Here is a 144179-nt window from a genome sequence, read left to right as displayed (position 1 = left end):
GAGAACGTAATACCAAAGACAGATAGCTTATTCCATAATACTAATAACCAGAGATAATGCAATACCAAAGACGGATAGAACCAACCATAGTAGTAAACCCCAATGCTACTATATCACTTGTCTTACTAGGCCAGGCATGATACGGCTACCAAGGTACATTCTTCCTCTTCTCCACCTTCCTCTGCTCCACAATGCCCCACCAGACCCTGCATCTCTGAATCAACAACTTGAAGACCCACAAGTGGGCTTTCATAACCACCGTCAACTTCCTCTCCCAAGATATTCATCCACTTCTTAGGAATGGATTTTGGTGTGCAACTTTCTTTCTTTGCAGAGAAGCTTTGGTATATCAAGCACCCTCCACCTGCAAGTTCCTGCTCCACCACCTTGCTGCACCCGTAGCCCATCATCCCCTTCTTTGCAGACAGTTTTGCCATTGGACTCTTGGAGTCGCAGTGGATGGCAACAGAGAATTCTGCTGGGTCAAAGCAATCAAGCACACGACCGATCATTGCCTCCAGCTCCATAGCATCCACTGCCTTGTTGGGGTCAACCACGTCAACAAACTCAAAACTAGCATAGCTGAACCCTTCCTCTGGAGTGACATGGATGGTAGACAGAGCATTCCCATTGATTGAATTCATGGAATACCCGCAAGGCTCAAATTCAAAATCATTGATTTCAAAGTGGGGAAGGATGTTGGCAATCCCAGAAGCATTTGTCATTGTCTTTTCCGAGCTTGTGGTATTCTTGTAAAACACAGATGCTCTTTCCCTGCTGAGGCTAGTCATGCACATTTCCATTGTCAGTGGCACAACAGCCATGGATTCAATGGAGGACCAGTAGATGTGCCAGTTGCGAGCAGGATTGCCGCCATCAATGACATAGGCATCCCCACGCTTCGAGAACAGCTTGGCGAAGTAGCTGTCAAGAATGGCAACTTCCTCAGAGAAGCTAGTGTGGGGAGCAGGCTGAGCTGCTGGAAAGATGAATGTCCCACGGGAGTATTTGACAGAGACTGGTGAGAGAGAGAGGGCACCAGCATGCTTCAATATGATAGGAATGGAACGAAGAAGCTTGGTAGTCCCGCAGGTCTTGATAATGATCTTGTAAGGGTAGATGAAAAGGCTGGATTCAGACAGGACGTAGGAGTCCATGACGCTGTTGGACAAATTGTCCACTATGGTGCACTGAGCTGCACAGAGGAATTCATCGATCTGAGAACGAGAGAGGGCTCTGAGTCCCTTACCCTGAGGATCAGCAAAGACAGATGGCTCGCGGAAAACAATCTCAAGCCGCTTCTCATAACCTTCAAAGCCAATGGCAGCCATTTTTAGTAGCAGGGATGAGTTGTCAAGACCAAATGCTATGTCCGGTGGGTTTTGCAGAGAATCAAGAGAGAAGGGGGATGAAGAAAAAAGAAAAAGGGTATCTGTTCCCGCAAAGGAAGACAAGTCTCCTACTGTAACATAGGCAGTATGCTAAACTGAATAAAGAAACAAAAAACGAAAAAGCCTTGATCTACTGATAAAGATTGAATTAGGGAATATTAGGATGGCTTCCTCGCGCACTGCAAAGACAAACAGAACAATCATAAGAAGAAATACAAAACAGAGGGCATGCCATGGCATGGTGAAGCATCACAAATGAACTTCTAAGAATAAGGAGAGAAGGGGATCATAGCATACGTTGGAGTAGGCAGCAGATTGGAACTTCTTGATGCCACCGTTTGGTCGGATGTCTTCAATGCAGTAGCCAAGAGGAACTTCGTACATTAAGGAACTACTACTGGACTTCTTCTTCAGACCACCTTTACCCTCCATTAAAACATTCGCTTCCTGCAAGAGACCTACAATAGCTAGTTATCAGCAAATACTTCTCATAACAATCTACCATAACTTTGAATGAAAGAAATGAAAAAGACTAAGAGCATAAAAAATCTCAGCAAACCATTTTATGAACATGACAAACTGATGGAAAAAATGAATAAAATTTGCAAAGTCATATACTAATACATCAAAGACACAGGCACACAAAAACAGGAGCGATTCATTGAATTGAAATTTTAGTTCACATAATATACCAAATTCTTCATCAATAGATAGCTGAAATTACGTGGGAGGAACCAAAATCTCCAGACAAAGAAAACCAACAATAGGACTTGACTTATAGGATGTGAAAAAACCTTCCTAAAGAGCAATTGCAAGCCTAAGGATGCCAGAGAGCCCGTTCTTGGCCCGGCAATCGGCCACAAAGACAATATACATTGTCATCCATTCAATCAGTCCTCAAATGGTCTGACCAAAGATGAATCTGCCATGATCACCACCGTTCATGTCCTTGAAAGGATGGTTACCACTCATCTAGAATAAAGAAGAAAGAGAAGCAACACCCTCATCTCCCCACCACCCACAAAGAACAATGGACAGCGGGCGGACGGTGTGAAAGCCAGAACAGGAACGACCACCGTTCACAAATTCAAACAATGGCACCACCTCCGTCCGTCCATTTGACGAGCGTTAGGAGACTAAGCGTATACAAGAAAAAACACAGAAGAAATAGTAGAAAGAAACCCTAACCAGAGAGCAATAACAAAGATCTCAAAGAAACAAGAGAGAGAGAGAGCAATGAGATAAAATGTTTCCAAGTATTTTGAAGGAACTAAAGAATGAAAACAGAACACGAAAAGAAAAAAAGAGTACGACCAGAGAAACGGAAAGCACAATCTCTAAAAGAAACACAGAGCGAAACACCATCACATAGCTTCACGAAACAAACATTAAAGAACCAACAAAGTAAGAAAGAATCACTGCCATGCTACCATCCATATAAGAGAGAGAAAGGGAAAACAAGAAAGAAAGAAGGAGAAACTCACAAAGCAATACAAGAACGTGTTCTCGACGGGTGATGGCAATCAAAACACACTTTCTGTTGCCTGATTGAGGACTGGAGAAGGGGAGAATCACAGAGGGCTTGGGGTTGTGGGAGGGAAACAGAAGTAGTCTTTTCTGAGTGCCTTAACGCAGATGACGTGCTGTGTGAGGTGGTTTCTAGCCCCCCTCCCTCGCTTTTATAACACCCCAAGACCGAAGCCTCCATGGGGCTTCTTTGCGTATTTTTTTTATTTATTTTTTCTCCGCGGCGGCCAAAAGAAATTTTTTAAAAACACCACCAAACCTAACCCTAACCCTAAGTCCCCCACACGACTACGTATTTTCTTGCAAGTTTTGTTTCTTTTGTTTGTTTTTGCAGTAATTTACCAAAAGCCCCTAACTTATCCGCTATGTACCTACAGTTTTGGCTATTGCATGAACGGGCTGTTTTTATATATTGTGTTTCAAATACATGCCTGCTGCTAAAGCCAGTTAGTAGACAATAGTTTTGCAAAACGAAGAGAGCGACTGAAATGCCCTCCTCATTCTTGAATTGTGCAAGGCAAAAATCATAAGATGATATAAAATGAATTGTTCAACAAGAAGGATAAAAAATGTTATGTAACCCACTAGACCAAAAAAAAAAAAATTAGAAAGACAAGTCCAGATAGGGATGGCAGTGGACCCAGGGTAATGGGAGCCTTGCTCCGACATGAAATGGAGAATGGACCGAGAATGGAGGTTAAAATCAGAACCCAAGCGAAGATGGACTTACTCTTGCCCCCGCCCTGTTCTCGATCTTCATTAAGGAAATTAATAGTATACTCTTATATATATATATATATATTCCTAACTCTAACATAAAGCCACAAGCCACGTGAACCTTCATTTCTCTTATTTCCTTCATCTCCTTTCTCTCCTTCTAATGGCCAAAGGCAGCATTGGTGGAAGGACTAGGAAAAGGGAGCTTCATCCCATCTCGCTTCTTTTGATCTGAAGATAAAAGATATGAAACGGGAAACACACCAAAAATGAATGTTAAAATCAAAACCCATGCATGGAGGTGGAGATAAAGGGCAAAATTTTGAGACAGGACAAGAGTGGAGACCTTGTCCCCGGCACCAGTCCCAGTCCACTGCCATTCCTAGGTCCGGATCAATATTATACATTGGGTTTTAAGCCTAAAACATTAACAGTTCTATGTAAACTAATTGTGCTAATTCAAGTATATAAATAAGTTGGAACTGGTTTATAACTCTTGAATTTATTAATAGGTGTTTAACTACAAATTTTAATCCTGTATCATGAATTCACACTTTTATGGAAATGTAAAATTGTTATTTTAGTACTTTAAACAAATAATTGTAAATAAAGGCAGGTAGTTAAATGTAATGTCTCAAATGTTAGCAGCTTTTTGTAAAATTGCTGATAAGTAGGTCAGCTTTAGTAAATTACTCATAGTTTATGATTGTTTTTCAGGGCAAGAAATTAGGAGGTTGGACTGGGTTGGTGTGGTCTTAGTCTATGTTGAAAAGTCAAAGTGGGCGAAAATATGGGAGGTGTGGTTGTTGGCAGCCAGTGTGATTGCACGTGATCCTTACACTAACCATGGTTGGTGTGTGCATATAAAAGAGAGAGTGTTGTGTGTTTTCTCCAACACACAAATTCGCGTGTTTTGGCGTATATGAAAAAATATCTTGGGACCTACGATAATTCATATGCCAATGTTGCCTATGATGACTTTATAATAAAATAACATATAAAAAAGGTAGATATGCATTTGATTGAAATGTCCTCTCATAAGATAGATATGCATTGAACGAAAATGTTCTCCCGCTCCCCGTAAATAGATTTGCATGTTTCGCCTTTGTTTTTATCTTGTGTTACAACACATAGCCACCTTCTTGTTTTTGCCTTGTGTTAGATAGAAAACTTTTTCGGGTTCGTTCTTACATCATGAAGATAATTATAAATCGAACGACTGGTTTGATCATTGGTGAGCATCATAGGGGGATTTGTCAGCCATCTCTTTTTACAGACTTCTCTTCTTCTTCGTTTTCATTAGGCAGTATGGAAAAAAGCAGTGATGCACAAACATTCCAACAAGTGTCATTAAAGTGTGGTGAGTACCTTTCCATGTCATCATGCTATCGTTGAAGAATGTATGCCACCGTGAGTGTCATTAAGGCATTATTTTGTTATTGCAGGTAGATTTTATCATTTTGACGATTGAAAACTTGAAGATATTTATAAGGTGGTGGGATCTGTTGACAAGAATGCTTGGTAACAGATGCGAGCAAGGGTCTTTATCCCATCTGGTATCGTTCATTCACTCAATATATGCAATGTAACGCAAATCGCGATTGTAGTAACATGTATATCGATTTGTGAGATATTGTTTTGTTTGTTAATATCGATTTGTAATATATTGTGTTGAATTGTTGTATATCAATTTGTAAGATATTATGTATTTTCTAGTGTCGATTTGTGAGATATTATTTTGTTTGTTAATATCGATTTATAATATATTATGTTGAATTATCGTATATCAATTTGTAAGATATTATGTATTTTCTAGTGTCGATTTATGAGATATTATTTTGTTTGTTAATATTGATTTGTAATATATTATGTTGAATGCACTGTTTATTGATTTATAATATATTGTGCTGAATTGCATCGTATATCGATTTGTAAGATATTATGTGTTTTCTAGTGTCGATTTGTGAGATATTGTTTTGTTTGTTAATATTGATTTATAATATATTATGTTGAATTGTCGTATATCAATTTATAAGATATTTTGCTAAATTGTCGTATACCGATTTATAATATATTATGTTGAATTGTCGTATATCGATTTGTGAGATATGATTTTGTTTATTATTATCAATTTGTAAGCTATTATGTTGAATTGTCGTATCGATTTGTAATATATTATGTTGAATTGCCGTATATTGATTTGTAAGATATTATGTGTTTTCTAGTATCGATTTATGAGATATTATTTTGTTTGTTAATATCGATTTGTAATATATTATGTTGAATTGTCGTATATCAATTTGTAAGATATTATGTTGAATTATTGAATACCGATTTGTAATATATTATGCTAAATTATTCTATATCTATTTGTAATATATTATGCTAAATTATCGTATATCAATTTGTAAGATATTATGTGTTTTCTAGTGTCGATTTGTGAGATATGGTTTTGTTTGTTATTATCGATTTGTAAGCTATTATGTTGGTGCATTGATACTGTCATTCATTCAATCGTTTCTTTGACTTGCTTAACTAATCGGTAGTCATTGTTATATGCATCTTGAATAAATTGTAGTAAATGTATGCGCTAGCTAACGCAAATTAATATTTTGCTCATGACAGTGTTGAGCATATCAACTAGTTGTAGTGAAGATGATGTATCTCAATCATTGGAAAGTCATGGAGCAACGAGCATTCGTACTATCGACACACCTGAAGAAGTGAATATGTGTACTAATTATGCACATGATAAGAAGGATGCAGGCATTGGAATCACTCTTGACTTGAATATTCCAGCAGACGAAATGCAATTCGATAATGAGGTAGATGATCATGATAGTGCACTTGACAAAGGTGCAGGCACCATAAGTCTACATGATAGTACACTTGACTTTGTTCCCGTAGAGGAAATGCAGTTTAATAATGAGGAAGCTGCATACAAATTCTATAGTGATTATGCCTTAAAACTTGGCTTCAGTGTTAGAAGGTATTCTTGGGCAAAAAATGTGCAGGGTGTCGTGGTGAGAAAGGCATATGTTTGTTCTAAGTAAGGTTGGAAGAAGTCAAGTGAAAATCCAACAAGGAGCAAGCCAGATTCAAGATGTGGTTGTCTAGCGAGAATGGTGTTAAGAAAACTTTTGAATGGGAAATACGTAGTTTGTACTTTAATCAATGATCATAACCATGAATTAGCCGTTTCATTTATAACTCCTATGTTAAGGTCATATCGTAAAATAACTGAAACGCATGCTGCAATTGCTGAAATAGCTGATAACGCCAGCTTTGCACCAAGAAAGACATACAATTTATGCGCGCACATAGATGGTGGTCGCGAGAATGTACCATTCACACCTACGGATCTAAGAAACCACTTGAGAAGGAAGAGGTCAGACAACATGAAGAATGGAGGAATATGTTCTTTGGTTAATTACCTAAAGAAGCATTCAAGCAATGACCCTGGTTTCTTTAGTGAAATGCAACTGGATGAAGATAGGTATGTTGTGAATATGTTTTGGGCAGATTCAAAGTCAATAGTAGATTATAAATGCTTCAATGATGTGCTTATTTTTTATACAACAGTGAAGATTAATACAGAACAGTGGTCATTTGTGCAGTTTGTCGGAGTGAATCATCACTCACGAAGTTGCATATTAGACGACGATGTATGACTAGACCAAGGAAACCTTTAAGTGGTTGTTCAGAGTATTTACACAGGCAATGAATGAGAAACATCCTGGAGTTGTACTTACAGATGGTGATCATGCAATTATGGTTGCAGTGTCTCATGTATGTCCATATGTACATCATCACCTATGTTTGTGGCATATCTTTTAAAATGCAGCAAAGAACATAGGACACATTTTTAATCAGAAAACAGGGTTTGATAAAAAGTTTAGAAAGTGTGTACTTGAGAGCATGGACGAGGTTGAACTGCTAGAAAGTGTGCACTTAATCAATATGAAATACAATAAATACCTGAGTCATATATAATGTGAAGATGGATGAGACAAGCAAAGATTTTACTGTTGGATACAAATAATGTCAGTCCATCTGGTGTTGATGAGAAGTGCTACATAACCTTCTGTTACCAACAACTATGCAGGTCACTTATGCATGTTGCAGATTTGGCATCGAAAAGTGAAGAAGCCTATGTATGTATGAGAAAAGTGTCAAGAGAATTACTTGAAAAAATACAGTTAATTCACCATGAGTATGTTACAACTCATGAAGACCAATCTAAGAAAATGGGATCGAACAACGTATATAAAAATCACGCTTCCCCTAACCCTTATGAGAAGTTGTGTCGAAGTGTAAACATCATCTTCGACAAGTTAGGAGTAAACATTATAGATTATGATGAAAATATTCACCTAGTGAAGGGTATCAAAAGGAAACTTGCATCTGATTGCAGTCATCGAAAGACAAAGGGTGCACTGGAATTGGTTGGGAATAAAATGTCTAAGAAACAACCAATCCCTTCGCATGAACAGGTATCTAATATAGTATATTTCTTCCCATGTAAATTGTATTACGTGCAACTTATCAATATCTAACTTGTGTAATTTCTAATATGCAACAATACCCTACAGACGTGCACTACAATGTTGGAACCTACAATCCTCCCAACCTATTTCAGTGGAACAATGGCATGAGTTTAACAAGTCTTTTGGTATGTAACAATTTTGGGAGGATGTTTGCATTTCTTGTTGAACTTAATGTAGTGTCTGATATTGTTCTGTTTCATGACAGGCTCAATTTAATTTAAAAGTGAGCAACGCAACACAGGAATTGTGTGTAGATTCTTCAACTATAAAATAGTTGTAGCATTTCGCTTTTAATAGTGCAAATCATTGTAATGTTTAGGATTTTATAATTTCTTGTTGTAATTCTATAATTCTTTGTTGTAAATCGATAATTCTTTGTTGTAATTCTATAATTCTTTATTGTAAATCGATAATTCTTTGTTGTAATGTTATAATTCTTTGTTGTAATTCTACAATAAAAATTGTACTACAAATATCATAAAAATCGACACTAGAAAATACATAATATCTTATAAATCGATATACAACAATTGAGCATAATATATTATAAATCGATACGGCAATTCAACATAATAGCTTACAAATCAATATTAACAAACAAAACCATATCTCATAAATTGATACTAGAAAATATATAATATCTTACAAATCGATATACGATAATTCAGCATAATATATTACAAATCGGTATATGGCAATTCAGCATAATATCTTATAAATTGATATATGGCAATTCAGCATAATATATTACAAATCAATATTAACAACCAAAACAATATCTCACAAATCAACACTAGAAAACACATAATATCTTACAAATCGATATACGCAATTCAACATAATATATTACAAATTGATATTAACAAACAAAACAATATCTCACAAAAATCAATATAATATCCTATAAATTTATAGTAGACATTGTGTTAGGAAGCAATATCTGCAAATCGATGATAAAATATCATAAAAATTAAGAGGGAAATTCCTATTAATAGCTTAAAAATTGATATTAAGAATAAGCATACAAATCGATATTAAGAATCGATTTGTAATATATTATGCAATATTATATCGATTTATAAGATGTGTCGATTTGTAAGATATTTGTACTATGATTTTGAAACGTGTGCCCATGGAATTTACATTATTGTGATTTGCGCGCTTTAGGTGGTGATTTACGTATTCAAAACATGTGTGCCAAGTGCGTAATTTTGGTTTATGGATCAATGTGAATTTTATACAGTCTTACAAAATTTGTATACACAGACTACAAAATCTGTTACAAATGTTTGTACACAAAAAAATTGTCATGTTCGGAAAATTGAATGTTGAACAAAAAATTGCTATCTTTCTCTCTCAGTAGTAGAACATAACCCTCTTCACGTTATCCTTGAGAACAGGTAGACATTTAAAACAACTTCCTTTTACTCTTGGGGGCCTCACGTCCTTCATTGCTTTCTAGGTAATCTTGCAGTCTGGGGTTTTGTATCTTCCACAATTAGAAAATTCATGAATTTTTTGCATAGTTTTGTGTGAAATCCAGGTATATCATCCTGAAAAAAAAAATGGAAGTCAGACCAATACAGAAACCCTTACACTAATAATATAGGATAATAAAACATGTTTAAGTGTACAACATCCAACGGTGAATTCTGGTTCTCATCCATAGTATATTGCTTTAATATACTTCATTACAAAGATGATACAATCGACATCATTATTTTGTAAAGGACCATCCTCTGTGACGTGAAGCCTCCATGGGCCAATGACGACACCCAACATGTCTTTAAAAAATTCAATATATGGTTTATGCAAAAGCAAGTAAATTCCAGACCACGGTATAAGATACAGTAATCTTATAGATAAAAACTTACCAAATGCACAATGTCACGGTCTACACCAATGTTATAGTCCAAGGAGTTATATAACCATATTTTTTATTTTCATATATTCAACACGTATAAGACCCAATGCTTTTTCGATTGCCACAATATAAGAATCAATATCTGCAAATCGATTATAAAATATCTTACAAAATTGATATAAAAATGCGTATTGATAGCATAAAATTTAATGTTAAGAATCAGCATATAAATCGATATTAAAAATCAAAACAATAACTTAAATTGATATTAGGAATCAATATAAAAATCAATATTAAGAATCAGAACAATATCTTAAATCAATATAGAAATTCTTATTGATAGCTTAAAAATAGATATTAAGAATCAGCATAGAAATCGATATTAAGAATCAAAACAATATCTTAAATCGATATTAAGAATCAACATAGAAATCGATATTAAGATTCAGAACAATATCTTAAATCGATTTGGAAATTCGTATTGATATCTTAAAAATTGATATTTAGAATCAAAATAATATCTTAAATCGATATTAAGAATCAAAACAATATCTTAAATCGATATTTAAGAATCAAAACATCTTAAATCAATATGAAAATTCCTATTGATATCTTAAAAATTGATATTTAGAATCAAAACAATATCTTAAGCCAATATTAAGAATCAAAATAATATCTTAAGTCGATATTAAGAATCAAAATAATATCTTAAGTCAATATTAAGAATCAAAATAATATCTTAAATCGATATTAAGAATCAGCATATAAATCAATATTAAGAACCAAAACAATATCTTAAATCGATATTAGGAATCAACATAGAAATTGATATTAAAAATCAGAACAATATCTTAAATCGATATAAAAATTCCTATTGATAGTTTAAAAATATATATTAAGAATCAACATAGAAATTGATATTAAGAATCAAAACAATATCTTAAATCGATTTGGAAATTCCTATTGGTATTTTAAAAATAGATTTTTAGAATCAGCATAAAAATTGATATTAAGAATCAAAACAATATCTTAAATCGATATGCAAATTCCTATTGATAGTGTAAAAATCGATATTAAGAATCAAAACAAGATCTTAAATAGATTTGACATTTTACAAATCGATATGGTCACAAACCTTTTCACTTGACCAAAAGTCTGCCATTTGGTCATCGTTACCCCACAATTATAGTTCGTTTAAAAATCCAACCGCGTATGGCATTCGGCGAACGATACTCTGTTGAACGAAATAATAATAATAGTAAGTTTAAAACATGAAGGCACATTAGTAAATCAAAAAAGAAAATAAACATATAAGATAACCGATATACCATAAAATAAGGGGTGATGATGCGAACATGCATGGTTTTTCCCTTGCTTTGAATATACATGACGAAATCGTGTATAGTCTATTTATACAAAAAATATGCACTTGTTAATATACATACCCATAACAAATGTAAATATATAACTGATAGTGGTTTCATACGTACAAAATTACTGATAGTGTTTTTTTCTGTAAATTCATCTCGCATCTGGTCGATGTTCTATTTGAGCACTTTGTTGAGTTTTCTGGCACCTTGTTTTGTGGATGTTGCACTGAAATTAGCTTAATATTCAGTAAAAAAACTGTAGCATTATATTCAGTAAACGAACTGTAAACGACATGAAAAAAGATAAAGCAGGTTAAAGGAATCGAAGGTACCATTTTTTTGTGGGCGTTCGACTGAATCGCAACATCCTTCTTTGACATCGATACAGCTTTTGCAATGAAGGACATTAAAGGAAACGTCAGTTTTTCTGTTCATTGCTCACAAAGCAAGTTATAAGAAAGGCTCTGGTCCTTCTTTAAATGAAACATTGTTTGTTCCATGCTCTTAAAGGAAACATCTTGTGTTCCTTGCAGAACACACTACTGAAGTTATGTACTGCTGCATTCATTTATACGTCTTCACGTCATTTCACATCCCGCCCATTTTCAAAAATCACACCCAAAGAATATAATAAATAAATAAATTATATTGTGCATTAATTAAAAGATATTGTTTCATTTGCTACTATCATCGAAACGATGTTAGTACGTGTAAATGAATGACACGTCATATAACATCAGTAGTGTGTCAGATGAGGTTTCCCTAAACTCTAGACCCTAAACCCTAAACTAATGTTATGTGACGTTCCTTGCTCTTAAAGAAAATACTATAAATAATAAACCCTAAACCAATAATCATTTAACGATTGAGCAAACCTAAGTACAAATCATGGTAACTTTATAATAGCTATACCTAATAATCGCTATACTGAGTAATCGCTATTACAGGAATTGTTATACATAATAAACTCAAAAACTAGTAATTGATGTACGATTTAGCAAACATAAGTACAAATCATGGTAACTTCATGATCGTTATATTAAGTAATAATTATCACAGAAATCGTTATAAATAATAAATCCTAAACTAGTAATCGCTATATGATTTAACAAACGTAGGTACAAATCATGGTAACTTCATAATTGCTATACATAGTAATCACTATACAGAGTAATCACTATCACAGAAATCACGATACATAATAAACCCTAAGCCAGTAATTGCTATACGATTTAACAAATGTAAGTACAAATCATGGTAACTTCATAAATCGTTGTTGCTTCAAACGTACAAATCGATGCTTCGAACGTTCAAATGGTTATAGAAATTGCACCCTACATAGTACATATCGTTGTAACGTTTGGAATACATAAGTAAAGGAAACTTGTACGATTTTTCAAACTTAAGTTTATGTAGTCTTGTCAATTTTTTAGTGGCACTTCTGTGTTACACTTATTAATGAAAGAATTATATAATTACAACAAAGAATGATAGAATTATAATATAGAATTATCGAAATACACAAATCATATAATATGTTTATTCACTGGCACTTGACGACTCTGATGGATATACAAATCGTCTCTTTCTTTGCCTTGGTGGAGTCTCTTTATTCAGTGGCCTCTTCATTCCCTTGATCTTAATAAACCCACTGGTAATCATCTCAACCAGTAACCCAATTTGTCTTCTCAAATTCTGCATGTCCTTTCGTAACTCCTTATTCTCCCTCTCCAGTTTCACTAACCTTTTGTCGGACAATACCTTCTCTTTTGGGAGTTGTGTTTGCTCCTTATCGTGTATTGCAATAGAGGAAATCGTAGTATCCGCCAAAAGGACACGATAGACGTTACATCTATGCTGGAAGACGACATGCTCAGGGACAAGAGTGACCTTACTTTCAGGTTGCTTCTCCTCAATCTGTCGATTTTGATGCATGGGTTGCCAATATTGTTTGAAATAGTTGGGGTCATATTGTTGTTCTTTATAATCATATGGTATGGCACGAACACCTCCTTTGTTCCAGCAATCCAATGGTTTCATGAAGCGTTCGTGTCAATTCACATTCCTGGCCCCACCACTATTTATCTTCCTTCTCAATACCACAGACACTTTTGGTATCGAATGTCCCAAGCCAACTTGTAGGAGTACTCGACTACCATATTGTAACTCAGCTTTATATTTGTTAAAGAGTCAAATATCACAGACAGACAATCTCGCAGCCACAACAACAACCTCTTCATCCTTGTCCTCTCCATCTCCATACGATCTCCACACAACCTGTACAATCGAGATTGTGGTTTAAATATAGACATAATTATTCATGCAAAATGCTAAATGTGATAATGATTTATACTAAGACAAAATTTTAAAGCGATGATTACTTAAGAATGCTAAACATTACAACAATTTACGCTAATGAAAGTTAGATGCAAATATGATAATGATTTGTACTAAGGAAGACAAAATCCTAAAGCGATGATTACTTAAGAATGCTAAACATTACAACAATTTACGCTAATGAAAGATGCAAATGCGATAATGATTTGTACTAAGACAAAATCCTAAAGCGATGATTACTTAAGAATGCTAAACATTATAATGATTTATGCTAATGAAAGTTAGATGCTAAGGAGATAACGATTTGTACTAAGGAAGACAAAATCCTAAAGCGATGATTACTTAAGAATGCTAAACATTACAATAATTTATGCTAATGAAAGTTAGATGCAAATACGATAACGATTTATACTAAGACAAAATCCTAAAGTGATGATTACTTAAGAATGCTAAACATTACAATGATTTATGCTAATGAAAGTTAGATGATAAGGAGATAACGATTTGTACTAAGGAAGACAAAATCCTAAAGTGATGATTACTTAAGAATACTAAATATTACAACGATTTTAGACCATTTACCTCATTTAATTGCAGACCATCTAAAATAAATTAAGCATTTTCCTCATTGACATTTATCGTAGCCCATAGGCTAATCTTGGGAAAACCACAAACCGCAAGGTCACACTGAGGATGCAAGGCGACAATATGCTCCCACGTCTAGGCCTACAAAAACAATATATTAGTAAGACTATAACCTTCAACGAGCTTAGTCTACAAGTACTAGATATGTAATAAACAAATACCTGAACAAATGGCTAAAACCCTCAGACGATTTTTGTACCCTTACTCGCATGATAAAGTTGATTGTACAAGTGTGCGAGCATAGCAGCACCCCTTGCCCAGTTGTTGACTTTATCTAAGTCTTCTAGGAACTGCAGCCACAAGTAACTTATTCTTGAACCAGAACAATCGAAAAATAATATAAGTCCAAAAAAATAAAGAAGAAAGTCGCACAACTCTTGGTCAGCCACTTCAGATGCACATGCAGTGGACCGGTCTTCCCATTTATTACAAAAAAAATGAACTTTCATCAATAAGGAATTGCTTCCACTAGAAATACACTCATGTCATTCCTCCATCGACATTCGTAAAAAGGCCGTGCACTTGTCCCTTGGGTTATAGTGAGAATCCCGTGTTAGGACAACACTTTCATAGCACTTAAGACCCGTAATCCATGCCACATCTTCAAGGGTCATGGTGATCTCAAAACCCCCAAACTGGAACGTGTTCATCTTATGGTTTCACTTATTGACTAGGTGGGTCATGGTGTTCTAGCAGTTTTCAAAATAATGTTGGTCCAGAAGGCCGTCGAAGTGCATCTTTCGTAATCGGTCCTTCTGATATTCACTCAGCTTTCTATACCATGACAGAACTACAGGCCACTGACACCAACCTTTCATTTGCTGCTTTGCTTCTCTTCTGACTTGCCTGTAACACAAAATATCAAATCACAATTAGTCCCATTGTACATAGTAATCTCTATAAATAGTGATCACTATACATAATAATACCTATCACAGTAAATCGTGGTCGACTAGAGAGATTTGCGTATCAAATCACTTTTAACAAATGTCATTTCATTTGCTTGTATCATCGATATACAATTTAGCAAACTTAAGTACAAATCGTGGTAACCTCATAAATATTATACATAGTAATCGCTATCATAGTAATCGTTATCATAGTAATCGCTATATAGAGTAATCGTTATACATAGTAATCGCTATACAAAGTAATCGCTATCACAGAAATTGCTATACATAGTAATCACTATCACAGTAATCCTTATACAGAGTAATCGCTATTCATAGTAATCACTATACATAATAATACCTTAAATAGTACATCATAACATACAATAGCGATTAACGTACATTGGTCACACTTTTCTTATCTTCATCCCCTCCATTCCTCTGCTTTTGTACTTCTTCCTTCCTTTGTGTTCATCCTTTGCTTTTTCCTTTTTCTTTTCTTACCTTCCTCCTCTTGCTTCTTCCTTTCTTTTTCCTTCTCTTCATCGTCCTCCATCTCCTTCCTTTGTCTTTCCTTCTCTTCCTCGTCCCCCTTCTTCTTTCTTTGTCTTTCCTTCTCTTTCTCGTTCTCCTTCTCCTTCCTATGTCTTTCCTTCTCTTCCTAGTCCTCCTTCTCTTTCATTTGCCTTTCCTTCTCTTCATCGTCCTCCTTCTCCTTCATTTGCCTTTCCTTCTCTTCCTCATCCTGAATCTGCTTTCTTTGCCTTTCCTCTTCCTTCTTCTTTAATTGTCTTTACTTCTCTTCCTCTTCCTCCTTCTTTTTCAACTGTCTTTGTTTCTATTCCTCCTCCTTCAATTGCCTTCGCTTCTCTTCCTCCTTCTCATTATTCTTCTTTTGCTTTTCCCTCTCCTCCTCCTCCTTCTTTTGCCTTCGCTTCTCTTCCTCCTCCTTATTCTTCTTTTATTTTTTTCTCTCTTCCTCCTCCTCCTTCTTTTGCTTTTATTTTTCTTCCTCCTTCTCCTTATTTTTCCTTTGCTTTTCCCTCTCCTCCTCCTTCTCCTTTTGCCTTCGCTTCTCTTCCTCCTTCTCTTTATTCTTCTTTTGATTTTCCCTATCCTCCTCCTCCTTATTTTGCCTTAATTTCCTTTGCTTTTTTTCATTATCCTCCTCCTTCCTTTGCTTTTGCTTCTCTTCGTCATCCTTCTTCTTCTTTTTCATCTTTACTTCTTTTTTATCATTCTTCGTTGGATTATCATCTTCAATATCTGACGGATTAGGCTTCGCTCTATACTTTACCAGCAATTGCTCCCTTTCTTTATCATTCTCAAGTGCCATTATTTTGTAGTACTCTTCTAATTGCTCATACAAAGCATACTTCTCGATGATTTCATCAAGAGTCATCCCCTCTAATGCCGAAGTGCTTCTTCTCTTACAAATGTAAGCCATTGGTAACCTACACAACACAAAAATATCGTTGTAAGATTTAGCAAACCTAAGTACAAATCATGGTAACTTCTTAAATCATAAAAACACATGGTTACACGAAACTCACCGAGACGGCAAAGGGTGCACCAGCGTAAGCAAACAACGACAAAGATTTTTTTTGGAACATTTAGGGAGAAATATTGCGAGGAGCTTCTTTTATAGCCGAGGAGTTTAATCCTTATGGGACCCGCCAAAGATTTTATAATAAAATAACATATACCTTTAAGCAGTTTACATTTTAGGCAGTTTACACAATGACGTCTTTGTCGACCACAACAATTTTCCTTGGTTATGAAAATATTGTCATAGTGTAACACAAATCGATGATCAAATATCATACAAATCGATATGAAATTCCTATTGATAGCTTATAAATCGATATACACAATCAGCATACAAATCGAGGGTTTAGGGTTTTAGGGTCTAGGGCTTAGGGTTAGGGTTTTAGGGTTTAGGGTTTAGGGTTTAGGGTTTAGGGTTTAGGGTTTAGGGTTAGGGTCAGGGTTAGGGTTAGGGTTTAGGTTTAGGGTTTAGGGTTTAGGGTTTAGGGTTTAGATTTAGGGTTTAGGGTTTAGAGTTTAGGGTCTAGGGTTAAAGGGTTTAGGGTTTAGGGTTAGGGTTTAGGTTTAAGGTTTAGGGTTAGGGTTTAGGGTTTAGAGTTTAGTAATATATTAAGGGTTTAGGGTTTAGCATTAGGGTTTAGTAAAATATTAAGGGTTTAGGGTTTAAGGTTTAGGGTTAGGGTTTAGGATTTAGGTTTAGGGTTTAGGGTTAGGTATAGTAATATATTATGTGATATTTGTACCGATTTGTAAAATATTAAGTGCTTTCTAGTGTCGATTTGTTAGATATTTGCAGTATGTAATTGAAACCTGTGCGTGAAGAATTTACATTGTAGCGATATGAGGTGGCCATTTATGTGTTTAAATCGTTGCTCATTTAGCGATTTCTATGAAAATCACTTCAAAGCATTGTACCTATAATTAAATAGTTGTCACGTGAATCGCTATCGTCAACAAGTATAAATCATTATTGCATCAAACGTATAAATTGTTCCTACTTTAAACGTACAAATCGTTGCTTCAAACATACAAATCGATGTAGAAATCGCACCCTTCATAAGTACATATCATTGTAACATTTGGGCTTCAACAGTAAACATCGTTGTACGATTTAGCAAACTTGACTACAAATCTTGGTAACTTTATAAATCATAAATCGTTACTGCATTAAATATATAAATCATTGTTGCTTTAAATGTATAAATCATAAATCATTAATTGCCTCAATGATTTGCCTTTGTTACTAAAATATGTGTCATTCATTTATAAAATAAATGTCATTTCACATCCCACTTATTGTCAAAAATTGATATGCCTTGTGAGACCTAGATTTCGGTTGACGATTTATGTGATTTACGCAATGACGTCTATGTCAGCCACAACGATTTGCCTTTGTATAGAAAATATTAGAATAGTATAACACAAATCACGATTGTAGTAACATACTATCGATTTGCGAGATATTGTTTTGTTTGTTAATATCGATTTGTAAGCTATTATGCTAAATTTTTGTATCGATTTGTAATATATTATGCGATATATATATTGATTTGTAACATATTATGTGTTTGCTAGTGTCGATTTGTAGGATATATGTATTATGATATTGAAACATGTGTGTGTGGCATTTACATTGTTGCGCGATTGTGGTGGTGATTTGCGTATTCAAATCAACGTTCATTTAGCAATTAAAATTGAAATCGCTTCACAACGTCGTAGCTGTTATTAAATCACTGTCACGTGAATTGCTATCTTTAACACACATATACGATAAGTCGTTTATTTAATTGGCACAATAAATAACAACTCGATGCATAGTATAGTGTGATGCAACTGACGACAATGACAAATAACTTGAAGAATGATATGCATGTAGATTTAATTTTGCATGGTCGGCATGAAGAAATCCTTTTGCCTCATAAGTGTGCATAGTTTTCATTCTCCTCCTTTTTTCTTTTCTTTTCCTTCTCTTCGTCATCCTTCTTCTTCATCTTTAGTTCTTCCTCATTTTTCTTTGTTTGCTTTTCATCTTCAATATCTGATGGATCAAGCTCTGCATAATAAATATCCAATAATTTTTTTATCTTTTTCATTCTCAATGTTCATTATATTTTGGTACTTTACATAACCTTCATATATATCGGATTGGCAGATGATTTCTCTAAGAGTCATCCCTCCAACGACAAAGGCTTTCTTGTCTTATGAATTGTAGTCATTACTAATCTACACAACACATAAATTTAACCGCATCATTATATGTTACAACTGTCTCTCCAAGTATATATTATTACAAATTATCACATTTGTTACACAATCACCAACATTACAAGTCATCATAATATTTGGCTTCATAAGTAAACATCGTAGTACGATTTAACAAAATTAAGTACAAATCGAGGTAACCTCATAATTACACATCGCTACTGCATCAAACATACAAATCGTTGTTGCTTCAAACATACAAATTGTTGTACAAATCGCACCTTTCATAAGTACATGTCATTATAAATCGTAAATTGTAAATGTATAAATCATGAATCATAAATCATAAATCGCTACTGCTTCAAACGTATAAATGGTTGCCGCATCGAACAAATTTCTATTGCATTAAATGTATAAATCATTGTTAAATTCAAACTTACAAATTATTGTAGAAATTTAGCCTTTATAAGTACATATCGTTGTAATGTTTGGCCTTCATAAGAACAAATCATGTTAATTATTTTTTGATGCCCAGAAGGTGGATAGGTACAAATTGATTTGTTTCAGTATGAAAATAGGTGTTATTTAGCATGAATAGTACAACCAGTTGTAAGATTTAGCATTCAGATTTACAAATCAATTTGTTTACATAACGAATCCTTACACAAAACTCACCGAAAGGACACAAGTTTTGCTAATCCGACAATGAAGGAGAAACACCTAGAAGGTAGATGCAGCCAATGGTGGCAACGGTACTTCGACTATGCTTCGACAACAGTAGATGACAAAAAGGGGTGTTCCGACCGCAGCAGACAACGACAAAGGGGTGCTCCAGCGGTAGCAGACGACGTCAAAGGCTGCATCGTCAAAAGGAAATCCTGTTACAGTAGATGGTGCATCATTAAAGGGTGATCCAGAACGTTTAGGGCGACATATTGCGAGGAGCTCCTGTTAAAGCAGAGGAGTTTACTCCTTAGGGTGAAAATGATGATGATTTTAACCCTTTCTGGCGGGAGGACATTTTTGTCCTTTACTCAAAACATCATTTTATGGCGCTAATGGCTGAAAAGGATACTTAAGTCTTTACAAATGCACCGAACTCCGATGCTAAGTGATGCTGACACACACAAGAAAATGTGCCCCATGTGCTTACATATGTGGCCCTCATTCAGACTCGAGAACACGCACCTGTGTGTTCTAGGAGGGAACATATAACCTGCTTCGCATATAAAACATAAGAATCAGGTTTGCAAACCGATCGGGTATGGATTATATATTTTGCTTATTTCAATTTCAAAATCCGCGCAGTGAATTGGGATCCAAGTTCAAATCCTAATAAGATCCAATGAAGTAAGTTTACAAATTTGAAATATATATAGTATTATTGGATCTAGTAGAAAAAAAAACAAATCAAGGCTTTTGCTGATAAAATGTGCAAAAATTCAAACATAGATCCGATACTAAACGTTGACCTCCATCTATTTTTTATCCAAATCTGATCTGAATACCTTTCACTATGAAATAAAGTGTTGGGTTTACATTGAAGGTCCAACTGAACTTGATCCATTTGCATCCCCAATTAGAAGTGTGTTCTTCCTTAACTCGGAAGCCTGCTTTCATAAGCATGAAACTACATGCTTCTAAGCTTGTCTGGTAGGAGTAGCTAGTGCATGTCACCTTGTGTTGGGTGTTGCAAGTTCAAAACCCAATGGTACAGTTGTATAACTAGTAGGAGTTTGCCTAACCCTAGATTGCCTATCAAAAGAAATATAGAAAGAATCTACAGGCTTCTTATCTTTATGAGAAGCTAGTTCACAAAAATAAAAATGTTTTGTTTCTCTAAGCACAATAACTTTCATGATATTAGAATTATCTTTCTGATATTAAAAGTTTTTTTATATATAACCATCCCCATGATCAAGGACCTAGCCGTCATTGTGGGCTTACCACTTGCCCCATGGGAGTCACCATGCTTCACCTTGTGCAAGGGGTGACACCCATATGATATTAAAAGCTTGTACTTTCCTTTTTGATATTTATGTTTCCATTATAAAATGTGTATATAATGAACATTGTTATTTTTAGATTGGCTAATATTCCTAATAAAAAGACTTAAATTCATTTTAAACAAAGAAAAAATAACAGTATTGTATGCCAAAAAAGATGTGTTTCATTAAAAACCCTATAATTTGCCAAAAACCACCTGATGACCAAAACCACAAATAACCAACTTCGTTAGAACCTTTTTACCCTTCGCATGTGCAAAACTCATGAAGTCAGCGTAATATGTCACTCTACTTGTAAAATATCACAAATTCTCACTTAAAAGGAGGTTCACGCATTTTTGTTTTGGCAGACATCATGAAGTTCGCATAATAATATTTGTGAACATCCTTTTAAGCTTAAACCTTGAAACTTTGTAATATACCTAACTAAGTTTGCACATATATCTTCTTAATATGTGAACTTTCGAGGAAATATGTGATGTTCTTTCAAATATGTGAAGTTCCTCTCAAATATGCAATTTTTTGCTCAAATATGCAAAAAAATTTCAAGAGATCAACAAATACATATCGATCTACAGAAATTTTTGACATGCAAACCTACGTAATTTTGTATGCTTTGCTTAATCATATATATAGTCATTTTTGTTCATTTTGTTTTTTTTTGTTTTTTTTTTAAAGACTTGTAACCCTTTTCTCTCTAGAACCTTAAGCATTTTCTCTCTCTCCTTGCGATGAGCCCTATGAATTATTATTTTTTTTGCATTCCAATGAGGTTGCAATATCATGCTTCTCATTGATTTTCACAGTTAAGTCAAAAGTTGAGTTTCATACGAACAATATATATATGCATATTATTATATTTTATTATGAACTTTTTTTTATAGATATGAGCATTTAATAGCCCCATGCATATTATTATTTGGTTGTTGTAGATATTTTTTGTATGTTTTTATGTATTTTATTTAATATTTGTCACCAGATTTACTATTTAGGGTTTACTATGTTTAAGGTTTTTTTCATAGTTGTATATTTGTTTGTGTTGTAGCTTATTTATTTTTGTTTACTTGTCTTTTAGTTAATATTTGATGTTTTTATGTTGGTATAATATAGATAAGGTTTGCTATGCACATCTATTGAATAGAGATTAGGGGGTTATTGTGTGGATTAGGAGGTTATTATGAATACTTTATTTTTAGAGTGATTGTTATAGGTAATTATGTTAATTGAATGTATGAAGTGTATGTGAATGGTATTTTCTCACATGCTATTTTTATTAGATGAATGATATGTTGTGTGGTTGGTATAAGCAGTTAATAATATACTCTGAAATGGTTAGATTACACTATTATAGCACTGATCACTATACTTGGAGATTTATAACCATCTCCAAAAATATTAGCTATGAGGAATTTATGGCTTTAGTGTCTCATAAAACTGAATATGAGGAAGAACCAATGGTCCTCCGATACAATTTTTCTCTAAACCTAGATAACCAATATATATGGATGAACGTATTGGATGATGATATAAAATCAATGTTATTTTGTGGTGATGATTACTTAGTTGCTTGCAAAGCTAAAGAAGAAGTGGAGAATGCAACATTTGAAGATTTTTTTATATTTTCATATGAAAAAAAATAAATTCTTGAGTGATTTTGTGTTTGGATTTGAAATAGTGTGTAGAATGAGTTTTATATTTGGATCCAATTACACCAAAAAATGTGTGGTGGCATGTGGCCATAGGAAGGGCAACCCAGTAGGATGGGTGCCACTTGTCACAAATCAAGGATGGGGTCCAACCTAGGGGATGGCCCACATGGCTAAATTAGCTTAGTTTTTAATTAACTAAAATTAATTATATAGTTTAAATTCAAATTGGTAACTTAAAATTAGATAATCAGGAAATGCTATTTTAAAGGTTTTGTTTAATTTAAAGTAAATCCACTAGCGGGGGCATCCCATGTGGATAAAATCACAAGTCAAGGAATTCTATATGGATTCCAAAAAGATTTAGGTAAGTTTTAAAGATAGCCAATTTGAAAAAAAAATAGGGTAGGTTAGATATTTTGGAAGTTGGCAAACTCACCATAAAAGGGTGAGACATGTTTCTTAAAAAGGTTTATAAATGGGTCATGGCCTTGCAAAATGGCCAAGAATCAATTTGGTTTGGGTTTCCTAATGAAACCCAACCACACTATAAAACAAAGAGGGAAGGAGAGAGCCACATGAATCAGTATTCTCTCCCATTTCTTCTTTCATCCTCTCTCCTTTTCCCCTCATTCTCTTTCTCATCTTTCTTTCACACCTTCTTTCTTCTTCTACAGGGTTTTGGTTGTCGTTCAGTTAATATTCGATGTTTTGATTTGCCAAAAAAAAGAGTTTAACACATTTTTATTTGTTTTGGAAAAAAACATGTAATGGAATCTTATATCTGAATTTGGTTTTGTATTATGTATGCATTTAAGTGTTAGACATAATCCAATAGGGTTTGTTTCATGTTAATATACATTAGATAAATGTTGTAATTTTGTTTATATGCTTGATTGAAATTTTGAATCAAGATCATCATTAAATATGGTTCATGTAGAAGTCATGTAGATCGTTGGATCATAAATGCATGATCAAGAATCTAATGAATGTATGCATTTTAGTAGCATGATAAATGCATTTAAGTACGATTTATATGTTTTTAAACCTATTCATGTTCATTGTTTGATTGAGATGTTACAAATAAAAAATCTGAATGAGAAAAGCTATGCTGATTTAGGGGTTTTCATTCTATCTGACCAATCTGAATGATATGCTTAGTCTTCCTAGATTACATATAAAAAAAAATCAATTTTGGTATACTGATTTTTGACACTCTAATAAAGAATTCAGTTCAAACTTGAGGTCAATCAGATTCGTATTGTAGGAGATACGATGTTTGCAAGTTACGACACGAATTCTGCCCTCTCTGCAATCTTGCAGAGGATAGTATTCAAGAATTCATTTTTTTAACCCAACAACTGAATGAATCCGACTCTAGAATTTTTAGTAGTAAACTCCCTCTGGTTTAATATCAAGAAAATCAGGATGTCAAAAAAAAATTGAAAATTTTGTAAGGAGTTGTCTGAAGTTTTACAGAAACAACATCTGTTGTAAGATTTTTAGATAACTTTGGGAACCAAATATAAAGATGAGTTCTTCTATGAAGTTGCTCCTAAGATGTACAACAATCTAAAGAAAATTTATCAGGGTACAATTTGTTTGGCATCATCCCCAACAACTCTCTTTTTACGAAATAGAAATCTGCCAAATTTTTTATTTTGAAAATGATAGAGTTGGGTGCAAATGATTGTACAACCTTGACTTGAATGAGTTTGAGTATGGGATGTTTAGGACACATGGGGGTCACATGTGAAATGTCTTTGCAAAAATCCTAGTATTTATCTCATCTATTTGCTATTTTTAACTGATTTACTCGAAACCACAAATTTCAGCAAGTTCAGGGGACTAACTTGTGTATGTTTACGGTTTGATGTGTGAGAGCTTGAGTATATTTGTGATATAATGAGATGTTTACATACTTTTTTGAAAGTCATTTGGTTGAATACATCTCATGTTAAGTATCCTAATAGCATGATGCTTATGAAAGACAACCATTTATCACACTTATGCAAAGTATAACTCATGACATGTTTTGGTGTAAGGCATTTGCATTTATGTGACTCATTTGATAATGAATGCATATAGTGCATGTCATACGAAAAAAAATGAAAAACTATAGCAGGACATGATGTGTTCATGTGCATGATACACTTGTGTGCAAATGAACGAGAATATGCAACTTGAATTGTGGGCCAGTTAGCATATGAGCTTGTGTCGGTATAACATGAGACATTGAGCTAGCGATGAGACTGTAGTGTGTGGCACGAGCTACTGGATCGATTGGCTATGTACGACCATTAAAGCATTAGCATGTGGTTTGGTTCGGCATATGAGTCCGGGTCGACAATGACACATAGAGCAAGACCATGAGTGTGGCACTAGCACCTAATCGAATTGTTATATGAGACTGATGGCAACATTAGCATCTCAACCAAGCAACTAAAAAAGTACATTAATCTAAATTTAGACTAACATCTTAACCCACATGTTTCATACTATACCTTAGAGAGGGTAGAGGGGTACACCTCTAAGGGATGAACATTTATTTTTGGAGAGCAAGGCGTATATTGGGTCTCCTGCCCTCACTTGTAAGGGATCATGAACTTACCATTAGGTGATTCTAGTTAGCTCTGCAGAGTTAGAAATTACCATTTTGTATAACAATGGGGGTTTTCTCTCAAGCTTGATTGGTGTAGTCATGGTAGACTCACCCCAGTATATGGCAGATTTAGTTGAGCTCATGGGCAGATAAAATACATTGAATAATAAACACCTATGTAGCTTGGCTGTTTTTTAGTGTCTTCGTGTAATGGTATCTACAGGTTGAGTAAAAAGTGGAACAATGCATTAGAAATTTAGAAACACCTTTGATACACTGAAATGAAAGATGGACATGAATGACATACCTATTTGTTTGCAGTGTCGCAAGATCAAAAGTGAATAATTGTGCATGCACGATGCAAAAGCATTTTCTTTTAGAATGCATGTATTTACAAATTGTGATAATTGTGCGCATAAACTATTGTTATGTTGCGATGAAATTATTGGGGATTGGTGCATAATTTAATGTGTTTTAGTATTGTGTTTGGATGCACATATGGTTTTTCTTGCTTAGACTGTTTATAGTCTAACCCCATATAATTTAACATTTTACAATTTCAGAATGAGCTATTAGGATAGACACAAAATGTTATGTGTGAGGTCATAATCTGATTGCTGCAAAGCCTAGATTCGTTGGGGGCCTTTGGTAGAATAACTTTGGTTTATTTCAATTTATTTCAGTTGAATTTGTTATGGACATATGTGGGTTTGACATTTGAATTAAGTTATTCTATTGAATTCTATTTGAATGTTACTCTGTTCAAATTAGCCCTTATTGAGTGTGTTTATTTAATTGTAACTTAGCCTGAATTTTTGGAAACCCAAATCAAACATGCAAAGTTTTTCGTTGTGTTCAAAAGAAAATGGATTTTACAAAGCAAATATGGACTTTTGGGTTTCGAATTTGGGGTGTTACAAAGAATGTGCATGTAACAACCCTGATTTTTGTAAGACATGTAAATCCTTAAAATTTAATAAATATATATTAGATGTTATTTCTGGAATGTTAGGTGTAAATTGGATAAATATTAAAATTTTGAATCGATGTTTCAATCAAATTCAAATCAAATTTATATTAGAATTTTTTTTTCATTTTTCGTTGTATGATGGGTAATTTGGAAAAAGGGAGTTGAGAGGAAAATTTACAAAGGCTTGGTATATAAAAAAAATAAATTTGTAAAAATCCAATTATATCGGGAGCAAATTTGCGATAAAAGGTACCATAGAAATTTAAATTTCACATTGGCTCAAACACGCGGCCAGCCCTCCCATGTATTTACTTAAATAATTTTTTTATAAAAAGCTTAAGAGGTAAATCTCTTAAGCCTTTCCCCTTTTTCATCTTTTAGAGAGAATGTGTCTCTCTCTCTCTTTCATTTTCTTCTTCTCCCTCTCATTTCCCTCTGTCTCTCTTCTTCTGCAATGCAACCCACATGACAACCAACCACCACTGTGTGAAGCCATTCAAACCTCTTACTCGCCTCCCTCACGCTTGAAACCATGAACGGTCATGATTTAGAGATCGGTCATTGTAGGAGATGTGGGTTTCAAAATTTTAGCAGATTTCAACAAAAGCTCAAGGATTTAAATCATATTTTTGGGTGAAAATCCAGAGTAGGTCCTTTTTCTTCCATTCCCTTAGGTAGCATAATGTGTAGGTTAGGTTTTCTTGGATGTTTAGTGAGTGATTTTAATTTAGCATATTGTTATGAAATCAATTTTGAAATTGTTGATGATAAAATCCATGTTGTAAATCTGTTTTTTTTTTGCTAATTTTTTTTTTAAAATAAAACTCCTACTGTAACATGATTTTTCTATTGAGATTTCTTTTAATTAAATCACTGCTATTATCATGTTTTTCTGTTGTTTACATTTTATACTGAAAAAGATATTCTGCTGTACCGTTTACTGCAAAACAAAATCGCTGATTAAGGTTCCTTGCTATAACATATAGTGCAAAAAAATTTCATGTTGATTAAGGATTCTTACTGTAGCATATACTGTTGAAAATCCTCTGTTGTTTAATGTGTATTTTAGTTTAGATTTTTGTTGAGAAAAGGGTGTTGTCGATATATAATTTCTGTTTAGATTTTGGTTGAGAAAACATGCTATCGATATATAATTTTTGTTTAAATTTTGACTAAGAAAAACCATATTGTTTATATGTATGTTTTGTTTAGATTTTTTATTTAGAAATTCTCTACTATAATGGTTAATTATGCTGAGTTTTATATTAAAGAAATTCCCTATTGTTAACATATTTATTCTGTAGGGAATTATGTTGATTATCATTATGCTACTATGGCGTTTTGCTGCAGAGAATTTTATTTGAGAACTATTATGCAGAAAACGTGTTTTGATATAGATTTTATATTGAAGATTTATCCTGCAGAAAATATGTTTTGTTGCAGGTTGGATATTGATATATTTTCTGCAAAAAAATATGGTTTGTTGCAGGGATTTGTGATTGAAAATCCCTGCTATTAACGTGTATTGTTGCAAGGATTAGTGTGAATTTATAAGGGGATTTATGTTGTTAAAATCCTAGCTGATTAGCATAAATGTATGCATGAATTTGACACTGTAAATCAATATCAAATGATCTGTGTAATATGGTCATCTGGTTATCAAAGTGTAACATATCGCATACCTAAATTTATTTTTGGTTGTCTATGGCTGTAAATGAGATATTACAATTTCATGCTTGAGGTACAAGGATACCTAGATTTGAATGCATGATTTGTGGTTCAGAAATTGAGTTGACCATACGTAGTCATTGAATTTATTAAAATCGGAATTGTGTGGCATTATACAAACTATCATGGGGAATGGTCCCTGAACCAGGGAGAATACTATGTGAGTTGGCATTTCTTCTTGATAATTAAAATTTAATTAAGATACCACACCAAATTTGCACTCTCCCCATGGATCCGAAATGACAGTGAGCTCTTGAAGCCTGTCATATGATCTAAAGGATCATGTCTCCCACCATGGGAGCCTAGGAGACAATCACGGAGATCTGAGATGATGGCGGTGTTGGAGGACCCATTTTTTTCCGCCATGTGGATTAGGAAATTGTGTTGTTTGCAGTGATGAGAGACACTACATCCAAGTTCGACTGGTGCCTGCGACTCCATGTCTTCTATGGGGGATTAAAATATCTGGATGAATATATAACTCGACAGAGAGCATATAGTGATACCGATAAGTTGTGCACCCGATTAAATGACAAATTCAAAATAATGATTGTGTGCTCATATAGTGCAACAGAAACTAAATGAAAGAAATAAGACACACTCATGCATTGAGGAGAACCTCACATGTTTGGTTTGTACATATTTCCGTAGGGTTTTTATTGGATGCAGAGTGGATAGTCATCTCACCCTACTATATTAATTATTTTTTCAGGAGCTAAACGGTAGGCTGGTAGAGGTAGACATGCGAGACTCTGAGACCTTCATGGATGGATCTGGGACACTTCTGTTGTTTAATTTTTGGGATTTTTGTTTCTAAATGTGTGGAACATTTCTGTCATATAAATTCTTGGGTTTTGTTGTAAATGAATTGACTTAGTGGTGATAATTAGACTTTTGTTAAATTATAAATGTAACTATATTTTGCAAATGTGTGCAATTTACCTGTTTTGGCTTTGGATTTGTGGGACCTTACCCACTAGGTGCACAAATTTTTTAATTATGAAAATTGGATGTTTCTTTTGTGTTTCAAAGAATATAGACACTTCAATAATAGCGTTTAAAATAAAAAAAAATTGCAAATTTTTTAGGGGTTACAGTGCATCTATTTGAAGCACTATCTATTGAGCTTAGTCCTTTAACGATCATCCATCAAGTCAGAAATAACCTTGCTATGGTCAAATCTATTAAAAAAGAGAAGTGCAATCAATAGTCAATTGCCTGAAATGAAGAAGGAGGATCTTGGAACATAAGACTAGGTCAAAGGTGGCTCTAATGTTTTGGGTTGAATGGGTTTAAGTCCAAAATAATTGGTTAAAGCTCGTAAAGTTGGTTGATGAACAACTAAAGAGAGATGATATTTGTCTTGGTGATAAAATTGTCCCAAGTGCCAAAAAAATGGTCAAAGTCCAAAAATGACTATGACCAAGACCAAGCCAAGCCAAATTGAATCCCAAACTAAAATACAATTCAAAGGTTCAAAGTTCAATTGACAAGCCCCCAATGGACATTGCCCATAAATGCAATTCCCCACTATATAAACCTAAGTTTTCACACTTTTTAATATGAGACTAAACTTTTAAGAAGAAATGAAAACCTACTAACTTAGGTAAATGTAAGATGATAGGTAGGAAAAATGAAGTTTTAATACATTAGTTTTGAGACAAAACCTCAACATGGTACATCCACAAGAAATTGATTCATTCATTAAAAAAGGGGTTTGATTGAATATCAATGATATCATTGAGGAACATTTTTATCAAAATATTTATGTTTTGCACTTTGGGTGATTAGCAAGCACGTGTTGTGCTCTTGCTCCTCAACTTGACATTTTTTTTAGTTGTGGTGTGAGCAAATTTGTGAATCTTCTCCCAATGTCTATAAAAACATTAAATTCTTTTGTCATAGACAAACAACTAACAAAAAGGAGGAAGCACACCATAATCAATGTGCAAGAGATGCATCCTTTATGGTCCTCGTAAGAATATGCAAGCATGTGTTTTATACTTGTTTGATTAACAATAAAAATTTCCAATATCATGCCAAGAATATCTTTTCCCAAAAAAAGTCATTTACTCAATAAAAATAGAAAGATGATTGAAAACACTTGGGATTCATCATACCAATCAATTGTGAGAGAATCAATATATATATATATATATATATATATATATATATATATATATATATATATATATATATATATATTTTAAGACATCATCCGTTCAAAATGCTTCATTGTGCTATGCTCTCCAAGTGTACGTGTTATATTGTTAGTTTAATAAATTTCTATCTTTATATCTATCTCTTCTAAAAAATGTTTGAAAACTTCAAAACCCCGTAGACATGCATAAGACACATGTTATCTTAGCTTGTATCAATGCATAACTTTCATCAAAAGTTTACAGTAACCGTTTTGTTCAAATAATAACTAAAGCAAAGCATAATTAAAAAAATGAAAAATTATTGTATTGTACAAAAAAATGATGCATTTCCAAAAATACCCCACAATTTACCAAATCTGCCGAATGGACAATACCATAGGTTCTCAATTTTTTTGAACGCTTTTATCCATCGCAAATGCGAAGTTTTTATTTTCATTTGTAATGATGCTAAAATAATACACCCATGGAATTCATCAACAAAATCACATTACTATATTTTAAAAAAGATTGTAAAATTTTAAAAATATTGTGAAACTTGTGATGAATTTCGTGTTCTAAAATTTATGAAAGTCCAATAATTGTGAAATTGCGGACAAGTATCACATGGCACGTTGTAAAAATCTGTTTAAGTATTGCGAAAGTTTGTACCTTGCAAAATTCTGAACGAGTATCGCATGAGGTATTGCAAAATTCTGAAATATTAGCGAAAGTTCGATATTGTGAAATTGTGATGAGTGTCACAATCATGTTGCAAAAATACCTTTCTCTTGCGAAATTTTGTCCCACATAAATGATGATTTGTTTCTCAACCTCTTTTTTATATTCGGATGCCATATTTTTGCAACTCTAGGGTTCTTGTGGTCCCCAATCCTTCTAACAAACTTTTGATGACATTACAACGACATTAAGATGAATATTCTGGCTGGCAGCATCTTTGTGAAAATCCCTCATCGGTGATGATTCTTCGACAATGGTTCACCGATGGTGAAAAACCTCGAATTTCGGCCTCCCCTCTCCTCCCTCAAGCGAATCTCCTGTGAATATTCTGGTAAAATTATCTGTAGCAACTTCATCAGCATCACTCAATCGAGTTTTCTTTCGTAAGGTTACCAACTCCTAAGTTTTTCGATGAATAGTTTTCTCATGTTGTTTTTGGTTAAAAATGAGTTTTTTTTTATAATATTTGTCTTTGCTTGATTGATGCGAGGGTTGTTTGTGTAGAAGCATTCAATTAGTGATACGGGGTTAGGGTTGACTGTGCACAAACATTGAATATGGGTTGTAGGGTATTTTGGTTCATTGTGGGTAGTTGGTTTTCAGAGTTGTTAACTAAATGATACGTTTTGTGGTTGATATAGGTAGCTATGATGGCTGCTGAAATGATATTTGTAAATTATTATAGCATAGAACAACCCCTAAAAACTACAACTATAAGGAATTTGTAGCATTAATGCCTCGTAAAAGCAGATATATAGAAGAGTTAATGGTCTTACAATATAAGTGCACTTCAAAATTAGATGGTGAAGATATATGAATACATCTCTTAGGCGACGATAATGTACAATCAATGTTATATAGGGACAACATTTACTTAATTACAAGTAAAGCTACATGAATTGACAATGTTTTTGAAGTTAAACAAGAAGTTGGAGGATGCATACTTAAACATCAAGTGACAATCCAAAGTTATGTACAAGGTGTTATCAAAAGTTATATACAAGAATGGAATGATGAAAATCTTGTGGATAATGTGGATCTATCTTAGCCACCAGCTATTGATCTCACTCATTTGGCGAACATTCTATTGTTTTCAATAGTTAATGATGAGAGGATCACTGCAAATGACAAATTTAGCTAAATGTCGATGGTCTTTCTAATTTATTATTGAACTGGAGGTGTTATTTTTTTTGTTAATATTGAAAGTTGAGAATATAAAAATATTTTATTTTTGGAAGCAAAGAGAGCCATAGATATAATGAGTTTTGATTTACTTTATATAGACGATTAGTCATCTTATGCTAGAAACAATAACAGGCATAATTTAGAATTAAATGGTAGCGATGATTATGAGTATACTATGTCAGTTGTGTTGAACTCATAAATGATAAGGGAGGATCAAATTAGTAATGATTTAGAACAAGTACTAGTGGGTGAAAATGATGCGCTAATGACATTTAGGAAGTCAAACCCTTGGTTCTCAATGAACATATTCGCATTCAATGAAAAGCAATTGAAAATAATTGATGCAGAGGCTTCACAGTTGTATAATGAGTTGCGCAACAAAAAACTTAACAAATATAAACTATAAATAGTTTTAGTGGCTATCAATAGAGTCAAACAATCATAAAATTGCTTACGGCAAAAGGTTTACTGATCTTGAGCAGTGTTACGAGTTTTTGAGAGATCATGTAGTTAGAAATAACTTTAAAACAAAATTTATAGAGTTGTAGTAACAATCATTATTGTATATACGAGAAAGAACCCACAGACTATGGTAGATTATCTCTAGAGGATCTACTGCACAAAGATACGAGAAATATCATTCTTTAAAGTGAAGATATATCAAAGCGAGCATACATGTGGTAGATCAGTGGGCAACCTTTTTGCGAAAAAGTGTCTTACAAGTGGATTTCATGTGTTATTCACAGACGCTTGTAAGATAACCTAAAGATAACTCTGTCTCTAAGAGAAATCATGAATGACCTTAGTCACGATATAGGTATGGAGGTTTCTTATAAACAAGTATGGAATGGACTTGAATTGACAAGGCTGATGCTATATGGTTCATTCGAAGAGTCCTTCAGGATGCTTCCTGCTTATTGTCATTATTTGATGATGGCTAACCCTAGATCAGTATCGTTAATTAAGATTGATTCAAAGGATGTCCTCCACTTCTTATGGTAGATGACACTTTCATAAAAGAAAAATATATGGGTATTTTGTTGTCTGTCCATATTATTGATGCTTCTGATAATATATTTTATATAGCATTTAGAGTTGTGAATACAGAGTCAAACAAGTCGTAAAAATGGTTTTTGAGTCATATAGAGAACCAAATAAATATCTACGATAATGACAAGCTCAAGGTTAAACAGTTGTGGATAGTTATCTCAGATAGTTCTATACAATTGAATTGTATCGAGTTGCATATAGTACTTATCTATTTCATCTGATGGTCAATAATGTCCCACGCATCGCTCCTCTGACCCTTATTTTCGTCTTACCAATAGCACCATTTAACAAGACATGGCAACCTAAAGTGAAGAGACAGAGAATGGAATACAAGAAGGTGGTGTCATACAAGTGCAGTGTATGTCACCAGCTTGGCCACAATAAATAAAAACATGATTAAGAAGTAATGTATGAGTATTTGATTCATCTTGAAAGTAGTCTATGATTGGCTGCACAGGAATAGAATGAATGCATGTATGAGCAAGTTAATTTTTAAATAAATAGAATGAATGTATATGTGAACAAGTTAATTTTTAAATGAATGGAATGAATGTATATATGAGTAGGTTAATTTTTGAATGAATGAAATGAATGTATTTATGAGCAGGTTGATTTTTTAATGAATGGAATGAACGTATATATGAGTAGTTTCATTTTTAAATGAATAAAATGAATGTATATATGAGAAGGTTGATTTTTTAATGAATGGAATGAACGTATATATGAGTAGTTTCATTTTTAAATGAATAAAATGAATGTATATATGAGAAGGTTGATTTTTTAATGAATGAAATGAATGCATGTATGAGCAAGTTAATTTTTGAATGAATGAAATGAATGTATGTATGAGCAGGTTGTTTTTTTAATGAATAAAATAAATGTATAAGCAGGTTGATTTTTTAATGAATGTATATATGTGTAAGTTGATTTTGCACTTCATATAATTATCACTAGTTTGTGTATATAATTATTAATGGTTGCAACCATGGTAGATGCTTATTCATCGACTTGGGTGGAAAGACGATCCATGGATCGTATTTGAAATTGTTACAGCCATTGACTTTCATCGATGAATATACATGTAATGTGTATATAACAAGGAATGAACATACTACTGATGGTTTTATCAGAATATTCATAGGAGATTCGCCATAAAACTTGCTAGAGGAGAGCCAAAATTTAGGGTTTTTCATTGCTGGTGAATTGTCACTTATGAGAGATTTTCGTAAAGTCATCGTCTACCAGAATATTCACTTGAATATTGTTGAAATGTCACTAGAATGTCTTCGAAAGATCATCGAAAGAATTGGGGACCACCAGATGGGGACCATAAGCACCCTAGGATTTCAAAAATAGGTTATCCAAATGCAAAAAAAGAGGTTGAGAAATGAAGTGCCATTCTTTTATAAAATAAAGTCATTCATACATCGCATTCATTTTATTCTTTCACAAAATAAAGATGATCATACATTGCATTCATTTCATTCTTTTACAAAATGAAGTCATTCATACATTGCATTTATTTCATTCTTTTACAAAATAAAGTCGTTCATATATTACATTCATGACATTATTTCACAAAATGAAGTCGCCCCATACATTGCATTCATTTTATTCTTTCACAAAAATATTGTTTCTCACTCCTTTAATAGGAAGGAAACAGAATATGTGCAGAGGTATCTCCATCTCTTCAGCCTCAAGAATGTTGATTTCATTGCATTTTTTATGGGAAGAAAATATAATATACCATCATTGATTCTACACTTTGTGTTATTCTTCTGATTTTTTCTATTTCACCCATACCATGTGATCAAACGCTGAATGTGAGATACATCGACTTTGTGTTGATGGGGAGAAAATATAATATGACATCAATTCAACTATCACTGTTTGTTAAAGCGGAGGCCTCCCATCGATTCTTTATTATCATCGTTCATGATTAAAACAAGTTTTCAGATGTTCAACGACAACACTCATAAACAACTTGTGAACTTTTGGTTTCCTATCTCACCCATATCATAAGTTGTGCTAACCAAAAAACTCACTGTCAATTATTTTTCGTTGATGAAGTGTCGTCGATCTTCTCAATGCCAATGCTTGAACCTAGAAAATGACCATAATTTTCTTCAAGTTAAAGACCATAAAAACTCTAGTTTCTGTAAAACTCTAACTTTGCTTTTATATTATGCTCGTACAAAAATTCAGAAATCCAAAATGGAATTTCGTAAAAAAAAATTGCAATACCAGTGCGATACGAATAAGAACGTTTGCAATATCTGACTTTTGCAAATTTTTCATAATTTCAGAATACATCGTGTGATACTCTTTCAAAATTTTGCAAATTACAGACTTTCGCAATACTTGAAAGGTATTTGTGCAATATGATTGCGATACTTGTCGCAATATCAAACTTTCACAAATATTTCATGTGATACTCATTCAAAATTTTGCAAGGTACAAACTTCAAAAACACTTAAACGGAATTCTGCAACATGTTGTGTGATACTCAAACGCAATTTCACAATTATCGAACTTCCACAAATTTTATGATTTCTGCATGTGATCGTGTAAAACTCATCACTAGCTTTGCAATTTTTTTGAAATTTCATAAGTTTTTTTGCAATATCGTAACCTCCGATGTGATTTTGTTGACAAATTCTATGAGTATATCATTTTAGCATCATGACGCACAAAAATTAAAAGGTCACATTTGCGAGCAATAAAAGCATCCAAAACAATTTGAGAACTTGCGGTATTGTCCATTCAGTGGATTTAGTAAATTGCAAGACATTTTTTTATCCACGATGGGCATTTTTCATTAAAAAATAAATCACTTTATCACCTTGTTTGCATCTAAGGGGATATGAGCGTGTAAAAAAAAACTTTTTCTAAGAGACTAGCCCCATTTACATCCTCTCTCTCTCTCTCTCAGGTGGCAACATGTAGGTGAAAAAAGAAAAAGGAAAATGGAGACCGATGGGGTTTTATCACTTTTGGCAGGGCCTTGGTATCAGCACCAAGTCCATGGTAGAGCGTGCCCTGTCCACCATTTTCCCATCAAAAAGTTGCCTTTCGCTACGTCCAATCCACAAGTTTTTCGCCATCTAAGATCAAATCTTGTCCAACCACCAACGGGGCTCCACTTGTCTGGCAGCTAGCGCACACCTTGTGTTGGGACTTTGCACTTTGCAGGTTCAAAACCCAATGGTATAGTTGTATAACCGGTAGGGGTCAGACCAACTACGGGCTTGCCTTTCAAAAAAAAAAAAATCTTGTCCAACCATCCTCCTCTGCATTGCCTATCAAATGGCTACATTTCCTCCTCTTTGCACGGGCCAAAGAAAACAACCGGCTCAGATCACCAGTCCTGGGCTATGCTTGGAAGCCTGGCAATGGGATGGAAACATGGTTTCAGTGTATTACAAAAATATCGTTTGGGCAATGTCTGATGAGAGATGGAGTTGCTAAAGACATCCTATAGTGAAGGGTGTTGAAATGTGGTGTTAGGTCTGTCAACACCAGTTCCAATGTATTGTTTCGGCAACGCCACTGCTCTCAAACATGTTTTTGCAATTATGACCCCATAAATGTGTTCGTGTTACCCCAATTCTTTGAAGGATAATTAAGTTTTCCGATCAAAACCAACACCCCCAACACCATAGATGTGTTCAACATGGTCGATTTACTAGGAATCAATAATCTGATCATGTTTTTTCAATGGAAAAAACAATATTTGGAGCTTCAAAAATTTGTGAAGATTTAAAGCTGTTGATTTTTCAAATTTTATAAAAACCTATCCATGTATCAGAATCAAAACTTCCAAGAGCTGTTCCAAGCAATCACGTAGATCGCATCTGTATGACCAAATTAAAAAAAAAAAACATTTAGCATATATATATAATTGGCCCCTGCTACCAGATTAGCGTGGACAGAAAAATGGACAATTTAGTTTTCAACGTTGAAGGTGGCTTCTACTTGATATAACCCTACTGATGGGGTTGTTATTGTTTGTCTAATAAAAGGAACATGTTTTGGATCAAACCATGTTCATGAGAAAAAACTTTTGTTGTAAAATGAAGGTGTAATAAAATGTACAAACACAAAAAATATTTAATCTAATGCATGTTTTTCACTAAGTTGTGGGGATCACATTTGTAGGGTCTGATTTACAAAACATGACTAAATATTGAAAACTAAACTGACCATTTATTTGTCCGCACTATAAGCTCATAGTTGCTCACCCCTACCAGCTTAAAAGTATGGATAGCTTAGTTTTGAATGTCATAAGTGGTGTTTCTGCTTAATCTGAACTTGCAGATGTGTTTATATTGCTTCATTACTAAAAAATGCTTTGGATCAAAATATTCTAATGAGAACCAAAAAATTTCATTGTAAAATCTAGATGCATAGAGCTACAGAACTTTAAAAACCAAATAAGCACATGAAATTTCCTAATCTAATACATGCCTTTCTCTAAATAAACTATAGAAATTACATTTCTCTAGGATCTGATTTATGAAATATGTGATAAAGCATTGAAAACTAAACTGTTCATTTATCTGTCTGTTGTATAAAAAGTATGAACTAGGTTCACACAGCCGGGATCTGTCTGTCACATGGATACAGCCATTTTTATGAAGTTTTCAATATGATTCATACAAGTCGTATAATACAGGGTCCAAAATGGAGTTTCCGTGTGACATAGCCTAAGGATGGACGATTAACTGAACTTTCATTTCCATAGCACCAAAATAGGGCAAGACAGAAATAACATGACCGGATCCCACATTATTGCTTATCACAAAGAATGAATAAAAATTTAGGAAAACCCACTAATACCAACATGCACAGCAGGTCTACTTACATTATACGCACAACAGACACCGTCGCCCAACTAACGCTTTGGTTCATTCCATGTTTTACCCTCAAAAAATTCATTCAGTATTTGCTCAAGGTTCTCCGGTGTATACCTTATATATTTCTGAAGATTTTTTCCATTCTCAATGAGCGGTCTGCATTCAAAAGATGAACCTAAAGTCAACAAGTGGCACATAGAAGATATAGCACTAACAGTGACAAGCTATCATCCAGTTCAAACTAATCATTCATATCACTGATAGCAAGCATATCTGCTGAACCTTTAAAATCCCTTCGCTTTGATAGGGATGTCAAAGAATCAGATTTGAGCCCAACGATAGACGGAAACCAGACCCATTTAGTCATATTCGGTAAAGCAAATGAAATCTGATTAATAATCAGATCCAAATTCAGCATGCATTCTTACATCTGAATCTGAATCTAATCTGATTGACTAGTCAGATCCAGATTCAGTATTACCTTTTTTCCTATTCAACTCCCAGTTCCAATCTGACCTGATTAGGCAATATCCTACTAGGTCATTCAATAATTCATACATCTGAACTGAATATGGCCCTTTTACATCCCTAAACGTTGTTGGCAAAACAATTCACTATCACATGTTGCAACAGTTTGTGTCCAAAATTCAAGCAATTGTACTACCTATAAAGAATCACTAGGAACTAATGCAAGCTGTATTCTTCATGGAATATCTTCAAATCAATAAACAATTAATGAGAAAAAATAAAGGTTGCGATAGCAAGAGTAAATGACTAACCCAAATCGTTTGATGAAGGATCTGTATGCAGGTAGGAGTATTTCTGCAACTGAAAGCCTTAGATACTCACGAAGCTCTGCATCCGGCACCGTCCACTGAGATTGTCTTTGATGAAGATCCTCAAACATAATATTGAAATTCTTAAACCTGGTGTCAACCAACATTCAACCCAAAAGGAACAATAAGAAATATAAATGCAGAAAACCCTTTAGTGATCCTTTTATTTTACCTCTCTTTCACCATCGACCTTGAAACTCCACTGCTGTTTCCACTATCGGGTCCAGCTGTACTACCACCACCTGATGAAGTCAAACCTTGAACTGAGAGGCTCTGTACAATCTGCAGCATATGGATATGCGAACAGTTTATAAAAATATCTCCATCTAGCAAGAGCCAATTTTAGAGAACAAGGCCGGAAGATGCTTGGTTTGCTCCACAAAAATCAGCGTTCAAGAAATTTGAAGGCATTCCAGGACCATGAAACCAAACCTAGCATATTTTCACACTCAAGCAAGCCTTTTGTCACAACCAGAATTAATCTGATGGGATTGATGGCAGGGACCGATTATCAAGTAAGCAAAGCTAGAGAAGAAACTGTGATGACAAAATGAAGGGACCTTGCAAGAGATTCCAAGGAAACGCATCACTGATGCAAGGAACCTTCCTGATTAGGGCTGGACAACGGGCGGGATAGGCTGGCCTGGCCCAGTTAGTGGACAGGCTTGACCAGGCCGTTGATGGGCTGGACCAGAGTTACCGGAAGCTTCTTAGGTAGGTGGAAAGCTCGCTTCCCGGAAACTCGCTTCGGAAGCGCGATACTCCTCGCTTCCGAAACTTCACGGGAAGCTCGATTCCCCCACGCTTCTCATACACATGGTCTATGCATATTATATGTTTTTCTCACGTTTCTTTTCATCTTTTTCATGTATTTTCTCTCACGCTTTCACTCACTTTCCATGTACTTTCTTTAAATTGGTAACCATCATTGTTAGATTTTAACAAAAATTTAACTCTTTTACAGAAAAATCATGAAATATAAGAATGATCAATTTTATTTTAGCTTTTATTTGTTTCTTGTTTGATTCCATATTACTTTATTTTTTATTCATATTTCACTTTTAAATTGAAACTTCGCTTCCCGCTTCGTATAAATTTTAAAATGCCTCGCTTCTCGCTTCCGCTTCCCGTATCGTTTCCCGCTTCCGCTTCTTAGTTTGGCAACCTTGGGCTGGACCTGGTCATGCCCGATCCATTGACCAACCAGGGCGGGACTAGGCCCGGTTCCAGTCAGGCTGGGGTTTAATATAAAGTCCATGACCCACTTGGCCCATGGGCCTAGTTACAAGTCATCTTATATTCACGATATTCCGCATTCATTTCTTTGAAGGCATAGGTTTTTTTAGTAAAATTTTAAAAAATACAAAAAAATAAATGGCACCCAAGATGAATCCATTTTTTGAATCACATACTTGATTTGATAAATAAATAAGTATATACATATAGGGAAATGGAAACCTACAAAATGGGCACTGTGCTAAATGAAACATGATATTGGATTTTCGGTTTTTTTTTTCGAAATTTCAACCTCAGGTGTGGTCAGCATGATTGATTTACTGGATCATGCATTTTGGATGGAAAAATGGTATTTGGAGACTCAAATATTTATGAAACTTGTATGTCGTTGATTTTTTAAACCTTATAAAATTCTATCCATGCATCGGAATCAAACACTCCAAGAAGTGTTTCCTATAAAAACAAGCATATAGATCACACCTGTATGGTCAGAATTTCGAAAAAACGCCAGAAATCCAATGGCATGTTTCATTTAGCACCATGCCCATTTTGTAGGTTTCCATTTCCCTATATATATAAGGCTCACAGGCTGGCCCAAACCGAGATTTTGTCAGTTTAGATTTAAGCCTGGTTTGGGTTGGGCCTTACTTCAAAATCTAGGCTCAAGACCAACCTATTCGAGCTGGGAACCATTGTCGAGCCCTATTCTTGAAACTAGAAGGTGAACTCACTAGATAATAGGAGAAACTACATTTATCAAGGAGGTGCAACCAGATTTACCGAAAGCTTCATATATAGGTGGGAAGTGCACTGCCCGAAAACTCGCTTCGAAAGCACGAAACTCCTCGATTATGAAACTTGATAGGAATCTCGATTCTCCAACGCTTCTCCTATGCTTCCTAAATGTTTCTTTCTTGTTTCCCTACATGATTCTTTTGTGCTTTTCTCACGCTTCCCACTGAATTCTCATCTATGTCACAAGGACTCGACACAGAGGTCACCGCACCCGCGTCGACGCGAAGTGGGTGCAGTTGCGGCACCCGGTGTAGTCAATGTGACCCTGGGTGCTCTCAACTCATATACAGGGTTATTTTTGTCCAAATAGACTCAATCAACTTTGACAAGTCCATTAAAAAAAGAAAGGAACTCGAGAATGGGTACCTCGAGCTCCCCCCCCCCCCCAGGGTATCCTGAAAAGATGCTTCATGCCAGAAATTTAATAATATTTAAAGTTTTGTCCCAGCATCAGCTGCGTATTTTACAAAAGTTTGAAACATTGTGCATTAAATGCTCTAAGCCACATACATTCTTTTACTTTTCTTACAAAGCTTTGTCATAAAAAGCTGAGCCATGTATGTTCTTTATACTTTTTAAAGAGCTTTGTTATAAATGCATTAATAAAAAAAAGTGAAAACAGCATTGTAATGGAATTCTGTATTAAATGGGGAGAGGTTTGCTCTAATTTCAAGCAATTGTTTTATTGTTGAATGGCTGAATCCACTAATAACCCGATTAGGCTACATACCCGATTAACTAATCAGATCCTGATTTGGTATGAATTTTCTACACCTGAATTCGAACCCAAATCCGAATCTGATTAAGCAATACCTTATTAGGATGGATCCTGTAATGCTAAGATCCGAACTGAATCTGAAATTATGATGGTGTCAAAATTCTTCACAAAAAGTCCTTATTCTCCCAAACAACATTGGTTTTTGGGTTTACAGCATGAAATTGTGCTTTAATTGCAACATTAGGTTTTGAATTCTTTATTATTTCTAGTAAAAACAAATTAATTCATTGGGAGCTTGCTTTATATATATATATATATATATATATATATATATATATATATATATATATATATATATATATATATATATATATATATATATATATATATATATATACACCCTCCAACACCTCCACACCCAAGTGTTATTAAAGTGCCGCATCGCTGCACCCGTACCCGTACCCTCACTCACACCTATGTGACATAGCTTCTCATATACTTTCTTTAAATTGGCAACCATAAATTTTAGATTTTGAAAAGAATTTAATTTTTACACTACAAAATCACAAATTTTAAGAATAGTCATTTTTATTTTAGTTTTTATTCCCTTCTCTTTTGATTAGCATTTTGTTTCTCACTCGAACTCATATCGCTTCTTTTTTTATTCCTATTTTGTTTTTAAATTGATTTCTCGCTTCCTGCTTATAAATTTTAAAATGTCGTGTGATCATGCATAATATATGCATTCTATATGCATGATTATATGTAAAATGAGTATTAATAACCCTTGTTTAATCGATATTTGGCATGATCCTGCAGGGCACGTTTTAATTTCAAAAAGAGAAAAAAAACGAATAAGCTGAACTCACTTGAGTGTTTTAGCAAAATTCAGTTTTTACTAACAGGGTTTTTTAGAAAATAGTTTTGAAAACAGAGGCTTTTTGAATTTGTTGAAAATTTGGAGAGTGTTTTGCAAAATTTCTTAAAACACCTCAAAAAAAAAAACCTAATAGAGCCTTATAAATATTAAAGATTAGAAGAGGGGGGGGGCATCTTTCCTCTTGGAATTCACGCCCCCTCTCTCTCTCTCCTCTCTTCCCCTTTCTTTTTCCCTCTTCTTCTTCCTTTCTTCCCCTTTTCTTCGCCGGCCTCTTCTTCTTCTCTTGTCGAAGGGCAGCGTGACGTGCGTACATCGTGGAAGACCGCTCTGTTCTCCCCACTCCGTCGAAGGTGAACCATCAGGTACGCTTCTTCTCCCTCTTCTCTTTATCTTTTATTTAGCATAGGTTGTGGCTTAGATTTGTCTCTTTTGATTAATTATTTTCAGCATCAGAGTTAGTTATATTTTTTTTTAATCTGATTGTTGAAAAGGGCACGCAGATTGCAGATCAGTCTGTGTCAGATCTGGTGCAGTGCAACCTGATCAGTCTGATAACAAAGTCTTTATCATATCTGCCGTAATCGACAGATCTGATTGGATCTTGTTAATCAGACTCTGGTCCAACCTGATCGGGTTCTGATCAGGCCCAGCCAGCATTAGTAACGCTGCCTGCCAGATTTGCCGAGTCCGGGCCAGATAGGCAGACCCAAACTGCTAATTTTTGGCCTATCCAGTCTGGCCAGATCAAATCTGGTCAGATCCATCTGTCGGATAACAAACTGACCTGTGATCCAGCGCAGATCAGTTTGCTCAGCCAGCAAGCAACCAGAACAGGCTGGTCGTGATAGGTTTGTTGTGCGTTGAATCTGCCCGGTCAGCAGATACGCTGAATAGGGTGACCTGCAAAAAATTGATTTTTTTTATCTGATTGTCTGGGCTGAATCAGGCCAAATCTGAATTGTTTTTTTAGATCTGCTGTAAGTAACAGACTTGGAGTTTTATTGCACATACGTTGATCAGGTCTGCTATATCCTATGTCACATGGGTGCGGGTGCGACATGGGTGCGGTGCAATTCCAAAAAATTTGGACACGGGGACTCGGCTATATATATATATATATATATATATATATATATATATATATATATATATATATATATATATATATATATATATATATATATATATATATATTTTAAATATATATAATTATATATATAACAATAAATTAACACATAAAGATTGTAAATTTTAAAGCAAAAATAAAAAAGCAATTCTTAACAACACAAACTTACCAAAATATAACACATAAAGAAGCTTCTGAGTGTGATAAACAACAAAACTTATCATAAATCTGCCTCATCGTCTAAATTAGAGGGAAGAACAGGATCGAGGTAGTCCATGTTGAGAGTATGTAAATTATGTTCTCCCTCCAAGTCAAAATCTTCTGGATTTACATCCCAATTCTTGGATGGTCCGCAACTGCATCAAAAAATAACTATATTAGTATCTAACTTAAAACTTTGAATGCAAATATTTAAATACAAACTTTGAATACAAAAAAAAAAGTACATATACTCTTCTTTGGTGCGGCGATAAATTAATCGTAGATTTGAGTGAACATAAACCAAATCCTCTGCTCTTTTACTAGTGAGTTTGTTTCTTTTAATGTTGTGAATTTGAGCATATGTACTCCAATTTCTTTCACAACAAGATGATGTAGCAGGTTGGGATAACAACTTCATTGCAAGACGTTGCAGATTTGGTGTCTCTGATCCATATGTTGCCCACCAATTAAGGAGATCTTCCTCGTCCCTTGCCACAAGTGCTGCTAAAGAATCAAATCTCCCAGTAGAAAATTTGTCAAACTCACTATTTATAACCTTAAACATGTGAGGATCATTAAAAAGTCTTCCCAAATATATCATTCTATTTCTTGATATCTCAGGATCTTCATTTGGAGAAACACGACCAACACCTGCTGTCAACCATTTTTTTGCGTAGTATTTTGGATTGAGAGAGTGTGTCATGCAATGCAAAGGTGTATTGCTTTTATCTCATCTTCTCACTAAAACTGAATGTACATGATTGTAAAATTCTGAATCATCAAGTGCAATATCTTTCTTCTCATGTTTAAAAATGATACTTTGAACTTTTTTAATCATATTGTCCCACATTTCATAAATTCTATGAAGCATGGGTATATCTCTGTCAACTTCTCTCAACATTTCCCAAATAGGCTCTGTAAATTCAACAAAATATGTAATTTTATCCCACCAAAAATCATCACATATGCATTTTTTGATAGCTTGAGCCTTGACATCATCTATAGTACGATAAAAATCCCAATCTTGATCAGCCACCATCATCATCAATGCATTCTTGAGTTGCTTAATTCTTTTTATCATAACAATGAGAGAAGCAAAACGAGTTTCAGCAACTTTCAGTAACTTGAGATCAGAATGCCTATTAAATATAGAAAGGGCATGATGATGGTTTACAACAAAATTTCTAATATTTCGAACATCATGTTCTATTTCCTCAATCCATAAGCATATTTCATGTGCATGTGCATGATCTTTTGATAGATTGCATATACTCTTAAGTGCCAAATTTAAACTGTGTTGCACAAGGAGTCCAAAAAATATGTGAATATGTATCTTTACTTGCCAAATTCATTCCTGCACGACTGCAAACTGGAGCATTGTCAGTAATGATTTGCACCACACTTTCTTCACCCACTTCTTTTATCACTTCAACAAATAATCTCTTTAAATATTCAGCATTTTTATACTCTCCAGATGCATCAACAGTCTTCAAAAAGATTGGCCCATTTAGTGAGTAAGCAATGAAGTTTATCAGTGGTCGCCTTTGTATATCAGTCCATCCATCAGAAACAATCGACACTCCATGTCGTTTCCATGCAAATTTTTGAGTCTCTAACAAGTCTTCAATTCTATTTTTTTCCTCTGCAAGAATGACTGTTCTTAGTTTTTCTGAACTAGGAGACACATAACCACTCAAATTGCAATTAGCCAAAGATGTAATCATATCTTTCCAGTATGGACTTCTAGCTACATTAAAAGGAATTGAGCTTGACTAAAAGAATCGACCAATCTTTTTATCAATTTCTGCTCTTGCCATGTTTTTGAATGATGCTTGTATTGTTTTATTGCTTTCCATCTTTCTTTTCTTTAAAAGCTCTTCTTGTATATCACTAGCAGTAGGAAAAGACAAATTAATTGAATCGCTTCTCATCTCTGCAATTTTCTTCTTTTCAGCTTCCTCTTGTTCTTTTTTTAATTGCTTTAACATGTCTTTCTCAACCCCAGATAATGCCCTAATTCCTTGACCACGAATATGCAAAAGATGTGCTTTCACACGCGTATAAGAACCTGTGAAAACAGTCTTACATAGATTACAATGAAACTGCACATTCCCACCACCACCACTACTAGCTTTTACCCCTTTTGTCACAAGCCTCCAAAGTGGTTGAGAAACTTCTAATTCAGGGTTAGAACTTAAACCAAATGTATTGACACTACCACTAGAACTCGCCATTATATCTGAAAAGTGAAATCTGAAAAGAAAATAAGTAAATAAAATAAAGTTAATAAACACTTCAAATTTCAAAATAATAGTAATAGGAGGTACCCCCTATCTAACACAAAAAAGAGGGGCAGGGCAAGCCCCTGCTGAACCTTATCTGTGTCAGGGGCTTCGCCCTTGCCAAAAAGCCAAAGGCAGCAGAGGAAACGAGGAGGGGCCGAGCCTCTCCTCGTTTTCCTTTTGTTCGGCAGGGGTATGAAGGAGTGGGGGAAGGAGGGGGCTCGGCTGACAAGCCTTGCCACGCCGAACAGAAGGGAAACGAGGGGTCGAGCCCCTCTTCTGTGAATCGAAGGCAAAGGGAGGGGCTCAGCCCCTCTTCTGCGAGCAGAAGGTGCAGGGAGACCCCACCCATCCCCCCTCCCTGCACCTTCTGCTCGCAGAAGAGGGGCTAAGCCCCTCCCTTTGCCTTCGATTCACAGAAGAGGGGCCTGGCCCCTCATTTCCCTTCTGTCCGGCGTGGCAAGGCTCGGCTTGTCAGTCGAGCCCCCTCCTTCCCCCACTCCTTCTTACCCCTGCCGAACAAAAGGAAAACGAGGAGGGGCTCGGCCCCTCCTCGTTTCCCCTGTTGTTCGGCGTGGCAAGGCTCGGTCTGTCAGCCGAACCCCCTCCTTCCCCCACTCCTACTTCTTACCCCTACAATAAAAGGGAAACGAGGAGGGGTTGAGCCCCTCCTCTATGAATCGGACGTACAGGGAGGGGCCGAGCCCCTCTTCTGCGAGCAGAGGGTGCAGGGAGGGGGGGCGAGCCCCTCTTCTGCGAGCAAAGGGTACGGGGGGAGGGGCCTGCCTGGCATAAGCGAAATGAGGAGGGGCCAAGCCCCTCCTCTGTGAATAGGAGGCACAGAGAGGGGCCGAGCCCCTCTTCTGCGAGCAGAGGGTGCAAGGGAGGCTGCGAGCAGAGGGAGGGTTGATCGACATACCTGTTGACGGAGGGGGAGACGGTGGCTGCCTGTGCGTACCGTCGCCGGAGTCTGGATCGTCGGCGTGGGTGTAGGAGAAAGTATCAGATTTGTTCACAGGAGATAAGAGGGAGAGAGAGAGAGAGCAATTCACAAAAGGCTGGGGCGGCACTGCAATGCTCGACCTCCAAAACCCTAAGCATTATAAATTAAAAACATATACATATTACAATAATGCCATTAATGAAATCCTATTTAACATGTGTACATATAATATGTGTATGGATCTGGATCCAGATCCATACGCATATGCAATGTTGTATTCTAACACTCTCCCTCAAGTTGTACGTGATTTTGGAGCATGTACAACTTGCTCTTCAATAGCCAAAATTGACGTCCTGTTAATCCCTTGGTAAATAGGTCTGCCACTTGATCTTTTGTTCGAACATGACGTAGTTCTATCTCCTTCATCTCGACTTTCTACCGTATGAAATGTTGATCAATCTCAATGTGCTTCGTTCTGCTATGCTGGATAGGATTACATGCAATGTTTATTGTGCTTTGATTGTCACATAAAAGAAATGATCGAATAATTGTCTCCCCAAGATCACTCAATAAGTGTCTAATCCATGTGACCTCTACCGTGCCTACAGCCATCGATCTGTATTCAGCCTCTGTACTCGATCGTGCCACTGCCTTTTGTTTTCTGCTGCTCCAGAACACTAAATTGTGCCCAATATAAACACAGTATCCAGAGACAGATCGTCTCTCATCTGGATCCCCTGTCCAATCTGCGTCTGTATAAGTGATGAGTGCATGTCCTCTATGCAGATTATCGTTCTTGCGATAAACAAGTCTGTCTCCTATAGTTCCTTTTAAATAGCGTAGAATGTGCTTCACAGCTTCCACATGACCCTCCGTTAGAGCATGCATAAACTGGGATACCTGATTGACAGCATAAACTATATCAGGTCTGGTAAAGGTCAAGTACTGTAACATCCCCACGAGACTTCTATACGTTGTAGGGTTGACACAAAGATGACCATCTTCAGAGCTCAGCCTTTGATGTAATACACTAGGAGTGTTGACTGGTTTGCAATTCGTCATCCCGGCTCTTTCCAGAAGATCAAGAGTGTATTTTTGTTGCATGAGTGTCAATGTATCTTGTTGTCTGTCAACTTCCACACCAAGAAAGTACCGCAACTCCCCTAAATCTTTCATCTTGAAAGTTTTCATTAAAAACTGTTTCACGTCTTGCACATGACTATCTGAGCTCCCAGTGATCACAATGTCATCAACATATATAAGAAGAAGTATAACAATGTCTGCCCTTTGGTAAATAAAGAGAGAGTGATCCAGAGAGCATCTTCTAAAACCATAACTCTGAATCTGCATAGAGAAACTTTCAAACCAGGAACAGGACGTCTGTTTCAACCCATACAGAGATTTCCTTAGTTTGCACACCCAGGCAATAGGATCCTTCTCGGCATAACCAGGTGGTTGCTCCATATATACATCTTCCTTTAAAGTTCCATGCAAAAATGCATTTTTAACATCCATCTGGCTAAGGCTCCAACCTTGATCGACTGCTAGGGATATGATAATACGAATAGTACCCATTTTGACTACGGGACTAAAAGTTTCGTCGTAGTCTTCACCATATTGTTGTGTGAATCCTCGAGCAACAAGTCGTGCCTTATATCTGTCAATACTTCCTTCAGGCTTATATTTTATTTTATAAACCCATTTTGAGCCAACTACATTCTTTCCTTCTGGCCGAGGGACTATTTTCCAAGTCTGGCATTCATGAAGAGCTTTCATTTCTTCATTCATAGCTTCAGTCCAATGACGAGATTGAAGAGCTTGGTTAAAACAAGTGGGTTAATTCTGTTTCGTGAGCTGAGACATAAACAACTGAAAATCAAGGGAGAAGGTCTCATAACTCACCCATCGTTGAATAGGATGCTTAATGCGTGACGACCTTTGAGCCGAATCATTGGTGATGCTTTCCTCCATATTCCTCGGCTCTGTATTTTTGCTTCGTCTAGTGTATATCTGTCCAGAGAAACGTTCTACTGGGGGTGGCTCAACTGGAGATAATTCAACATGCATTTGTGAGTCATTCAATTCCCTACTCAAGCCAAAGGGAGAGCAATTTGTTTGACATGTTTCTCCTGTATTAGCAAAGAGGTTTGCGCTCATCCATGGATCATATACTTCTAATTCTCAAGGTGGCAACACTGCAGGATCATTGACCTGAAAATTTTGTTCGTCAAAACAACATTTCTGGAGGTCCTAATGCGTTTTGTAGTAGGGTCATAGGATCGATAACCTTTGTATTCATCTGCATACCCAACAAATCCGCACTTGACAACCTTATCCTGAAACTTATTTCGCAGAGATGAATCAATATGTACATAACATACACAACCAAAAGCACGCAGCTCATCGTAAGAGGGATGTTGCCCAAATAAAGTATAATAGGGAGATTTCCGATCCAAAAGTGCCATAGGAAGACGATTTATGATATGAACAGATGTGTGAAATGTTAAAATGTAAAACTGTACATATATGTATATATAATAATATTATATTATATATATATATATATATAAATACATTTTTAATTTTTTTCTTTTCTGTATTTTTTTTCCTTTATTTTTATTTTTTGTCTTTATGTCATCTAGTTCAGTTTGAACTAGAATGACTGTTGCTAGTCAAGTCCTGTCCAGACTTGACTAGCAATAGAGCTGTTGGACTGACACATTCCAACAGCTCTTAATAGAGCTGTTGGACTGACACATTCCAACAGCTCTAAATAGAGCTGTTGGACTGTGCCCAACAGCTCTATTGAGTCCTCTTTCAGCTGTGTATATAAAGGGGTGCAGCCCCTCTTGTATTTCACTTCAATGCTTCTTAAGCAATTGGTTTTTCATATCAATAAAGAATACATTTTTATTTTTATTTTGTTTCCAGTTATACCCTTTTTAAGGGTTATGCTTTAGTGTCATTCTTGACACTTGCTCTTGTTAATCAAAGCTCGTGTTTCGAAGATCCCCATTTCATTTCATGGTATCAGAGCCGCGGAAGTACTAAATCTTGAGGAAAAGCTGCCTCGGTTTTCGTGCCCGTTTGCAAAAGTGTTCGCCACTTGAAGAGAAGTGTTTTATCACTTCATTGGAGAAGATTTCACATCTTGTTGTATTGTTTTTTTTTTTCTTTCTTTCTCATTTTCCTTCATGTTTCTCTTCTATCCCTATTCTTTCTCTCCTTGTAATCGATGGATGACAATGATAAAGTCACCATCATGCCTATGAAACTAAGCGATACGAACTATGTAACATGGGCTTCAATCATGAAGCACCATATATGGGGAAAAGGCTTATGGGGGATTGTGGATGGTTCCGATTCGGAACCTAAGCTATCTCTTACTAAAAAGGAGGGAGATAAAGACGTCCCTCTATCGGAAGAAGAGAAAATCAAGGCTATTGCCTCATACGAGAAGAAATGGAAAGAATGGAGAATATCTCATGCGAAGATAATGTCATGGCTTATCAATAGCGTTGACATTAAAAAATGCTCAAGTCTTGCCAAATTTGATCATGCTGATAAGGCATGGGAATACCTTAAGAATATGTATTCCCTTAAAGATATTGCACACGTGTGCAACCTCCAAGAAAAAGTTCGAATGATGACACAAGGAGACAAAACTATTCGTGAATATTACAATGGGTTGTCCGAACTTTGGGAAGAACTTTCCCTTTTAGAACCAAAGTGGCATTGTGCCGAAGACATTGAGCTTCGTCAGAAACAACTCGATGTTGAACATTTTTACCAGTTTATCACTGGATTAAGGCCGGAATTTGAAACCACTAAATCGGCCCTACTTCACCGGGAAAAAATTCCTTCTATTGTTGAAACTATTGAAGAGTTAACAATGGAAGAAAATCGTCTCCGGAAAGGTTCTTTAAAAATTGAAGATGATTCCGTTTTAGCCGTGTCTAGACCAGGGAATCATGTTCGATCATATAGGCCTCCTCACTTTAACCGACAAAATGGTGACTATGATAAGAAGAAAGTTATTTGTCATCACTGTCATGAACCGGGACACTACAGGCCACAATGTCCCAAACTTAAGGAGCTGAGAGAAAAAAGAGCTGCAATTGCTGGATCGGAGCCTAAAGATCAGGATGCACCAGTTTCCCTGGCCCAACTAATGGAGATCCTTCAGCCTCTCATCAAAGGTGCCTCTTCCTCATCTGAAGCTTCAACCGGCGCAGCAGCCTCATCTTTTTCTGATTTAGGTAAAATTTCTTGGCTTCTTGACTCTGGTGCATCTTTTCATGACCCCAAATAATCAAAGTCTATCCAAATGTGTTAAAAATAAAACAAGTGTGTCAAAGGTCTTTACTGCTGATGGGACTTCTCTTGAAATAGAAGGAATAGGAGATTTTGAAAAAATTTATAAAACAAAAAATTTTTTTATTCCAGAAATTAGACATGTTCCCAAATTAAATTTAAATCTTTTATCTGTATCTCAAATTTCTGATTATGGGTGTAATATTTCTTTTTCTTCTCATGGTTGTTGGGTACAGGATCGCCAGTCAGGCAAGCTGATTGGGGAAGGCCATAGAGAAGGAGGACTCTATTACATGGATTTTTTGGAAATGCCGAAGAAAGCTTTTTGTTATAATATTCAAAAAATAGAGTTGGAACTGTGGCATAAGAGACTTGGTCACCCACATATAGCCAAAATCCAACATTTTCCAAATCTAGGGAAATTTTGTAACTCTGAATCATTTGATTGTAAAGATTGTATTCTCGGCAAAATGAAAAGATTACCATTTCAGAACAGAACCTTTTTCTCTTCAAGACCACTTGAATTAATACACTCGGATGTTTGGGGTCCTGCACCAGTAATTTCTAAAGGAGGATTTGTTTACTATGTTATTTTTGTCGATGATTTCTCCCGACATACGTGGATGTACTTTCTCAAACATAAGTCTGAAGTATTTTCATACTTTCAAACTTTTCATAATATGGTTAAAAACAAATTTCAAAATGATATTACTATTTTTCGCACAGATTCAGGGGGAGAGTTTTTATCCACAGATTTTCAAAATTATCTTAAATTGCATGGCATCACACATCAAAGATCTTGTCCTTATACACCTCAACAAAATGGACTGGCAGAACGAAAACATCGCCATATTATAGAAACCACTAGAACTTTATTAATAGCAAATCAAGTCCCTAAAGACTTTTGGGCAGAAGCTGCCTTAACTGCCACCTATCTCATTAATAGGATGCCATCTTCTTCGTTACAAAATATCACTCCCATTGAAAAACTTATGAACATTTCTCCAGACTACTCTAGATTAAGAATATTTGGGTGCAAATGTTTCATATTTACTGACAAAAATGATAAACTTTCCCCTCGTGCGATTCCCTGTGCCTTTTTAGGATATGCTGAAAACCAGAAAGGTTATAGATGTTTTGACTTCAAAAATAATAAACTATATGTGTCTAGAAATGTTTCCTTTCTTGAAAAGGAGAGCTTCTTTGATTTTAGAAAATTAAAAGACGTCACTGAGTACTCCTTTTTGCTAGATCTAACATCAACATCTGATGAATATGACCTTGATTGTAACTTTGATGATGATCCAAGAATTATTGATCTTAATGTTGAAAATGAAGAAGTTCATAGAGATACTAGTATTCAATATTCCAGGCGACAAGAGTCTAATACTCCATGTGCACTTGAGAAATATTCTAACATTCCAACTAGACAATCATCCCGAATCTCGAGGCCTCCAGAAAAGTTTGTATCATACGAGTCTTTCTCACCCACATATAGGGCAGTTATTGCATTAATTCACTCATATGAAGAACCATCCACATATTTTCAAGTAAAAAATGATATCAAATGGATAGAAGCCATGAAAGGTGAATTAGATGCACTTGAAAAGGCTTCTATATGGAATATTCAAGATCTTCCTCCAGGGAAGAAAACTATAGGATGTCGATGGGTTTATAAAATTAAAACCAAGAGTGATGGTACTCTTGAAAGATATAAAGCCCGTTTAGTAGCCAAAGGTTATGCCCAAGAATATGGGATTGATTATGAAGAAACCTTTGCTCCGGTGGCTCGTATGACTACTGTCCGAACCTTAATTGCCTTAGCTTCTATCAAAAAATGGTCTATTTTTCAAATGGATGTCAAAAATGCTTTTTTAAATGGAAAGCTAGTTGAAGAAGTATATATGGAACCCCCTCCTGGTCTAAGTATTCCTAAGGGTAAAGTCCTTCGCTTAGAAAAAGCTCTTTATGGACTTAAACAAGCACCAAAAGCTTGGTATGATAGGTTTAGTCGTGTTATGATTGATATTGGTTTTCAATTCTGTTTAACTGACACTGCTTTGTTTATTAAGAATTCTGATGCAGGGATCATTGTGCTTCTTCTCTATGTGGATGATATGATCATCACCGGAAACGATAAACAGGGAGTTGAAACAATCAAAACACTTCTTAAATCTCATTTTGAAATGACCGATTTGGGCTTGTTGATATATTTTTTAGGCATTGAAGTTGCTTATTCTCCTAGAGGATATTTATTATCTCAGACTAAATTTGCTTTTGATATTGTTTTCAGGTCTGGTATTACTGATGATAAGAAAGTTGACACTCCAGAAGTTGTTAATGTTAAAATGAAGATTGATGATGGAAAACTTCTTGCAGACCCTACTCCTTACAGACAGCTTGTCGGGGCACTTTCCTATCTATCTATTACCAGACCAGATATAGCACATGTTGTTCATACAGCAAGTCAATTTCAACATGCTCCTACTTCTGTTCATATGGGAGCAGTCATGCGTATTATCAGATACATCAAGTCCTCTCTTTCACGAGGACTTTTCTTATCTTCCTCCTCTTCTCTTGATTTAATTGCATATACTGATGCTGATTGGGGAGGTGATCCCAATAACAGACACTCAACCACTGGCTTTTGTGTCTTTTTAGGGGAATCATTAATCTCGTGGAGGTGTAAAAAGCAGCAGAAGGTATCTCTCTCATCCACCGAAGCTGAATACAGAGCCATGGCAACCACGACCATGGAAGTAGTTTGGCTCCGACGACTGCTTGCTGACATGGGAGTTGAAGCAACAAAGGCTTCACAAATGTGTTGTGACAACAAAAGTGCGATCTACATTGCCAGTAACAGAACATTCCACGAACGCACCAAACACATCGAAATAGATTGTCACTACGTCAGAGAGGAATATCTACACGGGATGATTGATCTGCCATATGTCACTTCAGAATATCAGTTAGCAGACCTCTTTACAAAGCCTCTCGCTGCTCCCCGATTTCACTTTCTCTTAGACAAACTTTCGCTCATTGTACCGTAAGTTTGAGGGGGAGTGTTAAAATGTAAAACTGTACATATATGTATATATAATAATATTATATTATTATATATATATATATATAAATACATTTTTAATTTTTTTCTTTTCTGTATTTTTTTTCCTTTATTTTTATTTTTTGTCTTTATGTCATCTAGTTCAGTTTGAACTAGAATGACTGTTGCTAGTCAAGTCCTGTCCAGACTTGACTAGCAATAGAGCTGTTGGACTGACACAGTCCAACAACTCTTAATAGAGCTGTTGGACTGACACATTCCAACAGCTCTAAATAGAGCTGTTGGACTGTGCCCAACAGCTCTATTGAGTCCTCTTTCAGCTGTGTATATAAAGGGGTGCAGCCCCTCTTGTATTTCACTCCAATGCTTCTTAAGCAATTGGTTTTTCATATCAATAAAGAATACATTTTTATTTTTATTTTGTTTCCAGTTATACCCTTTTTAAGGGTTATGCTTTAGTGTCATTCTTGACACTTGCTCTTGTTAATCAAAGCTCGTGTTTCGAAGATCCCCATTTCATTTCATGAAAAAATTCTGTCAAGAGACTAACGGGCACATTGCTATCATGTAACATGCTCATCGCGCTCTCAACAATATGCCTGTGTTTCCTCTCCGCAACCCCATTTTGTTGAGGAGTATGAGGGCAAGAAACCTGTCGACTTATTCCTTTATCCCGAAGAAAGGCAATAAACTCGTTCGATGAATACTCTCCTCCACCATCACATTGTAAATGCACAATATCACAAGCAAACTTTGTTTTGACCATCGAATGAAACTCCCGAAATATTTGAAAAACTTCATACTTGTGTTTTAAGAAATATATCCAAGTATAACGGGAATAGGAATCAATAAAGACAACATAGTAGCGACTACCAGAAAGAGAAGGAATAGGTGCAGGTCCCCAAACATCGGAAAAAATAATCTCAAATGGCTTTGAAGCTCTTTTATTTATAATATGAAAAGGAAGGACATGGCTTTTGCAGAGTTCGCATGAAGAACATTTATTATTATCATCATAAAATGAACATAAACTAGATTCTGGAAGGAGACCATCAGATACAAGATTTTCAACGAAACCTCGACTATAATGTCCCAAACGACTATGCCAAATATCTGGCTTATTACAATGAGATGAATTAAAAACTTCCAATGAAGGAAAAAACAAAGACTCTGAAGGCGAAGACACTGAAGAACGCTTGAACGACTTCAACTGGAGGACTGGTACTGAGGGTGAAGACAATGAAGGAATCTCCTTGAAGACGTACATGTTTCCTTGTCGCTCCCCCTTAGCGAACGTCTCCTTCGTTCGTAGATCCTTAACATAAACAGAAGAGGGAGTAAATTCGACGGAAGAATTCATATAGTCAACAAGTTTAGCTACAGAAACAATGTTCTTTTTAATATTAGGAGCAAGAAGAACATTAGACAAGTGAAGTGAGGACTTTGACATAGGGATATGTGCATTTCCAGTATGACTAATGGAGTGATAAGTTTCATCTCCCGTAACTATACTACCCTTTTCAAAATAAGGCAATAAGTGAGATAACTTACCTGCATTACCCGTAACATGTGTGGCGGCACCTGAATCAACATACGATTCGCCTTATTCATTTTGCTTGATCGACATCTGAGACAATGCTGATAACAAAAGTTGTTGCACATCTGTGGATGGCACTTTTGTGTCCACAACAGTAGCTGATTTATTCTCAATTTTGTTTATTTTTCCTCTATTCTGTAGATTGAACCAACAATCAGCTTTCACATGTCCTCTTTTGTTACATAAGAAACAAGTGGGCACTCTCCTCTGATTCCCTGTATTAAAAGCTCCTGAAATATTAGGTGTAGGCAAAATACCACGTCATCCCTGCCCGAAACGTCCGCGGCCTCTGCCTCCTTGATGCCCTCCATTCCCTCGTCCAAAACCTACAGAAGTGTCCATGGCCAAAACTGAATGAGGACGAGCTGATTCATTTCCTTCTGCCCTTTGCTTCATAATCATCTCATGCTGGAGAAGTTTCGCTTGGAGGTCGTCAAAAGTGGGCAAGTGAGGAAGGCAGGATAAAGTTGTGGTAAACATGTCAAAATCAGGACCCAATCCATTGAGAAGTTGTTGAACTTTATCTTTATCTGCAATAGCACTTCCAACAACAGCCAATTGATCAGTAATACTCTTCAAGCGGCCTATGTATTCCATGACTGTCATGGAGCCTTTCTTCAAACTTTGAAATTCATGTTTTAAGTACATAACTCGAGCTTCTGATATCTGAGAGTATGTCTGAGACAACTTACTCCACAGATCTGCCGCAGTGCAATCATCTGAAAGAGTAACCAGCACTTCTTGAGAGAGTGTTCACGTAATATAAGCAACCAAAGACTGATCCCGCTTCCTCCAAGCTGTATACTCTGGATTCTTAATAGAAATGGTAATTGTGTCACCCTTCTCATCTTTGGTTTCCTGCAAAATAAGTCGTGGTGGTATAGGAACTAAACCACCCAAATGTTCATCGAGATCCTGACTCCGTATAAAAGGAAGGATTTGCCTCTTCCAGGTCAAAAAATTAGAATGAGTAAGTTTTTCAGTAACGAGCTGACTCAAGAAATTGGCAGAGGGACCGGATGACGAAGAGAAGTCCATAGCAGTGAAACGATGAATAAGCAAACAAGATGAATGGGAAGAAAATAAAACAGATTTTGAGAACACTTAATCAATCAGTAAACCTTGAATAAGGCATATATCTGTACTACCAAAAATGTTGCACAAAGAACACTAAAACAACAATAAAACAGTCGTTGGTGTTTAGGAAAAGATGGAACCAACACAGGTCTGAAAACCAGTCGTTGGTGTTTAGGAAAAGATGGAACCAACACAGGTCTGAAAACCAGTCGTCGGTGTTAAAAAAATTTGTAAACACAGGTCTGAAAAACAGTCGTTGATGTTGAGAAAAAAAATGGAATGAAGAAGAAGGTAAACAAATACCAATGATGAGCACGCTGAAAGGAAAAGGGAAAAAGGTACCAACTTTCAGAAGATGAAATTTTTAGATTCAGAAGAAAAGAGAAGATGTCACGCTGGGTTTGTTGTTCACGAGGGTGTTACGCTGGGTTGTTGTTCACGCTTCTCACGCTGGAACTGTTCACGCTGGGCTTGTTGTTCACGATTAAGAACCTTCACCACGATCTGAAGATGATCACGCTGTTCACGATTAAGAACCATGATCTGAAGATGATCACGCTGGGGTTTGCTGCTCGCGCTGTGGTTGTTGTTCACGATGAAGAACCTTCACCACGATCTGTCAGAACTTCTTCACGCACAGGATTAACCTGAGCTCTGATACCATATCAGATTTGTTCACAGGAGATAAGAGAGAGAGAGAGAGCAATTCACAAAAGGCTGGGGCGGCACTGCAATGCTCGACCTCCAAAACCCTAAGCATTATAAATTAAAAACATATACATATTACAATAATGCCATTAATGAAATCCTATTTAACATGTGTACATATAATATGTGTATGGATCTGGATCCAGATTCATACGCATATGCAATGTTGTATTCTAACAGAAAGTTGCAGGGGCTGAAGGGGAGAAGCAAAATCAAGAGGGTAAGCCCCTCCCCCTGTCGATAAACCCCTTTTAGGGTTCAGCTGCAAAAGAAAATTGGATTTGGGTCGGGTTCGGACCCGACCCGACCCAGATCCAAAATGTAATTTAAAAGTAGAAATGGACATTTTTGGACTCGGTCAAAGTTGACCGAGTCCAAAATGTGGACGGACTCGGCCGGGACTCGTTGACCGAGTCCGACTCGGCGTTGACCGAGTCCGGGCCGAGTCCTAAGCCGCACCCGTGTCGGGGCGTGTCGACTCGGGTGCGGCACCTCCTTAGCCGAGTCCGTGTGACATAGGCTATATCAGACCTGATCAGCTAGTATATACCAGAGCAGTGAGAGCTACTGGGTCCTGATCCTAGCAGACCATACCCAGTCGAGTCTGACCAGGCCCGTGGGTTAACTAGTTAGCCAGATCTGCTGGCAGTGGATCTGCAGCTGGTCGAGTCTACATCTGCTGGCAGAGCATTAAAACTCTTGTTATTTGGCTTGCGCACGGATTGCGTACTGAGAGATCTCAAAGGAGATATAGCTGACTAGGTCTGCGGGTGTTAGTGATTTATGTTCCTTTTCAGCAATCTAGTAAAGATAGTTTTTGGCTAAATTGTTCTTGTTGTCAAGTTTCTTTTTTTTCCTTACCACTAGAATTAGAAATAATTAGATTGTTGGTCCTTAGATTTTATTTTCTGAAACTAACATTAGCTAGAGTAGGAAATCTAGTTGGTGTGTGTGTTTTGTTTTCTATATTTTGCAGGTGGGTTCACGCTTGTTGATGAACGCGTGATAGCGAGGGCTGTGGCCGTGCGACCAAGGAAGCTAGATCGCGAGCAAAAAGAATCCTGCAGATTTTTCCCTTTCTTTATTTTGTTTTTTCTAGGGCCACGAACCATTTAATTTATTTGTAGTTATAATAATTTTTATTGTCTGCTCAAACCTTTGTAATAGGGTAGCACGTTTCTTTACATTTAATTTTAAGGCAATACAAGCTTGTTCTTGTGTGGGGTACGAAAGTTATAAACACGTTCCTTGAGTTCGACCCGAACTTCACTACTAGTGTGAACTGGTTAATTTAATATTTGATACACGGTTTGCACCGACAATTTTATCGAAAAATCTCTTTTAAAATACTTTTAAGAAAAGTTGCATCATCTTGCTTCTCATTTCCTGCTTCCGCTTCCGCTTCCTAGTCTGGTTACGTCAGGCTCAACAGCACACAATTTAAGAATAGTCATTTTTATTATAGTTTTTATTCTCTTCTCTTTTGATTAGCATTTTGTTTCTCACTCAAACTCATATCGCTTCTTTTTTTATTCCTATTTTGTTTTTAAATTGATTTCTCGCTTCCTGCTTATAAATTTTAAAATGTCTTGCTTCTCGCTTCTGCTTCTCGTTTGGTTTCCTTCCACTTCCTAGTCCGGTAACGTCGGGCTCAAGAGCCTAAGAAAGGAGCCTCATGGAAAAGGGAAAAGGAACTTGGACAAATTATAGAAGGAGCTTTGCCAAATAAGTGTTCTTTAAATGGCAAATCCTCAGATAGACAGCCCATGTTTACATTAAAGGAGCACAACTTAGCCATGTTGGCCATCTATTACAATTTCTATGTCAACCACATTCACCAAATAAGAATGTTAAATAATTACTTTCTTGAGAAAACCATACATCTAATAATAGAAATATAAAAGGGGAAAATATTTGCTACTAGTGAAGGTAGAACTGTTAAGCTAGAAATCATAGATGCAAGAATAAGCATGGTTTGTTTACTAAGGATCAAGCCTTGAATCGTAATTTTCTGACGTAAAAACGCAAATTTTTGAGTTATGAAATTTTGGCACATGGTGGGCCAATGATTTTTCAACCCCTTTAAAAACCTAATTACTTGTCATAATTGTTCAGTTATATGTATGATTGATTCCATATATATATATATATATATATATATATATATATATATATATATATATATATATATATAAAATTTAGGGTTGCCCACCATGGGCATTTTGGTCATTTGTACAAGGATAATTCTGCCATTTAGAAAATAGGTTTTTCTTTTCTTTTTTATTTTTTATATTTTATCTCTTTGTGGAAGGGCATTATTGTAAAATGCCTCCATGTAATTGTTGGGGAGTAAATATGATCGTCGGGAGCCTTCCAACGTCTATTTTGGAGGGGCTCCCTTTTGGCTTCTTCTTGTCTATAAATAAGGGCTTAAAGCCCCTTGTATAGTTAAGCTTCTTAGAAGCTCCTTGATGAATAAATTCATTATTTTTAAAGTGTTGTATTGTATACGCTAGTGTAAGCCTTAGTGCTTTTTGGATTGTCCCATAGTGGACTTGTGCATGTGCACTTTGTATTTGTGTTCTTCATAATCCCTTAGTGGTTTTTGTGTTTTGAATCATTTGTGGGTGTGTTTGTGCCTCTTGTTTGAGGTGTGTGAAGATTTCTTGATTTTATGACAATAATCACACGATTCATACCAAGTTTCCTACTAAACAAACCATGTAGATCACATATATAACATTTGATCTACAAAAAAATGATTTTTTTTTAAGAAAAAGTGATTTCTACTCAATAGTTTTGTCCCTTCATTAGTACCAAATATTTACCCATAAAAAAGTAAATAGGAAAATGGATTTCACTAATGTCTTTTTACACTAATGACTATTTACAAACAGAAAAAAAGGAATAAGAAGAATCATATTTAAATAGTATCATGAAATTTAACTCGATTTTCAAACTGTTGATATGTTGAGAATTTCAAATCAATAACAGACACACTTTGCTCATCATAAACTATACAAGATTGGCATCTACAGGGCAGAAAGGGTTAAAGCAAAGTGTTAAAACAAGAATTCTATTACCTTTAAAGAAATTAACATAAAGGTTTCATGAGGTGGTAAAACAAGATTTTGAGACCAAATTATAGCATAAGACCATTTCAATTCATTTGAAAAGAATTGTCATCATCTTAAACATGCCTTCCAGGCTCGAAAAAGCAAAAACTGCAAAGCCATGCTTTATATACATCATACTCAGGCATTGATAAATAGCTAATAAAATTTGGAAGAACAAATGGAATAAAATGTCATATAAGACTGATATTCTTTAAGAAATTGTTCTTGTTATATTGATGATAAAGTAAAACCTAGCAGCCTAAGCATCTAATCTTTTGTGTAGGGTCTGGTTCAGACAAGCAAATAAAGCTATCAAATGTTGGGAACTGGCTTATGAAACGTAGAGAGACTGCACCTTGTTCATGTGGTGGTAAAACAAGATTTTGAGACCAAGTTATAGCATAAGACCATTTCAATTCATTTGAAAAGAATTGTCATCATCTTAAACATGCCTTCCAGGCTCGAAAAAGAAAAAACTGCAAAGCCATGCTTTATATACATCATACTCAGGCATTGATAAATAGCTAATAAAATTTGGAAGAACAAATGGAATAAAATGTCACATAAGACTGATATTCTTTAAGAAATTATTCTTGTTATATTGATGATAAAGTAAAACCTAGCAGCCTTAGCAACTAATCTTTTGTGTAGGGTCCGGTTCAGACAAGCAAATAAAGCTATCAAATGTTGGGAACTGGCTTATGAAACGTAGAGAGACTGCACCTTGTTCCAAGTAATCCTCTTGTACTGGTTGGCATGTTGTTGTACTGTCCTGCGATGCCTTTGCACCCAGTCATCACCCAACAAATCCTTTGCCTCAGACCTGAAAAGTATCATGGTCACTGTTGATATGATCCTGAACTAAGTCATCCCTTCATTCTTTAAATAACAGGTAAATACTCACTTTCGAACAGATTTGACCATATAGTGAATATTGTTCATAAGAAACAGTTGGGTCAATGCAGGATCCTTATATTGCTTAGATTTTGCATCCAGATTGATCTGAAGGGCAGACATTATTCGCATTGTTACAGATGCCAACTGAGAATTTGTCTCATCATTGTTGTCAATTTCCTGAAAAAGTTGTTTCAATGTTGACTGGTAGCTGCACATATTTTTATTATTGGTGTCAGATTGCAAACCAAGCCACACACACACATATACACACTCAATATAAAATAAAGTTTATGCACAAATACAGAAGGGATACAAGCTAATTTAATTTATGTAACACCGATGTCCCCATCATGAGGCGGTTACGGGAGAAGGGGGAACCGCCGCCCCTCCCTCTCCCATGAACTCGATCGTGGGAGAGGAAAGGGGGAGGGGAACGGTTCCCCCCATTATTTTGAAAATGGGGCGACCATGGGGGGAGTAACCGACTCTCCATGGCTATAAAAGCCGGGGGGGAACTCCTTCCCTTCCCCATTCGGCTACTCGGAGAGAGGGAGAGCAGAGAGAGAACAGGAGAGGAGACGACCCGCCGAAGACAGGTAAGTCCCCTACTCTCTCTCTTTTGTTTTAATACGGGGGTCGCCGGAAACCTCACGGTTGCCGACGAGTTATTGTAGAACAGGAACAGGGAGAACCTTGTCCCTGCTATACCAGTTACAAAAATGGCGTAGCAGAGGGTTTTTCCTCTGCTACCGCCACCAAAAATAAAAGGGGGTGGGGTCGGCACCCCCCACTTGCAGAAACCTACAATAGTCCGGCAACGGGGGTTGCCGAAACTGTTGCACGTTGTGATTGCAAACTCAATATGCGTTTTCTACAGACCGAGTCGTCCATGACGAACCAGACTGAGCCGAGTCAAGGCAGACTGGGTGGGCTCAGTCTGGGCGTGTCCAGACCAAGCCAAACAAAAAAAAATGTTCGGCAGACCAAATCGGGTCCGTGTAAATCGACAGACCGACTCGGTCTGTTCAGACCGAGTCAAGTCTGTGCTATTAGACAGACTGACCCGGTTTGGACAGATCAAGTCAGGATCTGTGTATTGTTCAGACCGTCTCGGTCTATTTAGACCGTCTCGGTCTGTTCAGACCGAGTTGGGTTCGAATTAGTTAGCAGACCGTTTCGGTCTGAGCAAATCGAGTCGGGTTTGTAATATGGGTCAAACCAACTCAGTCTAGACCGAAACAAAACGGACTTATGAGGTATATAAAGATATGTGTGTGCGTGATTGATCAGGTGCAGTGAAAAAAATCGAGATAGCGAAAACTTGATTTTTTCATTACGAATTGGATCCAGGTTTGGACCCAAAACTCAAGTCAGATCAAGAACACCCAAGTGGATTCGAAACTAAGTAGACTTGGTGGAATTTAGTCCAAAATCCAAGAATGTCCAGCATAGACACCATGCATGTGTCAAACCATCACAAATAGGTTTGGATTGAGCGTACTGGATCTAAGATCCAATTGGAATTTCGGTTGAAAAACCTAAGTGATAAATTTTGAAAATCAATGTTGATTTGGATCTGAAATTTAATACGAAGTTGACATGGTGTAAAGAAGTGGTGTAGAGATGACATAGATGTCGCTATAAATTGTCGAAAGAGTAAAAAAATATCATTTTCCCTTGGTATGCCTATATAGTAAACAAGGCATAACTTAGTGCCCCGAAGTCAGATTCAGGTGATTCTTGAACCCTTGGATTCTACTGCTTGGGTAGAGTTCATTAGTAGGAGATGTGAGGATAAACTCTGAAAGAATGGAGTCAGAGTTTGATAGTTAAATCCAAGGGTATTTTGATAAATTTAATGATGATACGAGGTATTTATTGATTTCAAATCAAAGGTTGTGTGAAACTAAGAATTGAAATTTAAGTGTTTCAGGTAATTGAACATTTGCAAATTCCTCCTTGGTTGATTAAAACACATGCTAGTTAATTTAAACATCCTTCAATGTGATTCCAAGTGATTTAACTATGCGAGTTATGTTTATTGTGAATAGACATTGTTTGCATGCTTAGGAATCTATAAAGTTCAAATATGATGCTTAAACCCAATCATGCATATTATCTGATTTATGATATAAATGTGGCATGACATGATTCCATGTCAGAAATTGATGTGTTATGTGAGAATTGAGAGTAAAGTTCCAGAGTATTAGGGTAGGTATTACTTTGGAGAATGTAACGTTTTTGCCTTGAGAGGGGTATTGTAAGTGTCGTGAATTAATCTGTAGTGGGTTGCTATCCTTAACAGTTCAGACATGTAAATATGTGTTAAAAAATAGTTAGTGGACATACATTGACGATTGTATAACGCACTGACTTCAAGATGTGAATACTGAGATAAAGTTGTGTATAGGATGACCACACAGAACATGATGGAAAACTCTACTAGGAGGCATGGTCTAGGGTAATGTTGAAGTGTGTGCCTCGTGAGTAACTTGAGAATATCTCATACGTTCCTAGGTGACCCTTAGCGGTTAAAACATTGCCCACTAGACATATGTAGGATGTAGCATGAACCACAAAACCTTGAGGGCAAGTATAACTCCTTGAGATACCTTGGGGGCAGGTATATCTCCTTGAGATACCTTAGGGGCAGGTATAGCCACTCTGGCTCTTCGGCTAGCTACCAATTGATCTCTTGAACTCTCGGCTTGCAACCGACAAGCAGCTGCAGCACTTGTGTCTGTAGTCTAGGCCGGTTTGGACTACGTTGTTGTGAGTTGTTCATATGTCTGGCCAACATCGTAGACTCTGAGTTGTCTACATAGGTTGCTACGCCTGAGAAGGTTATGTCCGAAATAGCATATTAGAATAGATGTGTTTGAGAATAATGTTAGAGATACGGTAAAAGGGGGTAAAACTTATAAATAACATGTGTGCATATTTAGCAAACTAAACTAAGACTAGAAGCTTAGAGCTTACTACAGTTGTAACGGTCGTGTTTATTTGTAAATGGAATCTTACTGGGTTGTAGACTCACCTCTTCTTTTGGTTACAACTGTAGGTTCATGAACTGTTGTTACTCACAGGACCTAATATCGGACTGCGACTCTGCCACATCAAAAGTATGGTTCACCTCTGCTTTTTATTCTGCTTTTGTATTTGGATGGTTATGATATCATAAATGGATGTATGGACCTTCAATTATTAAATGAAAAAAAAAACTGTTATAGTTTTGAGATTATTAGAGTAATTTTCCTCTGGGAACTAACGTCCACGAACCCAGGCTTGAGAGGCCCCGGATCGGGTCGTTACCATTTATCTCTTAATTTAATATGTAATATCAATCTTAAAGCTCAAGTTCCGAAGAGTAACCTAATAACAATTCCAAGTGGCCAACAGAGAATAATGTGCATGATATCCAAGAGCACCTTAATGTCACATTTTCTGTTGGAGTATAATAAAGCCCTATACTGCATTTATTTCACTTCATTCCGTACCACAGATCTAGCATCCATGCAAGAGGACCCAAGGTTACCCATGGTGTGTGTGTGTGTTCTCAGGTTATTCTCTCTGATTCTATAAAACTGCCTATAACATCTATACCCAGGGTCAAGTAAGCAGGATACTTCCTTCACTTTACTTTTTTTTTTGGCAGTGGGTTGAGGGTGTTGTGGTTGGCGTTTAGGGGAGACATTTGATATATTCCAACAAGAAAATTGGTATTTCACCACAAATTTAACCATAAGGTTGATCACCTCAGCAATCATTCATGGTGATTTTAAACTTTAGGTGTATTCTTTAAAATTCTCCATGGTGCATGTACGTGTGCCTGTGTATCTGTTCTCAAAATACCCTCTCTGATTCTATAAAAAACTGACTAAAACATCTACACCCAGGGTCAAGCAAGCAGGATACTTGCTTCTCTTTAATTTTTTGGGGGGGTGGGGTGGGGTGGGGTGGGTGTGTTGTGGTTGGTGTTTGGGGTTATAGGTTTGATACATCACAATGACAAAATAGGCATTTCATAACAAATTTAACCATAAGGTTCATCACCTTCATTACCCACTCTTGGTGATTTTAAACTTTAGGTGCATTCTTTAAAATGCTCACAAAGTTGGGTGTGATTTTGGAATTACTCAAAAAAATAACAGAAAAAAAGTGGTTTATATGTATAAAGATAGATTTGCATTCATCCGTCACGTAATACAAACTAATGAATTAGCCTGACAAAATCTGAGTGGTCAAATGGAATTATATGATATAACATGATTAAGGTAATCTGCTGGAGATACCAAAGAAACAAATAGAGAACATGAAATAGCATGCCAAAAAAAAATATTAAAACTAAAATTAGTACAAGCACTACTTAGCAATGTTGTCAATCGATTTCTGAATCAAATTGGTTTTCTGAAAAAAAAAAAAAAACAAGCCTGAATGTGTCTGAGTCAAATTGAAGTCGGGCCATTTTGAATTCATCTATTTAAACAAATGAATTTTTAGTTCAAAAAATCAGAAAAAAAATTTATATATAGAGGCTGGTTCAGACCATATCATGCTGAGTTGGTTGGATACAGAGCAGTAACGGGGCCTGAATAAGCCCTGGAATTAAATTGAAAAAGGGCAATTTGATTTGAATTAGCTGATTCGATTTAATTTTGACAATACTGCTGCTAAGGTAGTTGAACAGAATTATTAGGAAAAGAAAGAAATCCAAAAATGGCAACCAAATAACTGAAGATATGAGAGCATGTGGCCTTACTCAAATAGAAATTTGACGTAATTAATAACATAACTAGTTAATGGATGCACTGTTCCATCCTGAACTGTTGTTTTTGTAGCATCTTTCTCAACTGCCTCCACAAAATCACCAAAAGTCTCATGGGCTGTCTGTGCCAATCGTTTTGTCAAACTTGATGCTAAATCACGCATGTCAGTGCACGCTTTGCCTTCAAAAATTGCTTCAAACTGACAAGTAAACCCATGTAATTGTAAGAATGAAGTGAACAAATACACCAGAGCCCTCTAAGTCAATCACATAAGCAAGTACACAAACATTGTTTCTCGAATAAGATCATGAAGAAATGAAGATACAGCACTGAAAACCCAAACAGTATTAGTTCATGCTTTCATGGGAAGCATCAAAGCTTCAAAGCAATAACCCATAATAATTAGTGGAAGCTTATCTGTTTTTATGACTGCTCCTACTCTGTTGCTTAAGTTAAGCTCCGTTATGTTGATATTTTGTTTTTTTATTCATAGGCTTACTAAAAGATGCATATTGCATACAATTATTGAACTTCTTGATGTACATGCTCAGTAAAATCACAAGTATGGACTCTACATTGTTCTAAGAAACATGACCGTATGTTTCAGGAAAAAACATCCAACATCCCAATGGGTATCTATGCTAATCATTTTGCAAATTATGCAAAAGAGTATCTTCTACAATCTAATAAGAGAAGTCAAAACAAGATACCTTACTAGTCAATTACTTACCATGTCATTTGATTGTTTAAACAGGGTGCCAGAAATTGGCAATAAGTAGCATGGTAAGGTGACTCAGTTCATGCAAATACACATCAGAACTTTCACAGGTCAATGGCAAATCATTTGACTAAATCCGACTTCCGCAGCTGTTCATTCAACACTTCAAACAATTTTGTTTATCAAAAAATAACAAGGAAGCTACTAATTTATTGGAGAAACATTCTGAGGATGCTACTGAGCTTAACAGCATTTTGACTTTATTGCAGTTCCTAGAGAATGAATAATGCACAATGTCTCATGCAGGCTAAACATAACAAGCCAAAAGACGATCACTTTTTCCAAGACAAGTGGAGAAAGTTTAATAATAAACAATCACAAACAATCGGACACAATCCATTCATCAAAAGAGAATAGATGCCAATGATAAAGGGGAAGCTTTTCAAATGATGTTAAACTCTTGCATAAGTGATAAAAGAGTTTAAATTTTATACATCGCCCTAGGATGTTGTACAAAAACACCCAAAAATCATCTAAATATCTTCTAGACAACTCAATTTCTTTATCCACAAATAAATAAGCAAAGCAAGCATGAACTCAATTGTGATACAAAATTTGCCTATGCCATAACACTACCACATACTGGTCACATTCTGGGAGAAAGGGGCAGTGTACGTACTTCTGGCTGAAGTTCACGCATTACTTCATACATATCCAGGAGTACAAATAACTTCTCTGGGGATCTCTTACTTTTTGCAATAGCCTCTCCAAAACTAAGAAGCATAGCAACACTACTTGCAGTCACTTCTGCAAAGCACTGATCCTTGAGATTGCTCATACCTTCAAATATCTGATCACAAACTTTTCGTTCCCCAGCAAACAGTATCTTCACCTGATCCAAAAGATTCAGATAGTCAAGCTGAACAAGCATTTCCAAAAGCAAAAGTTCGCAACAACTTACAGCAATACGCATGAAATGAATCCAGTTCCCGATTTTAGCCTCCAAAACTTCCCATTGCAACCTCTGAACTTCATCTTTACTTAACCTTTCTACACCAAGCTTCCGAAGGCTCTGTTCCAAAACTGTAGCACGGCTATCCCTGGATGCATATAAGCAAATACCATAGCCATGAGCACTGCTGAATGTTTCAGATATGCATGAAGTTAGCAGCAGTAGAATGACAATGGTGCGTGGCAGCACAAGACATATTTAGGATTCTTGGAGAGCACTAGCAGAAAAAACAGAAAAAGAAAAGTTCAACAAAAGATAAAACATTTGAACATCTGTACAAATGCTTAATAGTCGATACTCAATAGTGAGCTCAGGCACCCCAGATGATGGATACCCAGGTGCTAGGCCCTAAGTGAGTGCCTAGGAATCTTAGGTGACCTAGGAAAAAAAATTTAAATTATTTTGTTTGACCAATTCCTAGAGTTACAAAAGATCCAGGCCTTTTCAATTTTCTTTGTTTGACCAAATACTTGGCCATAGACTTCATGTAGGCTCTGTTTGAGAGCCAGTGTTGGAGAGGAGATGTTAAGGGCAGAGTTACCGGAAGCGCCTAGGCAAAAGGGGAAGCGCGCTTCCCCGAAGCGCGCTTCGGAAGTGCGAAACGTCGCGCTTCCGAAGCGTGAGGGGAAGCGTCCCCCTTTTTTGGGAAGCGCGCTTCCCTTTTATGGGAAGCGCGTCCCCCTTTTATGGGAAACGCGCTTCCCATAAATGGGAAGCGCGCTTCCCCCACGCTTCCCCCACGTTTCCCCCACGCTTCCCCACGCTTCCCCCTCGCTTCCCCATTTTTTTCATTTTTTCGCTTCCCCTCGCTTCTGGTTCGCTTCCTAGGTCGCTTCCGGTTCGCTTCCTAGGTCGTTTCCGAGACAGTTCGGAATTTTCTTCTAAGTGGTCCCACGCTTCCCCGCTTCCTAAATTTTTGAAAGTGCCTTGCTTCCCGCTCCCGCTTCCCGTATCGCTTCCCGCTCCTGCTTCCTCGACTGGTAACTCTGGTTAAGGGTGACGGGAGTGGAGAAGAGAATGGGTGATGACAATGGAATTGTCAACTAAACCCTTGTGAAGATGTTGAAATGGGAAGATTGGAGGTCATATGCACCAGAGTTACCAGTCGAGGAAGCGGGAGCGGGAAGCGGGAGCGGGAAGCAAGGCACTTTCAAAATTTTAGGAAGCGGGAAGCGTGGGACTACTTATACCATGTAATAAACCCAAATATTAAAACAGAATTTTTTTTGAACTTCAAAGTACCACTGCGTGAGGACTCAGATCCCTACCAGTCATACAACTATACCATTAGATTTCGTGCAGCTTCCATATGAAATAAGAAAGATGACCAAATAAACTCAGTTAAAACACAAAATGTGAAATGCTTCTCAACCAATATATTGTTCCTTTCTTTCATGGGACTCACATAAGAATATAAATCACCATCGTATTGATAACACAAAAGATAAAGACCACCATGTTATTGCAACAGGAAAATGAAACAAATAGTCTCTAACAATCCCCTATTCCCTAAATGTACCTTCTAGAGAGAATAAAGGGATCAAACCTGCAACACAAACCTTTACTCACGAGTTGAACTTCACACAGGTCAGACACCAGCCCTATATCACTTGAAAACTCTTCATCAACGCGAAATACGGGCCCACCATTTGAGGAAAACAATTTGGATGGGTCGAAACAGGTCTAAAGTCTAAACTCATTGACTGACCTTATTTCCCCACCTTAACGCCCTCTGACTAGCCACACAAATCTCAGATTTCCAGAAAGTGCACCAAAATAAAATTAAGTTAGACAATGATGTCCCAAACCCTAGGTAGAGAATCGGATCTCCAAGGACCAAAACTTTCAGAAAATAAAACTGATAAGCTTTCCGTTTTCAGAAGATCAAGGTTACGGTTACAAGGCAACGGTAAGCTATAAGCAACCCAATAAATAATGATAAACATAGATACAATAAATTGTTTCCAATAGCATGCACATGAATAAGCAATTCTGCAGAACTGACAAAGAGTGTAAAACATATTCCCATTTCGTCATGCTATTCATAACCTAAATGTCATATTGTATGACTGCAGAAGGATTGCTTGTTCCCTGGAAATGAAAGGGAGAACAGAGATGGAGGGAAGAGATGGAAAGAGAGAGGTCGTGTGAGATACAGAGAGAAGAGATGGAGAGAGATGGAAAGAGAGAGGTCGTGGGAGATACAGAGAGAAGAGTGTGAAATTGTCTACGAAGAGACAATACGCATACAAGCATAAATACTTTATAAAAGAAGTGCACGAAAGCACTCTCACAACACTTGAACAAAATACGCAAAAAGCGTATAAATAATAAACATGCAATAATGCATGTATTTCATAAAAAGAAAGCAAATGCTTGAGACTCTTAAGCTTAGTTTACAACAAAGGGGAACACCCCTATTTATACAAGAGGAAAGGGGTGCAAGAGGGGGCTCCCCAAAGGAGTCGTTGGGGAGCCCCCAATGGTCACAATTGTGACCGTTGGGGGGGCCCCAACGACTCTATTGGGGGGACCCCCAATACACCTTTTTGTTATGCAAAAAGGAAAAATAAAAAAGATAAATAATTACAAAAAAAAAATAAAAGAAGAAATACAGCATATTCCAAATGGAATATGCGCAAAATGTAAAAAGACAGAAATACCCTTTTTGGGTAAAAGAGAAAAAGGGAAAAATATATAAATATATATACTTATATATAGAGATACGTATACATATAATATATGTATACGTATCTCTATGTATATAAGTATATATATTTATACTTATAATAATGTTTTTGAGTATTACATTTTAACACCCCCCCTCAAACTTACGGTGTGATAACCGCAAGTTTGTCAAGAAGGAAATGAAATCTAGGCGAACAAAGAGCTTTGGTGAAGAAGTCCGCAAGTTGATATTCAGACGTCACGTATGGTAAATCAATGACCTTCTTCAAGTATTCTTCCCTGACATAATGGCAGTCCATCTTTATATGCTTTGTTCGCTCGTGAAAGGTGTGGTTTTTGGCAATATAGATTGCACTTTTATTGTCACAGCACAGCTTTGTTGGTTCTCTGATAAGCACTCCCATATCTTCCAAAAGGCGTCAAATCCATACAATTTCCATGGTAGTGGATGCCATGGCTCTATATTCGGTTTCAGTGGATGACAAAGAGACCTTATGTTGCTTCTTACATCGCCATGAGATCAAAGACTCACCTAAGAACACACAAAAGTCAGTGGTGGAGTGACGGTTACTAGGGTCACCTCCCCAATCTGAGTCAGTATAAGCAAGTAATTTCAATTCAGAAGAAGAAGATAGAAATACTCCCTTATTCACAGTTCCCTTCAAATATTTGATGATGCGAAGCATAACACTCATATGAACGGTTGTAGGAGCGTGCTGAAACTGACTGGCGATGTGTATAGCATGTGACAAATCAGGTCGAGTAATGCTAAGATACATTAAAGAACCTACCAACTGCATGTAAGGAGTAGGATCGGTTAAAAGAACACCATCGTCAATCTTCATTTTTGCTCCCACAACTTCAAGAGTTTCGCATACTTTGTCATCAGAAATCCCTGATCTGTCAATAATCTCACAAGCAAGTTTAGACTGGGATAGAAAATAACCACGTTGCGAATAAGCAACCTCAATTCCAATAAAATATGTCAGAAAACCCAAGTCTGACATCTCAAATTTTAAAGTCAAGACGGATTTAATACCATTGACTCCTTGAACATCATCACATGTAATTAACATGTCATCAACATAGAGTAATAATATTACAATCCCTGCATTAGATTTTCTAGTAAATAGAGCAGTGTCAGTATAACACGAGGAGAAACCATTTTCCAGCATTACACTGGTAAATCTGTCATACCAGGCTTTGAGAGCCTGTTTCAAGTCATAGAGGGCCTTTCGAAGACGAAGAACTTTATCTTTAGGAATCTTCATGCCTGGTGGAGCATCCATATACACCTCTTCGTTAAGATCATCATTTAAAAAAGCATTTTTCACATCCATTTGAAAAATGTTCAAATTTTTAATAGATGCAATAGTAATAAGACATCTAACTGTAACCATTCGGGCTACAGGAGCAAAAGTTTCTTCATAATCAATCCCATACTCCTGCCCATACCCTTTTGCAACTAAGTGAGCTTTATACCTTTTCAGGGATCCGTCGCTCTTAGTTTTAACCTTAAAAACCCATCGACAACCTATAGTTTTCTTTCCTATGGGTAGAGTTTGGAAATTCCAAGTTTCAGCCCTTTTAAGAGCATTAAGTTCATTTTGCATGGCTTCTTGCCATTCTATACATTTTTTAGCTTCTTCAAAATTCCTTGGCTCAAAGTAAGAGTGAATGGCACTAAGACAAGCCCTATACCGAGGCTAAAAGGAATCAAAAGAGACAAAACGAGTTGGAGGTCTCCTATTCCTCTCAGATCTTCGGTGATCGAGAGCAGGAACAAGCTCACTATATTGGTCAATGGCACTTCTAAAGGTGTCTTGGTTTCTACGTGAGTAGGTTATGGGGTCACTTGAAATCCGGTTTTCTTGTTCATTGAGAGGGTTATGTTCTTCAACATCACCATCATTTTCCTCATCATGGTTTGATGATCCATCATCATCACTAGATATATCATCATTACTAGTCAATAAGTCAAAAAGGAATGAGTAGTCAAAATTTTCTTGTTGAGAAACATTTTTTTCAAATCCACTTTCATTTTCTAAAAACGTTACATTTCTAGAAACATATAACTTATCATCTCGAAGATCATAGCAACGAAACCCTTTTTGAATTTCGGAATACCCAAGAAAGGCGCAGGGGATAGCTTTGGGAGAGAGCTTGTCATTTTTATCCGTAAGTATAAAGCACTTGCACCCAAAAACTCGTAACCTATTATAATCAGGTTCAAGCTTATATAAGATCTCAAAGGGGGATATTTTTCCTAATATACTAGATGGTAAACGATTTATCAGATAAACAGAACCAAGAGTTGCTTCAGCCCAAAAAATTTTAGGAATGTTTTGGGAAATAAGAAGTGTCCTAATGGTCTCAATGATGTGCCTAATGATGTGCCTGTGTTTTCTTTTGGCCAACCCATTTTGTTGAGGGGTTTTAGGACAAGACCTTTGGTGAATAATTTCGTGATCTTCAAGATATACTTTAAATTGGTTGGAGAGATATTCTCCTCCAGAATCACTTCTAAAAATCTTTAGATTACTGTTGAATTGATTCTTGATCATTGAATGAAAGGTTTTAAAACACGTAAAAACTTCATGTTTGAACTTAAGAAAATAGATCCATGAATATCTGGAGAAATCATCCACAAAAATAACATAATAAGAAAAGCCTCCTTTTGAAACAAAAAGTGTGGGTCCCCAAACATCGGAATGAACAATTTCGAAGGGTTTAGATGAGAACATAGTTCTTTGCTCAAAAGGTAAACTTTGTATTTTTCCGAGAATACAATCATTACAAGAAAAAGAACTTTTACATAGATCATTCGCAAAATGTAAATAAGATAACTTGGTGATATTAGGATGACCGAGTCTCTTGTGCCACATATTTATATCTTTGTTCTGGGCAACATTACAAAAAGATTTTGGAACTTGGAGAGATTCCATATAGTATAGGTCTCATTTTCTAAAGTCTTCCCCAATCAATTTCTCGAACCGGCGATCCTGTATTAAACATTTATCGCATGAAAATTTAATATCGCAACCATGGTCCGAGAGTTGAGAAACAGAGAGAAGGTTTAAGTTTAGTTTAGGTATAAATCTAATTTTTAGAATGAAAAAATTTTGAGTTTCAAAATTACCTATTCCTTTAATTTCAAGAGAGGTTCCATCCGCAGTGGAAACAAAGGATGGAGAAACATTTTTTAAGTAATCGGAAAGTGAAAACATGTTTGGGACATATGAAAAGATGCACCTGAGTCCAAAAGCCAAGAGACTTTACCTGGGATGGAAGAAGTAGACACGGCGGCACCGGATGTAGCTCCCTTGAGAAGAGGTTGAAGGGCTTCCACTATTTGATTTAAAGAGAGTGACCCACTTGATGATGCATCTTCCTTTTGTGGTACACCGGTGGTAGCCATGGCGAGAAGCTTCTTCGATTTGGGACATATGGGCTTGATATGCCCCGGTCCTTTACAAAAATGACAAATAATCTTGCTATAGTCCCTCTTTCCTCTTTGTCCACCATCTCCTCCTTGATTTTGTGATTTGAAATGAGGAGGACGATAGGTCTTTACATTATTTCCGGGTCTTGATACGGCATTGACCTCATTATTTTCTTCATAATTACAAGGAACCGCAAAAACATTTGGTCCTTGTTTACATAAACTCATACGAGTCTCCTCACCACTTAATTTGGTGAGAACATCTTCAAGAGAGGGAGGAGTAAATGAGGATAAAAGTGACGACCTTATTTGCTCAAATTTCAGTCTTAACCCATTCAAAAAATTGAAGAACCGATCTTCTTCAAGTTGCTTGTGGCGGAGTTCAATTGTCTTTCCACTCCATTTTGCTTCAAGCATGGAAAACTCATCCCAAATGAAGGAAAGGTCGGCAAAATATTCCCTAATAGACATTTCACCTTAAGTAAGGGAGACGGCCTTCTTTTGAAGGTAATACTTATAGGATAGATCGCTTGATGTATACATTTTCTCGAGATAATGCCAAGCTTCCGATGCTTTTTTGAACTTGATAATGTTGGCATTAATCTTTGTTTCGACGGATGCGAAGAACCAAGAAAGAATCTTGAAGTTCTTCATTTCCCATTCGTCGTGCTTCTTAGAGTATTCTTCAAGAGCTTTGATCCTTTCCTCTCCCTCAAGAATCTTGATTTCACTTTCGTCCATCACGGTTATTTTGGGTTTCGGTTCCGGAATTATGCCTTGCACATAACCCCATAATCATTTACCTTTTATGTGAGCCTCTATGTTCCCGGCCCAAATATGAGAGTTGGACCCATTCAACTTGAAGCCAAGAGCGAAGTGAGACTCTTTTTCACCCATTAAGGAGTAAAGAAAAGGAGAAGAGGGCGTACCAACACAATGCTTCAACTTCTAGCTTGCACAAGATCCTTCTAGAATATTTGAGAAGCAAGATCCACCACTTCAACTTCTAAGGATCCGAAGGCACGGTTTTCGAGGCACTCGAAAAAAGGAGAATTCCACGATCCTTAGTCACCAACCGTGCTCTTATACCATGTGAAATTGTCTACGAAGAGACAATACGCATACAAGCATAAATACTTTATAAAAGAAGTGCACGAAAGCACTCTCACAACACTTAAACAAAATACGCAAAAAGCGTATAAATAATAAACATGCAATAATGCATGTATTTCATAAAAAGAAAGCAAATGCTTGAGACTCTCAAGCTTATTTTACAACAAGGGGGAACACCCCTATTTATACAAGAGGAAAGGGGTGCAAGAGGGGGCTCCCCAAAGGAGTCGTTGGGGAGCCCCCAACGGTCACAATTGTGGGGACCCCCAATGCACCTTTTTGTTATGCAAAAAGGAAAAATAAAAAAGATAAATAATTGCAAAAAAAAATAAAAGAAGAAATACAGCATATTCCAAATGGAATATGCGCAAAATGTAAAAAGACAGAAATACCCTTTTTGGGTAAAAGAGAAAAAGGGAAAAATATATAAATATATATACTTATATATAGAGATATTGTATATGTATCTCTATGTATATAAGTATATGTATTTATACTTACAATAATGTTTTTGAGTATTACATTTTAACAAAGAGATGAAGAGAGGAGAGTACGTACCTGAATGGATTCATCGCCGTGGAAGTCGCCGGATGTCAGTGAAGGTCGCCGAATTTTGGGTTCCGCCGATCGGTTGCCAGAGAGAGGAGAGAAGAAGGGAGGAGACTCGGATTGAGCTGCGTGAAAAAACCTTAAAGCCCTTTCGGGTTTTTTTTTCACGGGTTTTTCAAAATCTCTTTTTTGCCCTTTTTAAAAAACTCGTTCTTTTAATTTTTTTTTGAAAAAAAGTTTAAAAAAAAGACAAATATGTAAATTCGCCCCTTCATACCCCTTTAATGGGCTTTAATGGGGTACACGCACCCCATTAAAGGGGTACGCGCTTCCTATTTGAAATGTGCGCTTCCCCACGCGTTTCGAAAGAGCGATGTTTCGCGCTTCCGAAGCGCGTATCGGGGAAGCGCGCTTCCCCTTCTATACGGGCGCTTCTGGTAACTCTGATCTGCACTCTCATCACCACTCACATCTCCCAAATCCAGGTTTCCAAACAACAACATGGGTAAGTGGGATAGGTAGGATTCACTGAATCCCCACCCCCCCTTTCATTGTAGCTCCCAAACAGAGCCCATGTATGTATGCATGCATTTGTGTGTTCGCAAGAGAGAGAGAGAGAGCAATGACTGGAAATATGCAAAATATTAAAAAAGAAAAAAAGAAATACTAAACATACAAAATCATGTGCTACAACCGGTGGCCACTACATTATTCTAACAAAAAAAACAGATTTTAACATTTTATCTATAAGGTAAATTTTGCTCTAGCCTCAGCAATATATTGGCGACATAATTTCTTGAGATATTATCTTATAGTAAATCCATATTTTTGGATTTCTGGGACCGTCAATGTGCGCAGTGAGGGAGAAGAACCAGAGAGAGGAACGGAAGATTGGGGAATTCTGGAAAACAGATTGCATCAAGGGGGATATCCACACTTGGATTCTATCTAATTTTCTAGTGCATAGGCGTTGGGCACTAAAAGCCTTTCTTGGTGTAGCCGATCTCATCCCAGCCTTAATTGTCTCCTTGGATACACATACATGTTGAAAATCCAATGTGTTGTGGGCCCACCACTCTTTTTGTGGCTCACATTTCAAGGGCCCACTACATATGTCATTGGATTCTCTTGTGAAATCCAATGACTAACTGTGGATCCAGACTTTAGATCCAATACTTGGATCCAACATATGTATGAGTTATGGGTTCCATTTGTGAGACCTTATGGTCACACTGGATCCAATACCAAGTTCCAACATCTCTCACTTGGCCATATGGGGCGAACACCCATATTATATCATAAATGGTGCATCATGTATTACATATAATACTTTATGACAAAACATGCACTAAATAAACCTGCGCAATTCCTTAGGTTATATCAATATCTAAGTATGATGTTTTTCTCACATATTATGGGTTATATATCACATAATCATGCGAACTATTTCATCATTCATTTTCAAGTACGACGTTTTCACACATGCTATAACTTATTTCCCACGCAATCATGTGGATCTATCCATCATTCATATTCAAGTATTAGGTTTTCACACATGCTATGGCTTATTTCTCACATAGCTATGTGCACTTTCCTTCATTTTCAAGTATGATGTTTTTCAAACATGCTATAGGTTATATTTCGCAATCATGTAGTCTTTTCATCATCATATGAACCATGATTCTTTTTACATATAGTATGGATTTAGCCATGAAATCATCCTTTAATGCACTCATTTCATATAACTATATGGGTTTCTTATTATGTCAAAATTTTAAATCATAACCCTTAATGTGCAATGCAATATTCAAATCAATACATCATATTGCAGGTCTCACTTTCTTAACTAGTCATGGGCTTCCTAAGGTTGTACAATGACCATATTCATCAAGTGCAAATGACCTTGCACAAAGTCCACATGCACAATAGTGAAGTAATATGAATTTTTATCAACTCATGGATTCATGATAAATCATGATTTGTCAAACATGACAAATGATCCCACTTTTCAAAATTTTACCATAGTCAATACTCTCACTATCCATATGCATCTTCATTACATGCAACAAGCTTAAATTCTCACCAGGTTAATAATGATAGCATCATGACCTGAATAGATTAGGTAACTGAATCTAGATATCCCTATTACATGAATGGGTATGCTAATCCATGTGGGTGTAAGTGGGAATTGGAGTTAGAATAAGGGATAGTCCAGTTATCTACGAATAAAAGGGTAGATAAGACAACTCAAAGTGTATGCAGGGACAAAAACGACACTCGCTCAAGTTCCCATGGGCAAATGTGTCCTCTTTTGAAGATAGAACCACATGAATGGCAAAATGGAAAAGATGAAACAAAAAATCCCCCCTAGGTAGGCACATCCAACTTGATCTCCTATTTTTGTGATTTATTTTCTTCTTTTGTGCCTTGTTTTCTATTTAAGCATTGTCATTTGTAATTTAGTTTTTTATCTCATTAGTAAAGAGTTTTTCTTGGCTTACCTTTGGGGTAAGATTTGGCTTCTTCCAAGGAAGATGAGCTCCTTAGAACTCATGCCTAAGGAAATCTCCCTCTCCTCTCACACACCACCCTCTCTCCCACTCCTCTCCTTCTCTCTCACGCATTCCCTTCACTCACACGCATCTCTCTCTCTCTCATGCCTTTCCTTCACTCTCACGTATCTTCTTTTCCATGTCGTAGGCCTCTGGTTCGAGTGTGCAGCCCCCCATCGGGTCTGAATCATTAGGTGCGTGAGAGGATTGTATTAATCGCACCCTCTTCAAGGATCAACAGACCCCAATTCCCCACTTACACCCACAAGGATCAGCAAACCCATTTATTTGATAGGGATATCCAGATCCAATTACTTAATCTATTCGGGTCAGGATGCTATCAATCCCGCCCTCTTCAAAATGGTCTTGTCCTTAAGGCCAGTAATTGGGGGTGTCTCTCCAATCTCTAGTCCTTTTCATCATCCTGTATCAAACACTTGGTTTTGTGTTGTCTCATGCTTTTTCATATTCTGTAGTGTTCTTTCTGAACCGTATCCATAATTTCTGCAACACAATAATCATCAGCTCTTGATATTGCCGAAATTTTATCTGCAGGAAATCCCCATGTTGATGCATCATGCTGCTTCTGATCAACCATATTTTTCCCTCTGATTTTTCCTCTTTAATTTCATTATCAAAGACCACAACCGAATCACCTCTGCTGGCATCAGTTTTAGCTTCGATAGAATTAACCTTATCACAGTTTTGCTCCTTTGCTTTCCCATGAGGTGTGACCATCTGCTGCCTTATGGCTGTCACAGGCTGCTTCTCATCTCCACATAAACTGTCACCAATCTTCAACTCCTTCAAACTTCTAGCTTCCAGATTTTTGGCATTTGCCGGCTGTGATTTATCAATATCACCTCTGCTAACAACATCCAACTCAATTTCGGAGCCAACTGGATGTTCTGCTGCCTGACCTTGCCAATGGTTACTGACAGCATGTTGGAGTTTATCAGCACCTTCTTTGATCTCTTTTGAGACAGCCTCCTTAACATCTGATTGTAGAGCCATACAATACAGATCACGGTCAAATTTTTCTGTCATAACCCCTCATCTTTTCAGTTCGTTCAGCTCTTCTAGGATGCCTTCCTTGAAACTTGAACTCAAGCCTGCAATTTTTTGAGTAAAGTCAACCTGAACTTGCAGCTGATTCTTTGCTGCAGTCAATTGCTCTGCATTCCCATCAAGATTTCCTTCGAAGTTCAGCTGTAATTTTGAGTCTAGCACAGGTTTGTCCAAACCATCATTGTCAGTTGTTTTGTCTATGCAGGATGCTGTATAATTTTCCCACGCTTCAATCATATGAAACCTGTCTTCGTGGAACATAGACATGAGCGATTTGCATCCAAAATCCCGTACACCACTTAGACACCACAGCATGTTCCATATAGCTTCCCTGAGATCTCTTAAGTTGTGAATAGCTTGGGGTTTGGTTTCTTTAGCTAGCCATTTCTCGACTGCATCATAGAATTGTTCACCTCTCACAATTGTTGCATTCATGCCAGTTGAGGGTGGGTTTAGTTAGCCAATTCTCGACTGCATCATAGAATTGTTCACCTCTCACAATTGTTGCATTCATGCTAGTTGAGGGTGGGTTCCGGTTACATTCATATTTATCAACCCCCATGCACATCAGGTCAAAGCTCCACCAAGTAAAAATCCAATCACGGTCACTAGTCTTCATGGTATTGTTTTTGGTCAACTGGTGGGAGGTCTCAGGTACGTAAAATAGATTTTTGGGGGATTTTTCAGGGGTTTTAGAAAGTCAAAAATAATTAATTTTCGAGATAGGTCAGGACGTTACAGGTTCAGTCTAGGATTTAGGCACTGATAGGTTCCAAAGATTGGATTGGATCTCAATGATCCAGATGAATTTTTGGGATCTGTAAATTGGGTTTGAAAGCTAACGGATGTACGTTCCTAGGGTTAAATTTTTAGAATTTTTGGATATAGAACCAGGCCTAGGAAATTTTCAAAAGTAGTCAGACAAAAATTGGTCAGGATCCCGATGTTGTTTCTGACTGGGCCTGGTAAAAACACGATATCTACAGATCGAAAATTGATTTTCACGATCTGAAAATTGGGTTCGGTCTAGGATAGGTAGGGCTAGCTAGGGTAATGTTTTTGGAATTTTTAAGGTTGTCTAACTACAGAAACATGAACGTTTAAAACTGGACTGGGTTGCAGGCCTATGACGAACCTTCCTGAAAACAGGCAAAATGAGGCCTATCTTCCGAACGTCAGATCGGAGGGGATCTAATATCAGATTATAATGAATAAATATTCGATTTAGAAGTCTAGAATTTGAAGAATATGTTACTGAAAGTACAGATGTAGCATTGATCTCTTGAGATCATTCAGAGAGGAGATCTGAACAATGGTAGCCACGATTAGTGATGATCACCTTTGATGGCAGCTAAATCAGACGAATGGATACGCGAAGGGCTTAGGCCCTTGTTGCAGAAGTTGAACGACGTCTTTGAGGTCCAAGGAAGAATTGCTCTGATACCAAATGATTCAAACCCGATGAGGGATTGCACACTCAAATCAAGGCCACAGCGTGAAGAAGAAGATACGTGAGAGGAAAGAAAAGGCGTGAGAGGGAGAGAGATGTGTGGAAGAAAATGCATGAAAAGGAAGGAGAGGCCACCACCTGATTATTTTGGATCGATATATATCTACATTCAAAAAATCATAAGTATTGCTAAAAACATGAATAACACCATGTTGCATACCATGCATAAGTTTCTACCGCATGAAAATATTCCTCATACATTCATACAAACAAACCATAAAAGAGCATGACTTATGATGATTATTTATCATCATATGCAAATAAATATCCACGTACATGTGTAAAATTATAATTCAGCTCTCACTTTTCTAGCATATTGCAATTAAGCAATATATGCATTAAAACATCATAAACTATAAGCAATATGCACAGGAATAAAGCTTAAGTCCTAGTATCTATGTTCAATTTGGATATGCACCAGACCCATATTCAATGGGAGTTCTCTCATTACCATTTTGGAGATGCCAATCATTATAAGCCCATTCATTTTTCAAGGCTTTACTATTATGATAATAAGCAATTAAACCACAAGCATGTCAACATATGATTCCAAATCCATTACTGAATCCACTCAAAAATCTAAATCCAAATTCATTAGATTTATGAGTCCATATCCAAAACCTGACTTGATATGTTATCACCAAGTCCAACGTCATCCATAGGAAAAAATGGATCTTCGTGCAAGCTTAAACAGCTTATGCAAAATCATGCATCACAAGAGATTTGACCATTGCCCAAATCCATATCCTTATATTTCAAATTCAAATAAATCCACACCACACATCCAACATTATACTTATCTGGATCTATCTGGGTCAAATAAAAATTCATACAAAATATATTATTAGGTTCCAATATCCAGCTTGATACTATCCAGATCCATCATAAAACTTGGATCAAATCTAGATCCATATAACATATCTGCTAGTATATTTTTCAGATTCGTCTCTAGATCAAATATGGATTCATACAACATATCCGGCATTATACTTTTTCGGATTCATCACTAGATTCGTCTAATAAGAGGACCCAATAAGAAACTATCCAAAATATACATACATCAAACCATATATAGTTCCACATAACCAAGTTAAATATTATACTAATCTGAAACTACAAAAAATCCATATATAATAAAACAAACAAGCATATCCATAAGCATATGTGATGCAATCATATAAAATGTTCTTAAAACTCATAAGGATCAAACTCACCAGTATCATGTACAAATTCTATTCGGACCATAACTAGGTACATATCACACCACAAGTTTTGAGTCAAAACTGGTTTTAAAATTGAATCTCAATTCTTTGATCCATGTTGAGTTATTTTATTCAACACCCAAATAACCTCAAAACTCATAAGATGTCCCATTCAAGTACGATAATAGTGCAATCATGTTCAATGGTGTTTCCTAAATCCAAAAATATTCAATTGGATCTATTCAGGTTCAAGCAGATCAAATACGTATTATTGGATCTAACCTGGTCTATTAGAATATTACTTGTACCAACTTGATCCAATCTGCTCTCATGTTAGCTATATTGATTCAAGCATCAGATTCAATAGTATCTGATTCAATCCAACTTACTAGATCTATATATTAATAAGATCCAAACATAGACAAATTATAAAGCATATTAAAAACAATATGCAAACACACAAAGCATTTCAGGATCCAAATACATGCTGAAAATTTCAAACTCTCCCATATCAAGGTAAAGATCCAATCAAGATTACAACAACAACAACTACTACTACGCTTTCATCCCAAAACAATTGGGGCCGGCGATATGAACCAAAAAAGAAAATCATTCTGGGTCTTCCACATGAATCCTTCTCCTCCAATCATTTCTATCCAATGCCATGTCCTCGGTGAGGTTCAAAGCATTCATATCATTTTCTAGCATCTCCATCCAAGTCTTCCTAGGCCTACCCCGACCTCTTTTAACTAATATATTTTCCCATTTCTCCATCCTTCTAACAGGAGCATCATTAGGCTTTCGCCAAATATATCCAAACCATCGTAAATGATTCTCTCTCATCTTATTTTCAATGGGCTACCTTCTTACATATCTTATCTTTTATTGTATTTCCGCACATCCATCTAAGCATACGCATCTCAGCTACACTCATTTTTTGAATATGATGTCTCTTGGCAGCCCAACATTCCGTACCATATAGTAAAGTGGGCCTAATAGTCGTCCTATAAAACTTTTCCTTCAGCCGCAATGGCATTCTATTATCGCACAGCACTCCAGTTGCACTTTTCCATTTCATCCACCCAACCTTTATCCTATGATTTACATCTCCATCAATTTCTCCATACTTTTGAATGATAGATCCCAAATATTTGAAACAATCATCCACCGGTATTTCTTGCTCACCAAGCTTCATTACACTCCCATCACTACTTCGTTGCTTACTAAACCGACATTCCATATATTTTGTCTTACTCTTACTCAACTTAAAACCTCTTGCTTCCAATGTCTGTCTCTATAATTCTAACTTAGCATTAACCCCAACTCTAGACTCACCAATCAAAACAATATCATCAGCAAACAACATACACCACGACACATTTTCTTGAATTGATCTCGTAAGCTCATCCATCACTATAGCAAATAGGAAAGGGCTTAAAGCAGATCCTTGATGTAACCCAACCGTTATGGGAAAATTGGTTGTCACCCCTCCACAAGTGCGGACATTGGTTACTACTCCTTCGTACATATCTTTAATTATATTAATGTACTTAAGAGAAACACCTTTCTTCATCATTATCCACCAGAGAACTGTGAGAAATGGGTCCTTGATCTCTACACAGACTTGTCACCGAGAGAGAGAGAGAGAAAGATTCCAAAAAAAGGGCGTCAGACCCTTGTGGTTGCGCCTTTCAGTCTATTAATATATTGAGTATGTAATTCTAGGGTACAGAAATACCCTTTAATAACATTGTAATTTACATTATACATTGATTGGGTCTGGACCCAATCCAGTATATAGATCGGGTCGGGTCCTGCATATACACAATGACGACTTCTTTTCAGCCTCCCTCAAGTTGTGCATGGTCCTGAACCATGAACAACTTGCCTTTTAGAAACCAAAATCTGTCATTTGTCAACCCTTTAGTGAGAATGTCAGCAACTTGTTCTTCAGTTGGCACATACATGGGCTCAATCTCTTTATCTTCAACCTTTTTCCTAATAAAATGTTGATCTATTTCAATATGCTTTGCTCGACTATGATGGATGAGATTGAAGGACATGTTGATGACACTTTGATTGTCACACAGTAGCAGTGACCGAGCAATCGGTTCTCCCATTTCTGTCAGGAGATGTCTTATCCATGTAGCCTCAGTCGTGGCAGCAGCCATCGATCTGTATTCAGCCTCAGTGCTTGACCTAGCAACCGCCTTTTGTTTTATACTGCTCCAAGATACCAAGTTTGATCCAATGAAGCTGCAATAACTGGATATTGATCGTCGTTCATCTGGATCACCCGCCCAATCAGCATCAGCATAAATGACAATCTCATGGCCCCCGCCTGGATCTAATTCTCTTTTCTTGTATACCAGCCCATTACCAATTATACCCTTCAGGTAACGAAGTATTCGTTTGACTGCCTCCATATGTGACATACGAGGTTCATGCATAAACTGGGACACCTGATTAACCGAGTACACTATATCAGGTCTAGTAAAAGTCAGGTATTGCAACATGCCAACTAAGTTGCGATACTTAGTGGGATCTCCATATATATCCCCTTCCTTTGAACTCAGTTTCTGATGAATGACACTTGGCGTTGTTAACGGCTTACAATCTGTCATGCCTGCTCTGCTGAGGATGTCCAACGTGTATTTGTGTTGAGTAAGTGTGAGTGTATCACTTCTTTTATCAACTTCTACCCCAAGAAAATATCGCAGCTCTCCCAAATCTTTCATCTTAAATCTCTGATTTAATAACTTCTTCACCGGCTCAATGTGACTTTTACAGTTTCCTGTGATGATGATGTCATCTACATATATCAATAGAAGAGTAGTGACGCCTTGTTCATTGTGAATAAATAATGAGTGATCCAGAAGAGACCGAGAGAAGCCATGTTTTTGTATCTCTAGAGACAAACTATCAAACCAGGAACGAGAAGCTTGTTTCAAACCATAGAGTGCTCTCTTTAACTTGCATACATATTTTTTGGCGTCTCGTTCTGCATATCCAGTGGGTTGTTCCATGTAGACCTCCTCTTTTAAATCCCCGTGCAGAAATGCATTTTTTACATCCAGCTAGCTCAATGTCCATCCATGTTCAATGGCTAGACTCAACACGATGTGAATGGTTCCCATTTTAACTACAGGACTAAAAGTTTCATCAAAGTCTTGTCCTTCCTCTTGTGTGAATCCCTTGGCTACAAGTCTAGCCTTGTACATTTTGATGCTCCCATCTGGTTTATACTTTATCTTGTACACCCATTTTGACCCAACAACATTTCTGTTTAGTGGTCTAGGTACAATCTCCCATGTCTCACATTCATATAAGGCCTTCATTTCTTCATTCATTGCTTCTACCCATCTTCTAGAGCTCGCAACTTGATAGAACATAAGGGGCTCATCCTCTTTACTTATGGATGTCAAGAATAACTGAAAATCCAATGAAAATTTTTTATAACTTACCCACCTGTCAAGCGGATGTCGAATCCGTGAGGATCTTCTGATATTCATCATCTCTGAAGCGAGATCAGATGGATCTGTACTTGTACAAGGAATGAATGAAGGCTCTTTCTCTCGCCGGGTGTACACAACACTCTTATACCTTGTTGGCTCCAAGTCCTGTGTAACAGTCTCTTCCGTTTGAGTTTCATTGGTTGATTCCTCATGTGTCTCCTTCTAACTGCAGTTTGTTGGACAGTCTGCTTTATCATTGGAAAAGAGTTCTGAATTTAACCATGGGTAGTATACCTCAACGTTGGGGCTTGAGTTATCAGCATGAAGGCTTGAATTAGCAGGCAAATCATCAAAGTTCATTTCATTGAAAACTACATTTCTCGATATTTTGACACGCTTACTCAGGGGATCATAGCACTTGTACCCTTTGTAGTCTTTTGCATATCCTATAAACATGCATTTTAACGCTTTATCTTGGAACTTGTGCCTTAGTGAGCTGTCAATGTGAACATAGCAAACAGACCCAAACACACGTAATTCATGATAATCAGGTTGTATGCCAAATAGAGAGAAATATGGTGACTTATTTTCTAAGATACTCATGGGCAGTCGATTTATCACATGAATTGTGGAGTGAAAAGCCTCAATCCATAATGATACAGGGAGATTGCTCCCGTGCATCATGCTCATTGCAGTCTCAACAATATGTCGATGCTTCCTCTCAGCAATCCCATTTTGTTGAGGTGTATGCGGGCAAGACACTCTTCTTTTTATCCCATTATGTTGAAGGAAACTAACAAAGTCACTCGAGGAGAATTCACCTTCTCCATCACATTGGAAATTGAGAATGTTGGTAGAGAAATGATTTTGAACAAAAGAATGAAATCTCTGGAACAATCCAAAGACTTCTGATTTGTGCTTCATAAAAAATATCCAAGTATAACACGAGTAACTATCAATGAAAATAAGATAATATTTACTGCTAGAAAGAGAAGTAATTGGGGCAGGACCCCGAAGGAAAAAGATGGGGCAACATGTACATCTTTCAAGAAGATCCTTCCTCTGTTCATTCCGATTATTCATCCTTGAAGCCTCACCAACGTCAATTTTTTGATCCTGATTTTATGTTTACTATTTCTGAATGTAATAAACCAAGACTTTGACATAGTCGTCTTGGCCATTGTGATCGCCATTTTATTGAAAAACTTGTCTTGAATAATCTCATTCCTAAGTCCAATCTGAGTTTAGAGGTCATTAATACAAAGTGTTCTAGTTGTCATTTATGTAAGAGTCATGTTTTACCATTCGCTTCCATTAATACAAGAGCTTCAAGGCCATTTGAGGTCATTTGTTCAGAAGCGAATGTCTTCCTCGTGCGAAGATCCTTGACATAAACAGAAGAGGGAGTAAATTCAACTGAAGCATTAACATCATCAACAAGTTTTGAGACAGAAACAATGTTCTTTTGAATATTAGGTGCATGATGACACTTGGAAGATTAAGAGAGGACTTTGACATGGGTATAATGGCATTTTCAATATGTGAGATAGAATGATGAGATCCATCTCCTGTGACTATGCTATTCTTACCAACATAAGAAGTAAGAGTCAAGAGTTTACCTACATCACCCGTGACATGAGTAGCTGCTCCGGAGTCGACATAGCAAATGCCTTTGTCATTTTGCTTCATATTCAATCCTGCCAAGGCTGCCAACAGCAACTCCTTTACTTCTCCATCCTTCCTAGCCTCTGCTTGTGGGGCTTTCCTTTTGTTTTGAGGATTAAACCAACAATTTGCTTTAATGTGCCCTTAGAAAAGGGGTGAGAATGGGTCTTTGTCCTTGTATATTGGGTGTTGGAAGTATACCACGACCTCCATAAGTATTTCTCCCTTGGCCTCCCTTTCCTCGAAAGAAACTTCCTCGTCCTCGACCATAACTCATTCCCGTAGCTAGCACATCTTGGGTTCTTGAATGTCCATGAGAATCTTCAGAAGATCCTTTCAGAGTCATTTCATATTGCAATAATTTCGCACGAAGATCTTCAAACTTTAGAAGTTCTAGTAAACATAGTAAGGTTGTCGTCATAACATGATAGTCTGACCCCAATCCACTCAAGGTTTGTTGCACTTTATCTTTTTGACTGACAAGACACCCAACAATAGCCAGCTGGTCTGTGATGCCTTTCGTTTTGTTCAGGTATTCCATAATAGACATGGAATCTTTCTTCAGCATTTGAAACTCTCGCTTAAGAAACATAATTCTTACCTCAGAAATTTGTGAATATGTTTGAACTAACTTGTCCCACAGTTCCTTGGCCGAACAATCATCAGGAAGGGCAACAAGGACCTCCTGTGAGAGAGTTGAAGTGATGTATGCCACTAGCAATTGATCCTTCTTCATCCAAACAACATATTCTGGATTCTTGTGAAGAACAATAGATTGTTCTCCTTTATCGTCCGCTTTTTCCTGCGAAATGAATTCTGAAGGCGGTGAAACCGATCCATCCAGATGACCAGAGAGGTCCTGACTCTTTATAAATGGGATGATGTCTTTTCCAGGTTAAGAAATTTGAGTTATTCAGTTTTTCAGAGACTAGTTGACCGAGAAAGCTGGAGGACAGACATGACTGCGCATGAGTGAAATCCATTTGAGAGAAAACCTGAACTGACACTTAGGTATGAGAGACAAAATAGAGGGCTCAGCTAATCAACTTCACGTGTTTGATCAAAATCACGTGGCTGGACTTCGCTAACAGAAAGATAATCAATTTCACGTGGCTAGATTCGGCTAACAGAGCACTCGACTAACAGATAGTAGAAGCATGTCTCGGCTAACAAAAAAAGTAGGAGAAACAAGTTCTCGTGTTGGATCAATTTCATGTGGCTATACTCGGCAAACAGAAAGAGAAAAACAGAAAAAGAATAATGTGATTTCAGAAAATGCGATCAAAAGTGATTTCAAAACCCACGAAACAACAGAGGTTAACAGAGATTTCAGAAGCACATATTGTAGAAAAACAGAAGAACCACAGTGATCTGAAGTAAAAACAGAGGTATGATTTCAGATTAAAGGTGAATAAGTTGACAAAGAGAAGAACGACTTGTGACCGAGAAACACAGAAGGTCGAGTTTTTTTCACGGATTCACGTGCCTGTCACCGTGAAACCAAAATCGAGCTTTTCACCCAGACTTGGTCAGATCCACGCGCCTGTCGACTTTCACGTTGATAGGATGAACATGAGGCAGCTCCACTCCCAAACGTCACGTTGCTCTGATACCATGTGAGAAAGGGGTCCTTGATCTCTACACAGACCTGTCACCGAGAGAAAGAGAGATTCTAGAGAAAGGGCGCCAGACCCTTGTGGTTGTGCCTTTCAGTCTATTAATATATTGAGTATGTAATTCTAGGGTACAGAAATACCCCTTAATAACATTGGAATTTACATTATGCATTGATTGGGTCTGGACCTGATCCAGTATATAGATCGGTTCGGGTCCTGCATATACATAATGACGACTTCTTTTCAAGAACGTCCCTAGGTACTCTATCGTATGCCTTCTCCAAATCAATAAAAAAACATATGCAAATCTTTGTTCCTCTCTTTATATCTCTCAATAAGTTGTCTAAGAAGATGTATAACTTCCATAGTTGATCTTCCAGACATAAAACCAAACTGATTCTCCGATATCATGACAACCTTCCTCAACCTAGACCCAATCACCCTCTCCCAAAGTTTCATAGTATAACTCATGAGTTTTATACCACGATAGTTTGTGCAATCTTGTATATCACCCTTATTCTTATATAGAGGCACCAAAGTACTCTTCCTCCACTCATTAGGCATCTTATTTGTCTGTCAAATCTTGTTAAAAAGATTTGTCAACCATTCTAAACCTTTCTCTCCCAAGCATTTTCAAGCCTCGATAGGTATACCATATGGGCCAACTGCCCTTCTTGATTTCATTTTCTTCAAAGTCTATGCAATTTCTTTCTTTTGAATCTTGCGCATGAAGTCACGATTCATCTCATGAAAAGGAACGGAGAAGTCTCCAAGATCCTGAGCATGACTTCCATTAAATAGCTTATCAAAATAATCTTTCCATCTCTTCTTAATCTTCTCATCTTTCACTAAAACCCTTTGTGTTTCATCTTTGATACATCTAACCATACCCAGATCCCTCGATTTCCTATCTCTCATCTTTGCAAGCCTATAAATATCCTTCTCGTCCTCTTTGATATCCAACTTGTCATAAACCTCCTTATATACCTTATCCCTCGCGTTTCAAACTATTTTTTTAGCTTCCTTCTTTGCTATCATATACTTCTCCAAATTCTCATTATCAAGACTCTTACTTAGATTTCTATAACACTCTCTTTTAACCTTAATAGCTAATTTGACATCTCTGTTCCACCATGATGTATCCTTACCTATCGGTGCACCCGCCTTTAGACTCACCCAATACCTCTTTAGCCACCTTTCTCATGTCACCCGCTATCTTACTCCACATTGATTCTGAATCATCTTCGAGACACCAATCAGCTTCCTTACTTACCTGCTCTACAAACATTCCTTGTTTAGCTCCTTTCACTGCCCACCACTTAATTCTAGGATCTATCCTATGTCTATCCCTTTTGCGGCATTGTCTAATTCTAAGATCTAAAATTAAGATTCTATGTTGTGTAGCTACACTTTATCCCAGTATAACCTTACAATTGATGCAACAACCCCTATCTCTCTTTCTAAGTAGGAAAAAATCTATCTGACTCGTATTAACCCCACTTTTAAATGTTACTAGGTGAGACTCCCTCTTCCTAAACCAAGTGTTTGCTAAGATCATATCATAGGACAAACCAAAATCTAAAATCCTTTCTCCACTTTCGTTTCTTTCTCCTATACCATAGCCTTCATGGATACTCTCAAATCTATCCCTACTAATGCCTACATGTCCATTAAGGTCACCGCCGATGAAAAGCTTTTCTCCATAAGATATCCCTTGTACTACTCCATCTAAATCTTCCCAAAATTAACGCTTAATGGAATCATATAAACCTACTTGAGGTGCATAAACACTAATAATATTAATAATATTCATACCTAATACTAATTTAATAAGTAAAATCCTATCACCCTTCCTACGGACCTCAACCACATTATCTATAAACTCACGACTCATAACAATCCCTACTCCATTCCTATTCCTATTTATTCCTGTATACCAAATCTTATATCCCTAAAGTTCTATCACTTTTGCTTTCTCACCTACCCATTTGGTCCCTTGTAGACATAAAATATCAATCTTTCTCCTACACATAACATCTACTAACTCTACCAACTTACCAGTTAAAGACCCTATGTTCCAAGTGGCTAACCTAATTTTATAGTCTTGGACTAACTTCTTTATCCCCACCCGTCCAACAAAGTGAGGGAACCCTTGCCTATTTGACACCACACCCGGGCGTCGGTGTGACGCATCGCTTCTGGGCGACGACCTAGCAACCCTTGCCCATTTATCACTGCCTCCGAGCCTATAGAGTACAGCGCGTCATTCAGTAGGGAACGCCCCAACGAAATTCTCATATTGGTTCATATTCATAGGGTATGACTAAGTTTTTATGTTGGTTGTCACTGGCCTACCGCAACCCTCCTCCTTTATCTAGGCTTGGGACCGGCAGTGTAATCTTGATTGGTGTATAACCAATCAAGATTACAACTAGATCCAAAAACCAAACCATGTTTTTTTTTAAGTCAACAGAATGAATATCATGATTTTAACCCATGCAGATTAGCTTAATCGATTATTAAACTCATAAAAATAATCCATGATTTAAATAATAGATCCAAACCTGTCTAGATAAAGCACTAGGAGGTATTCAGCAAACTTGAAATAATCCATGATTTAAATAATAGATCCCAACATGTCTGGATAAAGCACTAGGAGGTGTTCAGCAAACCAGAAACACTTTTCTGTAAAATCAGAAAAGTCAGAAGGCAGTTATGGAAAAAAACAACAAACCAGAACACTAAAACAGAATTTCTACGGCATGCTGAGTTAAACAGAAAAATTTGGATGGTTCCCAACAATTTCAGAAAGTTTGGGGGTTCTTATGGAAAAACAAAAGACAGTAGCCATGTCTCGAATATTTTCCAGAGAGCAGGCTTCTTTTTGGTATTTCCATAAATCAGAGGGCACAAAAGGAATAATCCAAAAAAAATAGGGGTAGTATTATAATCCACTTAAAAGGGATACATATAAGAATTATCAGAAAGGGAAGGGGGCAAAAAGGTAAAATCACTTTAAAAGGTGTATAAAAGGAAAAATGAGGGTTCTCGATTTTTCCTCAAACCCTAACCGCTTTCTTCTTCCCTTTTTTAATTTTTTTCTCCTCTACTCTTTTGCAATTTCCTCTGCGACTGCCGTCGCCGGTTTCGGCACAACCGACCGACGGACTGCAAAGGTTGGCAGAGGGGTCTCCTCTACCCCCGACTTTGGCAACGACCACCTGACAGGGAGTCTCCTCCACCCCTGACTCTGGCAGCGATGCCGCCCTCTGGCAACTCCACTACCCTCTGTAGTTTTGTCGCTCCTCACTTGAGCACTACCATCGTTGTCGTCCTTGCCCTGCATAGTCGTCCAACGGAGGGCTCCTTTCTCAGCTTCCTACTCATCCGCAACACTCTCACCGACACTGGACTCAGTCATCCGGCGAACACAAACTTTCGACATTGGGCTTCCACTATGGTAGACTCTCTCTGGCAGTAGGAAACGCCATCCGATGGTTGCGAGAAGTCAGTGATACCCGACGAAGTCGCACAGCCAGAGATCCAAGTCCATAACGGCAGTTTCCTTTGACTTTCCTCGAAAAATGCTAGGGTACGAAAACCTTAGCCTCTCTCTCTGATTTCCCTTTTTCCTCTTTTCTATGGCAACCACTCTCTGGCACACTCGAACGATAGTCCGGGTTTTGTCGGCCCCGATGGATTTCGCTGACCAAAAGGCCAACGCAATTTTCGACGACTGAGTGGTCGAATTTTTGGTGACTGTCCACAAACAGAAAAGGCAAAACACTAACATGTTTTTCACTTTTCCTGTTTTGCATTTTTCGGTGGTGGTCGCATTTGGCAACTTTGGTTCGAGTAGAGGCAGCGTCCTTGCGCACATCTGTCTGTTGGATTTCTGGGATCGTCGATGTGCACAATGAGGGAGAAGAACCATAGAGAATAAGAAAAGAACCAGAGATTGGGAAATTCTAGAAAATGGCATGCGTCAAGGGGTATATCCACACTTGGATTCTATCTAATTTTTCTGTGCGCAGATGCTAGGCACTTAAAGCCTCCCTTGGTGTAGCATATCTCATCCCAACCTTAACTGTCCCCTTGTATTCCCAAACATGTTGGAAATCCAATGAGTTGTAGACCCACCACTCTTTATGTGACTCACATTTTATGGGCCCACTACATGAATCATTGGATTCTCTTGTGAGATCTAATGACAAACTTTGGATCCAATACCTGGATCCAACATATGTATTAGTTATGGGTTCCACTTGTGAGACCCTATGGCCACACTAGACCCAACACATATAAGATCTTAGTATTTCTGAAAATAAAGGTAGTGCAGTTTTCGAAATATATAAAAACAAGAAATAAGAAAACCTTATTTGAAGTATTAAAAAAAAAAAGAAAATTAAAAGTTCAGAAAAATTATATGATGATATTTTCACTTTTAATTTGTTTTTTTATTATACCTAGTGGTATTGATATACTTTTTTCTGCTCGCACATTTGCAAAGTAGCATGCATACTCACGCATGTGTGCTCACATGCTCACCCGCACACTCATCCATGCATGTGGATGCACACATTTACGCACACACATATATATGCACACAAATTTGTGAGATATAGCATAAATACATACATACATACATATATATGTATATATATATATAGAGAGAGAGAGAGATGCACGTTTTCTCATCTTAGACATTCTTCTATTGTACCACCTCTATTTATATCCTACTAAATTTGCAGAATAAAGCATACTTGCTCCAAAAGTAAAGGAATGGTTTGTGCTACATTTTGGCAGCAAAATTGCTGAGCTTTTTAATCTTTTGATCATTCACAGAGAAAGTTTGACAGAACATGGAATCAGTTTTTGATGAGACACAAAAACAATTACAAAAAAAAAAGATTGCTACCACCAGTATAGAATGGAGAATAATGCAGAAAAGCTGCAAAATCAACAAGGCAAAGCTGACTACCTGTACAACTTGATGCATTGCTGCTGGTGGCCTGCGTGCACCATCCGTTCAGCCAAATCATGAAGCGATGGCATTACCCTAGGAGGAATGATTGTTGGAAGTGTATGCACTGTAGCATCTGTACTTTTCACTTGTTCTGCATGATTTGCATTTGATGCATTCTTGCCACTTGAATCACCATGTGGCCCAGGTGATCCAGTTGATGGTCGCAAAGAGTTGGGAAGACACTCAAAAAGGCGATCAGGCTCCACAACTTTACTGAAATTGAGAGAGCCATAAGTTAAAGATAGAATGCATTCTTAAAGCCTAAAAAACTACTATGCAATGCAATATGAACTATTTGTCACCTTGAGAAAATAACACATACATGAGAAACAATAGAATATTTGTATAAACTATAAACCAAGAGAGCAAGCTAGGAGATCACATCAGTATGATTTTCACTTACATGAGCTGCATCTGCAGACATCTAAAAAGCTAATGCAACCACAAATAAAAGGACAGCACCTAAAAAAAATCACCAGTGAAAAACCTAATAGAAAGTTGGCAGCATTTTTAATATGACCAGCAACATCAAGTGCAGGATAATCAAATAATCCCCTCAGAACAGACATTTCATTTTGGAATATGAATAACATCTGAGCAGTCCAGAATAAGATAAATAGTGATATCTATCCTTCAGTTTTCAAGAAATACAAGCTACTATGAAACAAGACATAAATACCAAAAGCAGTCAAACTGAACTCATTTTTAGTAAATAAGCAGTTAAACACACCTATAAGAAGACAGCAGTTGCTTAAACTCTTCTTCAAGCTTAAGCAAGGCTTTAGCTAGCAAGCCATTTGCATGGTTAAGAACACCATCATTACTCCTGAAGCTTTTGTTAGAGCTGAAGAAATTGACATTGTTTCTCAGCTGATCCACTGCCTCCAAAAAGCTACTAAGACCATCATGTGGCCCCTTCATTATCTTACTTTCTGCCTGTCATTTTCCAAATGAGACAAACTTAGCTCTCAAAGATTATATCAATATTTCAGTACTTCTAGAAGACACTTGGCAAAAGAAGATACTCAAAACTCTACACACACACACACACATGTGTGTGTGTGTGAGTGCGAGTGTGTGTGTGCGTATATATGAGAGAGAGAGAGAGAGACTGTTTCTGCTGAAAAAAAAACAGTTAGTGGGACTTTTAAGTTTTAACATGGGCAGGGGTACTTTTCTTAGGAAAAGAATGCTCTAGTGTTTTGCATTGGAATCAAAGGGATCACAATGGGTGCATCATCCCCGCAAAGAAAATGTCATTTCCTAGTGGGATGGAAATGCAACCTAAGCATTATGTCAAATTAGAATGCTGAACATGATTAGACTGTAAGAAAAGCATGCTATCAAAGCAAATAAGTAGTTCCTTCTATGGTGGAAAAACTATTCCAAATCAAACATCTTTAAATAAATGCTAGAAAGTGGACACAAATCCAGTCCAACCAGTTGACTTTCACTATTACATTGAACAAGGGCTAGTGATACAGTACTTTGTCCAAAATGTGAACCAACTTGTGGGAAGATTAAAATTTTCAGAAATAAGACCCCTCTCTCCCCTTTGCCCATCCAAACCAATTACAAAATTAACTTTAATGCATCCTTTTAAGTACCCATACTAATGATGACAAAAGCAGACAATATGTAACATAGGACTCACAATACAAGAATCCTGCATTAGTCGCCTTGCGGAGGGATGGAGAAAAAGAGACTGGATAATAAGCAAGTAGTTGGTTGCATTTACACATAAGCTATTGTGTCTAAATATCTGTACAATCAAGACTATGTCAAAAATGTTTTTTGTGTGATTTTATCAAGAAGAAAATGTCTTAAGCTATGTCACATGGATTCGCCAAAGAGGCCGCCGCACCCACGTCGACACGATGGGGTGCGAGTGAGGCACCCAGTTCAGTCAATGTGACCCTGAGTGCGGTCAACCCGCACCTAGAGTTATCTTTGTCCAAAATGGACTCGGCCAGTTTTGGCCCATTAAAAAATTAAGGGGGGGGGGGGTTAGAGCATGACCCATCCCCGACTCCTCCTCTTCAATAAGGAGGGAGGGGGTACGTACTTGGATTTTAGGGGGGAGGGGGGCTCTGGTACGGACCTGGATTTTAGTCTTTCAAAGGTTAAGAAGAAGAAAAGAGGGGCTCCTCCATTGCACCCTTCTCCTCCTGCATCCCTTTTAGCGACCCCACCATTCAGGTACGTACCTCTCTCTCTCTCTCTCTCTCTCTCTCTCTCTCTCTCTCTCTCTCTCTCTCTCTCTCTCTCTCTCTCTCTCTCTCTCTCTCTCTCTCTTTTTCTGCCTCCTCCAATCTTCTCCTTTATTGCATCGACGTTCTCTCTCTCTTTCTTTCTCCCCTTTGCCCCTTTTTCTCTCCCCTTTTCCATTTTTTTTTAGCTTTTTATGGTTTTACAATACCTGGCGCAAGCAAGCAGCCAGGTGTTAACTGAGTCCGACTCAGGTTTGATCCAAGTCTGGGTCTGATCCAGATCTGATTGACCTGGACCTGTTTAGACTCAAGTCTGATTCAGACTTGGGTCAAAGCAACCCAGATCTGAATCAGACCTGAACCTATCTCTGTCTTGTGTCAAAGCAGACCTAGGTCTGAATTGAACCTGGGCCTGTTGGGTTTGCTTTGACTCAGTCTGATTCAGACCTGGGTCAAAGTAAACCCAGGTTTGAATCAGTCTGGGTATACAGACCCAGGTCTGTCCAAGATATATGATCTTTTATTCACTAAAATAACTTTCCTAACATCCCCAAGAATGCAATATGCCATGATAAATCCTACAACCAGATCCTGGTTATGTTAGATAATTGACACGATTGGAGGAAGCAAGAATGCTCCATTAAGAGTAGGGCAAGGCCAGCAAGCGCCCTCACTAGTTACTATACAAAAGATGTAGTCTAAATAAACAAATAAGGGGGGGTTTCCATATCGATCCCTACCTTATGGGCCAAAGACAAATTAATCCATGCCGCATGGATTATACCAAAAACAGCCCTATCTTTCAAAATCTTGAGGCATAAAGATCCTACTGTCAAGTGCTATCTAGTTAACCATGGAAAAACATCAATCACAGTTTGTTAAGATGAGACATTTCAGAAAGCACCCTGTCCCTTCGTTTTACCTCTGACAATCCCTTCACCCTTCACTTTATCATGGTAAAAGGTCTGAAGTCTGAACCCACCTTTACTCCATTACCATTTTCCCTTGATCCCATTTCCCTTTGCCCTCCATCTCTCACTCCAGACTCTCAGCGTTCTCCAGTGTCTTCTCTGGCATACACTTCAGTCATCTCACAGATCTTCATTGCTATCTCCATCATTGTTCACCCTTATATGCATTTTGTGTTTAAGTTGAATAATTTTTGTTAGCTCTTCCATTTGGTTGGTGCATTTGCTGTTTTCAAGAGTGGTTAACTGATTTAGAGGACTGCTGTGTTAAGCAGTTCCTCATTGATCTCTGAAAGAAAGCAGAATTAGCATCTGGGATTTGTTTCGTTGTTCTGACTTCTGAACTTCTGAGCAACATTCTGGTGGTGGAGTAGGGGTAGGTTGCCACTGCAGAGTCTCAAGAATGAAAATATATCATGGAAATTAAGGTATTTACAACTTCTATGGCCAAACCCAGGTTAAAAACGTGGAACAACTCGCAGAATCATCAATTTTAATTTATATCTAGTAAATCCTCGCACCTTTGTGCAGTCATCCAACTATAACATTATTGTCTGGTCTATATGAGAGAGAGTGATATGTCCAATAAGGGTTTCCAAAATGGTGATCAACATTATTATTTTTCCAAAATCAAGTTTGACGGTATATGTCATTTTACAAAGGGACAGCAGTTTCCACCAGCTGATCCAACAGGAGCTAACCCTAAGGATGTTTCCTGAATGATCAATAGAAACTCAGGGATGTATTTAGAATAAGCCACAAGGCAGGAACAGATTTGTCTTTGGCCGATAAGGTAAGGATGAATATGGAAAAAAGAAAACCAACAAATAATATGCATTAAATGGAAAAGTAATTGAAGTTGCATCAACTCTGCAAAACCAAGGGAGACAGCCAAACTAGTACCGCAAGGACAAACTTCACCACAGGCAAGAAAACCAGGGACATAAAAAATGGCCTTATAGCACCCTTCCTTAGGACAAAGCCAAAATCCTGCCCATAATTCCAATAGCGATAATTCACTGCAGTGGCCACAGCGCATTGACTCCTGTTCAAGCAACTTTATCACTGTGAAAACAAAAAGTTGAAAACCACCTCTTTTAAATGGAAATGATCTACTGACTTCTCCGTTGCCAGTCAGTCTAGCAAGTCTGAGTTGTTTCTATTTCTATTTGTCATAACAAATACGCTCATTGGCATATCAACGTCAATAGAATCTATACAGTAGCAGGGGAGGTGAATCATTCTACCATCAGTAACATATTGCAATCTATGTTGGTTCTGAGGGACTTGAAATTCCCAAACAGTCCATACTCTACCAAACCAAAAAACATTCAATCAAATGGATAAGAATCTGAACACTTCCGTAGCTCGTCATCCTTTATTGCAACAAATACAGCCAATCCGCCAACCTATAGACGAAGCTTTATCAGCTTAATGATTCAACCTGGTTGGTTCCAACTCAAGCAGTCATATTCAACAGCAAACGCTTTCATGCGTCATGGACAAGTAGACTTCTCAATTACCTGATCCGGTATTCTTCAATGAAGGGGAATCGAACTCCGTGCTAATTAAAAAACACTACGAAACAGCTCCAATTGAGCCGCCATTCATTTCAACACTACGAAACAGCTCGTGCCCAATTAAAAAACACAAGTTAAAAAAGATGTTAAAGCTAGATAGCACGACAATCATCAAAGAGCACGAAATGGAGAAAAAAAAAGGCCAACAAAATTATTTAATTCCCCCAAGACACACTTGAAGCGATAATTATTCAACAAAACCTCTTCTTTCCAGTTTCCACCAACCCAAGCAACATAAACGCGTCAAATCAACAGAACAAAGAGAATCAAACAAAGAAAAAGGAGAAGAAACCTGTCTGCATAGATCGAATTGAGCTAGAATAACCTCCGCCGACTTCAGCGTCCTGTCGATGTTCTCGTGCGCCCTCCTGATCGCATGCGTCCTCACCTAAAACCAAATCCAAACAGCAAAAAACACAAAAAACCAAAACCGAGCGTCCGTCAAGCCCTAATTCGCAACCCGAACGACAAAAACAACGCCGGATCTACGAAGCCCCTTCGAATCGAAGCTCGAGGAGCCGATCGAAAGCGAACAAAGAGAGAAAAGGCAAAAAACCTAGGTGCGATCTCGAAGAAACGTCCGAGAATCGAGGAGATCGGGGGGAATTGGGGGATGTACCTGGGTGGGCCGCATGGCGGACTCGAGGGCGGAGAGGCGGTGGTCGAACGAGCCGAGAATCGAGACCATGCTGTCCGTGATCTCCTGGCTCTTCTGCAAGCTCTCCCTCATGAAGATCGCCCGATCCCTCAGGCTCTCCATGGAGACGTCTACGCCCATCTCCTTCTCTCCACCGTCGATCCTAGGGTTTCACTCCCCCTCCATTCTCGTCCCTCTGATCCTCTCTCTCCGATCGACCGATCGATCAATCCCTCCGACGATACACAGGAAAACAGAAAAAAAATGAAAACGAAGAAGAGATCAGAGAGCCAGGCAGGAATCCACTCAGAAAGAATTTTTTTTTCGTGACGTATTTACGAAAATGTGCAACTTTACGAAAGAGCCTCGTGCGTGATTAGGTGGGTTTTCCCGTCAATGATTAGGGGTATTTATGTCTCTTTGGTTTTTGTTCGTATCCTTTTTGCCAAGATCCAACGGCTTCGAGATGAGCGAGCGTACATCGGACGGTTTAAAACTGGTGGGAGTCGTGATCGAGGGGCCCCCGTGAAGAGCGTACATCGGATGTTGTCTACCGAGAGGGGTAGGTCAAAGTCAAAGGGTCAAACACGTTGATTGGTCGGATCGTCAAGCTGGATAATGATATAAATCGACCCACCGGATCGTCAAGCTGGATAATGATATAAATCGACCCACCAGTGAGCTCACATCTCTCTCTCTCTCTCTCTCTCTCTCTCTCTCTCTCTCTCTCTCTCTCTATATATATATATATATATATATATATATATATATATATATATATATATATATATATATATATCAATTGGTTAGTTTGTAAAAGAAAAAAAATGCATTGTTGCAAAATTAGAATTAATACATTTTAAACTCTAAATCTATTAAACTAAGATAATGCATTGTTTCAAAGCTAGAAGCAATAAGATTTTGAACTATAAAGTTATTGCTTGCAAGCCAAATATTGATGTTTATTTCACACTGTATATGATCTAAAATATGAGAGAGAGAGAGAGGAGTATTGCCAATCAAACTGTTTTAAAATTAGTGACCATTGACAGGAGTTAGCCATTGTGAACAAAACCAGTTTAAATTAGCACGCATGGACAAGGGGTAAGGTTGGCTAAAGGAGGGATCTATACTTGTATTTTAAAAGTGAGCTAAGAAAACTGCTGAATCTTAAGTTTAGGTAACCTGATTTGTCAATTTGTTCTTTACTGAATTGTGTTCCATGGGATGGGAATTGGAAAGATAAAAAGATAAACCTCCTCATTGGGATGGCTACTTTTCCCCATTCAGAAGGGGTACTAACATGAGAAGGCAAAAAGAAAAAGGAAAAAAAAGCCTGTTGAGCCTAAGTATCAGTAATAGATACTTTGGCTCATAGTGACAAATATCACCACAACAAACACCAACAACAACTACGCCTTCATCCCAAAACAATTGGGGTCGGCGATATGAACCAAAAAATAAAATCATTCTGGGTCTTCCACATGAATCATTCTCCTCCAATCATTTTTATCCAATGCCATGTCCTCGGTGAGGTTCAAAGCATTCATGTCCTTTCCTATCATCTCCATTCATGTCTTCCTAAGCCTACTCTGACCTCTTTTAACTAATATATTTTCCCATTTCTCCATCCTTCTAACTGGAGCATCATTAGGCCTTCACTGAATATGTCCAAACCACTGTAAATGATTCTCTTTCATCTTATTTTCAATGGGTGCAACGCCTACCTTCTTACGAGAAATTGCCTGAAAGTTTAAAACGGCAATTTCTTGTGAGAATTTCAAAATCTTGCAAGATTTATGAAAAAACATGAATACTGCGATTTAAACGCAATATTTATGTTTTAAACACCTATTTATCACGAAAAAATGTGTACTTTTATTTTTAAATAAATTTTATTAATATCTTCTTATAAAAAATAAATTTTATATTTTTTAATTTGTTTTTTTATTGCCGAGATTTTGCCAAAAATGCAAGATTTATGAAAAATTTTAATTTCTTGCGAGTTTTTAAAAAACAAGAAATTTCCGTTTAAAATGTTTGTCACTATGCTTTGGCTAAGAGAATAGTTGCAGATCACTCATTTTCTTGTTGATATAATTAGGGCTTTGAACTTCCATTTTCTCACACAAGCTGCCCTGGTACCCTCCAAACATACCCTAAAGCCATCTATGTCAGTCAAGGCACATTTTTTCCTTTCCATACATCTAGGGTAAATTTGCAAACACTGCATATTTGGATGCAAGAAAAATTCTCATAGGAAAAAAAATGGCCTATAAGAAGTTTTGATATGATAACTTTTTTAAATGAAAAAATTTCACTTGTTTGTGTAGCATGAAAAAAATAAAATGAAAAATATTAGAAAATGAGTGAGAGGAAAAGGGGTGGTGGTGGTGGAGCAACTTCTCTATCATGGCTGCAGAGCGAGAAAACACAAAATCTAATTGCCTCCCAATACAAGTCCTTTGCCTTATTGGTCCAAAATCTTGGAATAGTTCTCAAAGTCAGTAGATATCACAAGCTCTATTTCCTCCATCCTCTCACCAAAATATCCACCATCCAATTCTCCATTTACACCATTATTTTTGTCGTCACCATTTTAGTGCCTACCACCTTCACCATTTTCAATCCCATCGTTCTTCTCTTCAACTCTCTCTATTGTGTAGAGAGTTTCTTCCCTTGCGATGAGATTGTAGAGGGCACCCATCCGAGAGATGGAGTTCATCCACAGCCCATGCTTCTCATCTCCCAAACAAATCGCTGTGAAAAGGTTGTTGAAGAACTCCATCCGACCGTTGGAGTTCTCAAAGATGGCATCTAGGAACCCAAACAATTGGTCGCTATGATTTGCCATTGTCATCAAGAAGAACACAACAATGAGCTAGCAGGAGCTGACGATAGTAATATATGTAATTTTTATCGTTATATTCTCATAATTAACATGTTAGATTCATTAATAAATTAAGTGTATACATGTTTAAATTATTAGTTATGATAAAATTTAATGAATATTCTAATTAGGTTAGTTGTTTCCTTTGGATCTAGATATTATTAAGGATCCAATTATGAATTTTGTATTATTCTTTTGGGGGATCCAGTTATAACTAATTGCATCTGGGTATTGTGAGATCCATTGGATCAAAGCGTGTGTACGTAAGTTTAAGAAGATGGGACGTCCCCACCTCTCTTGGATAAATGTGTATATATATTATAACCAACGTTAATTAAGATGAAATGTCAAGTTTATAAGATAAAAGAAAATAAAAGAGGAAGATTAGGAAAGAAAAGAAAAATGTTTGGCAAGGAGACTCCCATATGGTATGGGCCCCTTCATATTAGGAGAGTGAGAGAGTTTACATAAACCACTCACATTTTTCTTCTTCACGCATTCATAATACATGAAATGCATATCATATTATCATAAAAACATGCATTTATATGTGATTTTATAGCTTAAGTACCTATGATTATGTTGTTTTAGGTGTGAAGGAGCTTCAGTTCAAATTTTATCAGCATATGAGTTAAAACAAGGGAATTAGAGCATTTTCTAGAAAATCAGATCTGTACCGATGTGAATTGGATCCAGATTCGATCCAAAACTCTTCTCAATAGACTTCAGACCTAATCCATATTTTAACTGAACCAAAGTCCATAGATCCAATTAGAAAATTTTACAAAAAGTCCTCTTTGGAATTGGCGCAGGGTATTTTTTAACAATTTAGAAAGTTTTAGGTACTATTTTATAAATAGTTTTTAAATAGGCCTTGTTTTATAATTTTTATAAAATATCTTTATAAATAGGGGACGTCCAATCCTATTTCAGTTGTCTTTGCCTAGGGTTTTAAGCCACCCTCTCCAAACCCTTGCTTCCCTCTTTTTTCTATATTTATTATTCTTCCCTGTTTCTTCTTTCTCGTCTGCGATTTCTAGATTTATTCTTTTTTATCGTATTTCATATTTTTTTTCATTGTTTGGATTCATATTTGCTGCAGGTACCCACGGCTGAAAACTTCAACTTTGGATTTGGTGCAAACCACCATCTATCACCACATTCAGCAGCCGAGAAATCTCCCCTTGCAACCAACTGATCTCCCTCTTCGACAACTCGGTTTCCAAGTGTGCTACAGCAAAAATAGATTCTAGCATCAAAAAGATGTTCATGGCATGATATTCGAGGTAATAGTCTACTCTTTTTTACCTCCAAACTCATCGAACAACCCTTGAGGTGCACCTTCCTCCCCTTCTTTACCTTTTTGTCTTTATTCTCATTTTTTGTTAAGAAATCGAGTCTTGGCCATTTTTTGGTCAAAACCCTAACCGAATAGGATATCCAGCTAGAGGTATTTTACGTAAGTTGTGTTTGTGTCTTGGTTAGTCTTTTATTGTTATTTTTTTATTGGTTAGTTTAGTTTATTGAGTCTTAGATTTGATTAGTTTTAGTTTTTTTTGTGTTTTTAGATTCACATTTTTAGAAAATAAAAATAGATTAAATTAATCTTCATCGATGTTCTTGATTTTTGTGCATAATATTATTGATCTAGTTAAATCGGTGTATATAGTTAGATTAAATTCTCTTATTTATGTTAATTTTAATTCAGTTAGGTTTAGATTAGTTAGATTAATTTAAATTAGTTCTTTGAATATTTGGTATTTGTCTAGATTTAATTAATTATATTTCTTTATATTAGTCGATTAGGTTTTTGTAATCTTTTTAATTCTTTTTAATTTTTGGTAGTTAGATCTGATTCTTTCTTGTTTATTTTCATTAATAGGTTAGTTTATTTCTTGTTAAATCATGTTATTATTTATGTTTAGCACATTAGTTACCATTTTTATTAACTCTAGTTAGTTTTTATTCAATTAATAGTTTAGATTAGCCTAATGGATAGAATAAATAATTAGTTATTTCAATAAATTTTAGTTCAACAGGATACAATACTTTATTTGCTATTCTTATTTATTTAGTTAATTGTTAGTTTTAATTCCAGAAGTTAATTTTAGCATTTAAATAAAAAACAATAGTGTTAATCATTAATTATCATTTTTAATTAGATTTTTATTTTTAGCCAAATTAGATAGTTGTGTTTTTTGTTTTAATTAGTTAGTTTCTATTCACATCAATTCATGTTTTTAGGTTAATTGGATCAGTCTTAGTTAGTTTACTTTCATTAGATCAATTAGATTAGTTTGTTTAAATTAGATTAGATTAAAATTATTTTAGCCAAATTTCCTTCTTTTGCTTGATTTATCAGTTTTTAGAATAGTTAATAATTACTTTCCTTTCTTTAGAAAAATCATGATTTTTCTATATTTATTTATTGTTTAATTCAGTTAATTAGACTTAAATTTAATTTAGTCATGTTAATCTTAGTCAGTCTTAGTTTTAATCCTGCAATTCAGGTAGAATAGTTTATTAATTAAGCTAGTCGATTTTTTATTCTTTTATTTGCATCAATAATTAGTTAGCTTAGATGTTTTAATTCAGTTCTTTATTACTCCCAAAATTCATTAGTTAGTTTAGATTTAATTTTAATCTTGAAAGTCGTATAGATTAGTTAAATAAGGAATAGCCGATTCTTGCTTTTTATTCATCAATAAATAGTTTAGATCAGATATTTTATTTAGTTAGTTATTGTTTCAGATTTTTTAGAGTTAGATTTACTTCCATACAACATGTTTTATTATTTGTTAGTTTAATTGCTTTCTTTATTTAATTAGTTAGCATAGTAGTAATGCAATTCTTGAATTTTTGCATGTTCGGTTAGATGTTTTTTTATTTAGTTTCTTGATTAGTTTTTAAGTTGGTTAGTTAGTTAGTTCCTTTCTTTATTCATTGAATTCATGTTAGATTAGTTCTTTTAATTATTAATCATTAATTGCATGAGTTAATTTTAATAATTTAGTTATATTATTTTTCAGCCGATAGATAGGTAGTTTAGATAATTAACTTCCTTTTAGTTGATTATTGTAGTTTGTTTCATAGTTTAGATTAATTAGATAATTACATTGTTGTATTGTCGTTAATTCTAGTTATTTATTTTGATTAGTTAGATTAATTAATTTGTTTATTTGATATTCATTTGCTTAATTACATAGAATAGGATAGTAGTTTTTCTTGATTTTATTTTACAGGTTTCCTATATTCGCTTTAGAATAGGGAGGGTGGGTTGAGGTGGTCAGAATATTCTCTTAAAGCTCTTTGGATTTTGTTTGAAGGATCCCTCAGTTTAGTTTAGGATATTTTTTTCTTGTTTTTCTCCCTTTTATTTTAATTAGCATTGTAATTAAGGAATATTGTAATTATTCTTTTCTTTTCCGGTTATTAATAAAGTAAGTTTCTTTGTGAATTGTGTTTCCTAAGTTCTGTTCTCTAAGGAGACAATCTGACTTGCTACTATGCAATGAGTGTAAGAGCTGGTTTTAAATTATTATTTAGTACGTAGTTCTTGGTTTAAAAATATTATTTTTAAAATCACATCAAATTTTTTGTATGATTGTTGGGGAACGACGAAAGGCAATAGTTCACTTCTTGCTTTATTAATATTTGTATTAGTTATTTTATTTTTAGATTCTAACATAGTTAGATGTAGGTTTTGAACTTAGTTAGTACATATAGACTCACTTTCTTGTGTGTAGTTAGGGTCTTTTGTATATATTAGATTAGGTTCATTATGCATACCTGGTCCAAACACCAGTGTATGCAAGAGCATAGGACTTTGGGTAACCTGTTACATCCCTTTGTCGAAGATCCCGAGAGAATTATTTATTCTCCTCAAGGTCGAAGAGAAATGGGTGACATTGAACCTGTTGCACCTACACTCTCTAAGGGAGTACTTCTTACTCACAGAGTACACCCAAGCGTCTTGCATCAAAAGACCTGTTGTAGGGGTACCACAATATGAGATTAAGGTCAGTGTGATCCAGATGTTACCCTCTTTTTTTGGCCTTAGATTCCTATAGGCACTTAAACGAGTTCCTCAAAATATGTTTCACTATGAAAATCCAAAATTTTGGGGACGATGCTTTAAAGTTGACCCTCTTCTCATTTTCATTGAAAGCCAAGGCCAAGTATTGGTTAAAGTCCTTAGATATCATAGAAATAGGGCCCTGGGATCATATGCAAAAAGAGTTTTTGAAAAAGTACTTTCTCATACGTCATACAAACCAATTCAGGTGAGTCATCACTAGCTTCTCAGAGCTAGAAGGTGAACAATTTCATGAGACCTAAGAGAGCATAAAAGATCTCCTTAGGAAGTATCTACATTACCAGGTGTCGGGACAACAATTAGTTCAGTGCTTTTACGACGGTCTATCTGAACAGAATCATCAAATGATCTTCTCTTCTTGTGGGGCACATTCATGTTAAAGAGTGAAGATGAGGCATGACAGTTATTCGATACATTAGGCAAAAATTCTTTACATCATAACTCTAGCTCTTGTGCTGAGAGAACCACACTTGGGATTGTCAAGAAAGGTGGTGCTCATGAGATTGGGGAAGCTGCTGAGTTAAGCAGCAAAGTAGATTTGATTACTCAAAAGCTTGACCAACTTCTTGTTGGCACATCACCTACTCATACGATGTGTGATCTCTATGCTAGTCCGGCACATGCTATTACTGAGTGCCCTTCAACATCTTAATACCCTAAATTTGTTTAAGTCAAACCCTTTAATGACCTATATTCTTCTATGTATAATCTGGGTTAACGAAACCATCATAACTTCTCATGGAGGAATCCACAAGCATCAATTTTTGTCCCTCTAAATCAATAGGTTAGGCCCAATGCTTTCACTCACTCTTATCATAGGCCGAACTATCTCCAACCTTCTCCTATCTTTTCCATAGTTACCCCTCAGGAGACCGCTCCACAATTGTCTTTTGAGGAAAAACTTCTCCAAACATTTCAAGATGTGAAAATTGCCAATCAAAATGCTTTCGAGAAATATAACCAGGTGCTAAATTCCCATACCCAGTCCATAGCTAAACTTGAACTTTAGATGGGACAATTAACAAAGAGCTTTAACAAGGAGAACTGAGGGTAGTTTACCTAGTCAACTTGTGATAAATCCCAAAGGCAAGGATCCCATGTCTGGCTTGCATATGATAGACATTCATCAACGACAGGCTAAGGCAGTGATGGCCCTTAGGAGTGGACGGGAATACTATGTAGCCCTGAGAGAGACAACAGATGAGCCCAACGAGACCATGCCTTCCACTTATGCTCAGTTGTCTACTCCTAATACAAAAAAGGATAAAGATGAGTCTCCTCAGCAGGAGGAGGATCCCCCAACATACATTCTTAAACCACCCTATCCTAAAGCATTAGAATCTCCAGTTGGCATTAGCAAGCAAGGGGTTAAGATGCAAAACATGGTCGAAGTTTTTAAGCAAGTGTGGATCATCTTTCCTTGTTTGATGCTATTAAGCAAGTTCCAGCATACGCCAAAATTTTGAAAGAGCTTTGCACGCAAAAGCGTAAATAAAGAGGCAAAGTTCCTACCAAGGTTCTCCTGACTGAGCAGGTGAGTTCGGTGCTTCAACACCAAACTCTCCCTAAGCTTAAAGACCCTGGCTCCTCGATCATCTTGTCTGTTATAGAGAGTATTAAAATTGAAAGAGTGTTATTAGATCTTAGGGCCAACATGAATATCTTACCTGGATATTTCTATGATTCTTTTGGATTAAAAGAAATGAAGCAGATTCCTATGACCTTACAACTAGCAGATCGTTTTGTCAAGGTTCTGAGAAGAATCCTAGAGGATATGCTAGTTAAGGTCAATGAGTTTTATTTTCCAACCGAGTTTATCATCTTGGATATGGAGGGTGTAGAAATCCATCGTCAGACTTCGATCATTTTAGGCCAACTATTTGTGACGATCAATGCGTGTATCAACTATCGTATTGGAACGATGGATTTATCCTTTGGCAATAGAAAAGTAAGATTGATTATCTTTAATGTTGTCATAGGACCCATCGAAAATAAGTCTTATTTCTATGTGAATATTGTTCAAGAGTTGATGGAAGAAGACTCAAACTTGTTATTGTTTAGTGATCCCCTAGATGTTTATTATACAGTAGAAGATAGTCCAGATAGAGATTTTGTTTAGATGTCTTCCATTGTGTCAGGTACTCTTCCTTAGAGAGGAGGATTCGAAGCTCTCTCTACTTTAGTTGAGACCCTAGCTCAGTCTTCGATTGAGTGTTCTCTAGAGCTTGAGTTGAAGCCCTTACCAGCTTTACTCAAAAATGCGTATCTCAGAGACAACCTTACGTTGCCCGTTATTATTTTTATAAACCTCACTGAAGATCAAGAGAAAATATTAATTAAGGTTTTGCAAGAGCATACGACATCAATAGGGTGGGCAGTGGTTAATCTTAGAGGGATAGATCCATCCTTTTGCATGCACATGATTCATTGCGAAAAAAGGATTTAAACCTGTGTGAGACATGCAAAAGAGGTTGAACCCTAATATGAAAGAAGTTGTGAAGAAAGAGGTGATCTATGTTGAGAAACTCTGTTTTGATATCACATAATATGATACACTGTCGTGTTTGATTTTATATGATATGATAATATGTTCTCTTGAAAAATGTTATATTATGACTGAATATGTTTTGCCATAAATCTAACGAGTATTTGATGCAAGGATATCTCACCCAAAAAGAATGGAGACTTCCTGTTCAAGTACAACTAGTGCAATCATACTCCTTGAAGAAAAAGCTTGATGAGCCATGCATTCCTAAAGATCAACTGAAGAGATCGGCTACCTCAAGATGAAGATTTTTTTCTTCTTTAGAGTCATATGTAACAGAACCTTCAGGAACATGCATATTGCATATTACATACTCATTCATAAAAACTATATCATAAAAGTATACGATAGTTTCAAAAAGCTCCTTTTTGAAAACTAATAATTATACCTTCTTACAACCCTTTATGAAAAAGGTATTTTGACATGATTTCAAAATGTAATAATTGTACCTTACATCATATACAAGACAACATGAAAAGAAATGTAGGAAAAAGACAAAACATGAAATCAGCTACATAAAGAAAAATAAATATAATATGTTTTTGAAAAGACTCTAGTTACCTTCTTTAAAGAAATGATTTCAAATATGGGTAAAAGACAAAACATGAAAATCGGCTACACAAAGAAAACAAATATAATAAAGTTTTTGAAATGACTCTAGTTACCTTTTTTACGAACCCATACAATGTCGACTTACTTGAAGTCATCATTCTCTTTGTATAACATTAAATACCTCCTGTAAGAAATCCTTGTTAGATATCCTTCTCAAGAATGTCGACTTTCTTGTAGTCCTTATTCTCTCTGAAGACTTTGAAAACCACAACATAAAGAAAACACTTGACATGACTATGTATAAATAAATATCTCAAAGCACTCATTGTACTTACACTCATTTAAAGTAAAGAAGTACTTATGTACCTCAAATCATTAATTAGGATAAAGACAAAACTACAATCCAACGTTCAATGTACTATTGTAAGAAATAGACTTTTTACATAAAATATGTATTACCTAAAATATTACAACGACTAGTGTACCCCATACTTTACTTTTATAGAAAAAGGCTTTTCTCGAATTTCTTTAAAGATGTTTTTTGAAATGACATAACACTTCATATCTCAAAAAGGCTACGATTTCAAAATGTAACGACTACTTTTTTTACAGCTATATAACTATTCACAATGGAATGGAATGGCATGGACATGTGAGCTTACAACGAGAAAAATTCCTATTCGATATTTGAAAAGAGAGCCTTGAAAAAGAAAGAGAAAAAGAAAAGAGAGAAAGAGAAAAAGAAAAGAAAGAAAAGAGAAAAAGTCAAGTCCAACTCTTTGACAAAGAGTATCCTCTGAGTGACAAACAGAACATTCTGAGAAACCTTCATTCGTGCATTCATATCATTCTGAAGGTTCTATAGGAAGTATTGTAACTCTGTTATTCACTGTTTTCCTTCTTTGTTGAAAGAAGTAGACCTCTGTGAAAGAGGGTGTTGCCCTTCTCTGTTGAGAGAAGAAGACCTCTGTGAAAGATGGTGTTGTCCTTCTATGTTGAGAGAAGAAGACCTCTGTGGAAGAGGGTGTGCCCCTTCTCTGTTGAGAGAAGAAGACCTCTGAGGAAGAGGGTGTTGTACTATTTATCCGGTGACTCGGATGTTATAGTGGAAAGCTCAAGTGGTTTGCTTGGGGACTGGATGTAGGTCTGGGTATTGACCGAACCGGTATAAATTATGTGTTTTATGTGTTGTGCCTTATTGCCTGATTATTTTATTTTATCGATCTTAATCGTATTTTACTATTCACCCCCCATCTAGTTGAATTTCATTTGGTATCAGAGCTGGTTTGCTGGTTTCGACATAACAAGTCTTCCAGCACAAATGACATCTACCTCTTATGCTCGTGATATTGAAGGTCAACACGCATCTCGTCCTCCTTTCTTCAATGGCTCCAACTATGGATACTGGAAGTGCAGAATGGCTATATTTCTCAAATCCATAGATTTTGCTGTATGGAAAATTGTTGAGCATCCATACACATCTCCATCCGCAGACTATAACTTATGGTCTGATGAAGAAAAGAAAATGACAAACCTAAATGCTAAGGCTATGAATGCCTTATATTGTGCCATTGATCAGAACGAATTCAATAGAATATCTATATGTGAATCTGCATATGATATTTGGCATTCTTTGAAGGTTATTCATGAAGGAACCAACAAAGTGAAAGAAGCCAAAATCTCATCTCTTGTTAGAAAATATGAGTTGTTCAAAATGAACAAAGATGAACCCATCACAGAGATGTTTACCAGATTCACCAACATGACCAACGATCTGAAATCTCTGAGTGTAACATATTCCCAGACAGAAAAGGTGAAGAAAATCTTGAGATCTCTCACAACTGATTGGGAGAAAAAGACTACTGCCATTGAAGAAGCTCAAGATTTATCTAAGCTTACTCTAGACGACTTAATAGGCAATCTTATGGCCTATGAAGTCCACATGAAAGAAAGAAGGGAAGAAGAACAACCGATAAAGAAAACTCTAGCTTTCCCAACTCTATCTGAGAATGAAAACTCAGATAAAGAATCCGAAATTGCGCTACTAACCAGAAAATTCCAGCGCTTCATGAGAAGGAACCGGCTTCCAAACAAGCACAAGGAAAGAAAAGATCCTAAGGAAGATCCCATGTGCTATCAGTGTAATAAGCCAGGTCACTTGAGGCGTGACTGTCCCCTTCTCAAAAGAAAGTCCAAGACCGAGGAACCAAAGAAGAGGTTCTTCAAGAAAAAGGCCCTGCATGCTCAATGGGATGACTCAGAACCATCCACCAGTGAAGAGTCAAGTGATGATGAAGCCGAAACTGCAAACATGTGCTTCATGGCAAACGAAAGCTCTGTAAGTGAAATTTCTGATTTTTCCTTTGAAGAACTTCTAGATGCTTTTCAAGAACTATTTGAAAAATCTAGAAAATTAAGCTTCAAAAATAAAACTTTAAAATCTGAAAATTTAGAGCTTTCCCAGAAAAATGAAAAACTCAGCAGTGAAAACTCTGAGTTGAAAAAGAAAAATCTTCTTATTACCTCTGAAATCTTATCTACTAGCTTCATGACTAAAAATCTGCAAGTAGAAATTTCAGAATTAAAAAGTAAAACTAAAAACCTTATGAAAACGGTTTTCAAGTTTACTAAAGGAAAAGATAACTTGGATAAACTCCTATCTTCTCAAAAAGTCTCTTTCTACAAGAATGGTATTGGCTACTCTCATTTCAACAAGCCTTCTTGTATGAATCAAAAGACCACTTTTGTGAAAAGTTCGTCTGAACCAAATAAGGAGTATTATAATGTTAATTTTTTTAACTCCTCTAAGGTTGTAGACAAACCCAAATCCAAATGGATATGGGTTCCAAGGTCTAACAAAAAGGGACCCGATTGGGTACCAAAAAGAAATTTTACTAAATGATTTGCAGGCTCCAAACAAGAAGAACAGATAGATTCTAGACAGTGGATGTTCAAAACACATGACTGGACATTCAGACCTCTTTGCTGTTCTTCATAAAAAGAAGGAGGAACTGTCACCTTTGGTGATAACAACAAAGGTTTGATAATAGGTATTGGTAATATTGGAAATATAGATAAACCTCTTATCAAAGACGTTCTCCTAGTTAAAGGCTTAAAACATAACCTTCTAAGTATTAGTCAAATGTGTGATACAGGTTATAAAATTAGCTTTAATCATGATGCATGCCTCATAGCTGACATAAATGAAAACATCATCCTAAAAGGTATAAGAAAGAATAATATATATGAACTATACCTAGAAAACATCACAGAACATTGCCTCATAGCTAATAATGACACTCAACATCTATGGCACATGAGAATGGGCCATGTCAACTCTAAATACATGTCTAAACTAGCTAAAGATAAGTTAGTACGTGGGTTACCCAACATATCTTTTAAAAAGGATTATTTTTGTGATGCATGTCAATTAGGAAAATTGTCAAAATCTTCTTTCAAATCAAAAAATGTCATTTCAAGTAAAAGACCTTTAGAGCTTCTCCACCTGGACCTCTTTGGTCCTTCTAGGGTAGCTAGCCTTAATCAAAATAGATATGCTTTTGTCATTGTAGATGATTACTCAAGATTTACTTGGGTAATATTTTTGAAAAACAAAAGTGACACGTTTTGTCAGTTTGAAATCTTATGTAAAAAATTACAAAACGAAAAATCGTGTTCTATTGTTAAAATCCGTAGTGACCATGGAGGAGAATTTGAAAATGAACTCTTTGAAAATTTTTGTAACTTGCATGGTATTTCTCATAACTTTGCCTTTCCTAGAGCTGCACCTCAAAATGGTGTAGTAGAAAGAAAGAATAGAACCCTTCAGGAATCTGCTAGAACTATGCTCCAACACAATAATCTTGCTAAATCTTTTTGGGCAGAAGCTGTTAATACTGCATGCTACATAACTAATAGAGTTCTCATTAGACCCTTATTAAATAAAACTCCCTATGAACTATTCTATGACAGAACTCCAAGAATAGACTATTTTAAAGTCTTTGGTTATAAATGCTTTATCCTAAGCACAAAAGATAGCCTAGATAAATTTGATGCTAAATCTATTGAAGGCATATTTTTAGGATATTCAAGTCATAGTAAAGCATACAGAGTTTTCAATAAGTGTTCTAAGTCTATTAAAGAATCTATGCATGTCAGTTTCTGTGAATCTATTGATCAATCTGTTCATAAGCAAACTAACGATGATGATGTTGAAAGTACAGATTTATTTTTAGATAACACAGCTAAGTCTAATGAAGATGATCATAAAAAAACATTTGTCGATATCAAAGATCATCCTCAAAAGCAGATTTTGGGAGAACTGACAAAGGGGGTTCAGACTAGAGCTCAGCTAGAACGGATTGCAAATATGGCATTCATTTCTCAACTTGAACCAAAGAAGATTGATGAAGCCATCATTGATGAGTTCTGGATGCTAGCCATGACTGAAGAACTGAATCAATTCCAAAGGAATGAAGTTTGGGATCTTGTACCAAGACCAAAGGATCATCCAATCATTGGGACAAGATGGATCTTCAGAAACAAGCTAGATGAAACAGGTAATGTTATAAGAAACAAGGCAAGACTAGTAGCTCAAGGATACAACCAAGAGGAAGGTATTGATTTTGATGAAACATTTGCTCCTGTTGCTAGACTTGAATCTATTAGAATGTTTTTAGCATATGCAAGCTATATGGATTTCAAATTATATCAAATGAATGTTAAAAGTGCTTTTCTAAATGGTTTTATAAATGAAGAAGTTTATGTAAAACAACCTCCAGGATTTGAAAATGAACAATATCCAGATCATGTTTTCAAACTCAAACATGCTTTGTATGGTTTAAAACAAGCACCTCGTGCTTGGTATGATAGACTTAAAACCTTTTTGTTAAAAACTGGCTTTTCTGTAGGCAAAGCAGACTCTACATTATTTGTAAAAATAGTGAATAATCATACCCTAATTGTTCAAATATATGTAGACGATATCATTTTGGATCATCTAACAGCACTCTTTGTGAAGAATTTTCTAAGTCCATGCAGAAAGAATTTGAAATGAGTATGTTGGGAGAACTCACCTAATTTCTTGGACTGCATATTAAGCAAACCAAGGATGGAGTTTTCATCAATCAGTCTAAGTATGCTCGTGAACTTCTGAAGAGGTTCAACATGAACTCAACTGCTCCAAAATCTACTCCTATGAGCACTACTACTGTTTTGGACAAAGATGAAGATGGTAAGTCTGTTGATACAAAGGCATACCGAGGTAAGATAGGATCACTTCTCTATTTAACTGCTAGCCGTCCAGATATTATGTTCAGTGTTTGCTTGTGTGCTAGATTTCAGTCAAATCCAAAAGAATCACATCTTAAGGCTGTAAAAAGAATAATGAGATATTTAAAAGACACAGTTGATTTTGGATTATTCTATTCAAAATCCTCTACATTTGATTTAATCTCATACAGCGATGCTGACTTTGCTGGAAGTAAATCTGACAGAAAAAGCACAAGTGGAACATGTCATATGCTAGGGCACTCACTTGTATCATGGTTCAGTAAGAAACAAAACTGTGTATCCTTATCAACTACTGAAGCCGAATACATTGCTGCTAGCCTAGCCTGTACACAAGTTATCTGGATGAAACAAACCTTAAAAGATTTTGGTTTAAATTTTGAAAATACAACTATTTTCTGTGATAATACTAGTGCTATAAACTTATCTAAGAATCCTATTTTACACTCACGAATTAAGCACATTCAAATAAGACACCACTTCTTAAGAGAACAAGTCTTAAACAACATAATTAAACTGGAATTCATACCCACTAATCAACAGTTAGCAGACATATTCACTAAACCATTGAAACATGAAGACTTTACACGAATTAGAAGAGAACTAGGAATATGCAAACTAAGTGACTTATAAATTAATCACACTTATTATAATACTTCTTATAAGTTTTGTTAAAATCTTATTTTAAAAGTTTCTCTTCTTATCGATTTTTGTTAGTCAAACTAGGTTTCCATATTCACGTACACTTTAAACTCTTATAAGACACATTCTTTATGTCTTTCAACTTGTCATCTTTTCAAGTACACATCCATTATGACTTCTTGTCCTATCTCCTTTCACTCATATCCATAAAAACTAATTATATTAAAAGCTATCATAACATTGTTCACATCACTCATCTCATAACTCCTTTATTATTTTTTGTCCTTTTGTGAAAACTTCTCTTACGATAAATTGATTCACCTTCAACATGATAACATATTAGTTTATGAGAACTCTTGCTTTTCAAATTATTAGTTAAAATCGAATGTTTATTTTGGTTCTTTTACCTTTCTCTAAAAGATCTAGTTGCTATGTTCTCACGTAAATTTTTACTATATCATTTAATATATCATAGATTACGTACACTCTATTATATCTCATGTAAATTTTTTTATATCATCTTATATATCATAGCCTAAAGAATTATCTATTATCATCTCTTCATGCTTTACATCTTTTACAAAAAGTATTTGTACTCCACCCATTAGTACGTTTTGTATCACCTTTTTTTTATCTCTCTCTCTCTCTCTATATTTCACGAAGCTCCTTTTTCATCCTTAACCATGACTCTCTCATACATTTTATATCTCTCTCCAATCGAGACTCATTAAAACCTTGTCCTTCATATTTTTTATTCTCATTAGTACCTTTAGTACTTTCTCTCTCTCTCATACAAATTAAGCCTTCATTCTTGTCAATCCTTGTTTGTGACTCATTTACTAGTTTAAAACTTAACTTTATTCTCTAACAACTATGAACTTCCTCAAATCAAGCTTCTTTAAAAATATGTTTATCAAATAAACAATAACTCATGTCAATCATAACATTTTTTTTATGTCTTTTATCTCATATCAATCATGATTTTTTATTACTTCTTATCCTACTCGAAAATCCATATATGTCATCTCACTTTTCTCTAATGACTACTCTCACTCCTTCCACTCATATCCATAAAAATATTTCTTATATAAGCAATTATTACCCTTCATTCATAAATATCTTTTTGTCTTACCACTATTCATAGTCAAAGTGTGTCCCTCTCATCTTTACGTATACTCATAAAACAATACAAATGTGAAGACATATTAATCATGACACATTTTTTTTTTTGCATTCTTTTCTTTCAAAAATGTCATATCTTTCAAACCACATATCCGTATCACCCTTCTTTATGTCTATTCATTCTTTTTCCACACATATCAAAATATATACTTATTAAATAACCAATTATTGCCTCTCACTCACTCATCTTTGTTTGTCTTATTCCAAAACCACTCTTCACGAATTTGGAATGCTTCCACATAAAGTAATATCATGTAGAAAAAGTTGTTTGTTGTATTAGGCCATTATTTTCTTCACTCTCTTCAATATGTCACTCCATACTCCATTCATGACATTTCTCACTACTCGATACACTCTCCCATAGTATATTTGTTCAAATCTATGTCCTTCTTAACTTACATACCAATATGATACACTATCTTCCACCATTGATTTGATTTGTCATTCACAAGCCCCTTAACTTACAACTCACGAATTTCCTTATTCAAACTACATCCAAAAATTATTCACTTCCATTGTCATTCAATTATTGTCACAATTATTTTTTTCTTCTATTTAATCGACTGATTCATTCCTCACCAATCCACTCGTAGCTCACTATCTTCATACATACTTTCAAACTCCTTCTCTCTCAACTTCCTTTTGCAATGGCTTCCTCTTCAAACTCTGCAATCACTGCTGCAGATCTTAGGTATCCAAGTATTTTTCATGCCTACAACTTACTTTGTTCTCGACCCATTCATGAAGGAAAATTAGTTCACTATGAAGACTTCATGCTATTTGACCTAGACAGCTATCTCCCCGGACTCAAACATCTACTAGGATCTTCATCCCAAGCTGCCTACTATCGTGAACTAGTTCGACTATTCTATACAATTTTTTCTTCTGATCATGAACAAACTACAATCACCAGTAAAGTCCGAGGAAAGCTGATGTTTTTCGATGCTTTCGACCTAGGTAGAATTCTAAACCTACCTTCCACCGCCACAGACCTCAACAACATAGTCCCAATCGAATGATCGGTACTTCGAAAAATTCTTCTCTGCACCAACTGCTACCAACTTCCCTGGCCCATGAGGAATCTCCAACCTCATGCTCAATTACTTGCCCAGATTCTTCTCTACAACATCTATCCCAAGCTTCCTTGCAAGGGATTAGTTCCACGAAAAATCTCTCTCCATATCTACGCAATTTTTTCTTCTACTTCGATAAACTGGTCCTCCATTCTTTTCGACCTTTTTATTCGTTATAAAAAATTCAAGCCTCTTCTTTTCGGGTGTTTTATAACTCTCATCCTAAAATACTTCAAAGTACCCCTTCACAACGAAGTTATCCTCCATCCCTCTCAGGTCCTCGATGCTACTACCTTCAATCTAAGGTCCCTGCACCTGCCCGGCTCTGATGAAGAGGATCCAACATCCACCTTCAATTACTTCCCTGCTCTGATGGATGTCCAGCGTTCTCAGGATCGTATTCTTCGCCGTCAAGCCTCGTTGCAGCAAACTCTACAGACCCTTCAGTCGGATCAAGTCAACCGAACACATCAACCTACTCCACCTTCGGGATAAACTTATTTTTTTTACTGTAATATTTATTATTGGTCTGTAATAACTCTCTTACTCTGATCCCTTCCTTTTTGTCTATGACAAAGGGGGAGAAAACCTGTCTCCATTATTGGAGAAATACTCTCTTTAAACATTCTTCAATATTTTATCATATTATTATTTTTATGCATAATGTCTTTTTGACAGGGGGAGCATATTTTGTCATCATAAAAAAGGGGGAGAATGCTGAGAAACTCTGTTTTGATGTCACATAATATGATACACTGTCGTATTTGATTTTATATGATATGATAATATGTCCTCTTGAAAAATGTTATATTATGACTGAATATGTTTTGCCATAAATCTAACGAGTATTTGATGCAAGGATATCTCACCCAAAAAGGATGGAGACTTCCTGTTCAAGTACAACTAGTGCAATCATACTCCTTGAAGAAAAAGCTTGATGAGCCATGCATTCCTAAAGATCAACTGAAGAGATCGGCTACCTCAAGATGAAGATTTTTTTCTTCTTTAGAGTCATATGTAACAGAACTTTCAGGAACATGCATATTGCATATTACATACTCATTCATAAAAACTATATCATAAAAGTATACGATAGTTTCAAAAAGCTCCTTTTTGAAAACTAATAATTATACCTTCTTACAACCCTTTATGAAAAAGGTATTTTGACATGATTTCAAAATGTAATAATTGTACCTTACATCATATACAAGACAACATGAAAAGAAATGTAGGAAAAAGACAAAACATGAAATCAGCTACATAAAGAAAAATAAATATAATATGTTTTTGAAAAGACTCTAGTTACCTTCTTTAAAGAAATGATTTCAAATATGGGTAAAAGACAAAACATGAAAATCGGCTACACAAAGAAAACAAATATAATAAAGTTTTTGAAATGACTCTAGTTACCTTTTTTACAAACCCATAGAATGTCGACTTACTTGAAGTCATCATTCTCTTTGTATAGCATTAAATACCTCCTGTAAGAAATCCTTGTTAGATATCTTTCTCAAGAATGTCGACTTTCTTGTAGTCCTCATTCTCTCTGAAGACTTTGAAAACCACAACATAAAGAAAACACTTGACATGACTATGTACAAATAAATATCTCAAAGCACTCATTGTACTTACACTCATTTAAAGTAAAGAAGTACTTATGTACCTCAAATCATTAATTAGGATAAAGACAAAACTACAATCCAACGTTCAATGTACTATTGTAAGAAATAGACTTTTTACATAAAATATGTATTACCTAAAATATTACAACGACTAGTGTACCCCATACTTTACTTTTATGGAAAAAGGCTTTTCTCGAATTTCTCTAAAGATGTTTTTTGAAATGACATAACACTTCACATCTCAAAAAGGCTACGATTTCAAAATGTAACGACTACTTTTTTTACAGCTATATAACTATTCACAATGGAATGGAATGGCATGGACATGTGAGCTTACAACGAGAAAAATTCCTATTCGATATTTGAAAAGAGAGCCTTGAAAAAGAAAGAGAAAAAGAAAAGAGAGAAAGAGAAAAAGAAAAGAAAGAAAAGAGAAAAAGTCAAGTCCAACTCTTTGACAAAGAGTATCCTCTGAGTGACAAACAGAACATTCTGAGAAACCTTCATTCGTGCATTCATATCATTCTGAAGGTTCTATAGGAAGTATTGTAACTCTGTTATTCACTGTTTTCCTTCTTTGTTGAAAGAAGTAGACCTCTGTGAAAGAGGGTGTTGCCCTTCTCTGTTGAGAGAAGAAGACCTCTGTGAAAGAGGGTGTTGTCCTTCTATGTTGAGAGAAGAAGACCTCTGTGGAAGAGGGTGTGCCCCTTCTCTGTTGAGAGAAGAAGACCTCTGAGGAAGAGGGTGTTGTACTATTTATCCGGTGACTCGGATGTTATAGTGGAAAGCTCAAGTGGTTTGCTTGGGGACTGGATGTAGGTCTGGGTATTGACCGAACCAGTATAAATTATGTGTTTTATGTGTTGTGCCTTATTGCCTGATTATTTTATTTTATCGATCTTTATCGTATTTCACTATTCACCCCCCCTCTAGTGGAATTTCAATCTAGTGGCTTAACGCATAAATAATCTACCCTATCTTAGACAGTCCATGGGTGAGTCCAGTTCAGGTGGTCCCTAAGAAATCTGGACTTATTGAGAATGAGAAAGGAGAGAGTATCCCTATGAGAACCACTGCAGAGTGTCAAGTCTGTATTGATTATAGAAAGCTCAATGCAGCAATGAGGAATGACCACTTTCCGTTGTCGTTCATTGATCGGATCTTGGAAAGACTTTCTGCATAGAGCTACTTTTGTTTCTTGGATGGGTATTCAGGATACAACCAAGTAGCCGTGTATCCTAATGACTAGGAGAAGACTACATGCACATGTCCCTATGGCACATTTGCTTTCAGGCGTATGGCATTTGGGCTTTGCAATGCTCCGACTATATTTCAGCGGTGCATGATGGCGATCTTCTCAGATATGGTGGACGAGGTTATGGAGTTATTCATGGATGATTTTTCTATTTATTGCTATTTTTTAATGATTGTCTCCACAAGTTGACGAGGGTTCTCAAATGTTGTATAGAGACAAATCTTGTGCTTAACTGGGAAAAGAGCTATTTTATAGTCTAGAAGAAGATTATGAAATTCTACTAGAGGGGGGGTGAATAGTGAAATATGATTATCATCGATAAAATAAAATAATTAAGCAATAAGGCACAACACATAAAACACAGAAGTTATACTGGTTCGGTCAATATCCAGACCTACATCCAGTCCCCAAGCAAACCACTTGAGATTTCACTATAACATCCGAGTTACCGGATAAATAGTACAACACCCTCTTCCCAAGAGGTCTTCTTCTCTCAACAGAGAAGGGGCACACCCTCTTCCCAAGAGGTCTTCTTCTCTCAACAGAGAAGGGCAACACCCTCTTTCACAGAGGTCTACTTCTTTAAACAAAGAAGGAATACAGTGAATAACAGAGTTACAATACTTCCTATAGAACCTTCAGAATGATATGAATGCACGAATGAAGGATTCTAAGAATGTTCTGTTTGTCACTCAGAGAATACTCTTTGTCAAAGAGCTGGACTTGACTTTTTCTCTTTTCTTCCTTTTTCTTTTTCTCTTTCTTTTTCAAGGCTCTCTTTTCAAATCACGAATAGAAGTTTTTCTCTTTGTAAGCTCACACGTCTATTCCATTCCTCTTGTTTAATAGTTTATTTGAGTGTGTTTATATAGCCTTTAAAAAGTAGTCGTTACATTTTGAAATTGTAACTTTTTGAAATGTGAAATGTTATGTCATTTCAAAAATATCTTTTAGAGAAGATCGAGAATGCCTTTTTCCAGAAGAGTAAAATAGAGGGTACACTAGTCGTTGTATTGTTTTTAAGTAATACATATTTTATGTAAAAAGTCTATTTCTTACAATAGTACATTGAACGTTGGGTTGTAGTTTTGTCTTTATTCTAATTAATGATTTGAGGTACATTAGTACTTCTTTGCTTTAAATGAGTGTAAGTACTATGAGTGTTTTGAGATATTTATTTGTACATAGTCATGTCAGGTGTTTTCTTTATGTTGTGTATTTCAAAGTCTCCAGAGAGAATGAGGACCAAAAGGAAGGTCGACATTCTTTGAGAAGGATATTTAACAAGGATTTGTTACAGAAGGCATTTAATGCTTTGTAAAGAGAATGATGACTTCAAGTAAGTCGACATTCTATGGTTATGAGAAAAAGTAACTAGAGTCCTTTAAAAAACATTTTTTATTTTTTTTCTTTTGTGTAGCCGATTTATGTTTTTGTCTTCTTCTTGCATTAAGAAACATTTCATTAAAGAAGATAACTAAAGTCTTTTCAAAAACATATTTTATTTGTTTTTCTTATGTAGTCGATTTTATGTTTTTGTCTTCTTCCTATAAAAAAAAACATTTCATTAAAGAAGATAACTAAAGTCTTTTCAAAAACATATTTTATTTGTTTTTCTTATGTAGCCGATTTTATGTTGTCTTGTATATAGTGTAAGGTACAATGACAAAATGTCTTTTTCATAAAAGGTTGTAAGAAGGTACAATTATTATATGACAAAATATCTTTTTCATAAAAGGTTGTAAGAAGGTACACTTGTTGGTTTTCAAAAAAGAACCTTTTTGAAACTATCGTATACTTTTATGATATAGTATGTATGAATGAGTATGTAATATGCAATATGCAAGTTTCTGAAGGTTCTGATACATATGACTCTAAAGAAGAAAAAATCTTCATCTTGAGGTAGCCGATTTCTTCATTTGAACTTTAGGAAAGCATGGCTCATCAAGCTTTCTTCAAGGAGTATGATTGCACCATAGTTGTACTTGAACAGGAAGTCTCCATCCTTATTGGGTGAGATATCCTTGCATCAAATACTCGTTAGATTTAAGGCAAAACATATTCAGTCATAATATAACATTATTTCAAGAGAACATATTATCATATCATACAAAATCAAATAAGATAGTGTATCATATTATGTGACATCAAAACCGAGTTTCTCAACATTCTCCCCCTTTTTGATGATGACAAAATATGCTCCCCCTGTCAAAAAGACATTATGCATAGAAATAATAATATGATAAAAAAGTGAAATAATGTTTAAAGAGTCAGGTTTTCTCCCCCTTTGTCATGGACAAAAAGGAGGGATCAGAGTAAGAAAAAATATTACAGACCGAAAGTATTTAAAAGTTATTACAAACCAAATATAATAAAAAATGAGTCTATCTCGAAGGTGGAGAAGGTGAAGGTGTCCGGTTGGCACGATTCTGTTTGCGAGTCTGCTGCAACAGAGCTTGATTACGAAGGATTCGATCTTGAGTTTGCTCGATATCCATCATAGCAGGAAAGTAATTGAAGGAGGACATTGGATCTGCTTCATCAGAGCCGGGCATGTGCAGGGACCTTAGATTGAAGGTGGTACCATCGAGGACGTGAGAGGGACGAAGGATGACTTCGTTGTGAAGTGGTACTTGGAAGTATTTGAGAATGGGAGTTATAAAACACCCAAAAAGAAGAGGCTCAAATTTCTGATAACGAATAAAAAGGTCGAAAATAATGGATGACCAATTTATCGGAAGAGAAGAAAGGATTGTGTAGATAAGAAGAGAGATTTTTCGAGGAACTAATCCCTGGCGGGGATGCTTGGGATAGAGGTTGTGGAGAAGAATCTGGGCAAGTAGCTGAGCTTGAGGTTGGAGATTCCTCATGTGCCACGGAAGTTGGTAGCAGTTGGTGCAGAGAAGTATTTTTCGAAGTACCGATCGGTCGATTGGTACTATGGCGTTAAGGTCGGTACCGGTGGAAGGTAGATTTAGAATTCTACCTAGGTCGGAAGCATTGAAAATCATCAGTTGTCCTCGGACTTTGCTGGTGATTGAGGTTTGTTCATGATCAGAAGAGAAGTTGGTATAAAACAGTCGGACTAGTTCAGGATAATAGGCGGCTGGGGATGAAGATCCTATGAGAGGTTTGAGTTCGGGGAGATAGGTGTCTAAGTCGAAGAACATGAAGTCGTCAAAGTTGATCAATTTTCCTTCATGAATGGGGCGAGAGCAGAGTGAGTTGTAGGTGTGAAACAAATCAGGATACCTTAGATCGGTGGAGGTGATCACATTGGTAGAAGAGGAAGCCATTTTCGAGTGTCTTGAAAATAAAGCACTAGTAGAGAAAGGAGCTAGAACCGAGAGAAAGTTTGTATAAGGATAGAAAAGATCAAATGGAATGGTAAGAGATGAACCAATTGATTAAATAGAAGGAAGAAAATAATTGTTGATATGAAAGGAATGACATTGGAAGTGAGTAGTTTTTAGATTTTAGTCAAATAAGGAAATCCGTGAGGAGTAAGTTAATAGACTTGTGAATGACAAATCAAATCAATGTTTGAGGATAGTGTATTATATTAGATTGAGGAGGACATAGTTATTGAAATATATAGATTTTACTATGGGTGAGTTTATCGACTAGTGAGAGAACCCATTAATAGAGCATGGGGTGTCATGTTGAATAACAAAATGATTGATCTTTGAGAATAATGGCCTAACAAGACAAACAACTTGTTATTCTATGTGAAGGGATTCTAAATTCGTGAATGGAGAGTTAAAGACATAAAAAAGATGATGTGGATATCTAGAGAGGAGAGAAAGAAAATAAAGGACAACATTTACTTGATTTAGATATGACATAAAGTAAAGATAGAATAAATAAAGGTTCTCGATTTTAGAGAGATATACAATAAGAGAGAGACAAGGTCACAGATGGAAAGAAAGGTCATAGGGTGATCATGTGATGTACTTTGAAAGATATGACATTTTTAAAAAAATGTTTTATGATTAATATTTGTAATTTTTTTTTTAAGAGTATACGTGGATATGAGAAGGACATATTTGGACTTAGACTAGTGGTGAGAGAGATGATGAGACAAAAAGGAGAAAGAGTTAAAAAAATATATAAGAATTGAAATAAGAATAGACATGTAGGAGTCGGATTCAAAAATGTATAATAAAAAAACGTATTCGAGAGTTGAAATGAGGAGACAAAGAAATATTTATGAATGAAGAGTAATAAATGTGAGTTGTCATAGAGAGAGGTGAGATGACATATATGGATTTTTGTGAAGGATAAAGAAGTAATAAAAAAGGTTGATGAAAGACATGAGGTTATGATTGATATGAAAAATTATTATTTAAAGAAACTCGACAAGGTTAGGTTAAAACAAGAGTTGACAAGCATGGAGGCTTAATATGTAAATGAAAGAGATGATAATAGATAGTTTGTAGGGCTATGATATAACATATGATATAGTAAAAAATAATTTACGTGAGAATATAGCAACTAGATCTTTTAAAGGAACTAAATAGTCATTCGATTTTAACTAATGAAGAGTAATAAGTTCTCATAAACTAAAAAGTTTTTATAAAAGGACAAAAATAATAAAGGAGTAGAGTGATGTGAACATTGTTATGATGGCTTTTAATATAATTAGTTCTTATGGATATGAGAGAAAGGAGATAGGACAAGGAGTTATAATGGATGTGTACTTGAAAGATGACAAGTTTGAATGACATAAAGAATGTGTCTTATAAGAATACGTGAATATGGAAACTTAGTTTGACTAACTAAAAACGATAATAAGGAAAGCAATTTAAAATACGATTTAAACAAGACTTATAAGAAGTATTATATTAAGTGTAATTAATTTATAAGTCACTTAGTTTGCATATTCCTAGTTCCCTTCTAATTCGTGTAAAGTCTTCATGTTTTAATGGTTTAGTGAATATGTCTGCTAACTGAAGATTAGTGGGTATGAATTCTAGTTTAATTATGTTGTTTAAGACTTGTTCTCTTAAGAAGTGGTGTCTTATTTGAATGTGCTTAGTTCGTGAGTGTAAAATAGGATTCTTAGATAGGTTTATAGCACTTGTATTATCACAGAAAATAGTTGTATTTTCAAAATTTAAACCAAAATCTTTTAATGTTTGTTTCATCCAGATAACTTGAGTACAAGCTAGGCTAGCAGCAATGTATTCGGCTTCAGTAGTTGATAATGATACACAATTCTGTTTCTTACTGAACCATGATACCAGTGAGTGCCCTAGCATGTGACATGTTCCACTTGTGCTTTTTCTGTCAGATTTACTTCCAGCAAAGTCAGCATCACTGTATGAGATTAGATCAAATGTAGAGGATTTTGAATAGAATAATCCAAAATCAACTGTGTCTTTTAAATATCTCATTATTCTTTTTACAACTTTAAGATATGATTCTTTTGGATTTGACTGGAATCTAGCACACAAGCAAACACTAAACATTATATTTGGACGGCTAGCAGTTAAATAAAGAAGTGATCCTATCATACCTCGGTATACCTTTGTATCAACAGTCTTACCATCTTCATCTTTGTCCAACACAGTAGTAGTGCTCATAGGAGTGGATTTTGAAGCAGTTGAGTTCATGTTGAACCTCTTCAGAAGTTCATGAGCATACTTAGATTGGTTGATGAAAACTCCATCCTTGGTTTGCTTAATATGCAGTCCAAGAAAGTAGGTGAGTTCTCCCATCATACTCATTTCGAATTCCTTCTGCATGGACTTAGAAAAATCTTCACAGAGAGTGCTGTTAGAAGATCTAAAGATGATGTCGTCGACATAGATTTGAACAATTAGGGTATGATTATTCACTACTTTGACAAATAGTGTAGAATCTGCTTTGCCAACAGAAAAACCAGTTTTTAATAAAAAGGTTTTAAGTCTTTCGTACCAAGCATGAGGTGCTTATTTTAAACCATACAAAGCACGTTTGAGTTTAAAAACATGATCTGGGTATTGTTTATTTTCAAATCCTGGAGGTTGTTTTACATAAACTTCTTCATTTATAAAACCATTTAAGAAAACACTTTTAACATCCATTTGAAATAATTTGAAATCCATATAGCTTGCATATGCTAAGAGCATTCTAATAGATTCAAGTCTAGCAACAGGAGCAAATGTTTCATCAAAGTCAATACCTTCCTCCTGGTTGTATCCTTTAGCTACTAGTCTGGCCTTGTTTCTTATAACATTACCTGTTTCGTCTAGCTTGTTTCTGAAGATCCATCTTGTCCCAATGATTGAATGATCCTTTGGTCTCGACACAAGATCCCAAACGTCATTTCTTTGAAATTGATTCAGTTCTTCAATCATGGCTAGCATCCAGAACTCATCAATGATGACTTCATCAATCTTCTTTGGTTCAAGTTGAGAAATGAATGCCATGTTTGCAATCCGTTCTAGCTGAGCTCTAGTTTGAACCCCCTTTGTTAGTTCTCCCAAAATCTGCTTTTGAGGATGATCTTTGATATCGACAAAGGTTCTTTGGTGATCATCTTCATTAGACTTAGCTGTGTTATCTAAAAATAAATCTGTACTTTCAACATCATCATTAGTTTGTATATGAACAGATTGATCAATAGATTCACAAAAACTAACATGCATAGATTCTTCAATAGTATTATGACACTTATTGAAAACTCTGTATGCTTTACTATGACTTGAATATCCTAAGAATATGCCTTGAACAGATTTAGCATCAAACTTATCCAGGCTATCTTTTGTGTTTAGGATAAAGCATTTACATCCAAAGACTTTGAAGTAGTCTATTCTTGGAGTTCTGTCATAGAATAGTTCATAGGGAGTTTTATTTAATAAGGGTCTAATGAGAACTCTATTTGTTATGTAGCATGCAGTATTAACAGCTTCTGCCCAAAAAGATTTTGCAAGATTATTGTGTTGGAGCATAGTCCTGGCAGATTCCTGAAGGGTTCTATTCTTTCTTTCTACTACACCATTTTGAGGTGCAGCTCTAGGAAAGGCAAAGTTATGAGAAATACCATGCAAGTTACAAAAATTTTCAAAGAGTTCATTTTCAAATTCTCCTCCATGGTCACTACGGATTTTAACAATAGAACACGATTTTTCGTTTTGTAATTTTTTACATAAGATTTCAAACTGACAAAACGTGTCACTTTTGTTTTTCAAAAATATTACCCAAGTAAATCTTGAGTAATCATCTACAATGACAAAAGCATATCTATTTTGATTAAGGCTAGCTACCCTAGAAGGACCAAAGAGGTCCAGGTGGAGAAGCTCTAAAGGTCTTTTACTTGAAATGACATTTTTTGATTTGAAAGAAGATTTTGACAATTTTCCTAATTGACATGCATCACAAAAATAATCCTTTTTAAAAGATATGTTGGGTAACCCACGTACTAACTTATCTTTAGCTAGTTTAGACATGTATTTAGAGTTGACATGGCCCATTCTCATGTGCCATAGATGTTGAGTGTCATTATTAGCTATGAGGCAATGTTCTGTGATGTTTTCTAGGTATAGTTCATATATATTATTCTTTCTTATACCTTTTAGGATGATGTTTTCATTTGTGTCAGCTATGTGGCATGCATCATGATTAAAGCTAACATTATAACCTGTGTCACACATTTGACTGATACTTAGTAGGTTATGTTTTAAGCCTTTAACAAGGAGAACGTCTTTGATAAGAGGTTTGTCTATGTTACCAATATTTCCAATACCAATTATCAAACCTTTGTTGTTATCTCCAAAGGTGACGGTTCCTCCTTCTTTATGATGAAGAACATCAAAAAGGTCTGGATGTCCTGTCATGTGCTTTGAACATCCACTATCTAGTATCCATCTGTTCTTCTTCTTTGGAGCCTGCAAAACATTAAGTAAATCTTCTTTTTGGTACCCAATCGGGTCCTTTTTTGTTAGACTTTGGAACCCATATCCATTTGGATTTGGGTTTGTCTATCTCTTTAGAGGAGTTAAAAGGATTATCAATATAATACTCCTTATTTGGTTCAGATGAACTTTTCACAAACGTGGTCTTTTGATTTATACAAGAAGGTTTTTTGAAATGAGAATAGCCAATCCCATTCTTGTAAAAGGAGACCTTCTGAGAGGATAAGAGTTTATCCAAGTTCTCTTTACCTTTAGTAAACTTGAAAACCGTTTTCATGAGGTTCTCAGTTTTACTTTTTAGCTCTGAAATTTCTACTTGCATATTTTTAGTTTTGGAGCTAGTAGAAGAAATTTCAGATATAAGTAAAAGATTTTTCTTTTTTTAACTCAGAATTTTCACTGCTGAGCCTTTCATTTTCTTGTAAAAGCTTTAAATTTTCAGATTTTAAAACTTTATTTTTGAAACTCAATTTTCTAGATTCTTCAAATAGATCTTGAAAAGCATCTAGAAGTTCTTCAAAGGAAAAATCAGAGATTTCACTTACCGAACTTTCGTTTGCCATGAATCACATATTTGCAGTTTCGGCTTCATCATCACTTGACTCTTCACTAGTGGATGGTTCTGAATCATCCCATTGAGCATGCAGAGCCTTTTTCTTGAAGAACCTCTTCTTTGGTTCCTCAGTCTTGGACTTTCTTTTGAGAAGTGGACAGTCACGTTTTAAGTGGCCTGGCTTATTACACTGAAAGCACATGGGATCTTCTTTAAGATCTTTTCTTTCCTTGTGCCTGTTTGGAAGCCGGTTCCTTCTCATGAAGCGCTGGAATTTTCTGGTAAGTAGCGCAATTTCTGATTCTTTATCTGAGTCTTCATTCTCAGATAGAGCTGGGAAAGCTAGAGTTTTCTTTACTGGTTGCTCTTCTTCCCTTCTTTCTTTCATGTGGACTTCATAGGCCATAAGATTGCCTATTAAGTCGTCCAATGTAAGTTTAGATAAATCTTGAGCTTCTTCAATAGCAGTAGTCTTTTTCTCCCAATCAGTTGTGAGAGATCTCAAGATTTTCTTCACCTTTTCAGTCTGGGAGTATGTTACACCCAGAGATTTCAGATCATTGGTGATGTTGGTGAATCTGGTAAACATCTCTGTGATGGGTTCATCTTTGTTCATTTTGAACAACTCATATTTTCTAACAAGAGATGATATTTTGGCTTCTTTTACTTTGTTGGTTCCTTCATGAATAACCTTCAAAGAATGCCAAATGTCATATGCAGATTCACATATAGATATTCTGTTGAATTCATTCTGATCAATGGCACAATATAAGGCATTCATAGCCTTTGCATTTAGGTTTGCCATTTTCTTTTCTTCATCAGACCATAAGTTAGTCTGCGGATGGAGATGTGTATGGATGCTCAACAATTTTCCATACAACAAAGTCTATGGATTTGAGAAAGGTAGCCATTCTGCACTTCCAATATCCATAGTTGGAGCCATTGAAGAAAGGAGGACGAGATGCGTGTTGACCTTCAATATCACGAGCATAAGAGGTAGATGCCATTTGTGCTGGAAGACTTGTTACGTCAAAACCAGCAAACCTGCTCTGATACCAAATGAAATTCCACTAGAGGGGGGGTGAATAGTGAAATATGATTATGATCGATAAAATAAAATAATTAAGCAATAAGGCACAACACATAAAACACAAAAGTTATACGGGTTCGGTCAATATCCAGACCTACATCCAGTCCCCAAGCAAACCACTTGAGATTCCACTATAACATCCGAGTTACCGGATAAATAGTACAACACCCTCTTCCCAAGAGGTCTTCTTCTCTCAACAGAGAAGGGCAACACCCTCTTTCACAGAGGTCTACTTCTTTAAACAAAGAAGGAATACAGTGAATAACAGAGTTACAATACTTCCTATAGAACCTTCAGAATGATATGAATGCACGAATGAAGAATTCTAAGAATGTTCTGTTTGTCACTCAGAGGATACTCTTTGTCAAAGAGCTGGACTTGACTTTTTCTCTTTTCTTCCTTTTTCTTTTTCTCTTTCTTTTTCAAGGCTCTCTTTTCAAATCACGAATAGAACTTTTTCTCTTTGTAAGCTCACACGTCTATTCCATTCCTCTTGTTTAATAGTTTATTTGAGTGTGTTTATATAGCCTTTAAAAAGTAGTCGTTACATTTTGGAATTGTAACTTTTTAAAATGTGAAATGTTATGTCATTTCAAAAATATCTTTTAGAGAAGATCGAGAATGCCTTTTTCCAGAAGAGTAAAATAGAGGGTACACTAGTCGTTGTATTGTTTTTAAGTAATACATATTTTATGTAAAAAGTCTATTTCTTACAATAGTACATTGAACGTTGGGTTGTAGTTTTGTCTTTATTCTAATTAATGATTTGAGGTACATTAGCACTTCTTTGCTTTAAATGAGTGTAAGTACTATGAGTGTTTTGAGATATTTATTTGTACATAGTCATGTCAGGTGTTTTCTTTATGTTGTGTATTTCAAAGTCTCCAGAGAGAATGAAGACCAAAAGGAAGGTCGACATTCTTTGAGAAGGATATTTAACAAGGATTTGTTACAGAAGGCATTTAATGCTTTGTAAAGAGAATGATGACTTCAAGTAAGTCGACATTCTATGGTTATGAGAAAAAGTAACTAGAGTCCTTTAAAAAACATTTTTTATTTTTTTTCTTTTGTGTAGCCGATTTATGTTTTTGTCTTCTTCTTGCATTAAGAAACATTTCATTAAAGAAGATAACTAAAGTCTTTTCAAAAACATATTTTATTTGTTTTTCTTATGTAGTCGATTTTATGTTTTTGTCTTCTTCCTATAAAAAAAAACATTTCATTAAAGAAGATAACTAAAGTCTTTTCAAAAACATATTTTATTTGTTTTTCTTATGTAGCCGATTTTATGTTGTCTTGTATATAGTGTAAGGTACAATGACAAAATATCTTTTTCATAAAAGGTTGTAAGAAGGTACAATTATTATATGACAAAATATCTTTTTCATAAAAGGTTGTAAGAAGGTACACTTGTTGGTTTTCAAAAAAGAACCTTTTTGAAACTATCGTATACTTTTATGATATAGTATGTATGAATGAGTATGTAATATGCAATATGCAAGTTCCTGAAGGTTCTGATACATATGACTCTAAAGAAGAAAAAATCTTCATCTTGAGGTAGCCGATTTCTTCATTTGAACTTTAGGAAAGCATGGCTCATCAAGCTTTCTTCAAGGAGTATGATTGCACCATAGTTGTACTTGAACAGGAAGTCTCCATCCTTATTGGGTGAGATATCCTTGCATCAAATACTCGTTAGATTTAAGGCAAAACATATTCAGTCATAATATAACATTATTTCAAGAGAACATATTATCATATCATACAAAATCAAATAAGACAGTGTATCATATTATGTGACATCAAAACCGAGTTTTTCAACAGATTATACTCGAACATATTGTGTCCAAAAGAGAAATTAAAGTAGACTGAGCCAAGGTGGAGTCGATCTCATGATTAACTCCACCTACTATTGTGAGGCAAATTCATCCATTTTTAGGGCATGCAAACTTTTATCGACGATCATTAAAAAATTTAGTAAAATTTCAAGGTTGTTGTGTGTGTTATTGGCCAAAGACGAGCCATTTGATTTTCATAAAGAGTTCAAGAAAGCGTTTGATACTCTTAAGGCGGCTTTGACCATTGCACCGATTATGAGGTCACCTGATTAAACACTCCCATTTGAGATAATATGCAATGCATCCGACTATGCCATAGGAGCTATTTTAGGACAGGATTGATAGAAAACCCTATGCGATTTACTAAACAAGCAGGACCTTTTTTTATGCCCAAATGAATTATTCCACTATCGAGAAAGAGTTGCTCGTTGTAGTCTTCACATTGGACAAGTTTAGATCCTATTTATTGGGTTTCAAGGTGGTTGTCTATTTTGACCATGCTGCATTGAAATATTTATTAAACAAAAAAGACACCAAACCGCAACTCATTCAGTAGGTCTTGCTACTATAGGAGTTTGATCTTGACATTCAAGATAAGAAAGGCAGTGAGAATGTAGTAGCTGACCATCTTTTTAGGCTGATTATGGATTCCATAGTAGATCAGAAATCCATCAACAATTCTTTTTCGGATGAGTCGATTATGGAAGTAGAATCTTTACAATTGTCGTGGTTTGCTGATATCGTAAACTATCTGGTAACCAGACAGTTACCTACGCATTGAGGTAAGCATGATAGAGACTGATTCTTATTACAAGTTAAGTCTTATTATTGGGATGAACCAGAATTGTTCAAGTATTGTGCAGACCAGGTAATAAGGAGGTGTGTCTCAGAGGAGGAACATGAGTCTATACTTAATTTTTGTCATACTCTAGCTTGTGGAGGACATTTCAGTAGTCAGAAAACTGCAGCCAAAGTTCTGCAGTCTGGATTTTATTGGCCTACACTCCACAAGAATGCACACAATTTTTATCGGTATTGTATTCGATGCCAGTGGTCAGGGAACATGTTCAGGAGGAATATGATGCCCTTGCTCCCCATACTTGTAGTTGAGATATTTGATGTTTGAGGTATAGATTTTATGAGCCTCTTTCTGCCATCGTTCGGTAATGTTTATATTCTTGTGGCGGTAGATTATGTGTCCAAGTGGGTTGAGGCAGTAGCAACCAAGACCAATGAACACAAAGTAGTGCTTAAGTTGGTGTACCACGAGCTATGATTAGTGATGGTGGCAAGCATTTTCGGAAAGTACAGGTTGCCTCTCGTTTGAAAAGGTATTTTATACATCATAGGTTCACCACTCCTTATTATCCTTAGACCAATAGACATGTAGAGGTCTTAAATAGAGAGATAAAAAGAATTCTTAAGAAAACAGTTCGACTAGATAGAAAGAATTAGTCCCAGCGCCTTGATGATGCATTATGGGCCTACCACTGCTTTCAAGACCACTATTGGCAAGTCACCGTATTGTTTACTCTTTGGAAAAGCATGCCACCTCCCTGTAGAGTTAGAACATAGAGCTTACTGGGCAATTAAAAAGTTTAATTTTGATATGACCCAGGCTGGTAAGAAACGATGATTATAGTTGAGTAAGCTTGAAGAGCTACAGAATGATGCTTATGAGAGTGCCAAGATTTATAAAGCCTGAACCAAAGTGTTTCATGATAAACATATTATCAGAAAAGAGTTCGAGCCTTGTCAGAAAGTTTGGCTTTTCAACTCTCGTCTTCAGTTTTTTTCAGGAAAACTTAGATCAAGGTGGGATGAACCTTATATAGTGCAGGAAGTGTTCCCATATGGTGTCGTAACCCTGTGTGACCCTCATACTAGGGGCATTTTCAAAGTCAATGGGCAAAGACTCAATCCCTACATTTCATATGACTCACAGACAGAAGAATGCAAGGTTGTGGATTTTGTAGGGAAATAGGATTGAGCAGAGATATTGTACCATATGTATAGAGTAGGATTAGAATTAGATTGTTTATTTTTAATTTCATTTTACTTTCTTTTTATTTAGATTGTCATGAATATATGTTTTAATCTTTTATACTTTAGTGTTATGAGTTACAAGTTATAAGACACAGGGCACTTTTACAGGAGCATATCATTGCCAGACCAGCATAAATTCATGCATGCTCAAGAGGCTCTACGCATAAACAGGTTATATCCTTCCCTCATTCCATATTTATTTATTTCATGTTCTTAGGTGTGCATCAGCATCTGCATGTTTACATTTTTGTATGCCACTAGGGACAATGTCATTCAAGCATGGGGGAAGGTATGAGATGCACATCCAAAATTTTTTCTATCCATGTATTTATTTTTTATAAAAACTCATAAAATTAGGCTTTTGAGAAACAAATTTAGCACATATGAATGTTTTTACATGATTTGACATTTTAGAGAATTTTAAGCCCCATGTAAAAAAAAATTGAAACTAATCTAAAAAGAGTAGTTATTTATGTGTATTTCAAAGAAAAGATTGTATATGAATGTTAGAGTTTAGTTTGAATCACAAGTATGAATATGCATAGTTGTGTTTTTGAGAAAAACTAAGCAAATGAAAAAAAAAGAGCTTAAAAGAAAAAGTGCATACATTTAGTTCGTTTGATGTCTTGGTTGTTCTCTTGCAGCTGGTTGAGACATGAGCTAAAGTGTTTGCTTCCCGTGGTGCAAAGAACAATTAAGGAGATCACTTCCTTGTCTAGTTGACATATGTGGCCTATTTGGTTCAAGCAAGTAGAGCCTGAGGGGTATTTTACACCTGGTGCCCTAAAGCCATCTGGTTTGGGAACCACCTGTCTGAAAGCCCGTTACATGGACTTAGTAGATAGCCTAAGAGATGTAGACATTGCACATAACAGGAAGAGAACTATACGTAACTATGAAAGTCTAAGTTTTATTGACTTGAGCAATTAAGTCTGAGGGATACTCTATATCTGGTGCCCTAAGGTCATCTGGTCTGAAAGTTACTGACCCAAAGCTCGCTACACAGGTCACGAAAACCTTAACGTTGAAATAATGCTCAACAGAAAATAAAAAGTCTTAAAAATTGAAAAAGAAAAAGAAAGAAAAATAATAAGAGCTTAATGAAAATTCATTGCTTCGAAATAATTGTAAAAAACTGTGCAAAAAATATACAAGTGATTATAAATGGGTAATAATATGACTGTACTTGATTTTCTGAGAAAAAAACATAGATAATTACAAATTTTAGAAAAGTGAAAGGCAAAGTTTTTCTACTGTGGAGGCATGCTAAACTCTAAATATGTTGTGAGAATGTAATTGCAAGAAATATTTGTTTAAACCAATTTCTTAATTGCCAAATGCCTTTTGAAAATTCTTACATATGCATGACAAAGATGTTTGTGGGTATCATCATTGCAAACCCTCACGAGACCTTACTCATCAACCAGGGTAACCTAGGAGTTTAAAGAGCTTGTTGTATATGCCAAATACAACCGTAATTTCTATAAAAGTGAGTTAGGATTTATAGATTATTTGTGTTAAATTCATGCATTGTTTATTAATAGTTTCTTAGCATAGTAGTTTATATTCAGTTTGCTCGGGGACTAGCAAACAAATAAGCATTGGGGCATTTGATAATGCACAAAATGCATATCATATTATCATAAAATCATGAATTTATATATGCTTTTATAGATTAAGTACCTGTGTTTATCTTGTTTTTGGTGCGAAGGAGCTTTGGTTCGAATCTCATCAGAATTTAAGTTAAAATGAGGAAATTAGAGCATTTTCTGGGAAATCAGATTCGTATCAATGCAAATTGGATCCATATCCGATCCAAAACTCTTCTGAATAGACTTTAGATCTAATCCTTATTACAACTTAACCAAAGTCTATAGATCCAATTAAAAAATTTCACAAAAAGTCCTTTTTGGAATTGGCGTAGAGTGTTTTTTAGCAATTTAGAAAGTTTTAAGTACTATTTTATAAATAGTTTTTAAATAGGCCTTGTTTTGTAAATTTTATAAAATATCTTTATAAATAAGGGACGTCCAATGTTGTTTCAGTTGTCTTTTCCTAGGGTTTCATGCCACTCTCTCCAAACCCTTGCTTCCCTCTTATTTCTATATTTCTTATTCTTCCCCATTTCTTCTTTCTTCTTTCTCGTCTGCGATTTCTAGATTTCTTTTTTTTCCGTCATATTTCATGTTTCTTTTTTATTGTTTGGATTCATATTTATTGTAGGTACCTACGATTGAAAACTTTAATTTCGGATTTGGTGCGAACCACCATCTACCACCATGTTTGGCGGCCAAGAAATTTCTCCCTACAACCAACCAATCTCTTTCTTCCAACATCGATCTCCCCCTTCGAACAACTTGGTTTCCAAGTATGCTACAACAAAAATAGATTCCAGCAACAAAAAGATATTCATGGCATGATATTCGAGATAATAGCTTGCTTTTTTCTACTCTCAAACTCGTTAGGCAGCCCTTGAGGTGCGCCTTCCTCCCCCTCTATACTTTTTGGTCTTTATTCTCATATTTTTTTAAGAAATCAAGTCTTGCCATTTTTCTTTTGAATTTAGATTTGGGTATCAGATATTTTATAGTATTTTGTTTCTAGAATCAGATTCTAGGGTCTAATCCTTTTCTTGACGGTGTTTTGTTCGAGTCTTGAATCATTTTTTGTCAAAACCCTAGCCGAATAGGCTAGCCGGCTAGAGGTATTTTACGTAAGTTATGTTTGTGTCTTGGTCGGTTTTTTATTATTATTTTTTTATTAGTTAGTTTAGTTTTTTGAGTCTTAGATCTTATTAGTTTTAGTTTTTTTTTGTGTTTTTAGATTCATGTTTTTAGAAAATAAAAATAGATTAAATTAATCTTCATCAATTTTCTTGATTTGTGTGCATAATATTCTTGATCTAGTTAAATCGATGCATATAGTTATATTAAATTCTCTTATTTATGTTATTTTTAATTCAGTTAGGTTCAGATTAGTTAGATTAATTTAAATTAGTTCTTTGAATATTTGGTATTTGTCTAGATTTAATTAATTAGTTTTTTTTATATTAGTCGATTAGGTTTTTGTAATCTTTTTAATTCTTTCTAATTTTTTGTAGTTAGATATGATTCTTTCTTGTTTATTTTCATTAATAGGTTAGCTTATTTCTTGTTAAATCATGTTATTATTTATGTCCAACACATTAGTTACCATTTTTACTAACTCTAGTTAGTTTTTATTCAATTAATAGTTTAGATTAGCCTAATCGATAGAATAAATAATTAGTTATTTTAATAATTTTTAGTTCAACAGAATACAATACTTTATTTGCTATTCTTATTTAATTAGTTAATTGTTAGTTTTAATTCTAGAAGTTAATTTTAGCATTTAAATAAAAAAAATAGTGTTAATCATTAATTATCATGTTTAATTAGATTTTTATTTTCAGCCGAATTAGATAGTTGCGATTTTTGCTTTAATTAGTTAGTTTCTATTCACATCAATTCCTGTTTTTAGGTTAATTGGATCAGTCTTAGTTGGTTTACTTTCATTAGGTCAATTAGATTAGTTTTTTTAAATTAGATTAGATTAAAATTATTTTAGCCAAATTTCCTTCTTTTGCTTGATTTATTGGTTTTTAGAATAGTTAATGATTGCTTTCCTTTCTTTAGAAGAATCATGATTTTCTGTATTTATTTTTAGTTTAATTAGGTTAATTAGACTTAGATTTAATTTAGTCACCTTAATCTTAGTTAGTATTAGTTTTAATCCTGTAATTAAGGTAGAGTATTTATTAATTAAGCTAGCTAATTCTTGCTTCTTATTCATCAATAAATAGTTTGGATCAATTATTTTATTTAGTTAGTTATTGTTTCAGATTTGGCATAGTTAGATTTACTTTTGTACAACATGTTTTATTATTTGTTAGTTCGTTAGTTGTTGTTTTAATTGCTTTCTTTATTTAATTAGTTAGCATAGTAGTAATGCAATTCTTGAATTCTTGAATGTTCGATTAGATGCTTTTTTTATTTAGTTTCTTAATTAGTTTTTAAGTTAGTTAGTTAGTTCCTTTCTTTATTCATTGAATTTATGTTAGATTAGTTATTTTAATTATTAATCATTAATTGCATGAGTTAATTTTAATAGTTTAGTTATATTCTTTTTCAACCGATAGATAGGTAGTTTAGATAATTAATTTCCTTTTAGTTGATTATTGTAGTTTGTTTCATAGTTTAGATTAATTAGATAATTACATTCTTGTATTGCCGTTAATTCTAGTTATTTATTTTGATTAGTTAGATTAATTAATTAATTTATTTGATATTCATTTACTTAACTGCATAGAATAGGCTAGTAGTTTTTCTTGATTTTATTTTACAAGTTCCCTATATCTGCGTCAGAATAAGAAGGAGGGTGGGCTGAGGTGGTCAGAATATTCTCTTAAAGCTCTTTGGATTTTGTTCGAGTTTTCTTTGAGTTTAGTTTAGGATATTTCTTTTTATTGTTTTTGTCCCTTTTATTTTAATTAGCATTGTAATTAAGGAATATTGTAATTATTCTTTTCTTTTCTAGTTATTAATAAAGTAAGTTCTTTTGTGAATTGTGTTGCCTAAGTTCTATTCCCTGAGGAGACGATCTGACTTGCTACTCTGCAACAAGTGCAAGAGCCAATTTTAAATTATTATTTGGTGTGCAGTTCTTGGTTTAAAAATATTGTTTTCAAAATCGCATCATGCATCTTTAAACCGAGGCTTCTCTCTCACGTTTTCTCTTTCTTTTCCCATCTTTTGTCTCTTCAGTGTGTGAGCATTAGGGTTCTAGAGTTTTCCCTTCCTTCTTCCTCTCCTATCTCATGTCCTAAGAGGTTGATTGCTGCCATTTGAGTTGCAGCAGGGTGGTAGAGTTCATGGAGTTGCATATTTCGTACAAAAGGCAAGAACTAAGGTTCTTTTCATGATTCAGAGGTAGGATACCTAGACCAGGCATGTGTGTATAGATGTAGGTGTGCTTGATCAATAGACTCTTCATGCTTAATGTGTGTTATGTAATTTTGTGAGAAATAAACAAGATTTCTATGTTCTTAAAAAGGGTTGTTATGGGTTTTATAAAAATAGTAATTTTGTCACTAAGGAAAGCATGTTCATTAAGTCTTAAATTTGTTTATAGACATTTATTCTAAACTGATTAGAGAATGTTTTGTCATATGATCTGATTTGAGAAGTTCATTATAAATTGATTTGTTTCCTAAACTAATATATTTTCAGATAAATAGAACATTGTGTTTTCTTTATATTCAGAATATATTGAATTGATTCGTGAACATCTGTATATGGAACATGGTTCTTGAACTGATTTATAAGTGATTAGAAGCAGTTTGACGATCTTTTTATGTGTATACTATTTCATAATTTCTATTGGATTTTACTCAATTATATTCTTGGAAAGCAGTGAATCTTTTGCCTTAACTGCATGTTAAGAGTTTGAACAATGAGACTTCTAGCTAGTAAAAACTACTTTAAATTTTTGGTTCTTAAATATGGAGACTTCGCATTTGTTACTTTGTTGTAAAGGATTGTCTATGAGTTTTATCGTATGTACAATGTTCAATTTCTATAAGTATGAACTGAGTGGCATGATCTGAACATGTTTTCTTTCATTAGTTTCTTGAAATCTATGAATGATGTTGAAATGCATGTTAGAGAATGGGATAAATTGATTTTCAACAAGATTTGAGTTGTATTTATTGCACAAAATGTGTTTGATGTGTGCTTTACTATTAAATTCAATTTTGAAGAATTGAATACAACCTTAATTGTGCTTAACCGCAATTCTGGAATAAAAGAGTTGACTCGACTCATTGTTTCGAAGAGTCGGCCTTCAGTTAAAAAGAGTTGACCCTCAGTTAAAAAGAATTAACCCTAACAGAGTGTGAGTCGACCCTTGGTGACTCGAATAGGCCTCTGTACCAGAGGAGTCAACCCCTGCTCTTAGAAGAGTAGACTCTTGGGCATTAAAGGGTGTTTTATTGATGGTTTAAGCTCGGGTAAGGGCGATTAAGCATGGGATTCAAGTGAATCACCCTGATAATAGATTGTATGGACTAAATTGGCTACGAAATCGTTGACAAGTGCTTAGTGGTCCTATGCAAAATCCATTTTGAGATTAGAATGCAAGGGTAAGGTATGATACAATGTTATATCTATTGCTAAAACTGAAGATATGCAAATGCATGATGTGTCATTGCTTGAAATTGAATTATGCAATGAATGACATTGATTACATGTCATGTATGATGATGAAATTGTGCATGCATGATATTGATAGTATGCAAATGAATGATACACACTGCATACTATTGAAATGTGTTAATGTTGTCCAAATGAATGATATGCTATTGTAAAATAATGAAATATGTATATAAACGATATGTATTTATGCATATGAACATTGCATTAAAAGGATGCATGATTTGAGCTCAAGTTGTGGCTCATGACCTTATAAATGGTTAAACTGAATAGATTGTATGATAGAGCCCAAAGTGGTGGCTGATAACCTATGTATGGTTAATTGAAATCATATGTGCTTGTGCCTTAAGAGGCTATTAAATTTGTAATCGTTTAAAGAATGTTTAAGCATATATGTTAAGATAATTAATTATAAAGAATGTGAATATTCTCTTATAACTTACAATGAGAGAGTAAGCAGTACATTACGCTCCATGGGATTTTGTTAAGCATGGAGGGTTGCTTCCCCAACCACCGAGATAAGAGATAGCTAATGCCAGTAATGTGGGATGGTAGTGGGATTTTTTTTAGCTGAAATAAAAATTATGATATATCAGGTTGAGGGTGTTAGAGTATATCTCTTGACTAGATCGTCCCTTACCTGAAACTCAGATTAGATGTGCAAGGCCAAAGCAATAAGAAACAAATTGATTGAATGTATCTGCTGGTTCATGCCTCCAATTTGGTTATTATCTGTGTTGTACCCACAGAGTACTGAAAGAGAAACAAAAGTAACATTGTGCATTATGAGCATGTCAGACATCATTTAAATAAATAAAATATAAAGAAAAGAATTGTCAATTACCCCTGACATGGTAGACATTTCGATTGCATTGGTAAGTCATGCATGAATTGAGTGCTCATGCACAAATGAGATTGTTGCATATGATTTCATCTTATAGTAAAACAATTATTTGTTGTTAATTTGGTTATGCATTGTAAATGACTTATGAATGTTACCTGCATGAAAGAAATATTGTTTCTGATATGCTTATCTTTATGTATATATGTTTGTGCCAATACAAACCTAGACGAAACAATAGGAACATCATATGTGTATATGCCAAAATGTTTGAAACTTATATAGACTATTTATTGTATTAGATGGTCTGACATCAACCTCAAGGTTAGGCTCAACAGAGAGACTTTCTACTTATAGCTCTCAATACACTGACTTAGACCTGCTAGAACCTTGCCAACCATGAAGGCAATGGTAATGGTCAGGGCAATGGTCAGAACAGGAGGAACAACGAAGCGAACCTTAGACCAACCTACAAGTGATTCATGGAGATAGAACCTCCATCATTCTCAGGCAAGGAGGACTCAGACGCAGTAGAACAGTGGGCCCATGTGATCAGGGAGATTTTGAGATTCTGGATGTCCTCGAGGACAAGGTCACTGTGATCATCGCAAAATTTTTCCTCTCTTGTGTATTTCTCTCTCTTCCTTCTCTTTTCCTTTCCAACCTCTATTTCCTCTTTTTTTGAAGGGAGAAAATAAAAGACGGAAAGAAAGAGGGAAGAGAGAAGAAGAGAAAAAGAAGAAGAGAATCTCTTTTGCGGGTCTCACCTGACTTTAATTTTGAAAATTTTTGAAATAACTCACCTCCGTTTTTGAAATATTTGCGGGAAAACTGGGAGACGGGATCCGCTCGTCGGTACAAGGTTCGACCGTTCCTGGCGCCTTTACTAGAGGTAATCGAACCAAGGGTCGAATTTATGCCTTTTTCTTTGCTAAGAAATTATCTAAGAAATTATTCTAGGTCTAAATGCACAAAGAATCATGCTTGTGCAAATGCAAAGATGTATGCTCTTTTGGAAAATGTTTTGAAGAATTTCCAAGTGAATCTGATAAAGTGAAGAAATGATTTCTAACTTAGAACTTAAGATTAAAGTTCTAAGTTTTTAGAATAATCAAGAGCTTGAGAAAATAAATCTGGATTTGGAAAGAGATGATCTCGAAGTTTGAGATAAAGGAAGAAGAAACGAATTTTCAAAGTCATAAATGGACTTTGAATCAGAAAATGAAAAATGGAATTAAATCAATAGGAAAGATAGAATTGGGAAATCTGAACAGAATTGAGAAATGGAATTGATTTAAAAGTTGGAATTTCAAGATGAAATCTGAATCCAAGATTTGGATTCTGAATAGAGTTCAAAGTTGAATTTTGGATTTGAGATCCGAAATAAGAACTTGATTTGAAATCTGGAATGAAGATGAATTGGTTTTAAGAATTGGAATTACAGTGAATTTGGATCTGGAATTTTGAATGGAATTGGATTCAAGATTTGGAATCCAAGATGGTATTTGGATCTGAAGTTTTAAATGGGATTGGATCCGAGATAGGGTTGGACTCTGGATCCTAAGATGGAAGTGGATCTGAAGTCTGAGATCCAAAGTTGAATTGGATTCTGGATCCTAAGAATTGGAATTTGGATCTGAATCTGAGATCCAAGGTAGAATGAGGATCTGGATCCTAAAATGGAATTTGGATCTGAAGTCTGAGATCCAAAGTTGAATTGGATTCTGGATCCTAAGAATTGGAATTTGGATCTGAATCTGAGATCCAAGGTAGAATGAGGATCTGGATCCTAAAATGGAATTTGGATCTGTAAATGGAGATCCAAAATGGGGTTGGATTTATACTTGAAAATCTGGATCCAAGCTGAGATTAACTTTGGATTTTGGGTTTTGAAAGCCCAAATGGGACTTTTGAAGATGGATCTGGGTTTTGAAAACCCAGATTGAACTTAAGAATGTTTGGATTCTGAGATTAAGAGTCAATCTCAACTTTGATTTAAAACTTGAAGAAAACTTGATTTTGAATCAGAAGATAAATCAGAAATTTCAAAGTTAAATTGAACTTTGAAATTGGATTTTGAATTGAGTTGGAGATTTGAAGTTTGAATATAAAGTGATTTTGGAGTTTCAAAGTGAAATTGGACTTTGAAATTGAATTTTTGAATCTTGAAATGAGATAGAATTGGATTTGAACAAGATGTGATCTGAGGAATGAAGAAAAAGAATCACTTGGAATTTGAAAAGGAAATTTTGAAAATATGATGCCATTCTATCCTATATGATGAATGAATTTGAATAAGTTGGAATTGGATTTGAAAATTATATTTCATTCTTCAAATGAATTTAAATAAGATTAATGATATAATACACTCCTGACTATGGTCATTGAATGTATTATATAATAGTCATATCTAAATTCAAATGAAGGATAAAATACCCTTTTTGTGCTTTTATAGAATTTAAAATGAAATTAACCCTCAATATACCCTGACTATGGCCATTGGTATATATTTTGAGTTAATTTTAAGTTAAATTCTGATAAAAGAATAAAATATTTTAGGAAAAATATGATGAATTTTAAAAAAATGGATCCAGTGCGGATCCAATGTTATTTTGTAAAAGATAAAAATGCTAAGTTTTGTCCACACCCTGACTATGGCCATTGATGTGAATCATCAACTTAGTATCCATTACCTCTTACGAAATGGTGCACGTGCCATTCGTGTTCCCATTTGTGAGAATTTTGAAAAAAATAAAGGCAAAAAAAAGCATGAGAATGAGTCATTTATGATATTTACAATGCTCATACATTCTATCTAAAGCAAGAAATGGAAATTTCTCATTCCAATCTAACTATTACAACTCTGGAATTGAAATTTCCGATCTAGGGAAGAAATCAGCCTTTTCTATACATTCCTACAAAAACAGGGTTAGCACAAGGTAAAAAATGTATATAGAAGAAAACCTATAGAATATACAATGCAAATGACAAAACAGAACGGTGTGTTAGGCTA

General features: G+C 35.8%; 2 protein-coding genes across 4 annotated transcripts in view; both read right to left on the bottom strand.

The window, feature by feature from the left end:
- LOC149848659 (S-adenosylmethionine decarboxylase proenzyme-like) overlaps window positions 1-3045 on the bottom strand; it is a 3250-nt gene extending 205 nt beyond the window's left edge. Inside the window, exons 1-3 of the mRNA XM_089996748.1 lie at window positions 2876-3045; window positions 1689-1849; window positions 1-1570 (exon numbers count right to left, since the gene is read on the bottom strand). The exon at window positions 1-1570 is cut by the window's left edge and continues 205 nt beyond it. Coding sequence (XP_089852874.1) covers window positions 126-1331 — 1206 coding nt within the window. The 5' untranslated portion in view covers window positions 1332-1570; window positions 1689-1849; window positions 2876-3045 and the 3' untranslated portion in view covers window positions 1-125. The remainder of the gene's footprint in view (window positions 1571-1688; window positions 1850-2875) is intronic.
- A 34669-nt stretch (window positions 3046-37714) lies between these two features.
- Window positions 37715-99855, bottom strand: LOC149848658 (exocyst complex component EXO70A1-like). 3 transcript variants are annotated; one of them, XM_089996757.1, is made up of 12 exons: window positions 99510-99855; window positions 99183-99278; window positions 94863-95068; window positions 94088-94345; window positions 68196-68373; window positions 67914-68126; window positions 66510-66715; window positions 61758-61958; window positions 61577-61676; window positions 38969-39078; window positions 38740-38886; window positions 37715-38116 (listed from the first exon to the last, which is right to left on the bottom strand). In XM_089996757.1, exons 1-12 carry the CDS (start codon window positions 99666-99668, stop codon window positions 37999-38001), a joined length of 1992 nt encoding a protein of 663 aa, XP_089852883.1. In that variant the 5' UTR covers window positions 99669-99855; the 3' UTR covers window positions 37715-37998. The 3 variants fall into 3 exon arrangements, with proteins under 3 accessions (XP_089852883.1, XP_089852892.1, XP_089852899.1); XM_089996766.1 differs by having other exon boundaries at window positions 68196-68370; XM_089996773.1 differs by having other exon boundaries at window positions 68196-68334.
- Window positions 99856-144179: the final 44324 nt, after the last annotated feature.

The sequence above is a fragment of the Nuphar pumila genome, chromosome 1 (genome assembly GCF_984573655.1).
Source record: "Nuphar pumila chromosome 1, dmNupPumi1.hap1.1, whole genome shotgun sequence".
In the NCBI taxonomy this organism is placed as follows: Eukaryota; Viridiplantae; Streptophyta; class Magnoliopsida; order Nymphaeales; family Nymphaeaceae; genus Nuphar; species Nuphar pumila.
This window is presented reverse-complemented; position numbering and strand designations above follow the sequence as displayed.

Coding starts and splice junctions, on each gene's coding strand:
- LOC149848658 (XM_089996757.1), bottom strand. CDS start 99,668: ATGGGCGTAGACGTCTCCATGGAGAGCCTGAGGGATCGGGCGATCTTC. Junction 38,887..38,968: donor AGGTCGATGGTGAAAGAGAG/GTAAAATAAAAG, acceptor GGTTGACACCAG/GTTTAAGAATTTCAATATTA. Junction 38,117..38,739: donor TCCTTCATCAAACGATTTGG/GTTAGTCATTTA, acceptor TTTTGAATGCAG/ACCGCTCATTGAGAATGGAA.